At 32.8% G+C, this 144,179-nt stretch overlaps 6 protein-coding genes and 1 long non-coding RNA gene across 20 annotated transcripts in view; 3 read left to right on the top strand and 4 right to left on the bottom strand.

The window, feature by feature from the left end:
- The window catches only part of LOC148308691 (uncharacterized), a 218,862-nt gene extending 210,687 nt beyond the window's left edge, over window positions 1-8,175 (top strand). Inside the window, exons 5-6 of the mRNA XM_088261313.1 lie at window positions 4,242-4,419; window positions 4,886-8,175. Of these exons, the coding sequence (XP_088117439.1) occupies window positions 4,242-4,419; window positions 4,886-5,089 (382 nt within the window). The 3' untranslated portion in view covers window positions 5,090-8,175. The remainder of the gene's footprint in view (window positions 1-4,241; window positions 4,420-4,885) is intronic.
- Window positions 8,176-11,983: 3,808 nt separating this feature from the next.
- On the bottom strand, window positions 11,984-24,535 carry LOC148308690 (TBC1 domain family member 13). Of its 6 annotated transcripts, none has more exons than XM_088261374.1 (10): window positions 23,709-23,830; window positions 23,322-23,605; window positions 22,876-22,949; window positions 22,153-22,278; window positions 21,579-21,757; window positions 17,159-17,257; window positions 14,279-14,486; window positions 13,637-13,838; window positions 13,186-13,308; window positions 11,984-12,382 (listed from the first exon to the last, which is right to left on the bottom strand). In XM_088261374.1, exons 5-10 carry the CDS (start codon window positions 21,750-21,752, stop codon window positions 12,244-12,246), a joined length of 945 nt encoding a protein of 314 aa, XP_088117500.1. In that variant the 5' UTR covers window positions 21,753-21,757; window positions 22,153-22,278; window positions 22,876-22,949; window positions 23,322-23,605; window positions 23,709-23,830; the 3' UTR covers window positions 11,984-12,243. The 6 variants fall into 6 exon arrangements, with proteins under 6 accessions (XP_088117500.1, XP_088117502.1, XP_088117501.1 ...); XM_088261376.1 differs by having other exon boundaries at window positions 23,322-23,490; XM_088261375.1 differs by having other exon boundaries at window positions 23,322-23,490; window positions 23,801-23,830.
- A 9,799-nt stretch (window positions 24,536-34,334) lies between these two features.
- LOC148308689 (solute carrier family 35 member H1) lies at window positions 34,335-46,162 on the bottom strand. Its single transcript, XM_088261381.1, has 5 exons — window positions 45,591-46,162; window positions 43,572-43,859; window positions 41,574-41,826; window positions 37,018-37,184; window positions 34,335-36,255 (listed from the first exon to the last, which is right to left on the bottom strand). Exons 1-5 carry the CDS (start codon window positions 45,780-45,782, stop codon window positions 35,845-35,847), a joined length of 1,311 nt encoding a protein of 436 aa, XP_088117507.1. The 5' UTR covers window positions 45,783-46,162; the 3' UTR covers window positions 34,335-35,844.
- Window positions 46,163-47,727: 1,565 nt separating this feature from the next.
- On the top strand, window positions 47,728-71,808 carry ArfGAP1 (ADP-ribosylation factor GTPase-activating protein 1). 2 transcript variants are annotated; one of them, XM_088261316.1, is made up of 10 exons: window positions 47,728-47,781; window positions 58,287-58,512; window positions 58,899-59,066; window positions 59,860-59,973; window positions 60,057-60,235; window positions 60,925-61,045; window positions 61,895-62,017; window positions 62,494-62,645; window positions 63,535-63,693; window positions 69,830-71,808. In XM_088261316.1, the coding sequence occupies exons 2-9, from the start codon at window positions 58,453-58,455 to the stop codon at window positions 63,689-63,691; spliced, it is 1,074 nt and encodes a 357-aa protein (XP_088117442.1). In that variant the 5' UTR covers window positions 47,728-47,781; window positions 58,287-58,452; the 3' UTR covers window positions 63,692-63,693; window positions 69,830-71,808. The 2 variants fall into 2 exon arrangements, with proteins under 2 accessions (XP_088117442.1, XP_088117441.1); XM_088261315.1 differs by lacking the exon at window positions 47,728-47,781 and having other exon boundaries at window positions 58,217-58,512.
- LOC148308688 (uncharacterized) lies at window positions 49,777-51,452 on the top strand. 3 transcript variants are annotated; one of them, XR_015837653.1, is made up of 3 exons: window positions 49,777-50,070; window positions 50,368-50,498; window positions 51,136-51,452. It is a non-coding gene; the product is annotated as an uncharacterized LOC148308688 (long non-coding RNA). The 3 variants fall into 3 exon arrangements; XR_015837655.1 differs by having other exon boundaries at window positions 49,777-50,238; window positions 50,368-50,811; XR_015837654.1 differs by having other exon boundaries at window positions 49,792-50,238; window positions 51,136-51,450.
- A 4,351-nt stretch (window positions 71,809-76,159) lies between the features above and the next one.
- Window positions 76,160-99,609, bottom strand: LOC148308686 (uncharacterized). 5 transcript variants are annotated; one of them, XM_088261364.1, is made up of 4 exons: window positions 99,487-99,609; window positions 79,798-79,853; window positions 77,987-78,083; window positions 76,290-77,838 (listed from the first exon to the last, which is right to left on the bottom strand). In XM_088261364.1, the coding sequence occupies exon 4, from the start codon at window positions 77,788-77,790 to the stop codon at window positions 76,432-76,434; it is 1,359 nt and encodes a 452-aa protein (XP_088117490.1). In that variant the 5' UTR covers window positions 77,791-77,838; window positions 77,987-78,083; window positions 79,798-79,853; window positions 99,487-99,609; the 3' UTR covers window positions 76,290-76,431. The 5 variants fall into 5 exon arrangements, with proteins under 5 accessions (XP_088117488.1, XP_088117490.1, XP_088117489.1 ...); XM_088261363.1 differs by lacking the exon at window positions 99,487-99,609 and adding an exon at window positions 84,210-84,345; XM_088261362.1 differs by lacking the exons at window positions 77,987-78,083; window positions 99,487-99,609 and adding an exon at window positions 84,210-84,476 and having other exon boundaries at window positions 76,160-77,838.
- Window positions 99,610-137,740: 38,131 nt separating this feature from the next.
- The window catches only part of LOC148308685 (uncharacterized), a 22,374-nt gene continuing 15,935 nt past the window's right edge, over window positions 137,741-144,179 (bottom strand). Inside the window, exons 4-7 of one of the 2 annotated variants that reach the window (XM_088261370.1) lie at window positions 143,291-143,426; window positions 142,802-142,939; window positions 142,544-142,705; window positions 137,741-142,407 (exon numbers count right to left, since the gene is read on the bottom strand). In XM_088261370.1, coding sequence (XP_088117496.1) covers window positions 142,385-142,407; window positions 142,544-142,705; window positions 142,802-142,939; window positions 143,291-143,426 — 459 coding nt within the window. In that variant the 3' untranslated portion in view covers window positions 137,741-142,384. The remainder of the gene's footprint in view (window positions 142,408-142,543; window positions 142,706-142,801; window positions 142,940-143,290; window positions 143,427-144,179) is intronic. The other variant, XM_088261371.1, reaches the window with a different exon arrangement.

Genomic DNA, 144,179 nt, shown 5'->3' with positions numbered 1-144,179 from the left:
ATATATATATATATATATAAATATATATATATATATATATATATATATATATATATATATATATATATATATATATATATATATATATATATATATATATATATATATATATATATATGTATATATATGTATAAATATATATGTATATATATATATATATATATATATATATATATATATATATATATATATATATATATATATATATATATATATATATATATATATATATATATATATATTGCTTCTTTAAAAGGAAAAGTATAATTTTAGCAGTTTACAGTTACGTTATTTTTTACATCTCAACATAGATGAAGAAGTATATAAAAAGTCTGGACATTTACGGAGCTTACGACCGTCATAGGCTGGTTTAAGTGATCATTTTTCACACGTGTTCACCAATTCTACCCTATTCAATAAATCTAATCCATTATTTATTGACATGGCGTTAAATTTGTAGAACTCAATTTTGTAGAAAATGTATTAATTTAAAATCAAAAATTTTCACAATTTGAATTTTTATCTGTTTTTGTTAGTAAAATACAACTTAGTAGACTAAAAAAATCTGTGTTAGATTTTAAATTAATACATAAATCTAATCCATGTTGAGATGTAATTACTCCTATAAAAAATTACTCCTATACTAAAAAATTACTCCTATAATTTGAGATAATCCAGATTTGTGAACAAGTATTTAAACAAGTATTTGGACGCACTGAAAATGTTGAAATAATTTAGATTCGTCGTAGCGTTTTACTATGCACTCGACCCGTCCGCAAATACACTTATTTTGCACTTGTAAATATCATATGAACGTCCGATGCGTGTTAGTTTGGCGCTGATAGAACTGAGTAACGAGTAACATCCTCATTTATAAATATGCCTGTCCTATCTCTATATATATACAGCTGAGTGTACTGCAGTTTTAATTACTAACCTTGATCTTCGCCGATCGCGGCTCCCATCGGGAGGCGTCCTACATCTGAATGTAGAGACGCTTTTCATTTATACCTTTTTTTAAACGTTAGTAATATTGGTATATAACTTCTTTTTGTTGACATCTCATCAAAGGTGAAGAAGAATATGGAAGTCTGGGCATTTACGGTGCTGACGACCGTCATAAGCTGGTTTAATTGATTACTTTACACACGTGTAACATTCACCAATTCTACCCATTATTGACAACCACACCACTCAAATTCTTGGAAGTTCTATATGTATGAACCAATTCAGAAACATTGTTATTGAATCACAAGAACTTCATTAGAGACATCTATTCGGTGAGATGAAAAGAAGCTTTTTATTGAGCAGAAACTCTTAAATCAGTATGACAAAAAATAATATGAAAATAACTCCTGTAATTGGAGATAATCCAGATTTTGTGAACAAGTATTTGGTCACACTCAAAATGTTGGTATATAACCACTAACCGAGATTTTAATGTTTACCGGTTTCGAGACGTACCCGTCTCTTCGTCAGGACAATCACTACCACAGCATGCAAACAATACTACTAGCACTATTCACACACTTAAAACTACACAAAATGTTTAACACATGCGATTTTGGTCGACCCGAAGACCAACATGCACTAGGAATTGCAGAACAAACATGCATTAAGAGCCGAGGTCTGACATGCACTAGGGATATTAAATTCTCCTTTCTATTTAAACATAAATAAGTGTTTTCCTTCGTGTTTTCAAAATACATACATGAAACCGGCTACAAATCCTTATTTTTATTCAGCACGACTCCCGTGTTCAACGCGTGGCTGCAATATTTGTACAGACACGGGAGCCGTGTTCAACGCTCAGGACGTGTTAACTGTGAGACGATATGCGATATAAATTTGCAGATATGTACAGCGGAACCTCTCATAACGAACATAATTTTTTCCAGAATCTTACTCGTTAAGCAAAACATTTTTTGTTTTGGCTGGCGCGTCCCGGCTCACAAGACTTGCCCTTTCTCTGTAACTCGTTATGCGAAATGTCGCAAGTTAAGGGAGCAACTTATTCACTTTTATTTTGCTCGCTATGCGAATTACTCGTTATGAGAGGTTCCACGGTATTCGGTAAATTGAACCAGAGTGACGATCAATTATTTCCGTATTGTTTTCCTTACCCAGTCGTCTAGAGACATTAATAATGAAGCGTTATATTAGTGTCGCATAACATATTACGGTTAATCCGACCCAAAACCTCACTTGCGGTAGGCGCAATAAACGTGCTAACCACTACACTACGGAAGCCAGTAATAGATCAATCGATAATCAATTGTATTTTGTTTTGACTTGATTTTTCTTGGAAGTAAAATTCCTTATCAATGAAATAGCATAACTAGGTATCGCTATCCCGCACAATTTTTCAGGATTTCTGAATATCTCAATCCCGCGATATCAGCGTATGCTTAAACATTCATAGCATATATATTTACTGATTTTTTTCTCTAAAAACCTTTTGTGTATTCACTTCATCCTTTATGCTTCTGTGGTCAACTATAATTGGCTTTATAATTAAAATGTAACTTTGTTTTAAGATCACTATGATTTATAGTAATTTTAAAATAAAGCAACATTTTAATTATAAAGTGGAAAATCACAAAGTTAGTGTTTCAAATATAAATTATATAATTGGCTTGTTTAATGTATGTCTTTTAATGTTTTGTTTTACATACGTTGCTGTTGTTAAATAATAATAAAAAATTTAATAATAAAATAAATAAAAAAATCCCAAATAAATAAAATAAAAATAAAATCGTTTAATTACTATTATGTCCGCCTCCGTAGTGTAATTAATGGTCATCATGCTCGGCTACCGTACTGGAGGTCCCGGGTTCAATTCCCAGAGGGGGGGGTACTAAAAATCAGTATGGTATTTTTAGTTAACTGGTTGTTTTCTTCTTTTTTTGTCAAATAAAGTCTTGCCACTCCAAGCATTATTATTTTTTATATTTTAAATTATAAATATTTGACTACAGTCATCCGCCTGCGTAGCATAGCGGTTAACACATTTGGTCTAAATATATAGCTCCAAGTTCGAATCCCGGTGGAGTCAGCATTAATAAAAAATAAAAATAAATAATATATGTATATATATATATATATATATATATATATATATATATATATATATATATATATATATATATATATATATACATATTTATATATATATGTGTGTATATATATATATATATATATATATATATATATATAAGTGTATATATATATATATATATATATATATATATATATATATATATATATATATATATATATATATATATAAATATATTTCCCCATGTATAGGTATTGTAATGTCGGTAAGAGTAAAACGTATGTAATTTTATAAAGCAGTCATTAGGTTCATATTGTCAAATTTACTTTTTCGCTCATATTTTTGGACCTAAAATTGTATGTTTTACAGATCTGAAAGGACGAGTGTCCTTTCAGATCTGTTGGTATTGCGGTTTTTTGGCATTTTGGCGAAATTGCGTTACAAAAACATTAAACAAAGTAATTCAGAATTCTGAAGGACTTTTGTCCAATATTTTAAAAAACATCTTTTTTTCCGGTATTTTTTAATGTTGCTGTAATATAATCTAAACATTAAGTGAAACATGTAAAAGTATAATATATATTTCAACATATAGTTTTTTTTTTTTAATTTTTATATCGCTGTTCATTTTCGTCTGGGAAAGAAATCACAGATGTCCTCTTATTTGGTTCTGAAAAAACAGTGATAAATTAGTAGGAATACCAGGATAACATACTAAAATAGAAAGCAATGGCAAACACACACGGAGGATTATTGTACTACGTCATAACTGGACCCAAGGAACGACTGAGACAGTCAAACGGGTGGGTATTTTGGATGACATATTGGCCTAGATCTACCATATTAAAACCTATTTAAAATGGTTCAAAGTGAATGTTTCAGTGTAAAACTAAAATGAAAATGGTAGCTGGATTGTTCTAGTGTTAAAATATTAATAATGATATTTTATAAGATACTGAAAGAAAAGTGACTAAAAATTTATGTATAAAAAAAGATATCCACTATACATATTTTACTTTAAAACATTCATTTTGTGCGATATATTTAAAGGGATAAAAAAGTGATTTTGCTAATTTTTAAATAAATCATAATAATAATTCAATAATTGCACATCAAAATTATGGCATTTTTAGAAAAACTGGACCAGGTCTTATTTAATTGATTTACTTTGTATTGTTCGCAGTACTGAAAGCGGTTGGGACAACCCCTTCAGGCCTGATGGGGACTTGAGCCGAGAAGCAGATGAAATTGTGTCGCTAATTCGCGGCGGAAAACCAATCACTCCGACTCCCAATACTGCCAACACGCCGCTGCTGCCGTCGCTTGATGAGACTGACGCCAAGGCAGCCAACAATACAGGAGTAAGTCCGACTTTATTACTCCAAAGCTTCTCAATTTCCTAATGTTTGCTATTATCTTATGTGTTAACATTTATGATCTTTGCATATAAAAATCCGCCGCATTGTTTCTTTTTTGTCCGCTTTCTATTCCACTACTTTTTTCTATTATTTGTTTTCGGAATTGCTAACTTTCTATTTTATAATAAGTAAATGAATATCTTGGTTTTTGTCTGCCTTCTAATTTAGTGGTCAAAAATGTGTTTGCCTACCTAGCAGTAGGCTTTAGGTTTGAATCCAGGGAGGATCAAAATAAAAATTCAAGTTAGTTTCCTCAAATTAATTACTCTAGTTTTTTAGTTTACTCTAATGTTCATTTGATATTTAAGAAGTTAAAGTAAAAAAACAGTACTTTATATTTAATTTCAATGTAAACATTTATGAAAAATTATTTAGAAAAAAAATAATGTAAGTTTATTTGGTCGGACAGGTGGCTACGCCGGTGTTGCAGTCTCCCCAGAAGCAGGTGGTCACCAGTCCCCTGGAGGGACAGGTGGGGCGGAACGGGGCCAACAACGGCGCTGACGCAGCGCGGATGGTGGAGGTCCAGCGTGCTGGGCCCCCGGAGCCCCAGCAGCCAGAGCACGTTGTCATCAAGAAGAAGCCCAAGTGCAAGTGCTGCGTCATCCAATAGCTGCTACTTCCCACAAATCAGAACCCTCGCAGCCTCACTTCACCCACAAACTGACTAACTGACGGGAATGTCCATAATTTTGCAATCAGTAATATTTCCAACTATTACTTACCAAAATAAACAATTATAGATACTCCGTAGTTCTGCTTAATAATTCGGCTAGTAAGCAACTACCGCAATTTGGATGGAATAAAAATAAATTTATTGCGCTATTTTGTATAACTCTCTTATGGCAAAGTCCTATCTCTTTAGTATAGTGATAGTGGGGGTAGGCTCTAAGATGGCCGATTCTCAGAAATTCTGATGTATGCATCAAGCAGCAAATTGTCTATGAACCGAAGTACGAGAACAATTATTTTGGAATTAGTCGTAGATTTTAATAACTTTTGAAATATTATATTCCCATCTTGTAAAATACATAGGCTTCATTGTGTAGTGGGTTCGATGAAATCTAATGACTCCATATCTCGTATTCTTCAATCCTCTTCTTTGTTACAAATACATTTTGCAAGGTTGCGAATGAATCTCCTTTTCTCAAAATTCTAAGACTTCTAAATGCATACTTCTCTAATTCACGAATCAATTCCATAAATATTTTTATGCTAACATCAATTTAGTGTAATAAATTCATACATCGAGCCCGCTCTTATGTTTCAATGAACACCTCCGGAACTGGCGAAACATCGGGACATACCAACAGCATACCTTAAGATAAATAAATTTATTGTATGTGTAAATGCAGATAAATTTAAAAATTGATATTGTAATTTATATAGTGACGTTGAATTTGTAAATTAATATAATATACTACTGCAGCCAAATCACACAAGCTTAATGTCTACCATCATTTTAGATGGTTTCAATGTTGAATGTATGCTTAGATCCCACGTGATCTTGATACGTGCTACACCATCTGTAAATGTTTCCCTTCATTGTGTACATTCTGTACATAACATAGGGTCATATTATGCGGATAAATGGAACATAGATACTCCTGCTATACATGTTTGATGTCTCCTATTACTTACATTTCAATTACTTTATCATATATGTAATACGGTAGTTTCATTACTTCATTTTAGGGACTTGGTGTTTACACATATGTTATTTTTTTATTTTTTTTTTAATGAGTTATATGAAACAAAACCCTTTTTTATAATCCGAGTTGGAAAATAACATTCCAAATATTGCTGAGAATATTTTTATAAATTTATGTATATAAAAACATATATACTTTTATCTGTTTGTAATTTTTAACTCGTAAAATATTGAAATGGCTGCTATTTTTCTGTTCAACTTGCTGACGGTGATATCTCATTAGATTTTTAGTGTTTTTATTACACAATTATTCCCGTTACTGGTATAGTCTCTGGTTTAGATTAGCTCTCTCTCTCTCTCTCTCTTTCTCTCTTATGAGATTACTCCCCTAACTACTGAACTTATGAACATTGTTCATTTACCAATGGTGCAACTCGAGACTATTATTATACAGAAATAGGCATCTTACTAACTTAAACATATATTTCTCTGTTAAGATGTTTTTTATGATTCTCTTAATTCATTTTATATGCTTGTTTTTTATATCACTTATTTACTTTTCATAGTTCTTATAAGGTCCTTAGTTGCATATAGTCGCAAATGTGATCAGATCATTTTGTTTTTATTTCTCTTATTGCTATAATATAAAACATAGCAAAAACGTTAGGGTAGTTTTAAAGAGGATATAAGTTTTTTTAAAGCATGTTTTATGTCTTTAGTTTGGTATTTCACTGCCCAACTATTTAATATTCAATGTGTAGCTATCCTTATACTTGCTTTGTTTTAAATACACATAATTAGATAATATCTATTGTAAACATGCATATATTGTATTCCCATAAAGGTAATTATTAAAAATGTATGAAATATTTGAAAAAAAATGTGTTTAATTGATCTGTAATCATTACTTTTTTATGTGGGAACGCTATGGAATAATTAAGAGTCTGGCTGAGAAAGGGAATGTGTATTAATGTTAATTGTATCATATAATAAAGAAGTTGTTATTTATCCAAAAAGTAATATTGTAAGCTGTCTTTCCAAAATTAACAACCACGATTGCAATAGAATGTCTGGTCTGATTTATGTTTCTCTCCACACACGGGTGATATAAATGTGACACAAAGGTTTTGACATTTTTATCATAAGTAAAGTAGGATCTAGATTTATGTGTCCCTTTCTAGATAGGTTCACATCATTTAATTGATGGGGATTATGGGAGAACATATTAATATTAACTTTTAAGAGCAGTTTTTTTATTTTTTTTATTACTAAAAATAAAACACCTATCACAAACTTTTTATAATCATGTTGCGTGATATTTTTATATTTTTTCTAGCTCTTATTAGATTTCTTAAATAACTTTCAACAATCATTTCTTATCATGCAAATTCACATTTCACTTGTTAGTATGGTTTGAAATAATATAATTAACACAATTTGGATGCAAAAATGTATTCCTGTGAGCTTTGCTTAAGACTGTTAGATCTTATCTTAGGTTGAAAACAGTCGTACATACATGTTTATACGCTAAAGGAAAATCGGGATTTAAAAACTGGTTATTGGAAATAATGAATATGTATAATTATGAAGATTTTGGAATGTCTTAAGAATATCAAATAAGTAAAAACTGACTGCGCCTCATTTGTAATATCTCAACACGGAAACATGGAAAGACAGAGAAACCCATAACTCCCATCGAATAAATTTTATCAGAGTAGAATAGTGTCGAAACATTCATTTTATTTCGCTATTTTCATTTTGGTAAATCCAAATCACAAATCTAATTTTACTATATGAGGGAATAGAAATTTGTTTAGACACTAAATTACTCTTATATAGATATATGTATGTAAATACATTGATTATTATTTTTCTAAGTATGGGATATAGCGTGAAGTAAGTGAGAATAATATTAAAATTGTACCTATAAGTCAGAGTTAGTAGCTTTGACTAAGGCATTCGAAGTGTCTATGCCTAAATTTTGGGCCTGTATGTTTAATAAAGTTTATTAATTTATGAATAAAAATCGTAAAACAACTACCAATAAAGTTTTTCATTTACTTTGAATAGTTTAAACATGAATTTATCTTATTCCAATTAAATACATGTATGGTGTCAGTGTATTATAGGAAAATGACCGATGACGTTTCTTTTCAAGAGATCTGTTTTATAAAAAGCTTTTTTTCTGTCTATCTGTAATGGAGAATAATTGAATATTGATTGATCAGTTTGTGTACAATTTTACACTCTTGTTTCCAAAATCATATGACACCAAAAAATGCTAATGTTGATAATCTAATACTTCAATAATAAATGAAAATGTTGGTTTAACAGGTCAATAAAATAATAAAATAGAACCTCTAGAGGACACACAAAAGTTTAAATGAAAAATATCCTCTATTTTATTATAAAATAAAAAATAAAAATTTAACCTAACTTTTTATTGATATTTTAACCTTCATACAAGTGTTGGTGACTATAGCCAGGATTGTTACATTATCTAACCATCTGGAATTTTCAAGCCAATACTGTGCAAAAAATTTACGCAAAATTATGTATTAAAAAAATATTGAAGCTGCTAAAAATATATTTAAGGATTTTTTTTTAATACTACCTTTTTTACAACTATCTGCGCTAATATAAAATACTTACACATGGAACAAGCTGAATTGCATTTTAAAGACAGTTACCAACTCAATTGTTTTCACAACATTTTGAGAGTGTCCTAATGTTTTCAAATCTGGGTTTTCTCAAAGTAACTTTTACATTTTTGGCATCTCAAGATGAAGAAGAACATGGAAAGCTGGGTATTTACAGGACTCGGATTGAAACTTAGACAGAACTGATTAAATTATTGGACCCCTGGAATTAACAAAGTGGTGAGAAACTAATTTCCACAAAGAATAATAATACATATATTGTAAATATTTCTCATTACAAGATCTTATGTGGTTAAAAGAGGGTTAATATCTGGGTTTTTCATATTATGGCATTTTACTAGTCATTAGGAACCAGCTCTAAGTCTTTCACATATTATTTAATGACTTCAAATAATTTAATATATTTTTAAGGCAGTTATTATTATTTATTTTTTTAAAAAGAGAAATATTTGTGTTTTTATTATTTACACAAATATTTCAATTTCATACTATTTCTGTGAGCCTAAGCGGCTCATTATTAGAAATAGGTATCAAATTGTGGTAGAGTGGGTTCGAACCCTGAAACTCCGACTTAAGAGTCCGCGACACTAACCACGGGACCACAACCCGACACTATAAAAATCTAATATATCTGGCAGTCAATTGGTAAATGCAAATGTAGTATCTAGAGTCAATTATCGTAATATAAAAATAATAAATAAAAATACCCTTATCCGCACCCCAATGGTGCATAGGGCACTGCGTCATATAAACGCAGTGTTATCTTTATCGTTTACACATGAAGGAAAGGTGATCAGCCCTCCTTCAGGTACCAGTCCAGGGTAATATTGAATAAATATGACAGTGAAAAAATCACTTATATCACTTGGGAATCGAACCCGGGACCTCCAGAACGGTAGCCGAGCGTGCTGACCATTACACTGCAGAGGCGGACAATGATCGTAACAGTACATAAATACACGAGTCTAACAAACAATAAAATGGCTTGATTGCAGTCAGTATTAAATACTATATAGCAAGACTCATTTTTAGAATTTCTAAATCCAGTCATATCACCCCACTACTTTACCAATGGCATTGGTTACGCTTTCCCGAAAGGGTAGAGTATAAACTCTCTCTACTCTTATATAACTCAATACAAAATGTGGCTGAAGAATATCTAAAAGAGATATATTCCAGACAAATTTGTTGATAGGCATCTCCTTCTTCAATCAGCAACAACAACTGCTATGGGTAAAGTGATCTTACTCAGCGCACTAAATTTGTCAAGCGTGCCTATACTGTTGCGGTACCAATGGTATGGAATGCTCTTCCACCAGTAGTAAGAGAGTATTAAAAATATTATTTTATCTCTATTTGCACCCAGGTGTTTCACAGGCCACTGCATCAGACCAATCCAGTATTAATTATGTGGAGACGAGGGGATCAGTCTGATGCTCCATATCCTAAGAAGTAGGTGTGGAATACATTTGATGGGATACAAATGACAAAAATGAAGGAGATCAGGAGGAAAGTTATTACTTTTAAAAGAGGAAAGAAATGGAGAAATTATAGTAGGTAGGGAAAGGAGGATAGCAGGAAGGCTAGAGAATTTGGGATTACATACCTGTTCGTACTAGCATCTATAACATAACACATATAGTGCGAGGCCCTAGATGGAAAAATATATAACATACGTAACCCGGGCTTTTTTAAAAAAAAAAAGGTCCTTAAACTCACTTCATGTCAAGCTTACTAAAAAGAAATATCTTTGAAATATTCATTACAAAGCCATATTTTATCATTTTGACGAATTATGTAAATATAGATTGTAATTACGTAATTGCGAACATTGTTTCGTCTAATAGATTTTGAAAAAAATATATAGATCCGTGAAGAAAGGTGCCAGAACGCCATTCCACCGCGTTACATGGAAAAAAAAGCCCTGTACGTAACACACAAGAGCCATAACTAATTTTCACTTCAAAAACATGGCACTATGCACTAGCAGATTTTGTTGTTCATTATAAGTTTGTTAGCGGTAGGAAGTATGTAATCTGATTCTGAACCACTTTTCCGATTAATTTGAAACTTTACAGAGGTTAGCTAATATTTGCAGTAACTTTGTCTTCCTGAAAAATTCAGTTTATGTGTTAAATGTTAAATCAAACACTGATTTTTGAGTCTACTAATTCAAACCTTATAATTGGAGTTCAATTTTATATCTCAAATGTGGCACATTTTATAAAATAAAACTAAAACTTTTTCAACCATTTTTAGTTTCGTTACATTTCTCCAACCGGTTTCGACAAGAACCTTGCCACAGGCAATATTGAAAAAAATCTAAAGATAAAGATAATGTTTTACATAGATCGGGAATCTATAAACTTTCTTGTGAAGATTATTTAGTGTTCTCTAAAGGTAAGGCGATACGTAATTTTGCAGCTTGGCTGGTTTTGTCTTCTTCTAACCCTTATCCACACCCAATGGTACTTAGGGCACTGCATCGTATAGAAGCAGTATTATCTTGATTGTTAAATACACAAAGGAAAGGTGATCAGCCTTCCCCTTAGGTAGTAGTCCAGGGTAATTTTAAATAAATATTAGACTGAAAAATCACTAATATTTATTTTGAACCTCTTGGGAATCAAATCTGGAACCTCCAATAAGGTAGCCTAGCGCGCTTACGTCTAGGCGCGGGCGGGTGTTGTGTTTTTTTTTTTAATATTAGCAATGTGATAATCGTTTTGAAATAAAAGAAACCAGGAAGTTCTTTGATTATAATATACAAATATTTATTAACAGTAAGTAATAAGGAACATGCTTGTATATAAAAAGATTTAAAAATAAACAAATTAATATCAAAGAATTATCGTTCATTTTAAACATAAGAGATACACAAGTCATTAGAATAAAAGTGGCATAGATCTATAATAAAATATTTTTGAAATATTTGATCAACATGATTTTATACAAATTGAAATTATAAAAATATATTCATTTTTTTATATATTTTTTTTTTTGCATAAAATTTTTTATAATATAAAAAATGTACAGAATAAAAATTATGAGATTTTAAGAAAACATTTTACATTTTCGAGTCTTATCTAATACAGTAAAAGTAATAAAATCTTCTAACATACAAGGACATAATATACAAGACTATAAAACATCAGTTCGCAATTTTATAATTCTTATAAAATAAACTGAGAACGTATTTTTCTTTTTTTTGTGCAAAATTCTTAAAGTATAAAAGGAAAACCAAAAGTTTTCAATCCACATTTTGTCAAAGATTAAAATTCGACCTCCACTTCATCATTTTTGTACAAGAGAGTTTGGAATGTCGTCAAAAAGATGGGAAATGAACAAGGGAAGGGAACACTGAATTACTTACACAGGTACATATAAATTGGTTTTATAAAACATGATAACCTAGTTGAAGGTGAAATGATGGCATGCATTAACAAAAACATAAAATTAATTTGGCAAAGCGATCATCTTGTCACGTATTTCAACAGCCTTTGAAAGAATGATGTTTATATCCATCGGGGGGAAGTTTTGTAAAAGTTTCACCGTAGTCGCAAAGTCCGATCCGAGGATTTGGTCTCTCAGTAATCTGCGTGCAAAATAAAATAACTGTTGAAACGTTTAACTATTACCACTCTGTAGGCCAGACATTCTGGCCCGTATGATTCTAGTAGGCAGCTCCGTGGGCCACAATGTCTGGCCCGGCGCCGGTATAACTTTAATCACTGGTTTCTCTATCACCCAAGTATATTTTACCAAAAGATATTTCAGATAAATACAGTTAATCTTAATTAACATGGTCATACGAATTGCCAGACAGAGTGTCCTAAAATTAGGGAACCAAAATATTTATTTTAATGGTAGAAAAACGTCGCATTTTTTTGATCAGAGTAGCTGACAGTTATGAGAAAAAATGGTCAGAGTGGAATGACTTGGCCATTATAAATAACCAATTGAATATAACTTCAAGTTTGCTTTAAAAAATATTCCCACCGTGATTCCTTTATCTTCATTCTCTCTCTTTCAAAAAATAATAATTTTTGCTTTGCATGTGTCTGAAGGATTTTTCTGAAGCGGGATTCTTCTACGCCTTTAGCAATAGTTCTTGCATATTTTAGATTTTTGTATGTATTTGATTTTATTTTAGTTTTGATTTTAGTTAGTAATGTATAAGTTAATTTAAAATAAATAAATTGAATTGAAATTGAATTACGAAAGCGGTAGTCATGAAATAGTGTATTTAAGTAGAATTACTAAAAGTGAAAGATGAATAATAAATAATTTATGACTTTATTATAGTTTTAGACTTTTTAGTTATAAAATCAGGCAGCCGACATTAACAATCGACTAAGGATGTGAAAAAAGTAAAAATTTATTACAATAAATACTTACACAATCATTGCGCAACAAACACAGATGAGGAAGTCGAATCTATCCTTATCAGCAAACAAAGAATCCCATATTCTATCAACTTCAGGTAATGAGAATTCCTGGGACAGAAGCAGTGTTAGCCACCTAAAATAATAAACACTAAAATATTAAGCGCCCTTATGAAGAGGTGTCTTACGAAAATTCTGTGCTTAAAAAAAAATTTTTAAGAATAAGAAAGGAACTTCTTCAAATTACGTAATTTTTTTATATGAAAACAGGGTTAATTTTCATTTCAAATTTACATTTCATAATATTCTCGGAACTTTTAGTATGAAATTTGGATGTGTAGTACATATTTACTTTGTGATTTATTTATAAGTATAGAACAAAGAAAAGATAGTTTGATTAGATAAATGGGGTGAAAAATGAAACATACAACAATATTGAACACGGGAGAATGAGATTTCGTTACCTAAAGCTGTAGTACTGTGGCTTGACATCCAATGCTTTGAGATGCTTCCAAACCTCTTCATCGTAAGTGAGGACGGCCTGTTCAAATCTCCCCATCATTTGGTTGATTCCTCCCTTTGTCTCATCCAAGCTTTTGATGAAAAAATCTCTTATTTCACTCATTAAATTTGTGAAACAGAAAAAGCAGTCAGCCTCCGCAAATTCTGTAATGATAAAAATCAACATTTTCTTACAACTGTATATGTAAATTGGGTATGATCAATCAGAATATCAAATTGCTATGCCTTCTCTAAAAAAATATTTTTTCACTTGCAAGGTCAAGTGAATTATAAGTTTTGCTACTACATCATACTTGTCTTCTATTTGTCCCTTACTGATACCCAATTGGGTAGAGGGATAAGATAATATCAGATAACACAGCTTTATATTGATCATATTTAATTACACAAAACCAAGGTGATTACTTTTACACAGGCCTAGTCCGGGGTAATGATAGTTATTTAGTTAACAGGAAATACGGTCCAACCGGAAAACAAACCTGGGACTAAATTCATGGCAGTCAAAGGTACTTTATAGAGCTCTTTGAAAACCTGTTCCAAGTACATATTACGTACATTTACTAAAAAATTTAAAATATATATACCTCTGAACTTGACGTCAGGATCTACAGCAAAGGTGTGGTAAATTGGGCCAATGATTTCATTCATCCCTTGAACATAGCCTTGACCAGGATTCAGCTTGGCATAAAGAAAGAGAATCCTCTCCACCACTTCCCAGTGTGCTTCGTTCCCTTCACTCATGGGGTAATAATCGCCAGGCTCATATCTAGACTTAACTGAGCATTTTGCGAGCTAAAATAAAAAATCCTCATTACTAAACTCAAGCATGACTTTGGTATAGGTGTGCTGAACAAAATATTATACAATAAGACCGCTTAACACTGTTTCACAATTATCCTCTAGTATTGGGATTCCGCGATACTGGCATGCAGACCCACGGCGCATTTGTTGTCATTACAGTAGTGTTAAGATATAAGTTAAGTTGTCCTCATTTAGCACTGGATCTTGTCGGAAGTTCCAGTACTAAATGAATCTGTGTTAAACGTTTTATAGCTTAACCTTTTGAGTAGTAAGATATTATAGACACTTTTAAACATCGCTTGTTCAGTCGGTAAAACATGTAACTAGCCGATAAATGATTTGATTGTGTGTATCATCAATAGATGGGGTTAGTATTCCAAATCCTGACATAATCTAGGAATATTCAAGAAATAATCACTACGCCCCAAACGTGGGTCACACGCTATCTGACCTGTAATGTATGCACGGAGAGGTTAGTAATTAAGTTTTTTTATTAGCCTGTTTCAACCCGAAACAAATATTAACAAAAAATTCAAGCCTTTTTAATTTTTGGAGACATTTGAGTTAAGAAACAAAATGGAAAAGCTTTATTTATAAAAGAAATGTGTTTGTGAACTATCTTCAGATTTACTTTCTACTCTCAATCTTCTTGTAAACCAGTGGTCACCAATATGCAGCGCGCAAGCCAGATAAGACCCGTCAAAGATTTTCAACCAGCCCTCAAATTTTGTTTTTGAATTGTGAATTCACAACACCTGTATTTCAAGTCATCTTCCGGAATTTGATTAGGTAGTAGGTAGTGGACCCAGTGTAAAAAAAAGTTTGGTATTTGCGATAACAAGAGTTTTTAGTGTTTTGGGGAATTGACCATTTTAGCTCGGATGGAATGTAAAATTAAGGTTATTATAATATAAGAAAGGAAATTTTAAGACAAAAGATATTTTAAGACAATACTTTGTCAACAGTACACCGCATTATTCAAATAATAAATATAAAAATATGTATGTGTAAACTCAATAAAAATATAAATTTTGAAATGACGAATGAAAATAAATATTTAAAAAGAAAATACAGATTACAGTGTGATAATCATTTGATGTCGAAAAAAATAAATATGTTCTACCGCCAGAAATGTTGAATTCGGTACAAACTGTCGCAAGAACGCCATATTATGCAAGTTTAGTACGCACAAGTGTTCATTTTGCAAAATAATAATTTTTATAAGGAATGAAAATTAATAGCAAGTAAATTATGAAATTATTATTTGAATTAAAACCTTTTATCACTTAAATAATACAAATTTTGTTTTTTGTATTTTGGTTTATTAAATACAGTCGAACTCGGTTATAATGAGGATGAAGGGACCGACTGAATTTGCTAGTTTTTTTTTTTAAACATACCTATCACATGAAGTATGTTATCTGAAATGGATTTATACTATCCACTGACACTTCGTAATGGAATTGCATTTTTAATTTATTATTAGATTAAAACCAATATTTTTAGCTTTTCCACTTTTTTATTTGACCAGCGACCGGGTTTCGTCGTTACCGACATCATCGGACTGGTCCAGTCTGATGATGTCGGTAACGACGAAACCCGGTCGCTGGTCAAATAAAAAAGTGGAAAAGCTAAAAATATTGGTTTTAATCTAATAATAAATTATCTGAAATGGTTACATAACACAATATGTCGCAATTGAAACAAAATTCATACAGTTCACAAAGTTCAGTTTTCCTATAAAAAATTTTAAATCCTGTGTTTCTTTGAGTGCAACCATTGTAGCAGTTTCATAAAAATTTCTACGATCACAGTTCTTATTTTTTTTCGAGTCCGTGATATTTTTTTTAAATGCAGATAAAAATGCAATGTTGTCACTGAGAATGATGAAAACTTTTTATATTTTTTGTGCCATGTTCTATTTCACAATAAATTTCCACCTTTTCACGAATTGAGAGACACTTTTAAATATTAGTAGAAATGTTAATAATTCGGGGCTTTGTTTTTAACTGACCTGCTCTAGAATTGATCTGACAGTTTACTATACAATGTCCTCTTAATGTTTACTATAATATAATGTTTACTATACAATGTCCACAGTAAGCATAGAACATACATAATATGGAAACTATCGTAAAAATCCCCGAAACAAGCATGACATAAACTAAAAAATAATTTGTTTATTGTAATAAAGTAGGTCCCTACAGACAAGAAAAAGCTTGCAATTATGCAACATGCAATTTAAACCCACATGTGTGAAACCTTTTTTTATAATTGTCAGTGACAGCACCAATTTAGTACTTAGTGTCATAAACGTAATCCGATCCCGGCGGCATCGTTCTGGTCGGATTTTATTGCTTTAGATTGAAAATGTTTTAAAACATTCAAATATTTACAAAATTAATAAAAAGACAATCTCCTTTTGCTCGCTATAGCCGAGAAGTTGCTTTTTATAACCGTGAATAAAAGTATGAAAATCAAAAACCAAAATGTCAACGAATGTTCCCTCGTTATATCCAAGATCACAATATATACGTGCTAGTAATAACCAAGTTCGACTGTATAACGATTTTTTATTTTTAATTTGAATTTCACAATTCACGATCATTCTAACAACAACAAAAAAACATACGAGCAAGTCTGAAAAGCACATGAAATAATACCTTTCTAAGTCCCAGTCCGATCTTTACTAATGTCTCATATTTGAATGGTGAGTTTTCAATCCTGTTGTGCAGTCTCTTATCGCCGGAACTATAGGCAATCTGTAAGAAGTGTGCAAATACATATACAAGTGTTTCACGTCCATTGGATTACCTATTGGGTGCCAAATGTAGGTGGAATTTATTGATAAAAATAAAACATAATTTGATGTCATTGCATAAATTTGTAGTAATATATTTAATGGTCGCATATTGTTATAAACACAAATCTGTGATGCATCTGCTGACTTTTATAGAAATGAGTTTGCTTTGCAACTATCACAGATAGATTTTTGATTTGACAGTACCCAGGATAAAAACTCCTTTTCTTAGAATGGAATACTGGGATTTAAACTAATTTTTGCTTAAAACATGTTTTATTACTTATACTCATAAAATCAATCTTTTGGAAGCATGAATCTTATTAAAAGCAAACTAAGAAATCGTCTTAATGACGAGAACCTAGAAACGTATTACAAATAACTACATTTGAACATGACTTGATCAAACTTTCAAATGAGATGCAAAGACATTGTTATGAATACCTTACATTCAAAAGATTTTTATCTTTTTTATTTTACATCTCAACATAGATAAGAAGAATAATAAAGTCAGTTTACACACGTGTAACATTCACCAATTCTATTCTAAAAGTTCTATCACTGAACCAAGTCTATGACGGTCTTAAACCCTGTAAATGCCCAGACTACTATGTTTTTTATAAATGTATTAATTATTTAATCAAACACAGATTTTTGAGTCTACTAAATTATATTTTATTGTTAAAAAACACATAATTTACTTATATGTTATATTTCGACATCTGTCTGAATATTATAAAAACTAAAATAATTATGACAGAAAAACTAAGAATGCATATCATATTGTATTATTTATAACACATGTAGTAAAAAAATGTATCTATGAATCAAATATGTAATGTATAAAAAAAAATTATGAACTAAAATAAAATAATTTACACTATACATTGAATAAAGCACTTAAAGATTTCACAGCGTTGTGTAGATATCGATGACATGCTGACTCGAAATAGAATAATCTCTTAACATACAGGTAAGCTTGTCAAATTATTAAATATTTGAGCAGGATAAGTGCCTTTAAATCAGATGAGATGTTGGAAATTAGACATAATGAAACATTTTGGTTTCTTGTTGTGTCGACTTACCCCGAAAATTACAGCAATAAGAAAGTAATTTTGGATATGTACTTCTTCGATTTATTTTTTAAATAAAATATTCAAATAATAAAATATTAAAAAAACATTAACAGTAATATCATGTTAATCATTTCTTAACATTTCCTTTACAGTGCTAAAAACTTCCGTAAGCTTACATATATCTTTACGGGTCACGGTGGGTTCATGAGCTACCTGCATCATTTCAAGATCTCCGAGATCGAGCTGTACGTGTGATAATGAGACACCTCAAGATGCCCCTCAGCTGTTGATGCTTTGCCCCCTTTTCAGCATTCAAAGACAACAGCTGGAGGCGCGTTGCAGGAGCCTGGGTGAGGACCGACATCGGATCCGTGATAGTTCATAAGGAACTGTCACGAGAGGTGGTATTATACATGATAAAAAAAGTGGACATTGGTAACATAAACCAAGCTAGGACACAAAATGCCTAACCCTCTTTTAGTGGAACGGAAGGTCTGCTGATGACAGTCAACAGTCCGCCTTCTCCTGAGGAGTTTTACATGGTTTCCTCCCAGTAATGAGAAAATGCTGAGAAGTTCCTGATGGGCCCACACTAGATTATCCCTCCTGTTCCCAGGACAAATTTAAATAAAAACATATGTATTTGGTTAGAAGAAAAAAAATCCACTTAATGATCTATAAACCTTGTAATAGGTCATATGAAGTCTCCGGTTTTTTTGTTTAGATAGTGTTGATGCCCATATATAAGGCAACACTCACCCGATTGTTTTCAATGAACATGTGTTTAAAAGGTGACATTTTTGGAAAAATATTTTTGTAATTCGTTGGTCGTGTAATAAGTTATATTGATTTAAAAGTGAGTGAAATATCTGAAGAAACACGCAGGGTTATGCTTTTTTATTATAAAAAAGGTAAAAATATTGCAAAAATTGCCTAAAATTTTGTGAAGTGTATGTACGTTGCAAATACTTTGAATGACCCAGAAGTTATCCCGATCCCGTTCCGGAAATTTCGATGTCAAAGATGCACCTCGCAGAAATCTCGCAACTGGTGGAACAAGACCGGCACGCAAGCTGTCAGGAAATAGCGGAAGCACTAAACATCAACCACATGATGAAGTTTGAAAATATTTAAAAAGAGCAGACTACAAAATTCTTTTTGTGCTCAATTTTTGGGTGTAACATGAATCAACGCAAAGAAATTTGAATGACCGAATTTCCATTAGTGAAGTGCTGCTAAAACGCAACAAAATTGAACCATTTTTGAAGCAAATCATTACAGGCGATGAAAAATGGATGAAATATGAGAATATCAAACTCAAACGATCACGGACTAAGGCTGATGACCTGCCACAAACGACATCAAAGCCTGAATTGTCGGCAAACAAGGTTATGCTGAGTATTTGGTGGGATCGGAAGGGAATTGTCTATTATAAGCTGCTGAAACCTGGCAAAACCATCAATTCGGTCCTGTACTGTGTACAATTTGACCGTTTGAATGAAGGAATCCAGAAAAAAATTACCAGAATTGGCCAACACAGAGGGAGTTGTGTTTTATCATGACAGTGCGCAACCACACACATCTTTGATGACTCGGAACAAATTGACGGAACTTGGTTGCGAAGTTTTGATGCATCCACCGTATAGTCCGAATATTGCACTGTCTGATTACTCTTGATGAAAAATTGCCTGACCGAAGCGCCGTTGAAAAACGCTTGCCAATTTTTTCAATGATAAACCACAGAAGTTCTACACTGGTGGAATTATAAAGCTACCAGAAAAATGGCAAAAGGTCACAGATAATAATGGTCAATATGTACTTGATTGAAATTGATTTTCAATAAAGGAAATTTTTGTTAAAAAATGTAATAAAAAACCGCTGAGACTTTTTATAAGACCCAATACATAATAAGCAAGGTAGTGTTAATCCCAAAAAAAAAATTAAAAAACCATGATATGTATTTTGTACACCATATCGCTCACTCCTTTCAAGAACGTCATAAATCAAAAAACTGGATTTTTCAGGAGAACGTTTTTAAAGTTTAAAAATATAATACAATGTGTTAAAAATAAATGCCAAGCAACTTCTTGAACTTTTTACTGTGCAACAGATCTTTTTAGATAAACCCTGAAGGTTTTTTCCCCATTTGAAAAATATTTAGTTTATTTGAAAAAAAAATTGAACAATACGTTTTCTTCAAAATGCAAAAACAACATTTTCTGCCCTGTAGCGGGTAAACATTAAGTTAAAAATATGCCTCTTTTGCTAGGATATAGTACATTTTATGGGCATTCCGAAAACATGCACAACTGAAAATTGACGATTTTTGATTTATGACGTTCTTGAAAGGAGTGAGTGATATGACAATGAAATTTAAAAATGGGAAAAATGTGAATATTCCTAATTGTTGCTTTTATTGACCATAGTGATGCTGAAATGTATCAATACATCGCAAGTAGCCACCATAGCTAGCGTAGCGGCACGACCACCCTGAAGGACGACTTGCATGTTACTAAAAGGATATCGGCAGAAACAGTATGAAGCGCGTGTACTCGAAGCACAACACGCACACACACACACTGAGTAACGTTTGTGTATTGGTGATTTCATCCCCAATTTTTTTACAACTTATTATTTTCCACTGCAAATGAATAACTTTATACTATAATACTTTTCTGCCTCCGTAGCGTAATGGTCAGCACGCTCGGCTACCATTCTGTAGGTCCCGGGTTCGATTCCCAGGGGGGTTCAAATAAATAAGTGATTTTCCACCGTAATATTTATTCAATATTACCCTGGACTGGTACCTGAAGCGGAGGGCTGATCACCTTTCCTTCATGTGTAAAAACGATCAAGATAACACTGCGTTATATGACGCAGTGCCCTATGCACCATTTGGGTGCGGATAAGGGTTTTATTATTATATAATACTTTTATGTAAATACGTAATTGTATTAAGGAGGAATATACAAATTCTGAGCACATATCTATTATATTTTATTCTCAATTTTAAAGTCAAGTTGTAGTAAATACATATCACCGGGAAGGGAAGGTTAATGTCAACTATTGGCACAGTCGTGATATTATAGTATTCATACTATTATTAAATATGCACTGATTTCTTAAGAAGCAAAAGCAGTTTTATTTTTTTATACTGCAGCACATTGTAATTTAAATAAGAAAAACGAAAAAAAAACTGTTTCATACCTCAACACAGGGAAACTCCGTGGCAGATTGGAAGAAGGAGATGTCAGGACAGAGGCGTCTGACATCCTTATCAATTTGAAGAAGTACATCATTATCCTTAAAATAAGTGTCCCAAGAGCTGTTAGGACTCACACTCAGTGGATGATCCTGTTCCCCATTTGGTGGAGCGATCATTTCATCTACAATTTAAAAACACACAAAGTAAATATTCATGAGCTCATCAGACTAGATGACCACCAACTAGTAAATAGGCATGTTTTTGCCCTCACTGACTGCTTATTATTTTAACTTATACTGGACAAATATGTATTGTATCTTTGTGTGGAAAGAAAAGGTAAGTATCGTCAGTCGGATAATGTATTTTAAAATTGGTCATTAATTAAAAGTACTGCTTTTTTACGAACAGTTCAATACTCAGGATGAGGTCATCTTTAGAATGAAAAAAAAAGGTTTTTTATTTTAGTTTTTTTTTTAAATGACACTCAAGATAGTATTTTATAAAAATGAAAATCAATAAATTATCTAAATATATTGACATAATTATTTATACAAATATTATATAGTATGATATTACTTAGAAACTCCTGATACAAGGCCCTCTGGTTTTGCAGTGTTGCAACTCGAGTGGATTTCTCCAAAGGAAGGTAGTTCAGAAGAAGTTTCCAGCAAAATGCTCGAAGCCCTCCCTCATCAGGAATACCTAAAATAAAATCAAGAAAGCACATTATCTTGCAACACATACACATAGAATTACACATGTATGTACAAGCACATGTACAAGTACACGTACAAATACAAGTACAAATACAAATACACATACAAATATACATACACATACAGATACACATATGCATACAAATACACATACAGGTACAAATACACATACAGGTAGAAATACACATACAGGTATAAATACATATACAGGTACAAATACACATACAGGTACAAGTATTGTACATGTACAAGTTCACATACATACAAGTGCACTTACATGTACATATACTCATACACATACATGTACTCATACATGTACACATACTCATACACGTACTAGGCCCACGGAGCTGCCTACTAGAATCATACAGGCCAGAATGTCTGCCCTACAGAGTGGTGAGAGTTATATGTTTAGAATCACACATTAGAAGTCCAGTTTAGTCACATAGGATAATCTCACTTAAGCATAAATAACTCGTATGAATCTCATCTATTGTTTCCCGTGTCAACGCACATGACTTAAATATGCGTATAGAAATATTTCTATAGACAAGCCAATTGAATTGTAACAAAAGATTCTCACCATTGAAGCAGAGTGCTTGTAAGGTTGGAAGGTCAATAAAATCTGCCTGCAATACGTTTTCAAACTCCTTGACTCTGAAAAAATATTGCTATTAATGTTGCCTGGTTACGTAGGTAAGTTGTCCTGACATAAAAAGTTTTGTTTTTTTATTATTCAATAAATTATTTAAAATTATAAAACATATTCACAATAATGCTGCCACCTCGAGATGGGGAACCCTATTCAAACCAAAGTGGAAAAGTTATCATTGTAATATCATACGTTTTGTCAAAATATACAGATAAATAAATGTTATGTTAAATGTATGTCCATATATTTTATTATTTTTTGACATCTCATCAAAGATGAAGAAGAATATGGAAGTCTGGGTATTTACGGGGCTGACTTCCGTCATAGGCTGGTTTAAGTGATCACTTTACACACGTGTAACATTCACCAATTCTAACCATTATTGACAACCACACTATTCAAATTCTTGAAAGTTCCATATATATGAACCAATTTAGAAACCTTGTTCTTGAATCACTAGAACTTCACTAGATACATCTATTGGTGAGATGTAAAGAAGCTTTTTACTAAGCAGAAACTCTTATATTAGTATGTTAGGTCCGAATCCTGGATTATAATCACACACATGAGAAACGCCAGAAAATACCATTTTCATTTTTATTATTTAAGCTTTTAATTTGACCAGATAATTCATTTACAACATTTTGAGTGTGTCCAAATACTTGTTCACAAAAAGCTGGGAGATTAAAGTAATTGGAGATAATCCAGATGTTGTCAACGAGTATTTGGACACACTCAAAATGTTCCATATATTATGTTTGTACTCGCGTTGCCTATATTCAAATAGGATGAGATCTAATCTGAATTATATTAAATATAAAGAAGTAGACGCATCAGCATAACAAAACATTCAGACCATGTATAAACCTTTTCAATAACACAATGTGATAAGCTGTGTGCCAATTTATACAACATGTCGATTCCTTTGTCACCACATACACTGCAATACACGTATTATTAGTATTTTCTACATATGTTATTTACAAGTATAATAATGATAATAAACAGTAGCCTTGATAAATTTTCAATGGCGCCGAAAATAAGAAATGACAAAAAAAAATTATGATGTTAAAAGCTTCAAACCACATCACATGCAATGAGTCCTCTTATTTCTAACTGATTCCAGTATATTATTTAAAAAAATTGTCAACCAATTTAAAAAATATATATGTAAACATCGAAATAAGCGAGCATATGTCAGGGTTCCTTAATGCAACATTTAAAAAAAAGTAATTACTGTTCAAAGGCTTCAAAATTTATATTTACTTAAATTTTAACTAATTTATAAGTTTCTTACCCTTAAAAGTAATAAATAAATAATAAAATAAGTAAATAAAAATAATGTGATGATATTCTTCAAATTTTTATCTTAACATGAAAAAAATTTTTAAAGAGTATATTTACCTGGACTTAAGTAGCGCCATGACGTCGATAACGACGCAATGCTGCCGTAAAAACAATTAATTCCGTACTCATGTACCTCTAATTGCACTTTTAATTAGAAATTCAAGCTAAACACAGAATAATTCAGCTAGGTATACAATAAAACCGATCAAAGATTAACTGAAACCAATGTCGAACGACTAGACACAGACTAACTATTTTATATAAAGACCGCCAACTACCTCGATTTTTTATGGCTAGAAGTGATATTCGCCAGCGGCCGGAAGTGACGTAAACGGCTAGAAGTACTAAGCTCCCGGCTGGGCGTGACTTCGCCGCGGCTGAATGTCAAATCCACCCGCCGAAATATTTATCATTCATTTTTCAGGTTAAATGGTATTTATATTGAAATTTGTTGTATAACATATTTTCAAAATTATAATTTTAATATTACAAAGAGGATATTTCACTATCTAAATTTATTTATTTCAGTGTAAACAAAAATAGAAAGGTCACGGCTAAAACGCGACATTTATAAAAAGAGTTCAGGCGATTAATAATGGTTACTCAACTCAACCTTACAATGGTAAATGGTAATGGTAACTTTTTTGAAATTATTATCCCAAACTATGTATAAATATAAGGCTTTTCAACAAAAACAAAAACGATAGAATTTTCAAATTACTATATTATATTTAAAATTCTAGAAAATACAATATTTTAAAAGGGCGGAAGGAGTGCCCACCACTTTCTGAAGTTATGTTCTTTAACGGGGGTGCCAGCGCCCCTTTGTGGGCGTTTTGGAAGTCTGGCTAGGCGTTTTTAAATTTTTTGCATTTGGGGGGTGCTGCAGAAGTTCAAGGGAGCGTTGTGTTAAGTAAGAAAAACTACACTTTCATACGCAAAATTTAACTTTAACTTTGGCATAATACTCAATATTATGAAGTTCTTCATAGACGGATTTCTATTTTTCTATCGATAATTGTCCATAACCATAGTCTGTCTATATTTATTTGAAATATTTGAACAACTTGTTAGTATCTCGTATTTTTCGTTCCCGTTTAGGTGTTTTTGTTAGTGTATTAGTGTGTCTCGTCATTTTCTGGTCGTTTTTTGAACAATCTGACGTTTGCGAGTCGACCCCCCCTGCGACTAGAGGAATCTGCGACCACAGATTAATTGAATAATATACTCAAAGATTTGATGACGGCTATAGACGGAGCCGGAATACATGTGGCGGTTGTAGATTTTTTCTGTATTTTCTCTGGTTCATCACGTTCATGTATGAATTTTAATATGACGAGGACTATCGGCTGTCCAAACTTAAAACACAGTAAGGGACATTTTTTGTAGTACGTTTTTTTTGCATTTTTGGACTAAGTAGATGCTACTTGAAATGCACTAAAAATGCAATAAAAACGTACTACAAAATAAATGTCCTTTACTGTGTTATGAGTTTGGACAGCCGTACTACTACTACGAGGTTAACCCTCCCTCCCCGGTGTTGTGTACCTTGTACACATTACTTCTAATAACCATAACGTCTCTATAAATATAATTAATACAGGACTAACATTTTAGGTATTCCTTATTCCTCCAAAACATATTTACGCGTTGATTTAAAAAATAAGTTTTATAATAATAAGAATTTATCGGGTACATCGGAGGTATTTTGAAACAAATTCACAAAAGTTTGTTTATACAAACAGTGCGTGAAGAGTGTACGGGAACCGTGACACTATATTCGCTTCTCACTCTTGCATACTTGCACTGTGCAACCGTGAGGAGCTCAAAGCTCAATGTTCTCTGGCTAGCGGCAGTAGTGTGGCAGTAGTTTTTGGGCTTCCGACAGCGGACCTATGCTTGTTCCGTGAACGTTACTAAATGGTTTTTTAATTATAAATAAAGGACTAATTAGGGGATTAGCTAGTAATGTCCCTATTTTTTCGATTTAAAATCGCTATTTTTTTATTGTGAAGTAACTACTCAACACCGGGACGCACGTTTTATTTTGGCACCGGAAGGGAAAGGTTAATATTACACCGCTCTTTCACATTTATGACTCGGTCGTCAACATGAAATCACCCGGCGTGATTTTGTGTTTACGTTCGTGTCATAAATGTGATAGAGTGGTGTAATATTAACCAATTAGTAGTCCTTGCCATCCCAAAACTCATACGTGAACGTGATGAACCAGAGAAAATACAGAAAAATGTACATATGCATTTCATTTGCATTTCTATATGCATTTCAGGTCCGTCTGTAGCCACCATGACTGCACAGACCTATCTCTGTGGCAAAAACAAACCAATGACTTTAAAACAGACCATAGACTACGAGACTTAAAATGTATACAGACAGCTGACCCCAAAAACACGTCAACTCTGGTTTGTAACCGAATATGAAACTTTTGCCGCAAAATATGAAAACCAGTGACTAACAAAAAATAACCTTACCCAAATCCGTTCTACATGACAGTTTTTTTATTATTTCATTACCCACCACAATATGTATAATATTGATACTTTTACAAAAAAAACTATTTTCGAATCAATTTTATCCAATATAATGACAATAAACAATAAACACCAATACAAAAAAAAAGCGTTCAAAAATAATGATCGCATACTTTCTTTTTTGTCTTTCACGGTGTTAGAAACTTCAAACTTTATGACATTCTATGATTCATCTTATTTCTTACTTTAATTTATATAATATTTCTTACTTTAATACAATAAATATATCAATAAACAACATTGCAATAAGCAACTGCATGTTAGCTTTTTTAAAACAATTTTCAAAAAAATAAACTAATTACTTGTTGTTCAAAACTTTAAACATTTACATTTACTTAAAATGTAACTAATATTATCTACAAAATTCGTCTACAAAATGAATAAATATAAATTTAAACATTGAAATAAGCAACCATATGCGGAGGTTCTTTTTTTAGAACAATTTTTTTTTAAAGAAAAAGTAATCTTGAACATTTATATTTACTTAAAGTGTAACTTATTAATAAGCTCCGCCCTCAAACGAATAGATGATATGATGACATTCATAAAATGAGAAAAAATTAAAACAGTATTTTCACCTGGAAGTTATGACGCCATTAAGACGCCGTTAACAACGCAATACTGAGGTAAAAACAATGAATCCTGTTATCAAGTCCTTCTTATTTCACTTTTAAACAGAAATTGAAGTTAAATACAAAATAATTCAACCAGATAACCAAGACTGATGGCGACCAAACTTGCCGATATGTGAACGCAGACTGATCCAAAGACTTATTTGTATAGACTGATCAAAAATGTTGAATACTGACTGCACAGACCTATCTCTATGGTAAATACACACCAAAGACACTGACATAAATGTAGAAGTCCTACGTCTATGGTACATACAAACCAATTTCTTATCATTTAAAACTGGACTACCTAATTCAAAAATAATTATATTATAAATACGATACATATTTTTCTAAAATCTCAATAAATCAATATTATATTTTTTGAAGGAATGCAGAGCTGAGATAAGCATTATCGATATAATTAAGAAAGGCGATGGTTTCGACATGTGGAATGAATGAGTGAGGAAAGAACGGTAGAACAAATTTATAAGGTAAATTTAGTTGGGAAAAAAGCAAAACTTGGCACGATCAGGTAACTCAAATACTTGAAAGCGCTCAGGTCAGGAGTCAAAATAATCGGCGGGTATGTATGAAGAGATGTATGAACGTGGAAGTGGCGAAGAATGTTTGCAAAGACAAAGAGTGGCGTGGCGATCTATTCTCTTTACCAACCCCTGCGGGGAAGCAGCTTGATGGTTATTTAGATAATTATATTTTCATTTGTCCATACCAAATATCTACAACTACTATCATCACGCCGTTTCACCGCAGAGGCAGGCAGAGAGGATGAAACGCCACACTGACATGCATTCCTAGCTTCGGTTATCGTAAATTTTACAACACCGATACGAAATATCGTTGACAGACACAATTTTCTTATTGACCACTGTTTAGCATAGCTCTAAATAGGAGGGTGGTGAAGGCCTTGGCCTAATTTGCTATCTGGAAATGTACAATAAATCATGAATAATAATATCCGCCGTAAATTTTACGAATGTCCTGTAATCTAGGGTTAAAAGAACCAAAATTTGGTAAGGAATAAAGTGGAGATAAAAACAAAAAAGTTAATACAGAAAATCCATTTTATTGAATAAATAAGTAAATTGCCAAACTTTGTACATCAAACACACAATGAATTACAAAAAGAATGTGACAAAAGACAAGTATTTTTAAAGAATGGAAAATAAAGTAATCTTTACCAAATATGGCTTAACACAAATATGGCATTCACTATGAATTATTTTCTTCACATCCTTACATAGGTATTAAGCATATCAACGGTGGAAAGCAAAAAGGACACAAGAGATATTTTGACTACTTAAAAAAATATATAAAAAAATTACTGATAGAGCTTAGACTTCATTCATATGATACTGATGAAAAGTCATTGGAATCAAACAAAACCAGATACGATGCAGAAAAATTATTTAAAAAATATATCTTAGTTTTTTTTTTCAATGAATTATAATGATTAAATAAATATTTGGCTTGAAAATAAGTATTGGAACGTCGAGTCTGTTAAATTTAATTGACAGCTCTTACCAAGAACTATTGATTGTATATTGTACTTTCAAAAAGATGATCGGTGCTGATTTAGGGTTGTAATTCAAAATAAACAATGTTGAATACAAAATCGGCATATACTCATCTTTGCGGTTAGATAACATTCTCTTGGTAGATAACATAGCATATTCACATTTTCCAAACGTACTTACAGACTATACAGACAAGAATATAGACACTCGATTTTTATACCATTATTGCTTCCCAGCTTTGATATAAATTCGATTACAAATAGTTTTTTACTTAAGGTGAAAATCAATTATACAACATTTAATTTAAGGCTTTCTTACATTTAGTTGTTTTAATAAATAAATAAAAAAATTCTCGCATTATAAAAATATAAGAATTTATTGTAACTTTGAATTTCTCAAAAATCAGTAAACAATGATTTTAAAATATTATGAAATGCTTTCCTCTTTTGAAAAAATGCCCGTTTAGCCAAACAGCTAAGTAATTTAGTTAACATCATCACAAAACGACAAACGGATGCTACCCACTGACTCCAGTAAATTTACGTATTACATTATGAACATATGTCAAGGCCTGACCTTAGGTTTGCACTAAGTTTGAGTTATCAACCTTAAGATAAACTAAATCAGGCAATCAAGTGTTTCAACCGAGGTTTGACTAGTCATGCCTAGAAGTACCTGAGCTTCGGCCTTTGACCGTAACATATACACATCTGAATAGGAACATTATTTTAGCACTTTCTCATACTTTTTATATTGTATCCACAAAATTTTAATATGTATGACCTCTATTACTTAGTATGAGATATAAAATGTGTTTTATATTAATAGAATCATACAAAGTAAACGCTAATACAATAAACAAAATACTTGTATTTTTTAACACATCATTATAGTCATTGAATAATCCATTTTTTATACATGTACAGATTGTATTAATAATGATGAACGCAATGAACACAATTATAAGCTTTGGATCAGTTTTACAAATAACATATTTTCTATAATATATTAATTAAAACAGATTGATACGAATTTTTACATTAAAAATCTATTCTTAAATGAATTTACAAAAAGAAAAAAAATGCACAAAAGAAAAATAGTATGTGTCTTTTAGAGAATTTAAAAATTATGATCCTTATATTATATAAATAACTACATAACTCTATTTGCAATGCAAAGGTCACTTTTAAAAGTCTCTTTATTAAAAATTACAGTTACTGACTTAGAATATATTTATTTTAATATAATGGAAATAAACAAAAATACATTTTTTTTCATCTTATAAATATTACACACATGTACATCAAAACTTTTAAAATACCATGGCTGGAAATACAGAACAGATCATTCATATGAATTCAAATAAGGAAAAGGCATTTTATTTTATTAGTTGGCAATATAGATTTATTTAATAAATATATCACTCAATTGTGAGAATAATGTTACAACTCAAAATTTAAACTTCATTCCGTTTTCCCATCCTTTGATGATTTATTTTTTAACACATACAAGATACATACAAGAAAAATTGTTCATTAAAAAAAAACTTACTGCTGTTCTCCAAAATAGTGTATTTATACATAATGGAAATTTAAAAAATAAATTAAAGCATTCAAAACATTACTTTGATTGCCAAATTATGTTATAGCGTGTCGCTCACTCCTTTCAACAACGTCAAATATAAAAAAAACTTGATTTTTCAGGAGATCATTTAAAAATGTATTAAAAATAAATATCAAGCCACTTATTGAACTTTTTACTGTGCAACAGATCTTTTTAGGTAAAACCTGAATGTTTTTTCTCCATTTGAAAAATATTTAGTAAATTTCAAAAAATAATTAAAGTATACCTTTTCTTCAAAATGCAAAAACAACACCTTCTGCCCTGTAGCGGGTAAATATTAAGTTTAAAATATGCCGCTTTTGCTGGGATATAGTACATTTTCTGTGCATTCCGTAAACATGCACAACTTAAAATTGACAATTTTTTATATATGACGTTGTTGAAAGGAGTGAGTGATGTGTATTGATAGAAATTACATTAAAAAAAAAAACGTGAATATACATAATTATTTCCATATCACCATTCATTCATATACAAGCGGACCTCAATTTTCGCACATGATTGGTTCCCGAAAATGTGTGCGAAAGTTAAATGTTCGAAAGCAGAGGGATGCAATTTTTTTTTTAAACTACCAAAAATTTCATACTTTAAAATTTGTATTTTTCAAAAATTCCAACTAACTACATAATGAATCAAAATTAAATTTTCTTGATTAATTTGTGAAGAGTTAGTTGTGCTTTAATATATTTTTTTTCTTTATAGAGAGTTCTGTAACATGAAGTACTATTATGGATCGCCCTACGCACTTGATATGTGTGTTCTCCATTGGGATCACATTCTTCTATAATTTTAAAAAATGTCTTGAGATAAGTACAAGCTTTGTTCATATTTTTTTATTATTAAGGTCTTGATGATTTCTTCAGGTTCTTCTTCCTCACTTTCAATTTGATATTATTTTCATTCTCTAGTCGGTCCATTAGAAATTCATTAGTCAAGGGTTCAGAATGTGATTCAATCATCTCATTAACATCTTCACTGTTAACATCCAGGTTTACTTCATTCACTAGGTGAACTATTTCAGATGTGATGGTTTCTGGAGTTTCATCAGAATTTATAAAATCACCCATCATTTTTGGCCATAGTTGTTTCCATGAACCCTTCATTATTGACTCTTTTATTTCAACGTATGCGTCTCCAATATTGTTTATTGCGTTCCATATGTTCAGTACGTATGTAACATTTTTCACAATACGGACTCGGTTCATACGCATTTCATAGTTTGAAAGGGAAAAAACTGCACGGAAACAAATCATTTTTGCCAAAAAAGTTTTTTTTTAGATGTGCGAAATAGTGAATCGTGTGAAAGTGAAATGTGCGAAATGTGAGGTCCGCCTGTAAATTACTTAATTGAACATATTTAGATATTTAATACATATCGCTCATTTGCAATTTAGTGTCACAACTCAAAATTTGTGATTTTTCAAGAGGCGTATTTGAAGTGTTATAACTTTTTTTAGAATAATTTAATGGAATGAATAAAGCTTTATGCATAGTTGTGGTTTCATCCAGAACTCTTTTTAAAAACCTCACTTTAATATTGCAAACAAGAATTGTGATATTGTAAGTTTAAAGAAATAAAGAAAACAAAATAAAATATTGTATTCTGTCAATATTTGAGAAAATAATCAATCTATTTTCAACCAAGAGCATGAGTAATAAAAGATATGTAGGTATTTTAAAAGTTTCTTCCAAGTGGTGACCCTAAATACCACACCTGATTCTCATATTACCTAATTTAAGGCAATAGTGATTTACTACAACCTAAATTCAGCTAAGTATATGACTAATCAAATTGTTATGACCTACGAGGTGATTTATAGCACAATATTGTGTTAGGAGAATCACAGATTTACCTCTATTTGCACATAGCGAACGGTATGCGTACCGAGTAACGCTAAATAATTCCAAAGTAAATTGAACATTTGACTAAATTTATGATATGCTTCGGCATGCAATTTCCTGACTAACAAATCTTCCATAAAAGAAAATTGGGAACCGAAAACTGGCCTCAAACTTTTATTCAATATTTTAATTTTTTTCACTAGCAAAATTAATTAAAACATTTTTTTAATATGTAAAAAGTGCATTGAATTTTAGTTCTGTAAATAAATTTTGCAAGATCGTTTATTAAATTTAAATTTGCTTTTTTCAATCTAAGAAATAACAAAGATTTTTTTTTAAATAAGTTAGTCACTATAACACACCATATATTATAAAATAGAAAAATACTATGCAGGTTCACATAACTACAAATTTATTTCACAATGTTGGAATATTTAACAACTCAAATCTGATAAATGCAAAAAATGAAAATTACTAGGAACTAAATTATTATCCCACAAATGAACACAACCTTGTGAAAAACATATTACATGAACTTAATGTATTTGATAATAAAAAGATTTAGATATAACAAGACATGCAAATTGATTGTCAATTTATTAGGACATTTTCATTTTCAAGTAATTTGTTAAGATGATGAAGTTATGTCTTTTTTCTAAATGTAGAATAAAATAATGGATTTCTTTTTAAATACCTATCCTAATAAATGCACGAAATTTCTTTTTGTGTATTATACAAATCGGTGAGCATTCGCAAAACCCATGTGAGGTCCACACCTGTCTCTGGTTAGCAAGATGAAAAGTGAGCGATATACAAGGTCAGAAAACCACACTCACACAGGGACCGTCTTTAAAAAAATGAACTACCGCTGACTGCAGTTAATATAGCCAACACAAAAATAGAAACAAAATATTTGTGAGACTAAATTTCAAACTAATTTTAAATAAAAAGAGGTAATATTGACCTTTGATTAACATATAATTTTATGGAAAAAAATTGTATTTTAAGAAAATATCTTACAAACGGCTGTGAAACATAAGCAATAAGTAGTAGATCTTGCTGTACAATAATATGATGGCCGAAATAGTCAAAGATGCCTTACGACAGGTGCCATGGTGTAGTTAGGTGGACTCGACTATAACTGTTAATACTCTTTTAATGATTATTTTGATAATGATTCAAAGTAAAATGTTGATTTTTATAAGTTTTTATTCATCATGAATCACTCGGCAGGAGAAAGAAGTAGCGGAGCAACAATCTTCTAGCACAATAAGAGAAATTGTTGCACCATACATTAAGAAGTATCACCCTAATAAGGAGGTGGCTGTTCATGCTACAAATTTATTCAATGATAATGCTGTGACACAAACTTTGAAGTGTCTAAAAACAGTTTTCTATGTAGTTAAAAGGGATTAATTATTTGTCATGAATTCATATTTTTATTAACGTTTTTTCACTCCTTAACAATTTATAAGTAATTTTATTTGAATAAATGTTTAAAAAAATCATATAAAAAATTGAATTTTCTTTCAACCTGGAACGCATTATCGTATTTTACATTGATTTGTATGGGAATAATGTTTCACTTAACGAGTGTTTCGCTTAACGAGTAAGATTCTGGAACAAATTAAACTTGTTATGAGAGGTTCCACTGTATTATCAAAGCACAAAGTTAACATTGCTTTTAATATACAAAATACATATGTAGCTTTTTCAAAGGTGTTTAATGTTTTGTTAATTCATGTTATATTAATTTTAAAAATTGTATGATATTTTTTGCTATATAATTTAAGGAATGTATACAGTAATTTTGTCAATAAAAAATAAGTGCAAATCATTACTTACCATCAATTTTGAAATTTTACTCAAATTCCACATTTATTTTTTTTATTTTTTTTTATTAAATAACATACATGATAGATTACTATATAAACAGTCAAAGTGATACTAAAATTCACTAGGAATGGCACTTTAATATTTTCAATAACTTTTTATTGAACTAAAACCAAGAAAGAAAAAATGTCCATTGGAGTTTGGAATCCGAAGTTATGAAAACTCAAGTTATAAACGTCTACCGACCACAGCAGGGAAGGTCTACTAGTGTAAGTGCATATAAATTTATAATTGCACTTGTTTTATATAAAAGTAGAATGCAGCTGTAACAACCTATTCCTAATCTATACAAAAAATACTTATGTTACATAAGAATGCTGGAAAAGTTTTAAAATTTAATAAGAATTAATATTTACATATGTGTGTATATAAAAATACTGATATAGGAATCATTATTCCACAGATAAGTAGTTTTAGGGATATACTGTAGGATATACAAATATTGAAAATTTAATAGACAGTTCTATAATGCAACATTTACACAAAGACAATGATTACGATATTGAGATTACTATTCTACCTGCAAACAAGCCTCAAAAAGAAGAGGCTTTGCAAGTTTTTATTTTATTTTAAAAATCTATCATTTGTTTTCTAAAACCACAGTTATTATATAAATACAAACACACAAAACATTTCCAATGTTCCTACTTAAGTAGATAAAAAGACCAACTTGACAGTCATAAATGCAATATTATATATACAGTCACATCAAATGTATAGTTAAATGGCTTATGGACTAATCGCTCACTCCTTTCAACAACGTCATATATAAAAAAATCGTCAATTTTTAGTTGTGCATGTTTTCGGAATGCCCAAAAAATGTACTATATCCCAGCAAAAGCAGCATACTTTTAACTTAATATTTGCCGCTACAGGGCAGAAAGTGTTGTTTTTGCATTTTGAAGAAAAGGTATACTTTAATTATTTTTTCTAATTTACTAAATATTTTTCAAATGGAGAAAAAACATTCAGGTTTCACTTAAAAAGATCTGTTGCACAGTAAAAAGTTCAATAATTGGCTTGATATTTATTTTGAATACATTTCATTATATTTTTAAACTTAAAAAACAATCTCCTGAAAAAACAAGTTATGTTGTAATATGACGTTGTTGAAAAGAGTGAACGATATACTTCCCAAATACACGAAATCATCTATCTGTTCCAAAATTTCCTCATTTACTACTATTTTACATCTAGATCTGTGTGAATGTGACACTGTGGAATGGATTTTCATTGTAATGTCTTAGTAGATTGTCATTGCAATAGTTCTTGTGTAAATGCTGTATAATAGCAGAGTCGTTGAAGAAAAGACAGAGTATGTAAATAATTACATATGATTAGAAGCGCATTAAATGAACACGACTTATAAAAGTAATGAGACGGATTCATTCTTATTGATAATAAAAAAATAGTTTATGACAATTTATACATTTTTGGTAAATTAAAATATAGAAATGCATAAACAATATGGAGATGAACATATTTAGAAATTGCTTATCTCATTGTGTCTCGCCTTTGGAGGATATCGAAGAGTATCCGGCTGGAATCCGCATCACTATCCTCGGAATTATTGTCCAGATTAGCACGCGATGTGGAGGGGCCGTCTACATCGGACATCAGGGGCACACTGTGTTCCCCTTTGCTCTTATAATTTGTGTTGCGACGGAACAAGGATATGTCTTGGTTGTCGAAGCCAGATGTGTCCAGTTTCTCTGTGACAATAAATCCTTGGCCAAGTCGGGATGGATACTTAATACTGGTCACTACTTGGTGATTATTTCCCGACGTGAATTTGTGGATAATGTGTCCTGATATGCCCAGTAGGCACATGAAGAGTCCCATCACATTGATCATACTTAGCTGATCACCAGTCAACTCGACGGCTAGGACCAAAATTACCATTTCCTAAAAAAAAATACGAATTCTCATTTTCAAAATTATTCAGTCCTTGTCCTATAAAACATGTTGTCACAAAAAAGCTTTTTTTTTTAAATATGGAATGGCATTGTACATGTAATACAATGCATTTGCCAATGTTAAAATTAAATAATTAATAATAAATAATAATAAACCCTTATCCGCACCCCAATGGTGCATAGGGCACGGCTTCATATAAGCGCAGTGTTATCTTGATCGTTTACACATGAAGGTGATCAGCCCTCCGCTTCAGGTACCAGTCCAGGGTAATATGGAATAAATATTACAGTGAAAAAATCACTTATATTTATTTGACCCCCCCTGGGAATCAAACCCGGGATCTCCAGAACGGTAGCCAAGCGTGCTGACCATTATACTACGGAGGCGGACCGAGTTATATTGTATTTTTAAAATCCTTTGTAACATTGGTTCACAACATTTAGAATGTTTCCAAATACTTGTTCACAAATCTGGATTTTCTACATTTAGGAGTCATATTTACTTTTTTTTTTATCATGTCAACATAAATGAAGTAATGGAAGTCTGGGTATTTACAGGGCTTATGACCTGTCATAGTAACTTGATACTATTATCAGATAAGCCTAAGCAGCTTGTGTTTGGAGATAGGAACCAAGTTGTGGCAGAGTACTGGTCGAACCTAGGGCCTCTTGAATCAATCAGATGAATCGCGGAAAATGAGTGCAAGAATAGATTTTATAAGATGTGTTTTACAGTTGTAGTTTAACTTACTTTGAAAATCCCAGCAACTGACAAGGTAAGACTCGAAGTGTTGGTGACAACCAGATATTCACTCAGTTCCATTGTAAATGCAAGAATTGCCCCAAAAGATATTTTACAAAAATTCAGCAAATATTCTTCTTTGGGAACAGTCATCACAGTTTGAACTAGCTGCAAACCTAACAAAATACATTAAAATAATAAATTATGCAGAATACAAAGACTAAACACGAAACAAGATAAGGGTACCCCAGATTATGATAGATCTGCATTCGCAATGTATCCGTTGAGATATGACCAACGTATTATTACAAGAATACTATTCTTTCGTTCTAATAAAGTACATATTTGACAAAATATTGACAAAATAATGATAGATCTGCGTTCGCAATGTATCACCGTTGAGATATGACCAACATATTATTACAAGAATACTATTCTTTCGTTCTAATAAAGTACATATTTGAGAAAATATTGACAAAATAATGATAGATCTGCGTTCGCAATGTATCACCGTTGAGATATGACCAACGTATTATTACAAGAATACTATTCTTTCGTCCTAATAAAGTACATATTTGACAAAATATTGACAAAATAATGATATATCTGCGTTCGCAATGTATCACCGTTGAGATATGACCAACGTATTATTACAAGAATACTATTCTTTCGTTCCAATAAAGTACATATTTGACAAAATATTGACAAAATAATGATAGATCTGCGTTTGCAGTGTATCACCGTTGAGATATGACCAACGTATTATTACAAGAATACTATTCTATCCTTCCAATAAAGTATATGCATTTTTGACAAAATATAAAGTCACAAGCGTAATTTTATATGAAAATTTTAAAAATTCTTAGCACACTCATCTCAGGAGGGTAATTTACAGTTTTGATTAGGTATCACTCTTACTAACTAACCATCACGCCGCTTGACCGCAGGGGTAGGCAGAGAGAATAGAATGCCACACTAAACTGTCTTTGCACACAATCTTCGCCTCTTGCACATTCATGCCTAACTTAACTCATCATTGCATTCTTTCCTTATATCACCATTCGAAAATCTATCATACAATTTTTAGCCGCACATTCATCTGTCCCGCATTTAGACTGCATTCAGCATACTTTCATCCTTCTTTTGCTAACTCCGTGTTTCAGTTCCATACATTAGAGTCGGAACCAGAACTCCACTGTGTACTGCCAGTTTAGCTGTCGCTGATAGGGTTTGGTATCCCACTACAGTGGAACCTCTCTTAACGAGCACCTCTCATAATGAGACCCTCTCATTACGAGCACCTCTCATAACGAGCACCTCTCATAAAGAGCTCCTCTCATAACGAGCACCTCTCATAATGAGCACCTCTCATAACAAGCAATTCTCATAACGAGTACCTCTTATAACGAGCACTTATAATTCATATAAAAAACAACAAAAAAGGGAAAAAGTTGCTACCATAACAAGCAACATTTCGCATAACGAGTTACAGAGAAGGGGCAAGTCCCCTTTTCACGACATTCACTTGTGAGCTGGGACTTCCGCACTAGTCAAAACAAAAAATGTTTCGCTTAACGAGTAAGATAATTATGCTCGTTATAAGAGGTTCCACTGTATATGTATACAGTATTTTGTTAAGGGACCACTACTGATCCACCCTACCCTGTCGCTTATATTTGCCTGCGTGTGGTGGGATGTAACATAGGTGGCCATAATGCGGATTGATCATTCATTATAGAAAAATTGAATACGTATTTCCTAACAAGCATTAAAACATATCAATCGGTAACCCACATTGTATACACAACTTTTGCTTTGTTGTGTACCAGTAACTTTAACCGAAAAAATGTGTTAAAAATTTAATAAAAAAAGCAATCAATACAAATAAATAATAAAAAAAAACGCCAGCCAAAAACAAACAATAATGTTGATATTGATAAAATTCTTAACAAACAAGCTAAAACACTAAGTACATACAAATAGCATATATACATTTATATACATTAGAGTATAAGGAAAATATGTGTATTAGTAGGTTAAGTGGGTGACAACAAATACAATTTAAGAATATTAATACCGCAAAGGAGCGACTTCAAACAGCAAAAGGTGATACAGTTTTTTTTAAATGTGTTTATTAATTGATTCCGCAGTCACATTTCGGTACAATCTTTTCATTTTTAATTTAAGTTTAAATTGGTAATTTTCAAACACCGTATCCGAAAAATGATGCTGAATACATCGAAACATGTGACACAGTAGATTTTAAGAAATAGTGGTATTTACTAAGTAAAATATTAATTAAAAATGGATAGATTTACCACAAAGTGACTGCCGAATCAATTAACGAAAGTAAAATTTAGACTTTGCTGCATATACGGTGTTTTAAAATGTTGCGGAATGCATTAAAATATGTATCACAATAGATTTCAATAAATATTCATAGTTACCAAGCAAAATATAAATCATAATAAAAATGTGTTTTCTATTTCCGAGATGCCTAAAAAAACATCAGCCTTAAGCTAGATTTACACTATACCAAATCTATCGATGCAGACCAAAAAAAAATATTTATACAAACAGGTATGTAACTTTTTTGACCAAAGTACATATCGCTCACTCCTTTCAAGAACATCATAAATCAAAAAACTTGATTTTTCAGGAGAACGTTTTTACAGTTCAAAAATATAACATAATGTATTAAAAATAAATATCAAGCCACTTATTGAACTTTTTACTGTGCTACTGATCTTTTTAGGTAAAACCTGAAGGTTTTTTCTCCATTTGAAAAATATTTAGTTTATTTAAAAAAATAATTAAACAATACCTTTTCTTCAAAATGCAAAAATAAAATTTTTTGCCCTGTACAGGGTAAATATTAGTAAGTTAAGGTAAGTTAAAAATATGCCTCTTTTGGTGGGATGTAGTACATTTTCTGGGCATTCCGAAAACACGCACCACTGGAAATTGACGATTTTTGATTTATGACGTTCTTGAAAGGAGTGAGCGATATGTATCACCTTTTCAGTTTCCAGTATCAATAGATGTGGTATAATGTCTATGATTTTTTAATGACATGCAAGTTTCTGTAATGCTGAAAAGCAATTACCCTCAATACATATATAATTTGCTACAGCATGTAAATTTTTATTTTTAAATTACAAAGTATTGCAATCAAAATACTCCAAAATCAATATCACATAAAGTCAATAAGAAAAGAGTAGAAATCAGAAAGGTTCTGAACCACAACCAATTCTTTACATAGTAAAACATAATTATGATGTTTTGTGTCATTGACATTGGAATCACAATGTTATTTTAGCAGACTATGGCTATTATGGGAGTCGGTTATTTTGTAATTACACATCTTATGCGGGAGGCGAGTTTTATGGTCCTCTTGCATTTGAGACTATTATCACTGTTACTAAATAATTTACCGCTGTAGCAGGAGTCTGTTTCAGCTTATTACATTGTGATATTTAAGGTTTACAGTGACATCTGTTGAATTTTCGTTAAAGCTTTATTGTATTATAACTTGGGATTATTCCACTCTTAATACCGGTACCACTCTAATGAAATATTGATTTTTATCGGCTATTACAGTAGAACCCCGGAAATCCTAAATCCCGGGTAATCCAAACAAGATTTTTGTTTAAAAAATATTGTAAAGTTGATGAAGTATACAGTACTATATCTGTATTGCTGCTTAAGCATTTACTGTAATATTAGATTGAAATGACTAATGACTATACATAGATTGTTACGCTCCGCGTATATCGAATACTAGGCCGCATAGGGCGGCGTGTACAACATAACTACTGCAATGTAAAATACTATGTTAAAAATTTCTCGGCTGATCCGAACCTTTCACCATATCTGAACAGGCCACAGCCCCCATTAGTTCGACTTTCCGGAGTTCCACTGTATTAGTGTTTAATTACATTTAGTTCATTTTTAAAATTTATTAAGTGCACATGAGAAACTCATTCATAAAACATCACAATATTGTAGGTGAGTGTTTATATTTATCTTTTATTATGAAAAAGATTTAAAATATTTGAATGATTTATATGCTGTTACAATTCATACTTTACACAAGCTGAATATGCTCGTGTTATGCATTAACAACGCTTGACTGCCCCCACATGAGAAGTGGTTAAGAATTTTGAAAAAAAAAATCAAATATAAATATTGAATAAACATTTAAATATTGTTATAAAAACTATACCAGCGCGCTCAATTAATTCCTACATTTTTGACAGACTTAAATTCTACAATCACACAATGCATAAAAGCAATTTTCCTTCTTAAAAGGTAATTGAAGAAAGCAATTGAGACAGGGTATTTAAAAAGGCGATTAAAAAGGTCAAGAATTGCATGAACTTTTTCCTACTGCCATTGAAAATTAATTCTGTCATAAATGATAAATTGATGGCTGTAATATTTTTCCCGCCAATGTTAAGTATACATAATATCATATAATTACACAATAGCTAAAGTTATCAAAGGAATAACAGATTTATTTACGCAAAATGAAAGAAGAGAGAGAGAGAGAGAGAATTGATTACCTTCAAATCCAATAGCTAATGGTAAAACTGATAGCATCATCCACGGCTGGACATAGTAAACGATGTCGAGTGGATTGTTGAGGCCCAGTTTTGATTTCTGCATCAGCAGTTGGGCAAATGTCCACCTCAAACCACTGGACAAAGATGCCAACACCAAAAGAAGAAATCCTAGGGTGTTAAACTGGGTTGCTTTGTAAGTGAACATACTCAAACCTGCACTTATCATGACTACTATCATCATCAGGGACCATGACTGCAACCAAAAATAGTATACCAATGTAACATATGATATAAAAACGGATCTTTTTGAGGAAGTTACGATATGTTTATATCAATAAAAAAAAACGAGGCCATAAATTGTGTTCATATTGACCAATTATCAGGTATGTGCAAAATTCATAATCAGGCAAAAATCAGTCTTGCGAAATTCCATTTTCCAATATTTAACCTGTTAACCGGGCGGTCCGCTGTCCAATTACGCAACTTGTAACGGGCACGAATACTGATTCACTCCGTGTCTTAAATTCATGTCGAGACATGTATGGATGACAAATACCTTTGTTGTTCGAAAAATATACGTCCATCTCCATATATATAATATAATAAACATATATTTCAAGGAAGTATTCATATGTCCTACTCGTACCTGATATTGTTGACGTTTGACATATCGCTCACTCCTTTCAAGAACGTCATAAATCAAAAATCGTCAATATTCAGTTGTGCGTGTTTTTGGAATGCCCAGAAAATGTACTATATCCCAGTAAAAGCGGCATATTTTTAACTTAATATTTACCCGCTTCAGGGCAGAAAGTTTTGTTTTTGCATTTTGAAGAAATGGTATTGTTTAATTATTTTTTCAAATATACTTAATATTTTTCAAATGGAGAATAAACCTTCAGGATTTACCTAAAAAGATCTGTTGCACAGTAAAAAGTTCAATAAGTGACTAGATATTTATTTTTAATACATTGTAGTATATTTTTAAACTTTAAAAACGTTCCCCTGAAAAATCAAGTTTTTTGATTTATGACGTTCTTGAAAGGAGTGCGCGATATTTATGCATCCCGCCCGGTTAACAGGTTAACAGGTAAAACTGATATATTGATAATTAAAAAAAAAACGTAGATATTAACATCTGGCTGTATCTTCGTCAGTGGCGAATTGAAAATTATTAAATGGGGAGGCTAAGATATTATTTTTGCTCCATCTATTACTTCCATCCACCGCCGAACTATTTAACAGTAAAAATTATATTTTTATTTGACCTTGGACAAATCAGTGCGGTGATTACATATGAACACCTGCGAGCACATTTATAATAGTGCACGGCGCTTACATAATTTGTGAGTGACTGCTACCCAAAATTCAAAGCTTACTTTATCAGAACAGAGTTTTTCTTCTTTACCATCCATCCGCTCCCTCATGATGTGCAGATGGAGTGAACCTGATTATTAATTATATGGATACAAGGAGATCAGACCTCCACATTGGATTCTTGGATTTAGGAGTGGAATGTGTTTGATGGGATTTACCATAGATGACAAAAGCGGAGGAGTTGAGGGTGAGGAACTTTACTAGTATATGGGAGAGGAAATGGAGAAGGTAGTAAAGGAAAGTATAGTAAAAGGAGTAGTATAGTAAAATGAGTCGCAAAATTGGCTAGGACATCCAAGGTTGCGTGACCGTACTCATACTAACTTGTGTAACTTATACACTGCTAATGTCTATAAGTACCTTAAGAAAGCAAGAAAGACATCTCTTAAAAAACCAGGCAAAGAAAAATATTATTTGGTAGAATTAATTAATAAAATTAGTATGCTACGATATAAATAATAAAGTAATCTTGGCCACTATTTGCTTAATGGCTGTTATTTAGCCTGTTAAAAGTGCATGTTCCCAGCTAGTCAAATTCCAATGCAGTTATTTCTTTAAATGACCTTCAGCAGAGTAGTACTGTGCAAGATTTAAAAATGGAACTTAAATCAAAACACTTACCCTTTTTTCCAAACCCATGAGAATAGCAAATCCAAGTATAAAAATGATGGTGGTAGATTTAGTCATTGTGTAAAGGGAGACTGTAACAAGTTCCAAGCCCCAGTTGGAGAAACTGACGTCGATTCCACTGGCCAGTCCGGTGGGTGCCACAGAACGGAGAGACAGGAGGAACGGTAGGGAGACTCGAGGAGTCCCGGAATACAGGGATAGTATACTGCGAATCAGGGCCGACAGACAAAACTTCACTACCAAGTGGTAAATCACCACCGACAGTGGGAAGTGTAAACCCTGCAACCAAAACCAACACCAGCATCAATAAATAAAATACATTTCATACACCACAATTTACGTCAACCATTAAAAATATTTCACTCCTAGATCCAAGAATTTGGAGTGCAAAACTGATCGCATCGCATTCATGCAATTAAAAATTAGCTTCCTTATGGATGAACTATATGGATGGCGAGATGGGTTAAGCCCTAGTTATCATTACACCGCAACTAAATTTCCATCAAATCCGGCTAATATTATTGTTGAAACTGAAAATAATTACTATATCTTTAAATACCAGTCTCTTAAAAAGGGTTTAAGCTACACGTCTTTAATTTTTTGATATCTTGAATTGTCCAACACAGCAAAAAATATTTTTAAAAGTACTAAAAAAATTAAAAAAAAAAATTAAAGTATGTAACTCGATCCCCTTAAGCCAGAATGTTTGAGACTAACTTTTCTGACTTCTGGCTATTCCCTAAGCTTAACATACTAAGAATGGGAAAGGTATTTCTACCTGTCAATTGATGAAGGATATTTTAACCTTCTTATTTTTTTTTCTTCTTTAATTAATATTTATTTGATTATCAATTAAATAATTCCTTCTTTTCAAAGTAAGAACAGAAGAAATTATTTAATGTTTTTATATAAATATTATATACTAATCTTTTTACTACGGTCTAAACCAAGGGTGGCCACCCGCGGCCCGCGGGTGTCTACTTGTGGCCCGCGGAGCATTTCAAAGATTTTTTCTTTAAGTGTACATAATACCACCAAAAGAACATTTCACCGTGCGTAGTTCGTATCATATCCCACATATGGAAGTATTTCACTATCGTGACAATTTCAAAACCCATAATGGCGTCAAGTAGTAAAGACGTTAGAAAAGACCAAAGAAAAGAAGAGTAACATAAGAACTGAGAAGTTTTCTGATTATTTTTTGTATTACCTAACTCTAATTTAATACATGTGTGTGTGTGTGTGTGTATGTATATATGTTTGCTTTGAATTTTGTTTTACGGCCCCATGTAAAATGTCATTTCCAAAATCTGGCCCGGCTGCTTACAAGGTTGGCCACCCATGGTCTAAACTTTATGTACGCAATTATCAAATCCCGTCGCCAGCAGTCCACAGGCGTAAGAAAATGATGCCGAAAAGTGTTAAGAGACTGTTCCAGGGACAGCATAGTGACACAATTGAAGAGATAAAAACCGAATTGCACTTTAAATGAAATTTTGAAAATCTACTCTAACAATTGTTGCAAGGGTTGGAAACCCATTGGCAAAAGTGTACTGCATCAGACGGGGAGTACTTTGAGGGCGATGAAATATATTTGGAAGAATAAATAAAGATTTTTAAATGATACAACTAATTTTTTGAACTTAGTAGTATATTTAAATATTTATGAAAATAAAAATTATCAATTACTTTATTTCAAGTATTGACAGACTTGTTGCCGCAAAGCAATATCTTTCAACCAACCAAAATAAACATATGGCATTGCGTACCTAGAAAGACGCATTTAAAACTAAAATAAAATATCCATATGGACTGTTCTAATAAATATTGTTAATATATTATGGTTTACTTTATAAATTATTAACTTTTAAAATAAGTAATTTTATTATTAATAGTAAAAATAAGTATTAATATTTTTTTATAACATATCAAATAATATTAATAATAATAATTACTTGGGTTTTTTGAAATGCACAAATTTGATAGAAATAAGTAAACAATAGAACTCACCTTCAGTAACCATCTTTGATAAAACGTCAGGCCGATGGACAAAGCGAAATAAAGTAAAATATATGTTAATGACTTCAATGTTTTAAAGAAACATAGTTTGTTTAACAACCCAGCTTGTGGTTTAACTGTGTCGTCATTATTATCCCCATCATCATTTTTTGTATTTACTTGCTCATACCGTATCATTGGCATATTGACAATTCAATGTCAACAGTCGGCATGTGCCAGCATATGCCACAAAAGTCTGTATAATCAAATCCAATTTATTTCACAAATTGCACATTAAAAACGAACAGGTTTTTAGATAAACTGGCCTTCTATACTTTCGTGTGCATCCACAAAATAACAAACATTACGAAATAATCTAAACTCATCCATCGGAATAAACTTGAAACATGAAAACGAGCCGAGCGGAACTGAACTATAATAAAATGAAAAAGTATGGAAGGAGTCGAAGTGTCAGGAAATGACAGATAGATAATGACAGATCAGAAATCATACACAGCCACAGTAAAAGCAGGTTCACCAGGTACAAATAACAATGAATGAAAAAGTTTTTAGATTTGTACAATAATGTTTCTCTAACTCACTAAAATTATGTGACCTTTTTGCGCGCCGGTGCCTAACTTTGGTGAACCTACCTATGGAGAAAAAATATTTAAAAAAAATGTAAGGCCGAGTTCAGATGTACGACCACATTCGCACGACAGATGGCGCTCATATTACTCGGGATCAATGTAAAAAATTGACCTAAACCAGATTGCTTTCGTATGTTAACCTCTCTACTATGTCATTTAAATTTATAGCCGATGACGATATAATCAAACATTCATGTTAATTTTTTAATCTATTTGAGGTTACGTTTTTACGATTGACACTTTAAATTCACAAGTTAAATTCTATTTTATAATGAAACGTCAATGTTTATGTTTAAGTAACTAACTAACCATCACGCCGCTTACTGAAGGGGTAGGCAGAGAGAATATAACGCCATGCCACTTTATCTCTGCCAACATTCTGTGCCTCTCCCACATTCATGCATCTCCTCATACATACTCCCCGATTATTTTGACTCCTGACCCGGCCGCTTTAAAGTATTTGACATACCTGATCGTGCCAAGTTTTCCTTGGTTTTCCTCTGCTACTTCTTAACATTTGCCTCATAAATTTGATTTACCATTATTTCTTCACTTATTCGTTCCACATGCCCACATGTCGCATCAGTGCGACTCCCGGTGTAAAGAGTGTAAGTCAGTTCTCGGCACCAGTAGGGGTACCCGGGGCGGACCAGGGTACCGGGGTGGAACGGGAAAAGGCTGCCATCTCTAGTGGGGTGGTGGGGAATGAAAAACGATCGTATTTTATCACTTAGTAGCAGGTTGTAACACATTTTATATAGTTTGTGTCAGTGCTGCACTGCACCAAGTCACGATATTAAAAACGTACTAAAATTAACACAAGTGTAAATTGCAGCTATAGTCTTCCGAGGTATATCATCTCATTTTCATATTTTATTGCAATGATATTTAGTCATGTGTTTCGTGGTGAAGTCTTGCATATAAGACAATACCTAACGTTTATTTAATATCATTTTCTCAAATCGTTTTATTTGACATCAAATTCAAACATTCATATTGTTCGCAAAATGAAGATACCATCTTCACTACAATGAATTATATTCCATGTCGAGTTAAAGCTAGTGATATTGTTATTGATTTGTAAACTGCTACAGATGGACTCATTTACTTTGTGCTGACCTAGACAGTGAAAATTGTGATTCTGCACCTCGCAAATAATTAATTATAAGTCAACTTATACATGTACCCCATTCTGCCCCATATTTGGGGCAGAATGGGAAAATTATACTTTTGGTTTATTTTAATGTTTTATGTTGCATGTTATAGTTTTTAAAATATTTTTCTTACATAGTAAACAAAAAATACTTACAATAGTAACTAAATAATGAGAATATAAACAAAATCCAAGCAGTTTATTTTTTTAATTCATTGTCGAATTTCACATCAAACATTACGTACACCGTACCGCCCCGGGTTCCCCTACTGACGTCAGTAACTGACTCAATGTAAATCAACCATAAACATTCTCCCGTCTACACAACTACACATTTATAATATCTATGGTCGACACTTGTTTCAATCTTCAATCTCTGCTCGATTCTTATTCGTGTACAGCCAGGGGGGGTCGACTCGTAAACGTCAGATTGTTCAAAAAACGACCAGAAATGACGAGACACACTAATACACTAACAAAAACACCAAAACGGGAACGAAAAATACGAGATACCAACAAGTTGTTCAAATATTTCAAATAAATATATGCAAACTATGGTTATAGACAATTATCGATAGAAAAATAGAAATCCGTATATGAAGAACTTGATAATATTGAGTATTATGCCAAAGTTAAAGTTAAATTTTGCGTATGAAAGTGTAGTTTTTCTTACTTGACACAACGCTCCCTTGAACTTCCGCAGCACCCCCCAAATGCAAAAAATTTAAAAACGCCTAGCCAGACTTTCAAAACGCCCACAAAGGGGCGCTGGCACCCCCGTTAAGAAACATAACTTCAGAAAGTGGTGAGCACTCCTTCCGCCCTTTTAAAATATTGTATTTTCTAGAATTTTAAATATAATATAGTAATTTGAAAATTCTATCGTTTTTGTTTTTGTTGAAAAGCCTTATATTTATACATAGTTTGAGATAATAATTTCAAAAAAAGTTACCATTACCATTTACCATTGTAAGGCTGAGTTGAGTAACCATTATTAATCGCCTGAACTCTTTTTATAAATGTCGCGTTTTAGCCGTGACCTTTCTATTTTTGTTTACACTGAAATAAATAAATTTAGATAGTGAAATATCTTCTTTTTAGTATTAATATTATAATTTTGAAAATATGTAATTCAACAAATTTCAATATAAATACCATTTAACCTGAAAAAATAATGATAAATATTTCGGCGGGTGGATTCGACATTCAGCCGCGGCGAAGTCACGCCCAGCCGGGAACTTAGTACTTCTAGCCGTTTACGTCACTTCCGGCCGCTGGCGAATATCACTTCCAGCCATAAAAAATCGAGGCAGTTGGCGGTCTTTATATAAATTAGTTAGTCTGTGTGTACCAGGGGGGGTCGACTCGTAAACGTCAGATTGTTCAAAAAACGACCAGAAAATGACGAGACACACTAATCACTAACAAAAACACCAAAACGGGAATGAAAAATACGAGATACCAACAAGTTGTTCAAATATTTCAAATAAATATAGACAGACTATGGTTATAGACAATTATCGATAGAAAAATAGAAATCCGTCTATGAAGAACTTCATAATATTGAGTATTATGCCAAAGTTAAAGTTAAATTTTGCCAATGAAAGTGTAGTTTTTCTTACTTAACACAACACTCCCTTGAACTTCTGCAGCACCCCCCAAATGCAAAAAATTTAAAAACGCCTAGCCAGACTTCCAAAACGCCCACAAAGGAGCGCTGGCACCCCCGTTAAGAAACATAACTTCAGAAAGTGGTGGGCACTCCTTCCGCCCTTTTAAAATATTGTAATTTATTATTAGATTAAAACCAATATTTTTAGCTTTTCCACTTTTTTATTTGACCAGCGACCGGGTTCCGTCGTTACCGACATCATCAGACTGGTGATGTCGGTAACGACGGAACCCGGTCGCTGGTCAAATAAAAAAGTGGAAAAGCTAAAAATATTGGTTTTAATCCAATAATAAATTAAAAATGCAATTCCATCACGAAGTGTCAGTGGATAATATAAATCTATTAAAATATTGTTTTTTCTAGAATTTTAAATATAATATAGTAATTTGAAAATTCTATCGTTTTTGTTTTTGTTGAAAAGCCTTATATTTATACATAGTTTGAGATAATAATTTCAAAAAAGTTACCATGTCCATTTACCATTGTAAGGCTGAGTTGAGTAACCATTATTAATCGCCTGAACTCTTTTTATAAATGTCGCGTTTTAGCCGTGACCTTTCTATTTTTGTTTACACTGAAATAAATAAATTTAGATAGTGAAATATCTTCTTTGCAATATTAATATTATAATTTTGAAAATATTTTATACAACAAATTTCAATATAAATACCATTTAACCTGAAAAATGAATGATAAATATTTCGGCGGGTGGATTTGATGCTGGTCACTCACGACGAGGAAAATAGTAGATTTTGTTACATTTTCTCTGGTTTTGTAACGTTCAAGTACGAATTTTGGAAAGACGAAAGATTTCACTGCCAACCTGGCGATGTGACGCGAAATCGAATACCTACAGCGCCATCATTAGTATATGATATTTGTATATAAGCTTCGTTCGAGTCTGGCCGGGCGACCGTCATGAATTCATTGCACAAACTAATTTATATAATTCATTGTAAACGATAAATGACACGCCGGGTGATCTCGTGTTGAAAATAACTATTATGTATTGGAAATGTGAGTACTTCATTATTGGTAAGGCGTTTCCTCTCATTCCGCCGTTTGCTAAACAGCTGTCAAACAAATTACGCAAGAAATTTGTCTCGACTGCTGCTCAAATAAGCGCTAATTAGAAGAAATATGTATTCTATAACCTCCCGAATGACCCCATCAACAGCATTGCAGGTAATCAACTGTTTTTGTTGTTGTTTTTCATGCCTGAAAAACTGTGCAATCTTCTTTGTGTGAAATGTCATTCTGACAGTCCGTTGACAGCGAGTCTGTTTTTATTATCGTTTTTATGTTATATTTTAGGTAAAGTACGGACAACCGACTCTGAGCTGTCGGCAGAGCCACCTGGGAAATTTCGGAACATTGTCGGGATGGCAGAAGCCGAGTTTAAATATCCTTTAAAGAAAATACCCTGCGTGTCCAGCGCTCAAGAGGTGAACGATTAAATGTTATTTGAAGCCCACCTTTCATAAAGAGTTACACTAATCGCGCCATATCATCCGAGCATGGACTCGTAAGAAAGAAGCCAAACATAATTACAAGTACATTTATTGTCATATAATGTTGTTTATTGCAATATATGCATATAAAATAAGATTCAACAAACACAAAAGATGTCATTCAAAAATAACTACAGCACGTGGCGTATAGATTTTGAAATGGTTTTCCAGTTTTACTTATACAGTTACAAATGTCAATTTACTAGTGGGTGCAATGCTTGGCCATGTTTTGTTCACAAAGAAATAGGTATGGATGATAATTAATAAATAATATTGGATATATGATGTAAGAAGACCAGCCCGCCGAAGCTTGCAATCGCAATACCGGACTGGACTCTTGATGCTGACAAATTTTCAGCCCCCATCTGTGCTCCACGAGCAGTTTTATGATGAGGTTGGAACTCTTCATATCAGCCCCTCCGGGAAGCCTGCCACTGTATACCTTATAAGACCATCTCAGTGTATACTGGTGTCTGATATCCTCATAATCGGAGATCGCTCAGTGGGTCGTAATGCTCGCAATTATTTTTCAAACATAAAAACTAATTCTGTAACTTTGTTACCTTTTCAGACGATGCAAGATGCAACTATTGGCAAATGACTTGTCGCGGCAGAAGGGTTCCATTTCCCCCATTGTGTTGGCGCTTTGGACAGTTTCATTTCCTAGCGCTGGATCAGAATATATAAACTACAGAGGACGATTCGGCATTGTTTTATTTGGATGTGTAGCCAGTAATTACTGTTTTAGTGTTTGCAGATATGTATAGGCAGATAGATGATATAACCATGAAACGTGTGTTATTGCACAATTTTCTTGGGAGTTATTCATCGTGACTAATATATGTATACTCTCCCCCCTGAAAATAAACATATTATGCTCTTAAATATGTTTTTATTTTGTTCATTAATGACCGAGATCCTTGAAAAGTATCATCCTATCCCGCTCTCTGTGATCTTACAACATTGACCTTAATTTTTTACAGAAATGCAATCTAAAGTAACTAACTGACCATCACGCCGCTTCCGCAGGGATAGGCAGAGAGAATAGAACACCACACCACGCTACTCTTGTCTTTGTACACATTCTTCTTTACGCATCCCCTCACACATCCTCCTCCCAACCCTTATCCGCACCCCAAAGGTGCATAGGGCACTGCATTATATAGAAGCAGTGTTATCTTGATCGTTAAATACACGAAGGAAAGGTGATCAGCCTTTCGCTTCAGGTACCAGTCCAGGGTCATATTAAATATATATTTGACTGAAAAATCAATAATATTTATTGCGACCCTCTTGGGAATCAAACCCGGGACCTCCAGCATGGTAGCCTAGAGCGCTAACCGCTACACTATGGAGGCGGACCTCATACATACCCGCCGATTATTCGGATTCCTGAATTGACCACTTTCAATTATTTTAAATACTTGATCATGCCAAGTTTTGCCCGGTCATCCTCTGCTCATGTTCCCAACAAGATTCGCCTCATAAATTTCTTTTACAGTCCTTTCTTCACTCGTTCGTTTAGATCTTTTATAACTAACTAACTAACCATCACGCCGCTTCAGGCAGAGAGTATAGAACGCCACACCACTCTGTCTTTGCAAACATTCTTCGCCTCTTCCACGTTCATGCATCTCCTCATACATACCCGCCGATTACTACGACTCCCAACCTGACCACTTTCAACTATTTGGCATACCTGATCGTGCCATGTTTTTCTTGGTCTTTCTCGGCTCCTTTTCCCCATTACATTCGCCTCATAAATTTGTTTTACCGTTCTTTCCTCACTCATTCGTTCCACATGTCCAAACCATCTCAACGCACCTTTCTTAATTTTATTGATAATGGTTATCTCCGCTTTGCATTCCTTCCTTATTTCACTATTCGAACATCTATCATGCATCGTTTTGTCGCACATTCTTCTGAGAGATTGCATTTCGACTGCACTCAGTCTACTTTCATCCTTCTTTTGCCAACTCCATGTTTTACTTCCATACATTAGAGTTGGAACCAGGACTCCGTTGCGCACTGCCAGTTTAGCTTCCGCTGATAGGTTTTTATTTGCCATAACTGATATTATTAGAGGGTATTTCTTTTTCATCGACAATTTTAATGACTTCCTTTAATCTGACTCTATCGAATGCTTTAGTAAGACCTGCAAAGCAGAGGTAAGCTGTCTTATTGAACTCTCTTGCTTTTTTAACTATTTGTCTAACAACAAATATGTTGATATTATTTATGTCCGAGTTCACTCGGTTTCTCACCGTCACATATTTAGCATATTCTTCTGGTGACGGTGAGCTTCTGTATTTCAGATGGTTTTTCTTCGGCGAGTTCCTTGACTTCATCAGTACACCATTTTATCAATAATGATTATCTCAGCCCTGCATTCTTTCCTTCTTTCACCATTCGAACATCTATCATACATATTTTTGCCTCACATACAAATAATGTAAATAAAAATAAAAATAATAGCACAACCTGGCTGAACGGTGGAATACGCGTGAATAGCCAATAAATAAAAAAAAGACATTCATAACAACAGCAATGGGGGCGCGAGATAGAGACAGGCATGAATTAGAAAGAGATAGAAAGGCATTCGCCGGAGCTAGCGATTGAGTTTGGCTTAGTCCCCAGAACCAAAGATCAAAGACGAATATCTATTTACTTATATTTCTTCTTTTTTTATGGCTGTTCACGCTTCTAGCCAATGCGAGTTATTTTTTATTTATATATTATTATTTTACACTTTTTACAATTTTAAAAAAGATAATTGTTTGAGTTTTTATTATTTACAAAAAAAAACTTCAATTTCATACTATTTCTGTGAGCCTAAGCGGCTCATTATTAGAAAGTGGTATCAAATTGTGGTAAAGTGGGTTCGAACCGAAAAACTTTGATTAAAAAATCCGAAACACTAACCACGGGACCACAACCCGATAAAATCTTGAATGAGGTCATCCAGTTCATCATCTGAAGCACCTCTAGTATTCATCTCCTCATTATCCAAATCTTCTAAAAACACTGCTTTTTCACCATCAGTTCTAAGACGTCGATTTGATCTATGAGACAAATGACTAACAAAAACGTAGATTACTTGTCATGGAAAATAACAAACTTATAAACATATGTAAAAAGAATAATAAAAACACGATTTTAAGTGATAATAAAAACATAATATACCTAATAAAAGAGTTAAATATTTATTTCAAGAATAATATTTAATAAAACTTACCAATAAATAACAAAGTTCAGCCGCCTTCGAATTTGAAAAAACTTTGACAACTACTACCGTGGGGTTCTAGAGTACCCCGGAACACCCGCCCACACGTCTGTACCTGCGCGACACTTCGATGGACAGTTCGTCGCAGTAACTAATAATTAGAGATTAGCTTGAATGGCGCAAGTGTGGATACGATATTTTTTTAAATACTGGGTTTTTAAAATCCTGTGGGGTACTCCAGTACCCATGGTAGCGTTTAAGAGTTAAACGGGTGCCCAATGAAATAAGATCTAGGTCTCCAATTAATGCCCTGCAAGTGCAGGCCTCTGACGCCCCCTCGGAATTATTAACTATCATTTTTTTAAATCAGAATATTATATTTTTTAGTCGAAAATTTTAAGATAAATTTATATGTCAAGTATTGTCTTCTCAATCCAATTCCATTTTCTACTAACATCTCAATCTCATCGACCTCCCCTAACAAACAAAATTAATTGAAAATCATTTGTAAATGTGTATGAAATATATTAAATAACTCACTAAACAAACCAACTTAATAATGAAACTAACCCCAATTACAGGAAAACAAACGATTTCAATTCAAATCGTATCGGGTTGTGGTCCCGTGGTTAGTGTTTCGGATTTTTTAATCAAAGTTTTTCGGTTCGAACCCACTTTACCACAATTTGATACCACTTTCTAATAATGAGCCGCTTAGGCTCACAGAAATAGTATGAAATTGAAGTTTTTTTTTGTAAATAATAAAAACTCAAACAATTATCTTTTTTAAAATTGTAAAAAGTGTAAAATAATAATATATAAATAAAAAATAACTCGCATTGGCTAGAAGCGTGAACAGCCATAAAAAAAGAAGAAATATAAGTAAATAGATATTCGTCTTTGATCTTTGGTTCTGGGGACTAAGCCAAACTCAATCGCTAGCTCCGGCGAATGCCTTTCTATCTCTTTCTAATTCATGCCTGTCTCTATCTCGCGCCCCCATTGCTGTTGTTATGAATGTCTTTTTTTTATTTATTGGCTATTCACGCGTATTCCACCGTTCAGCCAGGTTGTGCTATTATTTTTATTTTTATTTACATTATTTGTATGTGAGGCAAAAATATGTATGATAGATGTTCGAATGGTGAAAGAAGGAAAGAATGCAGGGCTGAGATAATCATTATTGATAAAATGGTGTACTGATGAAGTCAAGGAACTCGCCGAAGAAAAACCATCTGAAATACAGAAGCTCACCGTCACCAGAAGAATATGCTAAATATGTGACGGTGAGAAACCGAGTGAACTCGGACATAAATAATATCAACATATTTGTTGTTAGACAAATAGTTAAAAAAGCAAGAGAGTTCAATAAGACAGCTTACCTCTGCTTTGCAGGTCTTACTAAAGCATTCGATAGAGTCAGATTAAAGGAAGTCATTAAAATTGTCGATGAAAAAGAAATACCCTCTAATAATATCAGTTATGGCAAATAAAAACCTATCAGCGGAAGCTAAACTGGCAGTGCGCAACGGAGTCCTGGTTCCAACTCTAATGTATGGAAGTAAAACATGGAGTTGGCAAAAGAAGGATGAAAGTAGACTGAGTGCAGTCGAAATGCAATCTCTCAGAAGAATGTGCGACAAAACGATGCATGATAGATGTTCGAATAGTGAAATAAGGAAGGAATGCAAAGCGGAGATAACCATTATCAATAAAATTAAGAAAGGTGCGTTGAGATGGTTTGGACATGTGGAACGAATGAGTGAGGAAAGAACGGTAAAACAAATTTATGAGGCGAATGTAATGGGGAAAAGGAGCCGAGAAAGACCAAGAAAAACATGGCACGATCAGGTATGCCAAATAGTTGAAAGTGGTCAGGTTGGGAGTCGTAGTAATCGGCGGGTATGTATGAGGAGATGCATGAACGTGGAAGAGGCGAAGAATGTTTGCAAAGACAGAGTGGTGTGGCGTTCTATACTCTCTGCCTGAAGCGGCGTGATGGTTAGTTAGTTAGTTATAAAAGATCTAAACGAACGAGTGAAGAAAGGACTGTAAAAGAAATTTATGAGGCGAATCTTGTTGGGAACATGAGCAGAGGATGACCGGGCAAAACTTGGCATGATCAAGTATTTAAAATAATTGAAAGTGGTCAATTCAGGAATCCGAATAATCGGCGGGTATGTATGAGGTCCGCCTCCATAGTGTAGCGGTTAGCGCTCTAGGCTACCATGCTGGAGGTCCCGGGTTTGATTCCCAAGAGGGTCGCAATAAATATTATTGATTTTTCAGTCAAATATATATTTAATATGACCCTGGACTGGTACCTGAAGCGAAAGGCTGATCACCTTTCCTTCGTGTATTTAACGATCAAGATAACACTGCTTCTATATAATGCAGTGCCCTATGCACCTTTGGGGTGCGGATAAGGGTTGGGAGGAGGATGTGTGAGGGGATGCGTAAAGAAGAATGTGTACAAAGACAAGAGTAGCGTGGTGTGGTGTTCTATTCTCTCTGCCTATCCCTGCGGAAGCGGCGTGATGGTCAGTTAGTTACTTTAGATTGCATTTCTGTAAAAAATTAAGGTCAATGTTGTAAGATCACAGAGAGCGGGATAGGATGATACTTTTCAAGGATCTCGGTCATTAATGAACAAAATAAAAACATATTTAAGAGCATAATATGTTTATTTTCAGGGGGGAGAGTATACATATATTAGTCACGATGAATAACTCCCAAGAAAATTGTGCAATAACACACGTTTCATGGTTATATCATCTATCTGCCTATACATATCTGCAAACACTAAAACAGTAATTACTGGCTACACATCCAAATAAAACAATGCCGAATCGTCCTCTGTAGTTTATATATTCTGATCCAGCGCTAGGAAATGAAACTGTCCAAAGCGCCAACACAATGGGGGAAATGGAACCCTTCTGCCGCGACAAGTCATTTGCCAATAGTTGCATCTTGCATCGTCTGAAAAGGTAACAAAGTTACAGAATTAGTTTTTATGTTTGAAAAATAATTGCGAGCATTACGACCCACTGAGCGATCTCCGATTATGAGGATATCAGACACCAGTATACACTGAGATGGTCTTATAAGGTATACAGTGGCAGGCTTCCCGGAGGGGCTGATATGAAGAGTTCCAACCTCATCATAAAACTGCTCGTGGAGCACAGATGGGGGCTGAAAATTTGTCAGCATCAAGAGTCCAGTCCGGTATTGCGATTGCAAGCTTCGGCGGGCTGGTCTTCTTACATCATATATCCAATATTATTTATTAATTATCATCCATACCTATTTCTTTGTGAACAAAACATGGCCAAGCATTGCACCCACTAGTAAATTGACATTTGTAACTGTATAAGTAAAACTGGAAAACCATTTCAAAATCTATACGCCACGTGCTGTAGTTATTTTTGAATGACATCTTTTGTGTTTGTTGAATCTTATTTTATATGCATATATTGCAATAAACAACATTATATGACAATAAATGTACTTGTAATTATGTTTGGCTTCTTTCTTACGAGTCCATGCTCGGATGATATGGCGCGATTAGTGTAACTCTTTATGAAAGGTGGGCTTCAAATAACATTTAATCGTTCACCTCTTGAGCGCTGGACACGCAGGGTATTTTCTTTAAAGGATATTTAAACTCGGCTTCTGCCATCCCGACAATGTTCCGAAATTTCCCAGGTGGCTCTGCCGACAGCTCAGAGTCGGTTGTCCGTACTTTACCTAAAATATAACATAAAAACGATAATAAAAACAGACTCGCTGTCAACGGACTGTCAGAATGACATTTCACACAAAGAAGATTGCACAGTTTTTCAGGCATGAAAAACAACAACAAAAACAGTTGATTACCTGCAATGCTGTTGATGGGGTCATTCGGGAGGTTATAGAATACATATTTCTTCTAATTAGCGCTTATTTGAGCAGCAGTCGAGACAAATTTCTTGCGTAATTTGTTTGACAGCTGTTTAGCAAACGGCGGAATGAGAGGAAACGCCTTACCAATAATGAAGTACTCACATTTCCAATACATAATAGTTATTTTCAACACGAGATCACCCGGCGTGTCATTTATCGTTTACAATGAATTATATAAATTAGTTTGTGCAATGAATTCATGACGGTCGCCCGGCCAGACTCGAACGAAGCTTATATACAAATATCATATACTAATGATGGCGCTGTAGGTATTCGATTTCGCGTCACATCGCCAGGTTGGCAGTGAAATCTTTCGTCTTTCCAAAATTCGTACTTGAACGTTACAAAACCAGAGAAAATGTAACAAAATCTACTATTTTCCTCGTCGTGAGTGACCAGCATGACATTCAGCCGCGGCGAAGTCACGCCCAGCCGGGACCTTAGTACTTCTAGCCGTTTACGTCACTTCCGGCCGCTGGCGAATATCACTTCCAGCCATAAAAAATCGAGGTAGTTGGCGGTCTTTATATAAAATAGTTAGTCTGTGGTGTGTACAGCTGAAAGTTGCTCTGAATTCCCGCTTCTGAGTCACATCAACTTCTTGTATATTAATTTAGAAAAAATATTTAAGTTTAGTGGAATTTCGTCTTCCCTGTTCTGTTTTTTAATTTTAGAATATACTATCGGTGTTGTGAATTTCTGTACAAATTATTTTAAAGTGCAATGGCGTCACCAAATACACGTCGCAAGTTACAAGAGTTACGACTTATTCAAGATAATAACGTGAGTTAACAAGCTATTTTTTATTATAACATTATTTCCTAACAAATCTGCAATAATATTTAATTTGTGACGCTGTTTTCAATTCGTTTTGTGTTGTCCAACTTTTTTTCTCTTGCAATATGGTAGTTATTTTTTTTTATCTTGTCCTAAACTGTTGCTTTTTACACCCTTTAGTAATCCCAATTACTAATTTAAATATTTAATCATTGATTTGCATTGTATTTTTTTGATAAATGCGCTGATAAGTTATGATTGTATCTGAATGATCTTATGGTAACAATAAAAATTAAAATTTATTTCTTAAGGTCAAATTACACTTTTGAAAAATAGAGATATGCTGTGATTTTTTTTATTTTTTAAAAATTTATAATTGAAATATGTTTTAGCAATGTTTCGAGTGCGGTACATTGAATCCTCAGTGGGTTTCTGTGACATATGGAATCTGGATATGTTTGGAATGTTCTGGGAAACACAGGAGCCTCGGAGTACATTTATCCTTCGTTCGTTCTGCAACAATGGACAAATGGAAACCATCTGAGTTGGAGAAAATGAAGGTTTGCTAAATATACATATATATTTTTTGAATTACCTAACGTCCAAGTGACTCTGAAATCTAGCTACGGCTCATGCAACACCGTTTATCATGTCCCTACTCAGGCTTCAACTTAATAAGTTTCATAGCCTATGCCTACCCGTGAGTGGATTTACTCTTTCTGTTTAAAGTTTCTATAATTTCATGTAATTCATGAGTGAAAATTCTAAAAAAAAATCTTCTTCAAACCCTTACCCGCACCCCAATGGTGTATAGGGCACTGCATCGTATAGAAGCAGTGTCATCTTGATCGTTAAATACACGAAGGAAAGATGATCAGCCTTCCGCTTCAAGTACCAGTCCAGGGTCATATTAAATAAATAATAGACTGAAAAATCACTAATATTTATTTTGACCCTCTTGGGTATCGAACCTGCCTAGCGCGCTAACCACTACACTATGAAGGCGGACAGAATAAGAAATATTCTATCTTTATGTATTCAACTGTATCTCATACGCTACATATTTTTTCTATGGCTAAAGATGGCGGATCTTTCTCTCTGACGTATCAGTGGATAAAGTTAGTCTGCTATACCACTATAAAATTCGGAATTGTTATGAACTTTGAATTGAAAAATGGTATAGAAGGTAGTTTGTGGCTCCGCCACTTGGTGGCGTGCAGAACCCACACTTTTACCAATTTTCTATTACTTTTATTGAAGAATCTGCGAAGTATTCCCTGGCCCATTCTGACTCTTGGGTTTTGTCATTTTGTGCGAAGCGTTGTCCAAAAACATTTCATTTAATGGTTTCAGGTTGGAGGCAATCAACGGGCTCAAACCTTTTTGAAAAGTTATCAAGATTGGAATAACGAAACCAGTATAAGCCAGAAATATAATACTAAAGCGGCAGCTATGTACAGACACAAGGTTTTTCATTTTATTTATCTGAAATATTTCCATGAAATCGAAAGTATATTTGTTATTATAATTTGATATATTGCGGCTTTCAGATTACGACTCTAGCTGAAGGAAAGTCATGGAATGAATCCATGTACAAAGATTATGAAAGGGAGTCCTTGAAAAGCAAATCTCAATCTTCAGAAATCTCTTATCCGACCAGTTACTCGAACACCAATATTAATGAAAATAATTATCAAGATTCTTCAGGGATGAGTCGGAACAGTTCATTGTATGCTTCATTTTACTACTGAGGAATTCGGTTGTTGTGATCGTTTTAGGACCTGTTACTTTTTATTATAATACCTGACTGATAATATTAAGAAAATGAAATACATTTTAAAGATTATTAAATTTCAGTCACACGTTTTTATTATTATTAAATTACTTCAGTCAATCTCAAAACTTAATTGGAACAAGCAAGTGGATAAAACACTTATCTTCTTTTACAGTCAATAATTCAAAAAAAATATATTTAATAAATTGATAGGATATTCCCTAATCCCTTTGTCGTCACCTATTAATGTATTTATTTTTTATCCTTAAATAACCAATAAGCATTGAACCTGAGCCCACTCACTGTCCCTTTGTACGCCTAGTAAAATGTAATCAATTAGTACATGTTTTAAAAAAAAACTTTTGTAAATTTAATTATGCTTAATTTTTTTACCGTAATATTGGAATTTCCTTAGAATTCCCGTCTTTGTTTCAATGTTTACCCACCATAATTGGTAACAATAATGAAGTTTATTGGTGAATTATTTTTAAATAATTGAGGAATCGTAGTTTTGGGACTGACTGATTATTGTAACAATAAGCGATCGATAATATTATCCACGATCACAATAAATGAATTCCGCTTTATTACTGAAATCATTTGATATTTGAACCCTTCTGTGACTTCAAATTATATATTTTTAGTGGATCAAGTAACTCGGACCGATATTTTGGGTTCGGTAATACTAATTACAATCAGAGCAGCAGCAGCAATGGACATAACCCCAAGGAAATGTTGGATAGTACAATGAATTCTCTCGCAAGTGTATGTACTGACTTTAATATGACTAAATTTACACTTAAATATTAATTCCAGAATGCCAAATGGTTTCTAGCATCCTTTTTTTCCTAAAGCTTTTGTTTTTATAAAACTAAAGTGGGTCTTTCGTGCTTACTGTAGTTCTACTGTGTTTGAAATTGTTGCGGAATGCATCAAAATGTGTCTCAATACATTTTAAAAAGTCGTACAACATTTACCAAGTAAAATTTAAATGAAAAATGGATACATATTACCACAATGTGGCTGCCAAATCAATTAATGTAATTTTATTTATCTTTATGTTACTGACAACTCACACATGAGTAATAAAACAGTAATAACTTGCGTGTAGGTCTTTTTATGTTACAATTCAACCTTTAAATAATTGGGTCGGCTTAAGTTGTCTCGAATGTCATTTAATGTCATTTAAAAATTTTGTTTTATAAGATTTTCCTACATTGTTTTTTGTTTTCAAAAATTAGTAGTTACATATATTTATTGGATAATCAATAAATAATTTATATACAATATTAAAAATAAATTGCATTAAGATTAAATTTTTTTTTTTGGAATTCAAATATGTATAAAAAAATACAAATGGTAATGTAAATAATCATAGAAAATTTATAAATATAGAAAATATTATACAGTTATAAAACCTATGAAATTTACCATTATACAATGTGTAAAGAATTTTAAGTAAAAATTCCATGAATAGTTTATTTTTGATAATTTGTGATCAATGAGTTAAGAATATATTTAAAGAGGAAAATATAGGAAAAAGCAATTTATTATTTGATTATGAATGTAGTGCTGTAATATTTTTGATTTCCAACACAATAATATTTTTTTCAGGGTTGGTCTATGCTGGCGTCTTCGGCATCAATTTTCGCCCAAAAAGCGAGCGACAATGCCATGAAGTATGGTGGAATTGCTTCACAGAAGGTTTATGAAATGGCCAATAACGTCAATGAAAAGGTATATGAATAATTTTACATGGCAATACTTAACTTATAATTTACTAGATAAACCAAAATGGCAGTAATAAGATAAACCCGAGATTATGCACCATATAATACATTCCTATGTGTATGTACATATATGTACATATACACAAATACATTTTACTTTCGTAACTCCAGAGGTACTCAAATATTTTTAATATTGCTTATATTTTGTTGATTCGATAATGAATAAATAATAATAATAAAAATCCACATTACTTGATCTTAATCTAATAGTCCTTGTTGTGAAAAAGGTTTTTGTGGGACACTATGTTAAGCTGTAACAGGTCAAGGAGTTGCCATCAATGTTTTTGTTTGTTAAAATACATGTATGGTGACATAATCAAATTTTTTTCCCTTCGCAATCGACTGATAAATATTAATTTTGAATTTTTGATTTGCAATCTTCTGGCAAATTTGAACTGCCTACTAAAAATGATTTATTTTTAGATCGGTTCTCGCGGGAGCTGGAGCAGTTTGGGAGGCATGAACAGTCCGGCCAACAGGAGCATGTCTCCTTCTTCGAGCGCGAATGCAACATATCAGTCCGAGCTCTCTTATGGCACCTTGAAAAATTCTGTTTCTGAACCGGCTGGAAACTGGTAAGTACCGGAAGTATTTGGACCACAATCGTCTATTTAGCTTGATTTTTTGTGACCAATTATTACTACAATTTATTTATCTCCAAAACTTGCATGTTTGTTAAAATGCGCAATTGAATTTATTAATGAAAAACATTACGCTTATATGTTTCTCATCGCCAATGTACCTTCAGTATAGTTTCTGCTTAGCAGTTAACAGCTCCTCACTTCTGCGAATGGTGCAATAAGGGCTGTGATTCTCCTATTTATACGAAAAATATATATAATTGAGAGCACACATAAAAATAATCATATTATTTGATTCGGCAGTCTGTTGTAATATCTACCCATTATTATAATTATTTATATTTTGTAAATACCACTTTTTTCATCGTGTGTTTTTTCATTGTTTCAATCTATTGTGACAGATGTTTCGATGCATTCTGCATCATTTTCAAATGCCGTATGTGAAACTAGGTGTAAATTTTAGAGCTGTGTTCTTGGGATATTGAAGGATGAAGAGTGAGTAGGAGCTGTTTCTTATTTAATTAATAATTAAAAATAAGAAACATCCCTGATCCTCTTCATCTTTCAATTTCCTAAGGACAACTCTAAAATTTATACTTAGCTTCACATAAGGTGTTTGACAATCATGCAGAATGCATTAAAACTCCTGTCACAATGGATATTAAGAAATAGTGGTATTCACCAAGTTTAATTTAAATTCAAAATAAGTATAATTATTGAGTTAATTTGTATTTAATTTATTTATCAACTCTGATTTGTCAGTCTTAAAGCTACATTTAAAAAAAGTTAATTAATTGTATAGTAGTTTTTCTTTCCTGTATAATCACTTTTTGTGGACTTAAAGTAGATTGCAATAAATAATGATTTTTCAATTATATTTTAGGAATGCTCCATCGCCAACGGAAGATTCTTGGCCGAATACTAGTACGAATCTGAGTCGGAAACAGGTGCAGGATATCGATTTAAAAAGTGGACTTGACGTGAAGAGTCGCAACTTCAAAGCGAAGGACGATGCAGCTTGGGATATACTCAATGGCTGATGGTCAGTGTGGTGAAATCTTTAATAAAAGATTCTATTTATTTTTTAATCTATTTATCAAAAAATTATAGCTTGCATTCATATGTTATATCAGATTTATCATTTCAGTAATACCTGCACATTTAGATACTTTGTTCTCAAATTTATGCATTATAAACTCATTTTTAAATGTTAATAAATGAAGCGTTTTTCTCTGTTAATATGCAGTGTATTGTTGCACTTTTTGATAAAATTTCAGACCGCATTGCAATATTGAACTTCACATGGTGCTATAGCATGGGAAAACACTCAGGAGCTGCCACAAAAAATAACATTTAAGATAAACTATCTACTTCATAAAAAAATTATACACATATTTTTTGCAATTATCTGGCTGCTTTCTTTTAGCGTGTGTCTTTGTTGCAATTTCAAAGCGTTTCTTTAGCATCTAAAATTAATAAAAATCTTCAATCCTCTTATGGTATATTTATATGGGTCCAAAATCATTTTCCATTGATATTGGAGTATCTATAATCATTTTCTTATTTGAATGTGCAGGTGTTATTATATTATTAGATAGATAAATATAAAATTGTTAAACATATAGGGTCATAAGAGAATTTAATGCGTTTATGGCATTTGAAAACAAATATAAAATTTGTTTTCAAATGAAAAATTATTTGTGTTCAGACATACAGTCTTTAAATTTTTCATTTGTAAGGTTAATTCATTCCAAATGTTTCCATAAGTTGGACTATGTATGATAAGAAGTTAAAATATATATTACGGGAATAGGGCCTTATTTTTAGTTTTTTTCTTTTCCTTAGTAAATAAATTAATATCCAAAATCTCGAGACAATTGTTACTTGAGACTATAAGGGGTAAATTAAAATTGAGTCAGGTTAACTTATTGTGAGATTAGTCTTTTTGGTTGAAAATAGTTATATGTGTAATGATGCAGAGCGGTAATTGGCAAGAATTAAATCGTACTTGCACTAGTTTTAGCAATATTTCAAAAGTATCAGTTAACTATTAGGTATTTCGGAAAGTTCGATCCGTTTTACAACAGAGGGCTTTGGCTGCTTCAAGCCTGAAATCTCGCAGCCCTTTTTTTTTAAAGTAAACCTGAGCATTATCTGCATTATTCTTGACATCCCATGTTAGGTTCGCACATGTTCTTCATTCTCGCAACAATGCTCCTCAAAATGTCGACTTTCATGGTAATTTTAATTGAAAGAAGAATGTAACTGAGGTGCATCAAATTCTTGTGTAAGTTTATGGCGATCATGCCTTATCAGATAAATCATGCAGAGATTGGTATAGACACTTCAAAGCTGTTGATTTTAGTTTTGGCGACAAAAATCGCCCTGGAAGACTGAAAAAGTTTAAAGATGAGGAATTTTAGGGTTTACTGAATGAAAATCCAACACCCGAACAACTGGCCTTATCAGATAAATCATGCAGTGATTGGTATAGACACTTCAAAGCTGGTGATTTTAATGTTGATAACACAAATCGCCCTGGAAGACTGAAAAAGTTTAAATATGAGGAATTTTTTCAGTAAGTGATGCCTTGATTGCCTTAAAGGACGAGGTGTTTTTTTCATGCAGAATCGTCTATTATCATAAATTGTGAAAAAGATGTGGCTAACGATGGACAAAATTTTGATTGATGTATTTTTTATAGTAGCTTTCAAGTAAATGTGACTCATACAACAACAAAAAACCGACCGAACTTTCCGAAACACCCAATGTATAAAATTGCTACACTCAGTATGATGTAATGTGTTGCCAAATTACTCCAATTTCATTTTTCAATAAGCTTATTTTATAATTAAAAATGATCAATGAAAGCATTGATAATTTTGGGTTTTTATAACTATAAAGGAAATCTAAAAGAAAATATCTTTAAATATGTTGATCATATTAAATCCAATATATATATATATATAATACCCGATACTTGTAGGCAAAATATATTAAACATAGAAGAATTTTAGGTTATAATTTCTGTTATTCTTTATATAAGTAAAATTCGCTTTGGTTTTGCCAGTATAAATGTTGGTATTTTTCTGATGGGCGACTTAAGTGTATTTATGTACAAGACTTTGGTTCAAAATAACCAGATTTGAAAATGTCCAGATTTTCCGTTGACTTTCTTGTTACAGTGCAACTAATGAAAATTATATTCCCATTAAAATTTTATTCTGCACAATACTTTATACAATTTCTTAACACTATTAATCCTTCCTTAACATAATAGATGTTATAATAAATATCATCTTGACAGAATTTCAATAACATTTTTTTCTTCCATTTAATGTGAATTAATATTATGTTTCCCTGTGCGTTCACTAATTGTACGTGTCATCTATCGTGTATGAATTGTACGATCGGTGTTTCCAAAATAATAGGAATTACTTAATAACTAAAAACTGAATTTTCAGTGAATATTTTTGGTATATGTTGAGGTCTACATGTTTATCTACTTATTTCACTCCAGACAGTTTAATCACTTTATGAGTATGGACATGTTTTTGAGCCCTCAAAGTGGAAGACCCTTTATAATAAAGAATACATATTATTGTTTATTAACACATTGTTTGCGGGAAATGCTTAAAGCGTCTTTTATATATTGTTTGTAGAGAGCGGGAGAAGCTTAAGTGTTCTATTTGCTTATTTTTGGTAGAGCGTGAGACACCAACAAACATTGTACAGTACAGATTGGGATTGGGTTTGCGGTTACTTGTGTTTAATATACAACCCCAATTAGTATACAATGTAATTAGGGTCGAGGTTGATGAAAAACCTGCTGACAACAATATGTTAAGAGGTTAATTGCTTTCAAAAGTGATATAATTACCCTAAAAAATGAATCGCTTATATATTGGCTTAACACATTGTAGTCGGGCGCTTCGAACAAAAGACTCAGCCTAAAGCGGACGTTTTTCGCGATTAGTGCTAAAATATATAGCTTTCTTAAAATTGACACAATTTCTAAACCAAAAAATATTTTGGATTGAAATTTTCAAAGAAATCATATATGACATTTGATCATCAAAAATAAATTATAATCATAATTTTTAATTAAGTATTCCGAGTCTCACAATTTTAGAAGCATTGTAAACTCTAAAAAATAGTCTTCCCCTCCGAGGTATCATTCCCTATACAATGCTAATATGTTCAAATAATAAAATACCAAACAGTAAACAAAACAGTGCGAGCGGTATGAAAAATAGTCTTATACGTGAAATGACTCAAACTATACTGGAGATTGAGATCGCATAAAAACTCTAGATTTCTGGCGATGCCTTTACAAGGGACACACTAGCCAATCCGGACAAGGCATCTTAAATAACGTCAACAGACGTCGCCTAGCACCCAGGTAGCAGATTACCCTTCAAGGCGTTTTATTTCACGCTGGTAACAAACCCGTATATTGCCGTTTCCCGCCAATAACCGACAGTTGGCAAAAACGGCATTTGCCTTGTTAGAAATATGGTTGCTGTAGATAAAATATTAATTGAAGAGAAATGAATAACTAGAATATTAATGAGATTTATGGTTAAGGTAGGCATTGGAAAATGGCATGTCCATGATATACACTGCAAGCATTTAGGGGCGAGCAAGGTCTCAGGTTGTTGAGACAGATTTTCTTTTTTTTTAAATTGAAATTTGTCGGGAACTTCATGAGCTTGCCTAGTCATATGGTGACTAATATTTGCATCCATTAATAACAACTGACAAAACGTGGATTCCATACTTTATTCTAGAAAAAAAAAATCAAAATAATGTCTTGGATTGAAAGAAGCCTTTCTTAAAAGCATGCTAATTTCTTCTCTGTACAATGTAGTCCTCACCATTTCCTGGAACTTTGACAGTATATTATTGGTGGATGCTTGTGAATGAGGCAGAAAATCCCGCAGAATACTAATCTTTACTGCTATTTGCTCCACTTTGACAATCCTTAATACTAAATCTTTCTGAAAAACTTCACGTTAGACCATTATTGTAACATTATGGCACTGCGAGATTTGCTTTTGGAATTACTGCCATACCTACTTTATAAAAAGCTGATTTTGTGCTGGGATAAGTGCACTCAATTGAATAAAACTTGTGTTGAAAGAGTATAATGTAATGCTAAAAAAAAGTAAAATAATAAAAATCCCCATTATTTTGGAAACATCACTCATGTATTTTGTGTTTTAAGCATATCATGTTTTATTTATTATTATTATTATTATTCCTAAAATTATGTGTTAATACCTTCTTGCAAAAATATATGTAATATGGTATCTGAAATACATCGAAAATTATATTATGATAAATCATAGTTGTTAAATCTCAATTCTACATTATTTACATAGCTACCGAAAACTTGTGCAAGGAACATTTACTTCTTGAATACGAGGATAGCACTGCATGCATTAGGATAAATGGTTCATTTTCATCCTGGTTTGACATCTGTAAAGGTGTCAAACAGGGATGCGAAATGTCGCCTTGGCTGTTTAATCTATACATGGACAACTGCATGAAAGAGCTGAAAGGTTTAAATGTTGGACCTAGAATCGAGTTGGAGCTACAATTTGCCCGTTTGTTGCCTTTTGTATGCGGACGACGCTGTTCTTCTTGCCGATAGCAAAGAAGACCTGCAAACGTTGGTGACAAAAGTGTATAATGTGTGCAAGGAAAGTGATTTATTGATGAATGTTAGCAAATCCAAGATTATGGTTTTCGAAATGTAGATCTGAGTGTGAAATATTGGCAAATGGGGAGATTTTGGAACAGATAGATGATTTTGTATATTTGGGTAGTATGTTTTCTAGGGATGGAAAGATTGATAAAGACATATAGAAAGGAGAGTGAATGCTAGGAACAGAGTGAATGGTGAACTAAAATCAGTTTTAGCAAATAAAAATCTATCAGTGAAAGCTAAACTGCCAGTACACAACGGATTCCTGGTTCCAACCCTTATGTATGGAAGCGAAGCATGGAGTTGGCAAAAGCAGACTGAATGCAGTCGAAATCCGATCCCTCAGACGAATGTGTGGCAAAATGATATTTGATACATGTTCAAATTATGAAATAAGGAAAGAATGCAAGGCTGAGATAAGCATTATCGATACAATTAAGAAAGGTGTGTTGAGATGGTTTGAACATGTGAAACATGAGTGAGGAAAGAATGGTTAAACAAATTTATGAGGCGAATGTCGTTGGAAAAAGGAGCAGAGGAAGACAGAGAAAAACTTGGCACGATCAGAGATGCCCAATAATTGAAAGCGGCTGGGTCAGGAGTCATAATAATCGTCGAGTATGTATGAGGAGATGCATGAATGTGGAAGAGGCGAAGAATGTTTGCAAAGACAGTGGTGTAGCGTTTGATTCTCTCTGCCTACCCCTGCGGAGAAGCGGCGTGTTGGTTAGGTAGGTAGGTAGGTGACAAAGCGATTGTGTTTTATTAAAACATTCAATGTAAGCGACACTGAAACGAAGATAAGATAAAGTAAGCAAAAGCATCATTTATTTACCACCCTATTATCGGGTTTATTTTCTAGAAACAGGCAAAAAAAAAACACATTTTTGGATACATTATTATGAAAACAATGTTTGTTGCATTCATAACTGACAAAATTTTGCCATAATAGGGTGCATTTAGGATGGTTTTATACGCTTTTGTAATTTTAAGGGTTGCAAACCACTGCAAAATGTACACTGTTATTTTTTTATACATTATTTCTTTGCTATAATAAGTTACATGAAAGATTTATAAATATTTTACAGTGTGTTAAATTTTAAAACATAGAATACATTAAAGTCAGGACCCACATTACAGTCAGGACAATAATAGCGAGTTTCTCGCCTAATTTTTTTGCCCGCGCTTGTCTTTTTTTTGCGTATCTGGTGTGCATAAAATATTTTTGGCATAGATATATTTTCCCGTACGCGTATGTGATACAAGTTAGCGCATAATGATGCAGGAAAAATGTGCGTATCACGTATGCTTGTATGGTTAGTGCAAAAATACAAATAAACGGAAGTACAACACTGAAAACATTCATTAAATGGGAAAATATTAAAGATTATTACTACAAAAATTTAATTATCGCAAAGAGGTACTTTTGCTTTCACACCCCTTCATTTACAACATATTAATTTTCTAGATAATTATGGCCATAGAACACATGTTCTTCTCCAAACAAGCTGTTTTAGAAGAAAAAATAATATATGGTTTGAAACAGTTGAAGCAAAACAAGGACTATCCCGTTGTAGGCCGAAACCGAGTTGTCTACATGAATGAATCGTTACTAAAAATAAGCATTCCAATCACTATAACAAAAATCTATTATTAAAATAATAAATCGTAAATAGAAATATCACGAATCTGAACAAAACACATCAATTTATTGTACACAGTTTCATCATATCACAAATCCCAAATGTGTCTGCAAATTAAATCAAAAATGGATACTGCTATTTTTGCTTGCAAAAGGGTGATATCTATTTTTTATAGATACGAGGATTGCCTTTTATGTTTTTACAAAAATAAAAAAAGAACCGAACAAGTGGGAAACAAAGTGTTTTATTAAAGTCTATACACTTTTGCATACATGTATGTATTCAAATCAATTCTGGATACATTTTTCCCACTCTGAGGCTTTTATCGTAGAAATATGCTTTTGAAAGTCTTTAACGGCTTCTTGAGGTGATTAAAATCAATGTCTGTGCATCTTTTGTTTGACAGTGGGGAACAAAAAAAGTCATTAGGCGATAAATTGGGCTAAAACAGGCAATAAAACATTAATTTGATGTTTTTTCTCCTTCATATATTCAGTTGTTTGACGTGCTTTATGGGAGCAGGCATTGTCGTGATGTAGAATGATGTGACGTTTTTTGTTGTTTTTCCTTATTTTATCCAAGGCAAACAAATTGAAGTATACCATTCAACATTAATAGTTCTTCGATTCACTAAAGGAATGGGTTCGATTTGTCCGGTACAACCGAAGAAACGAGCGATTGTTTTCTTGGAAGTGGTCCATGAACGAACAACTTTTGTAGGATTGGGTTCATTGTAAACCACCCAAACAGTTGACTGTTGTGTGCTTTCAGGTGCACACGAATATATCCTTGTTTCGTCTCCTGTTACAATATTGTATAGGGATTTTAAACGTCCTCGGTCGATGTTTTTTAACATTTCGGGACACTAATTATCACGAGCCTCTTTTTTCTGTTTGTCAAATTAAGCAGAATCCATCTGGAACATATTTTTCTCACACCTAAATGCTCATGTATAAATTATTGCCGATATGCCAAGAGACCCCTCTATCTGCTTGTAAGTCACATGCTGATCATTTCAATCATGTTGCGCTCAGCATCCATGTTTCTCTGAACGACAACTGATTTTGGTCGACCTTTAGGATTTATCCACCACGACCACGATATGACCACGATGAAATTCTGCAAACCAATTGTAAACAGTCTTCTCTGATGGTGCTTCATTAGTAAAAGTTGCACAAAGTAATTCTATGCATTGTTGTTGAGTAAAACCCTTTTTAAAATCATAAAAAAATCATCCAACGCAAACCCTCACAAGTGTTCTCAATTTTTGCACAAACTTACTTCTTTCATACGTTCACCGTCAAGAACCTAATCGGTCAATTAGTAGGTTGTCACTGGCAACGCAATAACAAACCTCAGTGTTCACAAATACAGTGATTTCAGAACTCGAAAATGCCATCTTCTATTCGATTATAATAACTCAAAAGGCAACCCTCGTACATAAATATATATTTTTAGTATTCATCAACTCACAATTTTTATTTTTTTATTATATAATTTTTGTTTTATGATCTTCTCAAAAGTCATTTTTATTTAACTCTTATTTTCTCACTTAAATCTGCTGTTGTATATAGTATGGTGAATACAAAGGTGTTCTCATAAACTTTATTGTTTAGTTTTTAGACAAAGTCATTTAATATGGGAATTAAATTAACAGCTATTTATGTAATAAATTGGCAACTGAAGTGTTAACTTTTAAAATGTTGCCATGTTAAATTGTTTTATCTTAAAAAAATATCTAGATTTAATGAAATATTATATACAAACATATATTGTGAAAATAAATATCATAAATATCTCTAAATATGTTTTATTATTCAATACCCTTAATCCTTGATGTTGCAACATGATTTTTTGAGAACTTTATATAATATTTGAACATAAAATATCAGTAAATAATTAAACAAGTATTAGTTGTCCGCCTCCGTAGTGTAATGGTCAGCACGCTCGGCTACTGTTCTGGAGGTCCCGAGTTCGATTCCCAAGGGGGGTAAAATAAATATAAGTGATTTTTTCACTGTCATATTTATTCAATATTACCCTGGACTGGTACCTGAAGCGGAAGGCTGATCACCTTTCCTTCATGTGTAAACGATCAAGATAACACTGCATTTATATGACGCAGTGCCCTATGCACCATTGGGGTGCGGATAAGGGTTTTATGTATGTATGTAGTTGTCACAACATTCTTTACCTAAAATCTATCCAGAGGGCATGGAACTAGACATATGATGTAAAGGATGCTAGGAGTGTATGTCAGGACAGATGAGTGTGGCGTTCCATCCTCTCAGCCTACCCCTGCAGTGAAACGGCTTGTTGGTAATAGTAGTTCTCCAATATATTTATAAATCAAGGCTTTTTCTATAGTTATTTTTTATTTATTTTTTATTTTATTTATTTCTTAAGTTAGCTTATATAAAACTAATATAAACTATTATATACATTTACATCATCTTTATATATTTACATTTCCTTACAGTAACTTAGACATTTATTTTTAAATTCTTTCAGACACTTTTCATTCTTCATACATTCAGTATGAAGAATGAAAAATTTTTATGTAGTTATTGCTATTTTTGGAGTTCTCCTTAGGAGTCAAGTATGAGTAGGTAACCGCTAGTGCTCTAGAGATTGCTACTATTCTCCTTTTGCTACCCAGGAATCCTCAACCATTTCTACACAGCAGTGATGTCCTTCATACATATTTATCTGCTATCGCCACATTATCCCGTCAAAAAAATTAATCTGGAGCACAAAAATCAATACATTGACTTCAAGTAATTGATAACTGGCACTGCGTCAATAAAAAAAATACCTTGCGCAATACTGGTGAAAGTGAAACTTTTTTAAGCGCACTATGCAAATTGGCCTAGACATAAAAGTGAAACACTTAGTATTTTGTACTGTAGTATTTTGGTTTGAAACTCGGATAACTTAACACATTGCATTATATAAATCTCAACAGATGGCACTAATATATTTTTAAAAAACAAATCAAGTGTTATTGAAATGAATTTACTAATTTTCATACATTTCGCTCACTCCTCTCAAGAACGTCATAAATCAAAAAACTTGATTTCCCAGGAGAACGTTTTTAAAGTCTAAAAATGTATTAAAAATAAATATCAAGCCACTTATTGAACTTTTTACTGTGCAACAGATCATTTTAGGTAAAACCTGAAGGTTTTTTCTCCATTTGAAATATAACTAGTTTACTTTTTTTTAAATAATTAAACAATACCTTTTCTTCAAAATTTAAAAACAACGCTTTCTGCCCTGTAGCAGGTAAATATTAAGTTAAAAATATGCCTCTTTTGCTGGGATATAGTACATTTTCTGGGCATTCCGAAAATACGCACAACTGAAAATTGACGATTTTTTATCTATGACGGAGGGAGCGATTTGTTAAAATCAAATTTTAAGAAAATGCTTGAGACTCTCGCACATTACAATTGAACATTTGTAGGTTATAGAAACAGTTGATTTTATGCGTTGCTCTCTTTGCATTTGTTGGCGATTTTATTATTTCGGGATGTTCAGTGTTGTTGTCTGACGTATCGATTTATCCATACCGCTTTCCATGTGAGGCATATGGAGTCTACAAACTGCCCCCCAGGTTTTGGCGGGAGAACTGCTGACAGATTGTCAGTAGTGGACGTCCTGCACGGCGGGAACCTGATGCCTATTATTGAACTATTTGCCTCTTTTCGAAGGCGAAAAGAGGCAAATATGGCTTACTAGCCAATTGAATCGATTTCATCTTCTTATTGACAATAGCTGTAACCATGGGTTGCAGCGTCCTACGTCATAATTCCTCGTTTCACACAAATTTTCAAGTTTTCACACCGTATTATGAAAATTCCGCTCTATTCTCAAAGCTGAATGAATATACAGCTTCTCTGTGGCCTTGTAGGATGCCATGTCCCGCAGCCGAATAAGAGCAATGCAGGTCGTTTGGTCATTACCGAGTACAAATCTGATCTTCAGACAACCTTCATACTGTTGAATGCGCTGTATCTGACAGTCCTTGGTAATTCTCGAAAAACTGGTAGTAACAAGTGATCAAGAAGACAGTCTCCCACAGAATTAACGGACCAAATAAAGATTAAAAGATAAAATCACTCCCAAACAAGTGAATGCGCTAAATGAAAGTAGTGTAATTTTTTATAACTTTTTTATTAACAATTTTTTGTATTGTTTTTTTTAAATCATATCACGTCATTATGCAGAGCTTAGCTAAACTCGAGGTGCGCGTTTACACCCACCCCATGCGAGCGGGTTTCTGGAAGTCACCAGACCTCCCATTTATTATTTTTTAGTGTATTTACGTCATGTTTAGAGTATGCAGGGTGCAAAAAAACCTTATGGTTGACTCGAGTAAAATGAAAATAATAAAACTTTATATTTTTAAATTTTAACGTTAAGTTGTTTAAATGTTATCGTAGGCTTTGAAAATTAATGCCACTTATCAATCTTGCGGTGCATATAAAACTAATGACTTGCATGTGAAATCCAAAGGTCTGACTATTGGATTATTAATGGATTGTGTAATTAAACAAAATGGAAATAATATTGTAAATAAAAACAAATTTAACATAATTATCTTTATTAATAAAAAAATTAAAACAGTATCTGAATAATATATGAGTAAAACACTATTTTATAACAGTAAGTACCTAGTTATATATAACATAATTAAGACTAATAATGAAGAAACAATTTTGTACAAATAAAAAAAATATCATTGAATTTAACTGATACAGTTAAGAAAATATAATATCATAATAAATCAGAATTTGAGCAAATGGTTAGTTTCACACTAAACCTATACATATACACACATAAGATATTTTAGATATTAAATGAAACTTTTTTTGTAATAAATAGTTTAAAACGATATAATATTCTTAAACGAAATAATATTTTTATCAATACTCGATAAAGGAAAAAAGCATTTAATTGTAAAATTTAGAGTTTTTTTCTAAATTGGAATATGGGTAATGGATAACTATGAAAAATGGATTTACATGTACATACTAGTTTGGTTCTACTAAACAAATTCTAAGTAAATGAGTTGACGTTCCAGCATAGAGGGGGTATTTTAAATGCAATATTTACACTACATATTCATGAATTAGACAGAATTAGAAATCTAAACATTTGCAGTAATTTTGAAAAATCTCAGATAGTTGCGTAACACTTACGCCAACTAGACAGATCTAAACACATATATGGTATTAACTCTACAGAACAATATAAAGTAACATTAATTTATATTATACTATGCGCAAATAGATATGCGGAAGGCTGGGTGAATAATTTTTGCCACCTTTGATGTTATAAAGCCTTTTATTAATAATAAGCAAACGTTGTCTTAAAGTAATTTTGAAGAATCTCAGATAGTTATGTAACAGCTACACTAACTTGACAGATCTAAACACATTTAGCGTTTTAACATTAAAAGTATTAAGTAACATTAAATTGATATATTATGTATAACCATTTAACCATATGGTAAAAAATGTAACAATAATTAAAAATGTTATCTTATAGTTACAATAACTAGACAGGGTTACAATTTATAATTTGTAGGGATGTATTGTATACTATATGTTGGCTATTTTGAAACCGTTGGCTGCTTATTCTATCTAACAGTTTTATTTATAATACAAACTAAGTGATGTTTTTACACTCACATAATTACTTTTAATTTAATATTCAAATACGAGTATTGTACATATATATTTTATGAATATTATTTTTTATAGCAAAGTAACGAACATCGAAGATTTCAATTGAACTGTGAATTGTACACTTCAGTTAAGAATTTATCTGCTTTTGCAGTTATTGACGGCAAGCATTTAATATTTTTTTTACAAAATATGATAAAGTGCATGATAAAAATCAATTCACATATTTACCATGTATAAAAAAAATCTGTCTTTATTTCTAACTAGAAAATATATTCATTAGGCTGTTATGTATGAGATTTTCCAACAATATCTCGGCTCTCAAACCATAAGATGCCGATAAAACATAAAATAGATCACGTGGTTGTGATCGTGTAAGGCCAGATTTACATGGATTCAGTAACTGACTTCAAACACAAGGCAAGTCAGTGTTGACTCGGTACTGCTTTCGTATATGTAAATTGATTTTCACGTCAGTGCAGAGATCTTTATTCCCGGTGTACACAGTGCAAGTCAATTACAGGCGCCAGTACTGACGTCAGTAACTTACTCGATGCAAATCCGGCCTAGTACAGATTCGGTCGAAAGGAAAGATAAAACCACTTACACCACTAGCTTATGGTATAATTAAAAAAAAATATCACTCTTTTTTATGAATAAAAATAAAATAAAATATACGACTTGTCGTTTATGACACCATGAAGGAAATGGGCAATTCTTTGGTTTTGGCAGCTCGCCTAGGAGCGGGCGGAGGCCGAGGACTCGGAGCCGGAGCCGGAGCCGGAAGCCGAGGGGGAGGGCGAGGGGGGGTCGGAGGCCGAGCGGCTGCGGTGCGTGCGCATGTGGCGCGTGATCATGTCCCGGCGGCACGCCGCGTACGGGCACTGCGGGCACTTGTAGGGCTTCTCGCCCGTGTGCGTGCGCCGGTGCGTGGCCAAGTGGTCCGAGCGCGAGAAGATCTGGCCGCACGTGGCGCAGCGGTAGGGCTTCTGGCCCGTGTGCAGGCGCAGGTGGCGCGTCAGCATGTCGGAGCGCGAGAAGCCGCGGTTGCACTCGGGGCAGATGTGGCTGCGGCTCGGCGAGCGGCCGCGGTGGCGCGACGCCACGTGCTTGGCCAGCCGGTCGCGCTGGCTGAAGAGCTGCCCGCACACGGGGCACGCCCACGCCGTGTCCGAGCCGTCCGGCATCTGCTCCACCACGGGCGACACGTGCAGGTTGTAGCGTGCCGCCACGCTGCGTCGCGTCGTGGGCGACGCCACGTCCCCGCGCACCACGGGGTACGCGGCGCGGGCCGCTGCCGCGCCCTTGGGCGACGCCTTGCCCTTCCCCTTGCCCGAGCCGCCCTCTGCGCCCCTGTGGCCGCGCCCGCGCGCTAGGGACTGCTTGCCGCATTGCTTCGCGCAGGACGTCGAGGGCTTCGCGCGCTTCGCGCAGCCTTTCAGCGACAGATCCATGGGCACCTCCTGATACTCTTCGATTCCGTATTGAGCGACTTCGGCTTTTATTTCCTTCTGTCCGTTCTGCGCGTCTGTCGGATAGTTGTTATTTTGCGGATGGATAACTTCTCGTTTTATTTTATACTCGACGAAGTTATCTTCCATGCGAACTCTCGGTCTGGATCGTCTCTCCTGCGTAGTGAGTCTCCTGAAGTCGGTTTCCATTTGCATCTGCTCGGATTGCGACTCGCGGTAGTAGGAGGAAGCCTCGTAGGAGCCGGAGGTGACCGTGTGGCAGGGCTGGCGGGGCGCCGGCGTCGCGCCGTACGCGAAGTAGGCCTGCAGCAGCGTGGAGCCGGCCTCGGGCAGCACGGGCGCGCCTTCGGGCACGGCGGAGCCCACGCGCGGCAGCGCGGACTGCGGCGTGTACGGGTAGGCCGGCGGGGCCGTGCACGCCAGCTGGGGCCTCATCTGCAGGCCGGGCATCTGCAGGCCGGACATCTGCGGGCCCGCCATCTGCAGGCCGGGCTGGTTGTTGTTCTCCCTGTCGGCCGTCAGGTTTCCATTCCCCAACTCGGCCAACTTGTCCACGACTCGACTCAGCCGTATTCTCTTCTTGGTGAAGCATGTTCTTCCTTGCATGGCATCTTCGTTTTCCATCGTTTCACACAGCGGAAACTCGTATCCGGTGTTTTATTCAACGTGTACCTGCGAAATATTGTAATTTTATTAATGATTTTTTGTAAATTGCGATGATCTCTACGTAATACTTAAACATTTATGAAAATTATATAATCTGTTTTACGAGAGAGCTGTTTGTTTTTATTTTTAAATCTCTAATTCAATCTAATCTCACCTAAATCGAACATCTTTGATGAGACGATTAAACAGTTTTTCTCGACTTATGTGCTTGTATTCTGATTCTGAACAGTTGGTCTCGGTAAAAGATGGATCTAAATTAAATTAAAAAACTTCGTTAATTCAATTCATTGCATTAAGTTTTATTTTGATTCGCGCAAAAACATGACAATAATTAGGCATCCTTAATTACACAGTAACTCGCCAAATCATGAAAAAAAAAATTTGAACCATCTTTTTTATTTTTATTTCGAAATTTTAATAAAAATTTGCATCTTCATTTTTAGGGTATCACAACTCAAAATTATGAATTTGTGAATATTTGCAAAATGATTTATAATATTTTTGTGTAAAATATACCGACATATATCAGCATAGTTTTATATTTAGGAACAATAATTAAAAACTATTTCCTCTCTTTAAAAATAAAAAAGATTATTTTTCTTAAATCACTAAAAATTACAAAAAATAAATTATATATATATATATATATATATATATATATATATATATATATATATATATATATATATATATATATATATATATATATATATATATATATATATATATATATATATATATATATATATATATATATATATATATATATATATATATATATATATATATATATATATATATATATATATATATATATATAAATAAATATATATATATACATATATATATATATATATATATATATATATATATATATATATATATATATATATATATGTATTTATATATATTTATATATATTGATATTTATTCAATACTTTTTTAAGATAAATATTTGTGTTTTTATTATTTACAAAAATACTTAAATTTTATACTATATCAGTAAGAATAAGCAGCTCGTTATTTAAATTAGGTATCAAATTGTGACAGAGTGGATTCGAACCGAAAAACTCTGACTCAAGAGTCCGCGACACTAACCACGCAACCAAAACCCGACACAGTAATGCAATATTTAACTCATTTTCATGTAGGAATAATTCACATAGGAGCACAAGATATTGTCTCTAGAGAAGGAACAGCGATAAGAAAAATGCTCATAAACTGCGTATCTTAATAAACTGCTAAAAATAAACACAATATCATGTATGTTACATTGTTTTTTATATGCAAAATAAATAAAATCATTAAATTCTTTATCTTGAAACATTTTATTAGTTGTTATTGGCTAAAAATGATGCAATTTTAACATATCGTATTTATGTTGCTATCTTCGCGTGCTTTAATGTATTTTACAAAAATACAAGTACCTACCAAATAAATAATAAATAACTATCGCTAATAATATTGGCCAACAACACATGATATCAACAACTATAGGATTTCAAGTTACAAATAGCTTAACAGTTGGGTTAGGTACGCAATCATTTTTGGTTGATAGCGAATATCACAAATTTAGATAAAAATACAATAGCCCCTTCTCGTCAATTAAAGGTCTTGATTGGTCCGTAATTAAAAAAAATAATAAAAATAAAAATAATTTTATAATTTTACACCGAATTATTCTTAAAATAAAAAAAAAACCCAGTCTTTTATGTGAATCTGAAAATAAACCCTTATAAATGCTCGCACAAATAAAATAAATAAGCAGCCAATTAAAAAAATACACGCATACTTTCACAAGTCCGGATCGGCTACTCTGTTCATCGTATTCGAATCATATTGGGATAGCAAAAATAATAACTACTTGGATACAATAATACTATTTTCATCGCAAAATTAATAGCAAATTTGTATGCACATTATGATTAGCATAATTAAGTCATTTAGAAAGTATACGATAATTACCTGGTTTAGAGAAAAAAGCGACGTGAAGTGATTGTTTGATGAAGACAAGAAGTATCCTGCAATAAATAAAATACAATTAGCAAAAAAAAAATAACCCAATGTTTCAAACAAGTCCATAAAAAGAAGAATTTAACATGGAACTCTTATGTTCACATACATATATGTATGTGAATATGTATGTGTATACCCGGGACATCAATATATATATATATATATATATATATATATATATATATATATATATATATATATATATATATATATATATATATATATATATATATATATATATATATATATTTATATATATAAATATATAAATATTTAAATATATATATATATATATATATATATATATATATATATATATATATATATATATATATATATATATATATATATATATATATTACAAGTTTTTTATGCAAATGTTATGTACATACAATAGATATTACCGCCAGCTGTATATTACAAATTTAAATAAATTAAAATAAAACAGTGATAACGTTATTTTAAAAAGTAATAATAAGGAGATCATAAACGAGGAAGAGGTAAAGATAGTTTGCAAAGACAGAGCGGTGTGTCAGTCTATGCTCTCTGATTGATATGTGATCTTAATCAATGATTGCATCAAATCAAGGCTTTGGTTGGAAGCCCAGGATAATATAAAAATACTTAGTGTAAATATGGCATAGTTACTACCAGATAATAGTCGGTTATCGCCTTTACCAATGTTAGATTGACCTTTCAGGACAATATTGGTCGACTGGTCGAGCCAATCTTCTTTCGTTGCATGGTTACTTCAACACAATGAAAAGACTTATCAGTTTTATTCACACTTTGTTCGCAAATTGCAAAACAATTTCTTATCTTCATTCATAATGATGCAATATAACCTGAGATTAACTACAGCAACAACAATGTGTTGGTAGAAAGAGCTCTTTACCATTATAAAAGGTAACATTATCATCTTGAAAAGGAAAAAAAAACAAAGAGGGATTAATTAAACGCTAGAGTACATTGAATTAAGAAACACTTGTTGACAAACCTAGATTTGTGAACAAATATTTAGACGCAATTAAAACGTTGTAAAGAAAAATAACTAGTCAAATTATAAACTCTATTAATTATATACCTTTCAACATTAAAACGAAGTTGGTGTAATTCTTTCATTATCAATATCTTAGTTCAATACGTTATTCCATATCTTGTCTGCAAATGCGAGTAAGTGCCGAAATGATGAAAGACATGAAAAACATTATAAGTCGTTCAATAAGAATAAAACGATAACTTTGAATAGGTGAATAGGATAATATCATCCGAAATGAATCTCCCTTCACAAATTGAAATCTAAGAGTTTCCGCTCAGTAAAAAAAGCTTCTTCATCTCACCAATAGATGTCTCTCGTGAGAATTCTAGCGATTCTTGTACAATGTTTCGAAATTGGATCATATATATAGAACTTCCGAGAATTTGATTTTTGGTTGTCAATCATGGGTAGTATTGGTACACTGCGTAAAATGATCACTTAAACCAGCCTATGACGGTCGTGAGCCCCGTAAATGCCTAGACTCGCATATTTTTTTCATCTATGTTGAGAACGTCAAAAAAATTAAATCTCGTTACGATTAAGGCAAATGATAAGGTTCGCTTGAGTTTTTGACATATGGAATTTGATTGACGAGGGAAAGATGTAGGGTGAGAACCGGCCTGATAAAACTTGAAATGAACGTGAAATTACCTCCATTTCCTTTTTACTCGATTCTAGATATTTTTTATTTTTTATTTTATTTCCTTCAAAACACCAAGTGTGCATATATATATATATATATATATGTATATATATATATATATATATATATATATATATATATATATATATATATATATATATATATATACAATGTTTAAAAAAAACTTTCCATATGTTACTTTTTTATAGTATGGCTGTGGGTCAGCATTTTTTTCATTTTTACGGTGAAAAAAATGTTGGCCCTCAGCCGTGGCGGTCTGATGAATGAAAAAAACATTGACCCCCACCAATATGCTGAAAACTATTAATGTGTTTATTATTTCGAAGCAGTTGTTTACGAATGCGTGAATACTTGTATTTAAAATGCATTTAAAAGTAGACCTTTTACAAAAAAATATATTTAAGGTGTTTGTAAGATACCTTATCATGAAAGATGTGCATTACACTTCAATTAAAACCCTTATCCGCACCCCAATGGTGCATAGGGCACTGCATTATGTAAACACAGTGATATCTTGATCGTTAACACACGAAGGAAAGGTGATCAGCCCTCCGCTTCGGGTACCAGTCCAGGGTAATATTGAATAAATATAAGAGTGAAAAACACACTTGCATGAGATATAAATATTAATAAACAAGGCAAGACGTCAAGCAGTGTATCTGTGTTCAATGTCTCCAAAAGTATGTGAAACCTTTTTAGAATCGATTAAAACCTTTTTATTTTCCATGTCGAAAAAAACTCTGAATGCAATTCTATTCAATATCAGTTGACAGTAAAGGGTACTGAATTAAATTATTAAGAAACTGGGTTTAAAGTCGATACTTCGATAAATGCACTTTATTAAAAAACACATTATGATTTGAAAATATTGTATATATTGCAGTATCACAAATTTGGAAGTGGACAAATCCTCATGCTTCATAATCCGACTGAACTAATCTTACTGTTTGCTTGTGGGGTACTCAGTAGTCAGCGATAAAGGTACTAACACTACCACAAATCTAGAATCGCTGCAATATTCAAATGAAAAAATACTAGTTTTGTTCCTTCGATAAATATTCAACTATAAAAAAGTTATCCTAAAATATAATACTCGTTTGCCAAGTTCTGCTCCAGGTGGAGCGATAATGAGGCCTCCTAGACGGCAGATAAAACATGTCTTGTTTTAGCAAATAGAAGTGCTAAAATCAGTGCAATAAATAACATTTAGTATAACACGTTTTTTTATTTCTAAAAAGTTTTTGAAAATTCATACGTAGCATTTTGTTTTTAAATAATAACTCGGCTAATAATTGTGAATCTCGTATTCGAAATAGAAATCAAGAAGATATTTGCATTTTATATTTCGATATTTAAAACTATCTTGTACATGTCTAGTAATTTAACAGACTTCATTGGGATCAATTACAAATGATCATGATTCATATAATTTTTTTTGTGGACCCCAGTTAAAGAAATATTGGTTTTCTTCGTCAAGAGGATTGATGTTTATTTATAATGCCTTTGACGAATTGTTATATTGAATCGCTATGTTTTGTTGTTGTATTATAATGATAAGAATAATTAAACAAACAGATATGTAGAACCTTCTGCTAATTGCCTAATACTTTTTATCCTGTCTAGTTTAATGGCTAACATAAATTTATTCAAAATTAAAATCAGTTACCTGGTTGTAGTAATTACCCCGCAAATTGTTTTTTCATACGCCTCTCGATGGAAGGTATTGAAAAAGTTCGTAATAATAACAGGACTTAATTTTATTATTTCGATCGGCAAAATGAATTTAAGGTAAGTACCATAAATTCCAAACTTATGTAAAAAACATCATCATTTGGAGCGGAATATGACAATTGCATTTTTACAGCGACTGTCTGCACATAGAAGTTATATAAACGAATAATTTATTTTAGAATCAATATTTGTCCACCCGCCAGATAATTACCATGAACCACTTATAAAAGCATGGATTATAGCATAGAAAGATATTAATATGGAATAAAATAACAACTATGTAGTTTTTTCCACATTTATTTTATTTGACCAGCAACCGGTTGCCAAGAAATGTCAGTACAAAACTTAAAAGATATTAATATCCTTTTCTTTTTATAACATACATACATACATACTAACAATTTTCCAAATAATAATACAGGTTTCAGCGATTATCTCATATTGTGTGAAATGCACATGTGCTGTCTCTTAAGCGTTCATATCACATAGAAAGGTGATAATGTCCCTTTATTTTTATTACATATTAACAATTTTTAAAATAATAATACTTGAAGAAACAGCTTAGCTTTAAGAGATTATCATAGAAAGATGTTAATATCCCTTAGTTTTTATTACGTAGGTATCGACAATTTTCAAAATAAAAGTATTTGATGAAACAACTTTTAGCGATATTATAGAAAGATGTTAATATCCTTTACTTTTTATAACATATTGAGAATTTTCAAAATAATAGTACCGGATAAAACAGATTGTAGCGATTATCTCATAGTGTGTGAGATGTACAAGTGCTGATTCTCGAGCGTTCAGTCACGCATTCTGTCGTCTGCAGAAAAGAGTGATCAGCGGGAGCGATCCGCCCGCGATCGGAAGCGATCCAGGGGTTGGATGCGGTGAACGATCCCGGTAATATAAGGTGGGTAGACTTACGGCATCGCGGGCTGACCGGGTCCCTCGGAGCAAGTCGGATAACCTCCCACGCCGAGATCCGGCTGCGACTGCCGCGCGGCCGTACACCTGCCGGCGTTTACTACTTGCGCTCACAAAAAATTAACTGTTCACCAAAGTTCGACCAGTTCGTATCGTGGGAGTGTGTGCTGAGGCTACTCCCGCATACATGCAACCTGCGGTGACCATCGAATGCGGAGAAGCGGGCTGACCGGCGACCCGACTCGCCGACCCGATCTAACTGCGACTGAACATCGAGTCGAATCAATCATTTTATTAATCATATCACGAGACTTGCTACAACTCTTTCTGCAATGACGAGGCAAGGGCGAATAGCTTTAAACACTTTCGAGAAATTTCTCTATGCGTAGGATCGTACGTCCGATGGACAACGGTGATTTCTTCTTGTAGATTGTGACTTGGTGATCCATTAATCGTTCATTTTGCCTTTTTTACCGTACTGGCTTCAATAATTCCACTAATTGATTCGCAGTCACACAGTTCGGCACTAAAAATGAGACATATGTAGACTTGTTGTAACAACACTTAAGGGGGAATTAGATATATACATACATACATCTAAGAAAGATTAAAAAAAAGTAATTCCCTCTCCAACCACAAGAGCTTAGTCTCATCATTGGAGAGAACTGCGTTTTTAATTTTAAGATTGTATGTAGAAATGTACAGAAAATGAATTAAAATTATATTTAAAAAACAACTTTTGTAACCATTTTAAATAATAAAAAATAAACATAAGTATACATTATCATCAGCGACTTGTGTGTTTGATCATGCGAGTGTTGATTAGAACTAAGTGAGGCACAAGGCATGGTCATCTCACAGCGCGAAGAACTTTCGCGCGGTGTACCTTGGGCGGCGCTGAGTTGAAGTGGCGGCAAGTGCGGGCGGTGGCTTGACCCAATACCCGCTCAGTGCGAGATACCTATCTGTTTATTTTCTTGCCGATTTTTTTTGTTCGTCTTAATTTATGGCAACAAATCGACAATAGCACGCAATCCGAATCGATTGAATGCGTACTCGTTTGACTAGCCCGCTGGCTCGGGTCTCATTTCCAATCGCAATATTGTAGAAACACATACATTGGCCACCTTGAGACAGGTTTCGACTAATTATCATGCGCCGATGAATAGAAATCGCTCGAACTAAAATATTAGTTTTTTTCGTTGGTCCATTTAACCTGCACATACCTAAGACACACATCCACAAAGACATAATGTTTAGAATTTTTCATTTTGGACAAGTGTAAACAAATTTATTTCGAGTAAAATAAAAATATTAGTATGACTGTATTATTATAATTTAATATTGACAAATTATTTGCAAATAGTTACCTTAAATTATGCACATTTTTAATGCCTTTTATAAACTGACCATCACGCCGCTTCCCCGAAGGGGTAGGTAGCGAAAATAGAACGCCACACCACTCTTTGCAAATATTCTTCGCCTCTTCCTCGTTCATGAATCTACTCATACATAACCGCCGATTATTTCGACTCCTAACATGACCGCTTTCAAGAAGACATACTTGATCGTGCCAAGTTTTTCTCTCTCTTCCTCTGCTCCTTCTTCCAACTACATTCGCCTCATGTTTTACCGTTCTTTCCTCATTCATTCGTTCCACACGTCCAAACCATCCCAACACACCTTTCTTAATTTTATCGAAAATGCTTATCTCAGCTTTTCATTACTCTTTATTTCGCCATTCGAACATTTATCATACATCATTATTGATGGCTAATATAATACATATCGCTCACTCCTTTCAAGAACGTCATAAATCAAAAATCGTCAATTTTCAGTTGTGCGTGTTTTCAGAATGCCCAGAAAATGTACTATATCCCAGCAAAAGCGGCATATTTTAAATTTAATATTTACCCGCTACAGGGCAGAAAGGTATAGTTAATTTTTTTTAAAAATATTCTAAATATTTTTCAAATGGAGAAAAAACCTTCAGGTTTTACCTAAAAAGATCTGTTGCACAGTAAAAAGTTCAAAAAGTGACTTTATATTTATTTTTAATACTTAAACTTTAAAAACGTTCTCTTGAAAAATCAAGTTTTTTGATTTATGACGTTCTTGAAAGGAGTGAGTGAAATATAGTAATATCTTGCTGTTCACACAGTACCATGACTATTTAACTTTTGGCAGGTATAAAATTATTAATAAGAGGTAAATAAAAGGCACAAATAGTTAGTATGTAACACACGTGACTACTTTTCTACTGAGTATGTATTCTCCCGGAAAGTTGAACTAGTGGTACGCAACTATACCCGGAAAAGGATCGTACAAGATACGTACCGCGTAACGGTATACATTTCTCCATCCTGAACCGTTGGAAGTCGACACGAAATACACCATATTTGTGTACATTTAAAAAAATATCATTTAATATGTTTACAAAAGTTTTTTAAATAATTTAAATAAATATTCTAGACATTTCTACTTTTACAATCTTAAATTTAATAAATCAGTTCTTTCCAACAAAGAGACTAAGCCCTTGTGCTTGGAGAGGGACTTAAAATTATTGTTTTTGTTTGTTGGTGATATATTTTATTTTTATGATATTTTTTTAAATATTTTTTTCTTAGATTAACATGTATAAAATTACAACATTTTTGAGTGTGTCCAAATACTTGTTCACGAAATCTGGATTATCTCCAATTACAGAATTTTAGTATTTGGACACACTCAAAAATGTTGTAAATAAATTATCTGGTCAAATTATAAGCTTAAATAATAAAAATGAAAATGGTATTTTCTGGCGTTTCTCATGTGTGTGATTCTAAATTGGTTCATATATATAGAACTTCCAAGAATTTGGGCAGTGTGGTTGTCAATAATGGGTAGAATTGGTGAATGTTGCACGTGTGTAAAGTGATCACTTAAACCAGCCTATGACGGTCGTCAGCCCCGTAAATGCCCAGACTTCCATATTCTTCTTCATCTTTCATGAGATGTCAAAAAACAATATGTATAAAATTCATTTAATTTATTTTGATCAATTTAATGTCATCATTTAAAAAAAATATATCTGTAGGAAGATTATTGACGTACTTGGTTCCCAAATATTTAAAGTTCTTTTGGTATTGTAAAGCATGTTGAACTTTTCTTTAGAGTTAAGTATTTTGTACCCTTAAATAGTTGGGGAATTCAATTATTTAATGTACAGGTATATGCTATATTTATTAATTGAAATAGAGATGATTTTTTCCCCATTGATTTCTTCATTCTTGATTTTCTATCATCCTGACTACGACAATAGAAATTAATTCTTAATTAAAATCGGGCTCAATTACGATTCCACAGACCTCCGGAGGTATCGCTAAACTCTAAAAGTATGGTATTTATCTATATGGTATTTATCTAAAATAAATGCTTACACTCATATATTTAACATTGAATTCAATTACAACATGTTGAGTGTATCCAAACACAAAATCTGGATTATCTCCAATTTATCCCGTAAATGCCCAGACTTCCATATTCTTGTTAATCTTTGATGATATGTCAAAAATAAAAATGAATTTAATGTTACAAAAAAAAATCCGCGCTCTCTCGATAACAAGTTAATTGCAGATGTTCGAATGACAATGCGCGGAATGAGATTTTTGTACTGAAACTTCAGAATTCCTAGCTAAGGCAGCTTGAAGCAGTTGGCCCTGACTACTTCAAGCTGTTAGTTTGATTCTGGACTTATTATTGTATGCAAGGTACCTGCTGACTCTAGGAGAAGACATAATTCTTTATTTTTTCTTCATTTTTTAAACTTGTTTTTCTTGTACCAGTTCATTTATATTGGCAATATTTTAAGAATACGTATTTAAGTCTTTTTATATTAAAAATACTGGATTAGCAAATTTGGGGCTCGTTCACACTTGGATTTTTTTTCATAAACAAGTCGATTAAGTATATCTAAATTATATTATATTGTACAATTTGAGAACCTGTATCGTAAAAAAAAAAACAATTTATTTTAATAAGGGTCACAGAATACTAATCGATATTTTACGAGTAAGTATTGTACATTCGTATATTTGTTATATACAAGGATATAATGTTATATACATAAATAATACGATATAGATTTTTCCTTCTTGGATCGTGGTCTTCTTCGTGGGTTAGATTATAACCTTTGTGATGATTTAGCTTCTTTCATGGCCAGTCTACCCCCAGTTTCTATCCTCCGCTTGTCTCTTCAACTTGGCGTACCAGCTACAACGCATGTCGGAGATAATTTTTAATTAAATCCATGTAGGTTAAACGGGTCGTCCTCTATAGTTTGTGCCTTCGCACACGATTTCCGCAATCGTACGAAACAGGCCTGGGTGGCTTAGTTTTATATTATGGTCTATCCATTTGGATCACTGTTTGATCACTTAGTTAGAACTTCTAGACTCTTCAGAACCTCGTTCTTCTCTACATGTTCGAACAAAGAATTGGGGAACGTGTGCCTGTAGCACCACATCTTAATCGCCTCCAGCCCTCCCCGTTTTGCACTGCTTGATAGCCCACGTTTCGCTTCCATACAACAATATGCTCCAGACTAGAGTTTCAATAAGTTATTCTTGTTTTCAAACTAAATTTTTAAATTATTTTTTGACATCTCATCAAAGATGAAGAAGAATATGGAAGTCTGGGCATTTACGGGGCTGACGACCGTCATAGGCTGGTTTAAGTGATCACTTTACCCACGTGTAACATTCACTGATTCTACCCATTATTGACAACCACACTACTCAAATTCTTGGAAGTTCTGTATGTATAAACCAATTAAGAAACCTTGTTCATGAATCACTAGAGCTTCACTAGAGACATCTATTGGTGAGATGTAAATAAGCTTTTTACTAAGCAGAAACTCTTATATTAGTATGTGAGGTCCGAATCAAGGTATATGAGGTATATGTTGTTATATTTTTTTAGATTTCTCATTGAATGCTATTTTTACTTGTTTTGTTCGGCTGACTTTTTCTGATTTTGATTTGATCGACCGTCTTGAGTAATTTTGCCGCCCAAATAAACAAATTCCTTTACTTGTTCGATATTTTTACTATCTAGTATACTTATCCTCAATTCCTGTAACGTGGCAAAAGTGCATATGGACGCAACATTGGGTGAGGGAACTAGTATTGAGGAAAAGTCTCACGGTTTCGAAGATAAATTGAAAGGGGTACTATTCCGATAGGGTGATAATATTTGTCTCATTCTGATAAGCGATTTTTCTTCGACACAATAACCGCCATAGTGAGACAAACAGGTGTTAGAATGAAACACAACTTTACCGTGTGACTTTTATTATGTAAACACGGACGCCATCAATAATAAATTTGTATGATTCATGACGTCACTTCTAACTGATAAGCACGAGCCGGCCGAATCTTTATTACGAACTATACATGCAGACATTTGGTGAATTTGTCGATTTTTAATAATATTTTCACTTATTTCTAATCTTGGAACATGATATCAAGTTAGACTGTAAAGCGATTCTTTATTGATTTCTTTCCCAGCTAAATATTACAAAGTCAAAAAGTAAAGATCGTCTTTTTTTTTGGACACAAAGTATTTTTGCGTAAGTATATGTATTTATTTTTATGATAATCGATAATTGGACTAGAATCGAGAGTGAAAATTCAAGGACACGTCACACTTATTAGCACATTTCGTTACATGAGCATGATAAAAGTATAAGTTCGAGAAAGGAGAATGGAGAAAAAAGCTATCCATTCTGACGCCACGAGAGTGGAGCAAAAGAGAGCGACATATACACAACAGCGATAATACAAAAAGCGATAGCATATTGCAGTGTCGCGCACCCGCGCTTTGTAGATACATCTTAGTCGCTATATATGAACAGTGAGATACCACAGGTTGTGCAACAAACAACACGTATTGTTGATGTGTTATAACAAACCCATCAATAAACTGCAGAACTACAATAGATGCATTTTTTCCAATGCTTTTGATAGAGTTCTCTTGGAGAATGTTTAAGACATTATGAAAAAGAAGAATATACCGAATCCGATTATTAAAGCAATGAGGAATCTAAATAATGGCAATAGAATGCACATTAGAGTGGGAATTGATCTTTCGAAGGAAATCTGGAAATCTGAAAATTGGAAAGTCACTTAGAATATATCTAAAGAAGTTTCTAAATTCAAGTAGTTCATTAGATTAACAGAGAATGTTACACAGTGAATGAAGTGATTGCATAAACCAGCGAAAGACAAATCATACGTGCATTTACAGAAATACTTTGATTTTTATATTTCTATCTCAATAACATCTCATTTAATTTAAAATTTCAGTAAAATGTCAGTAAATATCAGTAAAAACAACCCTTTTGGAGGATAAAATCCAGCATTTGTAACACAAATGTGAATATAATTTAATAAATTTTGTAAATGGTGTTTAAGTATCAATCAGTCTTGATAAAGAAACGGTTAGCCTTGAAACCGGTAGACACTATAATTATGTTATAATAAAATATTCATGGCGATTTGAAAACAAAGTTACATTTTGATAATAAAATGGAAAATCACAAAGATGGTTCTTCAAATATAAATTTTACAAATGTGAATACCTTAAAAGTTATAAATATGTAATTTATAATACGCTTCGATTCTGACGTAAGGAAAGTTTTACTTAGTACATACCACTATTTTTTAAAAATCTACAGTAACACGTGTTTCCATGCATTTCGCATCATTTTCAAACATCGTATGTAAAACTTAATCCAAATTATAGATTTGGGACGTTGAAGGTTGAAGAGGGAGAAGGAGCTATTTCTTATTTTTATTAATTTATTTAATTATTAGATGTTAATTTTTTTTAATCAGTAGTAACATAGACAATAGGGGGGAGGATAATAAACCCATAATTAACATAGACATTGTATATTATGGGTTTATTATTATTTATAACTTAAATTAAAAATGCATAGATATTTGTGCATTAAATGTCAAATCAAACATTGATTTTTGAGTCTACTAGGTTGTATTTTATTGTTTAAAAAAACACATAAAAATCAATTTTGTGACAGTTGTTTCGCCTAGTTATGACATTTTCAAACGAATGTTCGTTCGTTGAAAATGCGTTCGTCACATTAGTTTGAAAATGCCATAATTAGGCGAAACAATTGTCGCCAAATTTATTTTCATGTGTTTTTTATACAATAAAATACAACTTAGTAAATTCAAAAAAGTAGTGTTTGATTATACATTTGATTGAAAAATTAAAATGGAGTTTTAAAAATTAAACGCCAAATCTATAAATAAATGGATAGATGTTGCCACAACGTGACTGCCGAATCAATTAATAAAAGTACGGAAGTTGTTTGAAAGTACTTGGGGTTTTGCGTGGCAACCCCAAACGCATTGCGTACGAGTACGGGCGCTTGTGTACTACAGGAATTTTAGCGTCCGGCAGTCCGGTTAGCAAGATAAAACGGATGATTGGTTTGTGCTTTTGGCCGTCTTTCTTCGGATCGGTGCGCTTAATCGGTGCGTGATCAAGGTGCGCGTAAATTCGATCACGCTAAACGTTTTTATATTTAAAAACTGGACTGCCGGACGGTAAAATTCCTTGTAGTGCACAAACGCTCTACTTTGGCATCATCTCCGTCGCGGCGTCGGCGTCGGGCCGCCTTTGCACTTTCTTATTGCGGGAGTTGTTTGCCGCCTTCTTATTTCGTATAGCGGGCGAAGCTTTCGCATCCTTTTTATTGTATGCGCGCCTGGCATTTCGTCGAACGCGGTCGCTAACGACGGAGCAATAGTCCGAAATAGACGCAAATTCCAGTCACCTCAGCACCGTTGTCTCGAACAGGTTCTATTTGTATAGCGCAAATCCAGAGGTAATTACGCCAGATCTCTTTATTTATTATCCACACAATAACGCGTCAATTGACGACCGGGAAACAATACCAAAAATTATTACTTCAACAAAAATATTCATTACCGTCTTGGATTGGCTACTAATTTTCATGTACATCATATCGTGTATGTACTGGCAAAAAACGTAAACCCTTATATTCCTGTTTTTATAATCCCTGTTATTTAATACTTTCAGTCTGAATAAAATACCCACCATTAAACTCAAAGTTGATTTTTCTTTTAAAACCACATAAATATTTCATTTTAAGTACTTAGTGTATTTTTCCAGTTTATTATATAACGTTGAAAACTTTATAATATGCATCATTAAGTCAGAATTGCATATTTTCAAGTTAATGTTTTTAGCCAGAACACCCGCGATATAGTCACCGAAGGGGCGTTTGCCCACTACACGGGATTTCACCGTCCGGCAGTCCGGTTTTGAAAAATATAAACGACTAGGACAGTTTAGCGTGATCGAATTTATGCGCAACGTGTTCACGCACCGATCAAGAGCACCGATCTGAAGAAAAATAGGGACAAAAGCACAAGCCAATCCAAGCCAATCATCGTTTTAAAACGCTTACTGACGGTAAAATTCCGTGTAATTCCGGGTAGTGGACAAGCGCCCTAGGGGTGAGAAAACCCTGAACAGTATAAAGTCAAACTAACTTAATAAAAAACTATCTTACCATCTCGCACCTTCCATGCAGGAGTAGGCAGAAAGAATAGGACGCCAAATCAATGTCTTTGCACACAATAATCGCCTTTTCCACATTCTTCTCATACATAAACGCCGGAATGTTTTAAACTGCTTTGAAATTAGAATTAGTTTTACGTAAAACAAATCCAAGCTTGATACGAAAGGATATACTTTTATATTGAAGGATTATTAAAAAAGTAAAAATATTTTTCCTTAAATATCTAAATTAAATAAAATAGTCTGCATTTTTAATATGCAAATACTTCTCTGACAGTTGAATAAAAACATAAAATTTTAGGATAAAAAATAATAAAACTTCGTGCATTCTCTGATGTACAAATTGATAAACCTGTTTTTTAAGTTTTGAAAATATTTAATGTTCATGTTTATTCACAGAAATTAATAATGTTTTAATTAAAAGGATGTTAGTATAATATCATCCGAGTGAATATCATGTTTCTTTTTTATAGTATATTTTGTTTGTTCGTGTTTATCTACCTCCGTAGTATAATGGTCAACACGCTAGGCTACCTTACTGGAGGTTCCGGGTTCGATATCAGGGTGGGTTAAAAAATAAGTGATTTTTTCACTCTATTATTTATTACAGGCGCCATGACGTAGTTGGGTAGACGCTCGACTGCTAAACTGGCGTCATGGGTTCGATTCCCGTCAATTGCAAAATGAATTGGTCTTGGAGTTTGTGGTGCATTTTCCACATCTACATTCCCTATCCTTACTATCCTACCTGCAGACAAGCTTCTAAAATAGAAGCTTTTCTGTGGGTGGTTCGCTTAATAATAATAAAAAATAATAATCAATATTTATTTATTCAAAGTCCATGTACAGCAAATAAATAAATACATTGGTGGGTTTATTGCTAAAAAGCAATTTCTTTGAAACCAACCAAAAACAGACTAGTGATATTGATCAAAACGTTGGATACCATATATAGCCGTTTGCAATCAGAGTGTAGATTGTACTTAACATTAAAAAAAAAACATAAATTACAAATTAACATATATTACTCAAGACTTGTGTACCTGAAGCGGAGGGCTGATGATCACCTTTCCTTCATGTGTTAACGATCAAGATTGCACTGCGTTTATATGATGCAGTGGTTTATGTACCATTGGATGCGGGTAAGGATTTGATGAAGAATATCATGTATTTATAAATAAAATTATCCCAATTTTATTTTCTGAACCTGATTCAACTTATCTCTGTTTCCAACGTTTTGAGTGTGTCCAAATACTTGTTCACTTTGGACTTATCTTATTAGGAGTTTTTTTTGGCATCTCAACATTGATGAAGAATGTGGGCAAGTCTGGGCACGTGTAATATTCGCCAATTCCACCCATGATTGACAACCAAACTTTTCAAATTCTTTGAACTTTTAGATATATTAAATTATCTCGGTACATAACATAGATCTTTAACACGAGAGACATCTATGATGGGACGAGGCAAGCTTTTTATTAAGCAGAAACTGTTTCACTTGTATGTGAGGTCCGAAACCTGGATTCACATACGTAAGAACCGCTAGAAAATACTATTTTCATTTATTTTATTTAAGCTTATAATTTGACCAGTTAATTAATTGACAACGTTTTGAGTGTGTCCAAATAATTTCTCACAAATCTGAATTATCTCCAATTAGGAGTTATTTTTCAAATTATTTTTTGACATCTCGTCGTGGATCAAGAAGAATATGGAGGTCTGCGCATTTACGGGGCTTACGACCGTCATAGGCTGCCTTATGCTGCGTCATAGGCTGCCTTAGGCTGCGTCATAGGCTGCCTTAGGCTACGTCATAGGCTGCGTCACTGGCTGCGTCATTTGCCTCGTTCCATCATAAATGTCTCTCGTGGTTTCTATTGAACTCAAGAAATATGTATGGAGATAATTCAAAATATCTAGAAGTCCCGAAAATTTGAATAGTAAATCATGGGTAGAATTGGTAAATGTAAACCAGCCAATGACGGCCCTGTAAATGCCCAGACATCCATGTTCTTCTTCATATATTTTGAGATGTCAAAAAATAACATGAAATAACTCTAATAAATAACTATAATTGGACATAATCTAGATTTGTAAACACGTCAAGTATTTGGACACACTCAAAATGTTGTAAAATTAATCCTTAGCCCTGAACTACTTGTCTTCAAATATATTCCTCATTCATTTTATTAAATAAAAAAGGAGAAATGATAGAATATAACTCTTAAGTAACAAAATAAAGGTTTTCTCAAAGTATCTCATTCCATATTATTTTTTGACATCTCATCAAAGATAAAGTAGAATATGGAAGTCTGGGCATTTACGGGGCTGACGACCGTCATAGGCTGGTTTAAGTGATCACTTTACACACGTGTAATATTCACCAATTCTACCCATTATTGACAACCACACTACTCAAATTCTTGAATGTTATATATATATATATATGAACCAATTTAGAAACCTTGTTCTTGAATCACTAGAACTTCACTAGAGACATCTATTGGTGAGATGTAAAGAAGGTTTTTACTAAGCAGAAACTCTTATATTAGTATGTGAGGTCCGAATCCTGGATTATAATCACACACATGAGAAACGCCAGAAAATACCATGTTCATTTTTATTATTCAAGCTTATAATTTGACCAGAACTTGTAAATAAATTATCTCATTCCATTTTAAATAACGTTTTGACGCTTGATCTATGTTGAGATGTAAAAAAAGGTCTTGATTTAATTTAAAAAAACTAAGAGCGCTTGTGCACTACACGGAAATTTACTGTCCGGCAGTCCGATTAGCATGAAAAAACGGATGATTGGCTTGTACGACTACGACAGTTTAGCTCCGATACGAAGAAAGATGGACAAAAGCACAAGCCAATCCAAGCCAATCATCGTTTTAAAACGCTAACTGACGTGCGTGTAAAATTCCGTGTAATTCCGTGTAGTGGACAAACGCCCTAACGGTTTGGTTTTGATTTGATAATGAAAGTTCTGAGGCCGCGGGACGCTGTTGACAATGCCTAGAGCCGAGAGGCGCGGGTGAGATGGGCGATGTACCGCGATTGTTGCTTAAATTAGCATCGCATGCGGTGCATAAGTATTGCATCTACCGTAAGATGTAATAATTCCCTTTGGCGCTCCCGCGTATGTAGAAAATACTAAATAAATTTTGTTTGACATTTTCAATAAATTTCGAACTTAGTTAAGAAAAAATCTTGCTTTGCATGAGAAGGTCTGTCAGGAAGCCTAGACGCTTCTGTATCAGATCTGGGAATGCGGTGGGACACCTTTTAATGTGTAGAAAGTACTGTGAAATACATAGACCGGTGCATTTTACGGCGATTTGGAAAAATCAAAAAGGAGTTATGTGTAGCAGTTAAAGAGACGTATATGTACTGCTATTACCGACCCTTATCCGCGCTGAATGGTGCATAGGGCACTGCATAAAACTGATGCAATCCTAAGTCGGTCGTTACTCTAATCAAATACATATATTATTTGTTTATTTATCTTATTTATAAAATATACGTATATGGAGGTCCCCACAAAAAGTTACATTTCCAATATTGAACAAAAATCCCTTAAATGCAAATCTGTTCTGTTTACTGTTTTCTATCGAAATCTTAACTAAAGTTGCTATAAAACGTGACCAATCCTGTGTCAAACCAATATGAAATCATTTAATTGCACCAAAACGTAAGAACTTCACAAGTTCGTTTGATGTATGTGCATATTGTGTAATATGTCACACGGATTTATTATCTTATGTGGTTGCAGCCGCACGTGGGGAACGATTGGACATTCTTGTGTATAAAACAGTAGGAGTAGATATGTAGGCTTTGATGACTCAATTGTTTATCAAAGTATTCGTCTCGAAGATTAATACATTTTTGCATACGCTCTAACCAACTGTTGAAGCAGTTTTTCTTCTTGTTGTTGGAAAAGTCTTAATTATGTTTTTGAAGGCATTGACTGCTTTTTCTAGCGCAAGAACTTTTATGTTAATTATTGTTTCGGCATTCACTTTTTAGTAAGACATGATTAAATTATAAATGAAACACTTGTTTTTCAAATATTCAAGTATTATATTTTAATGACTAGTTTCAAAAACTACAGATGTTTCCATCTACGGGTTTATATTTAAACGGCGACACAATTTAAACATGTACAATATATTAACAGGACGTTTTTAATGTTTTTACATTTGACCGGATTTTTGTCCGTTAAATAGATGTCTGTTATATCAAGGTTTTACTGTCTCTACATTTCTATTTTGTTGTTATGTTTTCCAATTAGTCCGTAAATCGTAGTATTGAATTGTAAATTTGAGACTAAAATCCTCAACATAGGACATCCGAAAGAAGTATTAGAGATTGAAATAATTGATATAATACAAATGATACATTTGATATTATACAGGAAATTTAATAAACGTATAAACCGTTAGTTAAAAAACTGCACACAATTTAAGTAAAACAAAAATTAGGATTTGTTTTTACCTAACTGCTCAGGCAATGTGATAAGATTGTAGGTATATATAAAAAAAATAAACTTTTGAATTCAGCTATGCGTGATCTGACAACAATTTTTTTATTTGAGAATCAGTTATTGAACAATTATATTTTGTGAATTTATTAAGTAAAAGTTTAAATTCTAGATAAATAAAAACCCAAACATTAGTTTTATTATTTTAAAACTCCTAAACTTATTCACCGATTGCTTTAAAAAAAATTCACAACGTTGTACTTGAATACGTGTGTGTTTTTGTATGCTCTTTTCTTTCTTTTCCATTTAATTAGTTTGAGCCGTGACACGACGTGGATCAACTTAATTAAACAGAAAAGAAAGTAGTTTTATAAGAAGATGTCTGAGGCATTCTCAGAATTATCAAATGCAATCCCAAAATGTTCTTTTAATTCTGAAAAATTACAATATTGTAATACCAATACCATAAATTATAAACATTTCAAAACATTAACGTTTTGAAATAATAGCGTCTCTCAAAACAACATAGAGTTTTGATTCAATTTCACCAATATTCAAAATGAATACATGTCTATCATGAAAGTAATTTTTTGATTTTCGTGAAGAGCCCAGAAATTGAAAAGAAAAAAACTATACTTGAACCTAATACCCTCATATGCACAAATAAAAATTGTGATTTTTTTTAAAATTTGCATACCTATATTCATAATGTAAATTGAATCAATGACAGTTTTAACAAGTGCACTATATTCCACCGCCTTCCAGTAAATAAACCATTGCCTTATTCACCTGATATGGTCTCATTAGTTCTTCGCTTTTTTCAGAATATCAGCGGAAAATTAATACTTAGGTAATAAAATACTCAGTGTAATTGAACTCTTAGAAGACCTATGGTATATGAATTCTTTGTAAATGTGTTCTTTGATATATCAATATACTAGTAATCCAATCTGGGCATCGTTGGGAAAATTGCATTCAGCTTCAAAGAAAAGTAATAAACGAATCTGGCAAGTTTCATTCCGCTGTACAGCACTACCTTATTTTTAATCAAAGAATATCCGAGAATACCGAGAAATATTTTACCATATTATAAAATCAACCTCAAAGAAAAACGGGTTATTTTTTTCACCGTTGAATTGATGAAATGTTTGTGATTTCGGTGTGTATTTTCACTTATGCGTAGGCAAAAATTAATTGAAATGAAATTCTGAAAGCAAAAGTGGTCGTTTCGTATTTTTTTAATTAAAATATACTTTTGTAGAATATTAAAAAAAATATATATTTTTAAACCTTTCACAAAGCCTTTTTATGTCCTTTGACAGGCTCTGTGAAGTAGTTAGGTAGACGCTCCACTGGAAACTGGCGTCGTGGGTTAAATTTTCGCCAGTTGCAAAATTAATTGTTTTATTTTATTTATTGTGACGTATTTTTTACATCTACCACCTAACACTACCTTCTACTACCTTACTTCAAAAAAATGGTAGGCGATTGCTTTAAATTAATACTATGTGAGTATTTCTTTTGATTTATGTATATTTTTTGGTATAATCTGTATAAGATGTATATCTTTAAACATTTGCTAACGGTGGAAGTGTGATTCGTGAAGTAAATATAGAATATTTTATTTAAACGCATTGCACTTAAGAGATGTAAAAAATGAACGAATTATGTTCAAAACTATTCAAAATAATACTGCTCGGTAATCTTGGGTTCATACATAACAATGTACAGGCCAAGCTTCTTTCAGTACACGATGAAATATCATAACGGACAAATTTCAAATAACATATATCCAATAAGTAGCGTCACTAGAGCACATATCGTCATTTTACTATCGTGAAATATTTTACAGTATTATTTGTAAAGATATATATATATATATATATATATATATATATATATACATCCATAAATATATAACAATCTATTATATAAATTATGGAACACCATCTTTAGATCTACATCAATGCTCTCCTTTTGGATTACATTCTTCATTGCTGGTCAAGATGCAACGTTTTTCATAATAATAGATTATTACAATGTTTGTTTTTGGGATATATTGATAAGACTTTATATTTTATTTTAATAATGCAGGTTATTCTTATAAACAAAACATTAATTTGAGATTAATTTAAATAAAATAAAAACAAAATTTAAATAATTCAAAACAAAAAAACTTACCTAAATAAGCCGGAACACACCGTTATTGTGAATGTTAAATGTCAGTGTCTCAATAAGAATGTATGAAAACAAAACGCGAGGGTGGTATGGTCACTGCACTGCCACGAGCTACCTGCGCCCTGTACACCGTCAGACTGAGAGCGCCTGCAGGCGGGAGTCGCCCCCTCTACCGCCGGGAAACGCAGGACCTACGCATCCCCACTCTCTACCCCGGCGCGCGGCGTCACGGCGCGCACCTTTCCGGCGTTCTGTCGGGCCTACACGTGCTACAAGTGACTTGTTGATCCTATTCGCCACGTAGCTCCCACTAAACACCCCGAAATTTTACATATATATACATATACATGTACATATATATTTGTTTTGTTTTATTTGTTCGGGAATTGTACAGCTTACATATAAAAAAATTATATAATAAACAATAGTTACATTAAACATTACATTACATTTACAAAAATAGTAACGTTAAAAAAAGCCAATTAAACAATTCCACATTTATGTTATAAAACTATTAAAAAACATTCAGAGATTAAAAAAAAGGGTATGGTATATAATAATAGATTCAGCAGGAAGGAGAGGAATTAAGGAGGGTGGTTAAAGGATTTTTATATATTTATAAAAAAAATTATATTGATTATGCATATATTTATTTATATATGTTGTAAAATTATAATTTTAGTTCCTCTCCAAAAAAGAGACAGCTATTGAACTTGGAGAGAGACTTACACTCAAGGTTCGATGTTTTATTTGACAGATGGTATAAAAGTATTTTTTTATCTTCCATATATATATTTTTAAGATTGACATAATTTTTTTCTTAAGCATTTTGATTTCTTCTAAAATTTTTTTAATTTTATTTATGGAGTTTTTTGAAGTATATTCACAACACTTTCTTCACACGAGTGAGCGCCAAAGTGAATTAAAGACTTTATTCAACAATTATTTATTTTTATTGTTTGATTATATTTTAAAAGTTTTTTGTTGTTGCTTTTAAATCTTTGATAATATGTCTGGATAACCACAAGTCTTTAAGACCATTCTCATTAAGACCACAGTCTCAAATTTATGAAAGTAATTTAAATAACCTTTATACTTTTACCTTTTTTTATCTGTGTCTGTAGTATAATGGTCCGTACTTCCCATGGAAGGGTCAAAAAGTATTTTTTTCACTGTAATATTTATTCAATATTATCCTTATAAGTGGAGGGCTGATCACCTTACATTATGTGTTAATAATCACGATAACACTGCGTTTATATGATGCAGTACCTTTTGCACCATCGGGTGAGGATGATAATTCAAATAACATAAAAACGCAATGATTCTCATATTCGACCTATAAAGGGGATACACATATTCATATATATATTTATATATATATATATATATATATATATATATATATATATATATATATATATATATATATATATATATATATATATATATATATATATATGTATATATATATATATATATATATATATATATATATATATATATATATATATATATATATATATATATATATATATATAATATTTATTTATTTATTTAAACTTCATGTACAGAAAATAAAAAGTACACTGGCGGGCTTTTTACTAAAAAGCAATATCTTCCAACCGACCAAAGACGGACTAGTGATATTGATCAAAACGTTTGATACCATATATAGCCGTTTGCAATCAGTGGGCAGATAGTACTTGAACATTTAAAAAAACATAAATTACAAATTGATATTTAAAAAGAAACATAAATTAACAAAAGACGATAATAAGGAGGGCAAAGGAAGAAGGGAGTTTAAGGAAGGAGGTAGAGGGAGGAGGTTTGATCAACAGTTAGGATTCTAATGACAGATAGTAATGTCTTTACGTAAAGTAGACGTTTTTAAAAGTTAATACATATTATTGTCTGATGTAATAGATTTTATCAAAAAAACTAAAAAACAATTATTAACAATTAGACAAAAAAGTATTCTAGGATTCTAATGATAAAAAGGTAGAATCAGGTAGCAAGTTTAAGAAAGAGAGGTGGGGTCAGGGGAGGAGGAGATGGACAGTTAGGGTTCTAAGGTAAGATAATGATGTTTCAGGCGTTTTTTGAAGGTTAAAATAGAAGGTGCATTTTTTACGTGTAGAGGTAGTTCATTCCATAGTCAAGCCGCTTGGACAGTAAAGGAATTACTGAGGAATGCTGTGTTGTGGCAAGGAATGGAGAGTGTTCTCTCTTGGGAAGAGCGAAGCGATAGACCATGATCAGAAAGGTAAACGAAGTTTTCTTCAAGATAAATTTTATATAGTAGGGCGAGAGATTGTGAATTTATGCGTTGTTTAAAATGAAGCCATTTTAATTCAGTGCGACAGGGTGAAACATGGTCATATTTCCTTAAGTTAAAAATAAAGCGAATACCATGATTCTGAAGACGCTCCAGACGATTAATAAGTTCTGTGCTAGCGTTAAGGTAACATATATTAGCATAACACAGAGAAGATAGGAGGACAGATTGTGACAGATTTATTTTAGCAGTGGGCGGAAGAAAATTTTGTAACCTTTTTAATGAGTGGAGAGTGCGGTAAAAATTTTTACTAACTTCAGTTATCTGTTCATTCCAGCTTAAGTGTTGGTCCATTAAGATACCAAGGTTTTTTACAGTTTTCGTAAAAGGAATTGGAGATTTGTTTATTACTAAAGGTGATAAAGTAGTTAAGTTTAGAAGGGAAATTTGTCTACGACTACCTATAACAATGGCTTGAGATTTTTTTGGGTTGATCAGTAAACCATTTTCTTATATATATATATATATATATATATATATATATATATATATATATATATATATATATATATATATATATATATATATATATATATATATACATACATACTTAAACATGTAAGTATTTCAGCTCAACACCGGTTATACCTGAAAAGTCAAATTTCAGATAATTAATAAGTACATATTTATTTAATTATTAAATTAAATAAGAGGACTTTCTAAACTGGAAGAAATCATAATGGAAGAGCAAGATCGGATCGAGTGGTGAGGATAGCAGCGGACAGCAGCATAAGCGCGATCAGACCCCCAGGAAGACCACCAAAACGATGGAGGGATAGCTGGTCTTCCACTTCTCAGGAGCGGACCTGAGAATGACAGGACTTAGTCCTAAAAAAAAGAAGAAGAAGAAGAAGACTTTCCATACGAAATCTACTTTAAAACTGATGTGACAGAGTCTCTTGTTGATTCACAAAAGACATTCTTGTTTTGTAGAAATTTCTAGACCACTGTAAAAATAAAGGAGCCCACGACAAGAGACAAGCCGCCATCCCCCTGAAACGCTTTCAGAGGCAGATTGCATCGCATCACCTGATAATTATACTTCATAACCGGTGTTACTTTGTTGCACCGGGCAGTCCGTCTACGTGGGAAGTTAGCGGGACTTCTGCGTTACATCCAAAGCGTGTGAACGGATTTAGGCAAATTCTTCCCCCCGCCTGGCATGGGGGACAAAGAAATCGAAAGGGGAAGCCACCCCATAAGAAATTCTTTGTCCGGACCCCACCGTGATTCCGATAGGGATTGAAAGAAAACTTGTATTGTAACAGGACCGGACACGTTTATGCTTTTTACTAACCCAAAGATGCGGAATAACTTAACAAACAATTGCGTAAATACGTAAATAGGAAACAAAACATGAACGATATTAACCATAACAAATATTTAAAGATTTAGCTCTTAATTTGTAGAACTCCATTTTAATATATCGCTCACTCCTTTCAAGAACGTCATAAATCAAAAATCGTCAATTTTCAGTTGTGCATGTTTTCGGAATGCCCAGAAAATGTACTATATCCCAGCAAAATCGGTATATTTTTAACTTAATATTTACCCGCTACAGGGCAGAAAATGTTGTTTTTGAATTTTGAAGAAAAGGTATGGTTTAATTATTTTTTTAACAAACTAAATATTTTTCAAATGGAGAAAAAACCTTCAGGTTTTATCTAAAAAGATCTGTTGCACAGTAAAAAGTTCAAACAGTGGCTTGATATTTATTTATAATACGTTCAAGTTTTAAAATCAAGTTTTTTTATTTATGACGTTCTTGAAAGGAGTGAGCGATATGTATTAAATGTTAAATCAAACACTGATTATTTAAATGAATTCATTTGTATTTTATTGTTAAAAAAAACAATGAAATCACAATAACGTAAAGAATAAAGTCACAAAATTGTATTTTTATGTATTTTTTAACAATAAAATGCAACTTATTAGAATAAAAAAAGTGTTTAATTTAACATTTAATACATGGCAAGTATTCTTTAAAAAGCGTATATTTTTGTAATGAAAATATTTTGGATATTTTATATACTACTGATACTAATACTGAGTGTGACGTTCCATACTCTCTGCCTATCCCTGCAGGGAACGGCGTGATGGTAGTAGTTGCAGTAGTAGTAAATTATTTCGTGGCAGATATTTTGTAAGCTCTTAAATAGGTGCCTGAGGCGAATACGCAGTGTAAAGTGGTAAATCCTCCTCCCCCCTCATTAATTGAATAGAGCAATATTTATTTCTTCAGAAATATTTTGAATATTTTCCTCTATGTGCAGCTGACAGAGAGTCCCTCAGGACTCTATAACTGCTGCGGGTGGATGGTGGGCTCAGATTCCAAAAAAAAAAAGTGTAAAGTGGTGTCACATCAGGAATGAGGATGTGAGGAGAATAACCCAACAGCTCCTCATACTGGAAGTCCTGAAGAGGAGAAGGTGGACATGGTTGGGACATGACCTTAGAATGCCACCTGAGAGCATCAACCCTTCGTGTCTCTTCTTCCAACCCCGAGGATTCCGGCGCCTCGGAAGGCCGCTGACGACCATTCACCGACTATACTCAGCGGAACTTTGGGATGCCGGACTGACCTGGGAGGAAGCCAAGGAGATGGCGCGTGACAGAGTGACTTGGAGACGTCTCGTTTTGGAGACTGAAAAAGAAGAAGAGACACGGAAAAAGAAGAAGAAGGTTCTATAAGCGCCGTAGAGTAGTTGCGTAAGATTCGACTAACGAAATACGTCACTTGTTTGGTAGCCGTCATTTTTAAAATGAATATAGTAAATAATTTCTTTTGATTGGTGTTGGTCCTTATGATACATTATTCATATCTACACTTTCCTCTTCTATCTAACATGAAGAATAGCCAAAAAAATTGAGCTGGTATTTCTTTAAAAAAAACGCACACACTCACACACACACACACACACACACACACACACACACACACACGCACACACACACACTCACACACACACACAAACACACACACACACACACACGCACACACACACACACACATACACACACATACACACACACACACACAAACATACTATCCATGAAACTCCGCATTGTATTTTTAAGCATTATATTTTTGTATGAAGAGTTTAATAAGCATATCTGGTAAGAGTCTACGAGACAGAATAAGGAACACCAGGATAAGGGAAATATGCAAAATCGAAGATGTCGTTAGGTGGGGGAGGCAACGAAGGAGACAATAGTATGCGCATGTGAGGAGAATGGAACCATCCAGACTCCCCGTCCTCATTGCACTGCACGGCCAAACCCAAGGTAGACGACTCCCGGGCAGGCCACCAAAGAGATGGACAGCTGAAATTCGACATCGCAGGAGGCTAATCCCTCTTAAAAACAGGCCACAAGTCCAACACCAAGCAGAAGAAGAAGAAGAAGAAGAAGAAGAATATTTTTTCATCTGTTTACAGAATTCTTTCTATTGATTTCAAATCAATTTATGCATTCTTGTCGTATTTGAAATCTACATTGATAACGAATTAAAGATTTTTTTAGTAAACTTGATTGAAGCCGCTAAATTTTATGCTACATTGTAAACGTGTTTCTATGCAAACTTCATTATCAAACACTGCATGCAAAACTTAGCCATGAACTGAGATAAGGTCAGTTTTCGCATACGTTAACTAATGATATTAAAAATATGTAGGTACATCGAAACACGTTCCACAATATAAAATAGTATAAGAGTGGTATTAACCAAGTCAATTGTAATTTTATTATTTAATTTTTTTTTGTCGATAATCACAGATTTTATAAAAAAAATAGTATTTTTATTATATTCAATTTTATCGATATTGCACGATCAGGTATGCCAAATACTTGAAAGTGGTCAGGTTAGGAGTCGTAACAATCGGCGGGTATGTATGAGGAGATGCATGAACGTGGAAGAGGCGAAGAATGTTTGCAAAGACAGAGTGGTGTGGCGTTCTATTCTCTCTGCCTATCCCTGCGGGGAAGCGGTGAGTTAGTTAGATAGTTAATAATAATAATAAAACCCTCATCCGCACCCCAATGGTGCATAGGGCACTGCGTCATATAAACGCGGTGTTATCTTGATCGTTTACACATGAAGGAAAGGTGATCAGCCCTCCGCTTCAGGTGCCAGTCCAGGGTAATATTGAAGAAATATGACAGTGAAAAAATCACTTATATTTATTTTACCCCCCTTGGGAATCGAACCCGGGACCTCCAGAACGGCAGCCGAGCGTGCTGACCATTACGCTACGCAGGCGGACTAGTTAGTTAAATATATTCAAAATACTTTATAAAAAAATATCTATATCCGTTGTATCTAAAATTTACGAATAAATTTTTCTGTTATGAAGACTAGTGGTTATTTTAATTTATGTTTTTTAATTTATTTTTATTTTTCAATAAATGCAAAGTAACATAATATTTAATCAGTGTAGGCAGTAGGGTTGGGTAACATAAGGCATAGTAGGCACTGGTCGTGTTTCTATATGGAACGCGAGTAATCCAGGGTGGGCACTGCTTTCCTGCCTATATAGAATGCACGTCTCTGGGTGTTTAAGAATATTATTTAAATATTATGGTGATATTTATTTATAGATTCGACGTTGAATTCGTAGAACTCCATTTTAATTTAAATATTAAATGTTAAAATCAAACACTGATTTTTTTTGAGTATACTAAATTGTATTTTATTGTTAAAAAACAATAAAATCACAATAACGGTAATAAAAACATAATAAAATACACGAAAATAAATTTTGTGACAGTTCTTTCGCCTTGTTTTGGGATTTTCAAACGAATGTCCATTTTGAAATAATTGTTACAAAATTTATGTTTATGTGTTTTTTTAACAACAAAATACAATTTAGTAGACTCAAAAAATCAGTGTTTGGTTTTTACATTTTATACTTATAATAAACATAGATCATGGTAAAATGTAGAATCATATAAATCCACTTTTTAGAATCCCATCGTTTTTTAACAGAAGATTGATCAATATTATAGTTTCAATAAACACTCGTCAATATGAGTGTATGTATTGCTTTAATTTAATATACACATAACTTTTAAAATAACATGTAATTAATAACATGGTAATTTTATTTATTTGCACCCATTCAAATCTTTTTATAATGAAATGTATTTTAAAAGATTTTTTAAATTCGAGTTATATGATAATTGAATAAATGAACGATGTTTACTTTCTATAGATAGATGTTCGAATGGTTAAATAAGGAATGAATGCAAGGCTGAGATAAGCATTATCGATAAAATTAAGAAAGGTGTGTTGAGATGGTTTGGACATGTGGTACAAATGAGTAAGGAAATAATGGTAGAACAATGTAGTTAGAAAAAGAAACGAAAGAAGACCGAGGAAAACATGGCACGATGAGGGATGTCAAATACTGTAAAACGGCCGGCTCAGGAGTCGAAATAGTCAGCGGGTATGTATGAGGTATGAGGTATGGTATGAGGAGATGCATGAATGTGGAAGAGGCGAAGAATGGCGTTTTAACTAACTAACCATCACGCCGCTTCCCCGCAGGGAAAGACAGAGAGAATAGAATGTCACTCCACTCTGTCTTTGCAAACATTCTTCGCCTCTTCCACGTTCATGCGTCTCCTCATACGTACCCGCCGATTATTTCGACTCCTAACCTGACCGAATGGCGTTCTATTCTCTCTGAATACCCCTGCGGTCAGGGTGTGTGGTCAGTTAGTTAGTTAGTTGGCATTTTTTGTGAAATAACTACTTACAGCCCAGTTGATTTTTTTTTATCAACCTTCACGTGTTTGATCCGTACCGGACTGGAAAAAGGTTCGTCTAAATATTAACACTTGACATAAAATACGATCAACTTCCAAAATTAACATCATCTTTATCTAAATTTACAGCATCCCTCTGTCTGAATATTGGAACAACAACAAAAAACAAGGCACTTAAAATTATTGCTTAAAACTTCTAAGAAATCTCAAACAAAAATGTTGGAATTTGTAAACAGATTCGACTCATATTCTTCTTCTACTACTACTACTACTACATTACCACGCCATTTCCCCGCAGGGGTAGACAGTGACGATAGAACGTCACACTCTTCTGTCATAACATCTAGTCATGCGTTCCCTCCGATTACCCAGACTTTTGACACCACTAGATTTTATGTTCCGATTGATCTGATCGTCTTTTTCAACCGCCCTTGTTCTGTTATAAATTATTATTAAGTCATTCTCTCGTTATCCATGTCCATACCGCCTTAAAAAACTCTTCTAAATCTTTTCAATTATCCCTAGTTCAGCCTCACGGTCCATTCTCATACCTTCGTTTTTAATTTTGTAATATATTGTATATTAAATACATATAGAGTCACAGATCCGTCTTGCTGCACCGACCCGTGGTTATAATCTCTCAGGTTATCGCCGTATCTTGCGGAGCCATGAGATGCGGCGTCTCCTCACTCCGCCTTTATCTTTAAGATGATAACTCACACACACAAATTGCATATATGCGGATTTTGGTAGTCAAAGGTAAATATATATATCGCTCACACCTTTCAAGAACGTCATAAATCAAAAATCGTCAATGTTCAGTTGTGCATGTTTTCGGAATGCCCAAAAAATGTACTATATCCCAGTAAAAGAGGCATATTTTTAACTTAATATTTACCCGCTACAGGGCAGAAAGTGTAGTTTTTGCATTTTGAAGAAAAGGTATTGTTTAATTATTTTTTTTGAATATACTAAATATTTTTCATATGGAGAAAAAACCTTCAGGTTTTACCTAAAGAGATCTATTACACAGTAAAAAGTTCATTAAGTGGCTTGATTTTTAATACATTGTGTTATATTTTTAATCTTTAAAAACGTTCTCCTGAAAAATCAAGTTTTTTGATTTATGACGTTCTTGAAAAGAGTGAGCGATATATAAACATATATATTTATATATTTATTTATTTATCTTTGGCTACCAAAATCCGATATATCGGCTTTAGGTATTCTGGCTAGAAAGGCCGGATCCGTCGGATGTGACGTCATGATTTATAAAAGTTTTAGATACATTTTGGATAGTATGTTTGGGATTTCTTCGTCACTTCAGGGTTGTTTATTTTTTTCTTTTAATATTTTCCTCTCCAATAAGTTAAACATCGATATTCAGAATTGAATGATCATTTACATCTTACAATGAGTTATTATATTACAAAATATTTAAAGAAGAATGAGAAAAATAAAGTACGATAAATTAATTTTGTTTAAGTTAAAAGTAATAAAAATGTATAACTATAGCAATTAAGATATATTTTTTTTTTAAATTTGACAGAATAATATTTATATTGAGTGTAAAAATTAAACCAAAGTTTATTAAAAATAAATCAAAATATTTTATATATTATTTGTATTGTTGTGTTTATTTTGGAATAACCAGCAACGCCTCTTACTTCTAAAGGCTTGTCTGCGGGTAGGGTAGCAAGGATAGCAAGGGAAGGTAAATGTGGACAACACTTCACAAACACCCAGACCAATCGAAAATAAATCTTTCTTGAATTTATTTAGCAATTGGCGGGAATCGAACCCTCGATGCCAGTTTCGCAGTCGAACGTCTACCCAACTACGCGACGGCGCCTGTCCAATACGTACAATGATCTTTCCACACATTCGTCTGAGGGAGCGTATTTTAAAAACATATTTTCCATGACTCCACCGTTAAATTAAGCTTATCGCGGCTTCTGAGTACTCTCTGTAGGTACACCTGGTAGCAATGGGGTAACTATAGTTACGGCATCAAAGGACGTTTTTATTTTCAATCCCCCCCACAAATAAAGGAATACGGAGGTGTAAATTCAGAGGTGTGTAGTATGTTGAATTTCAAAAGGGTGACTTTCTGAATTTCTGAACTTTGTCGTAACAATGTATCCCGCGACAGCGAAATGAATTTTTTCAGGATTTACAATTTCCAACCTGACTGTTAATCATAATTGGCAAACTTTCCATCCTCCTCTGATATTTCCCTTCTTATTTTCACAGAAGAAGCCAGTGAAATTTCCCCATTGAAATGTCATCTTTACAATTGCTATTGTATAAGAAACCGTTGCGTGTATAATTGAAAAACGTTTGACGATTGGTTTTTAAAATACAAAAATTCTTTCGTAAAAGAAGGAAAAAAAAAGACTGAATGCAGTTGAAATGCGATCCCTCAGACGAATGTGTGGTAAAACGATGTATGACAGATGTTCGAATGGTGAAATAAGGAAAGAGTGCAAGGGTGAGATAAGCATTATCGATAAAATTAAAGAAATTGTGTTGAGATGGTTTGGACATGTGGAACGAATGAGTGAGAAAAGAACGGTAAAACAAATTTAAGACGTGAATTTAGTTGGAATAAGAAGCAGAGGAAGACCGAGGAACTCTTGGCACGATCGGGTAAGTCAAATACTTGAAAGCGTCCAAATCAAGAGTCGAAATAATCGCCGGGTATGTGTGAGGTGATGCTTGAATATGGAAAAGGCGAATAATGTTTCCATGGGCCAACTAACCAAAAATATTACTAGATTTAGCCAAAGAATGAAAAGTATACTAGAAATCTCTTTTTGCAAATCCAGACACTCATTTTTCATAGCGCCAAAACTGTTCAATTCATTCCATAAAGACTACATGACAGACACTAATTATTTAAATTTGTTTCGACTTAAGTTATTTTTCGATACAAGTTATTTTTCGATTTAATTATTTAAATTATTTGTTGAAAAAAACGTATCTTCATAAGTAGATAAGCAAGGCCCGTAAATGCCCAGACTTCCATATTTTTCTTCTTCTATGTTGAGATTTCAAAAAATAATTGTATGTTGTTGTAAACAAAATATGGCTGACCAAGACTGCACCCACAGTTAAGAAAAGCCTGAATAAAATCAGTGTCGGGTTCTGGTTCCGTGGTTAGTGTCGCGGGCTCTTAAGTCAGAGTTTCTCGGTTCGAACTCCGCTACCGCAATTTGATACCTATTTGTAATAATGAGTCGCTTAGGCCCACAGAAATAGTATGAACTTGAAATATCTTATGGAAAGATAAATATGTAGTGATTAGTCATATGTTGTTTTTATAATACCTTATGTTTTTTTATATTTTCTCATTTGTTTATTTTAAATATACTTCTTATCTTATGTTTTTTTCATTTATTTATTTTAAATATGCTTCTTATGCCTATTTATTATACCTGTTAATTGTTTTCATATTTTGCCATGTATTAGTATTATTTTTGGTTATTTAAAAAAAATGTTATTTTATTATTTGTGTTCCAGTCTTGTTAATCTTAATCCCATGTCCCAAAATGAGAAATAAAAAATTAGTCATGGGGAATATTATATGTGTATTTGACTTATATATATATGACTATGTAATATGTTTTGAAAAAAAAAAAATATTTGAGAAAATAATAAAAACACAAATATTTGTCTTTAAAAAAAATCATTATTATTGTTTACAGTTACTATTAATTGGTCTAGTCATTAGTAGATTTTTAAACGTTCAATAGAAAATCAAATACTCCAGACACAATTCTTGGAATATTCACGGTTGAGTAAAAGTATAAATACTCATTGAAATACTTGTTGTGTTTATAACGAAGATGGCCAATATGTTTTGTCACTCGGGTCTAGAGCACAGGTATAATTGTGGCCAGATAACCTTTCCAAACGAGAGTTTGGAAAGGTTATCTAAGGTCCCATGAGAATGGGGTGACCATCAATAAAAATATTTTTAAAAATATTTTTAAAAATAATTTTTAAATTATTTACTCCAAGTTTTTAGAGTAAATAATGTTATATAATTTTGCAAGAAATAATGAAGATTTTTTTATTTATTTTTAACGCGTACATAATAACTACAACAATTACAAATATTAACTTCCCATTACAATACGGCTGTACATACTCAAAACACAGTAAGGGACATTTTTTTGTTGTTCGTTTTATTTGCATTTTTGGACTAAGTAGATTCTACTCAGTCCAAAAATGAAAAAAAAAACTTATTACAAAAAAATGTCCCTCACTCTGTTTTAAGTTTGGAAAGCCGAATAGTTAAATAAATAACCAACTAAATTTAACGTCAAGTCCACTTTTAAAAATATTCCCATCGTGATAATTTAATAATTTGTCTTCTTTCTCTCATTTAATTTTTTTTTATGTTTGACCGTAATGGTTTTATTCTAATCACCTGATGACGGAATTATTATTCCGAAACCGGTAGTCAAGAATTACTGTTTATGTGAGTGGTATTACACAAAGTGAATGATAAATGATAAGGAGATTGTTATTCAATCAAAACTAAAACAATCAACGACATGTTTTATCGAAATCATATAGGAGTATGTTGGCACGATTATCATCAGCATATTCACACGTTTTATTTTGATTCCAAACCTATTAAAGGCCGAAGGAAATATTCCATATCATCTTCAGCTTGAACGAGAAGAGTAATAACATGAGCATATCGTAAGTTAAATATAAAGTATTTACTTAACTTCAAAATATTTATAACACATAATAAAGCATTTCTATGAATCAGCATATTTGCAGGTAGGTTCTGCGTACATTAAAAGGCTATTATTGTCATTACAGTAATCTTACCCTATTAACGGCTTTTGTTCTAGGTTCTAGATTTATAATAATGCTTTAAGTTAATATTTAGATAGGGGAAATTCCAAAAGCCTTGTTAAACTAAATTATGAGCTATTTAAAAACCCTTATTTTGCATTCAGAGTGAACAGGAGTACTGAGAAAAGATAAAGAGGGTGAAAATAATAATTTACTTAATTATACTAGCTAACTAACTAACTAACCACAACGCCGCTTCGAGGCTTTCGAGGCAGAGAGAATCGAGCGCCACACCACTCTGTCTTTGCAAACATTCTTTGCCTCTTCTACATTCATGCATCTCCTCATACATACCCGACGATTATTACGACTCCTGACCCGGCCGCTTTCAAGTATTGACATACTTGATTGTGCCAAGTTTTCTTCCAAGAATGTTTGCAAAGATAGAGTGGCATGGCCTTCTATTCTCTATGCCTACCCCTGCGGACAAGCGGCGTGATGGTTATTTAGTTTGTTAGTTTATAAATTTTCATGGCCCTCACGTAAATCATAAAGCGCCCTTCGGGTGATTTATACGAAAACGGTGTAATATAAATGAAGCATATTTATATTACTACCAATTATCTATTGATTCTGAAAAACGAAAATGAAGCAAGCGAGACTTTAGTTCGTCTAAAATGTGTCATTTTTTCAGTGAAGTCCGCTTTTTTCTTCGCCCAATGTGTCGTGTTGTGTTCATGGGGTTTACGCAATTTATGGCATTCACATGCGACTATCTTAATATGTCTACCAGTTGGGGAATACAGACTAGTGTGGTCGAAGAACGAACCAACAAATCACTCAGTTTTTTTATTGAACATTTCTCTAACCCAATATTATTAACATATGTGAGGATTCCTAACCTCAAAAAAACCAATGACCATTGAATGCATTTTTTTTTACATTGTAAAAAAGATATATTTGGTCCAAAATTATATCGAAAAATTTTATTTTCAATATTTTAGGACATAAATAAATTCAAAAGTCATTATAAAAACATATCTTACATATTCAAGTCATTTTTTCAGGAAGGATGCTAAAAATATCCCTTAAAATAAATGTTTGAATAAGGGAAAAGACCAAGGTAAATGTAGCTCAAAGAATTGCGAAACACAACTGGAGGCCTGTGGAGGTGTTAAAGAAGAAAAAAAAAATCAATTATATCAAATATTGCCTGGACTAACAGGAAATTAAGTTACGATGTATCGAATAATGGGCCTTAAGTACTTCTTTTACCAACCCCTATCCGCACCCAATGGTGCATAGGGCACTGCATCGTATTGACGCAGTGTTATCTTAATCGTTTCTTACATGAAGGTACGGTGATCACTCCTGCGCTTCATGGACCAGCCCAGGGTAATATTGAATAAATATTATAGTGTAAATCACTAATATTTATTTTCTCCCCCCCCTAGGAATAGCACCTCCAGCACGGTAGCCAAACACGCTAACCATTACACCACGAGGTGGACAAAAATTTCCGTCTATTTAATGTTTAAAATATTTTTTATCAACTTCCACTCTTTATGAGGTATAATTTAATAAATCCCTCATGTTTGTACTTTCAATTTCTTTCGAATAGACACATTTCTTGCGGCCCTTATATTTTCTTTAATCTACATAAACCTTTACAAAATGTACAATGTGAAGAAAAAAGCGTCTACTCCAGGCCTGACCAACCCAATTTGCACCCCGGGCCGCATTGATGTTTAAAAAATCCTAAGGGCCGAATATTGACATAATAATTAAAAAAAAATATTACAACGAAATTCATACTTAATGATTTTTTTGTAAATATATAAATAATTTGAATGCATAAGTAAGCAGAAAGTACAACCAGGGTAGTTGTGAAGATAAGCATTACTACAACCGGATGTGAGAAGAACAAAAAAAGTGTTTGTATGTTAATCAAAATCAAACATATTATTTACTATATACACATCGCTCACTCCTTTCAAGAACGCCATAAATCAAAAAACTTAATTTTTCAGGAGAACGTTTTTAAAGTTTGAAAAAATAACACAATGTATTAAAAATAAATATCAAGCCACATATTGAGCTTTTTACTGTGCAACAGATCTTTTAAGGTAAAAAAGGTTTTTTCTCCATTTGAAAAATATTTAGTATATTTAAAAAAAATATTAAACAAGACCTTTTCTTCAAAATGCAAAAACAACACTTTCTGCCCTGTAGCGGGTAATTATTAAGTTGAAAATATGCCACTTTTGCTGGGATATAGTACATTTTCTGGGCATTCCGAAAACGTGCACAACTAAAAATTGACGATTTTTGATTTATGATGTTCTTGAAAGGAGTAAGCGACATATTAAACCAACAAAAAAATATTAGCATGTTAGTCAAAATTATTAATTTAATATAAAAAAAGCAATTTTACCAAGTTTATTTTGAATTAAACCAATTTATCAACGGCCACTCAGTGTGAGATTTGAGTTTCTTCTCGCTCACTTGATTTTTCTAAATCTATTTAGCTGCAAGCAGATTGCGAGTTCTCCAACGCAAGGAGCAACAAGCTATACGGAGAAGTATAAAAATATAAAATTCACCAGAATATATGTATTTCGTGTAATTACAGAAACTTTACTGGTTTAAATAACTAAAATATGATTTTAAATAATTTCCCCGATATTTAAAAACTATATATATTTGTCATACATGACCGCGGCCGCACGTAAGGGTTGCCACCCTTGGTCTACTCCATGGCATCTCTCCCCTCCCGTTAGTTTGGCTCGCGTTGGCATTCGGAAGGAAGAGCGGCTCTTCTATTATTCAGCGTTGAACATCTGTCTCTTCCTTTAAATCTAGACGTTTTGTTCGATCTTATGACGCAAGTGTGACGTCATCTTTTGTTGAACAATATTCTCGGGGAGTACGTGTAGGGGTGTAAAGGCATTGTGTAGCAATGGCTGGGGAGCTCCATTAATTATAAATGCGTGGGAATATTTTCACCTTCAAAAGTTGCTGGTACGGGTGCGGGAATGCAATCTCCAGTACGCAATTCCTTGCTACTATTCAAACTAAAACTAATAGAACTAATAAAACTAATAAAACTAAAACTAATAATTGGAAAAAAGGAGCAGAGGAAGACCGAGAAAAACTTGGCACAGGTATGAGAAATATTTGGAAGCGGCCGGGTCAGGAGTCGAAATAATCACGGGTATGTATGAGGAAATGCAATAACGGTTTTTTAAGATATAGATCAATTACGTAAAGCGTTACCCGGATTTAGAGAAAATAAAGTTGCGACTTGACGAATTCCGGGCCTTCTATTTGTGCAATTTATTATTAAAACTTCATGAAAAATATCCTCGCAGTAAAAAAACACATAACATTGTTAAAGTTTATGGAGTACAGGAGCAATTTTAAAACCCCAAATCACGCCAGCTTGCATCTACTATGTTGAGAAAGTTGGGGCTTGTGCGCCCGCGTACCTTGCCGCCGTCATGGAGTACCTAGTTGCCAAGGTGTTGGAAATGCCCATCAATGCCTCCAGTGCCAACAAGAAGACCAGCATTACCTCCGCCATCTGCAGTTGAATATCCATAATGACGGGACCTTAACAAGCTGTTCTCTGGCATTACCACTACACAGTGAGGCGTCCTGTCCAACATCTTGGTCATGCTCCAGCCCAAGAAGACCGAGAAGAAAGCACAACAATACGGCGGCTCCACTTTCCTGCCTTCAGACTCAGCCGATTGACGACGTTTTTCATTAATACATTTCTTTTAATTGTCTCTCATTATCATTTTCATATCATAATCCATACCTGTATAAGCGCCCTTGAGGTAGTGTTTTACGAAAATGGCGCTATATAAATCATCCAAAATTATTATTATTATTATTAAGAAGGCACCACTAAATCTGATTTTTGTGCTCCATTGCCTCATTAATTTTTGTCAACTGCATACCTTCTTCCGCACATTCTGTGACGTAATTCTGTTTAAACATTGACATGGGTCATCATCATGCAAATATACTACACTACACACTACAATATGTACACCATGTTGGAGATGGATGCTGATGACGGTATAATGCTTTCTTGGTTTAATTAATTGATCATATTTAAAATTATATAAAATAACAAAATTAACACATGTTCATTGTATTGAGGTCACTATTGTCAATTGGTAGATAATATCCCGTATCAAATTATTTTGTTTTTTTATATACAATATATTGTAGCGGTCATTATCAAATGAAGTAAGGTCGTTTCATAAAAAAATAGCCCGAACATAACTTATGGTTTATCTAAAGGTCGCAACGTAAAATGTATTGTGATGCCGAAGGATGCAAGCTGTAAATCTGCAACCAATTCTTCTACGAGAATGAAATATGCCTTTGTTTGCAAATAAATTTATTGCAATTAATTTATTTTGCGGTCATTTTGTAACAGCTTCAAAACTTTGCCGGTAAATTGAGTCAAAAGGATTTTTTTTTCAAATTATTTGAAGATATATTTCAGAATCTATACGACTTATCAAAATAAAATAAATATCATTTTGTAAATAATTTAATGGTGATTATTTGTTTTTGACAGTTTTCCTTAACCCCCAACCGTTTTTGTGAAAAATAAATGAATCCAAGAACTGGGACGCGTGTAATTAGAGGGGGAAGTGTAAACCCCAAGATATAGATAGACCTTTGAGGGGATAATTCTAGAAACGTAAGGTACACATATCGCTCACTCCTTTCAACAAAATCATATATCAAAAAACTTGATTTTTCAGGAGATCGTTTTTAAAGTTTAAAAATATAATAAAATTTGTTAAAAATAAATATCCAGCCACTTTTTGAACTTTTACTGTACAAGATATCTTTTTAGGTAAAACCTGAAGGTTTTTTTTATAAATTTGAAAAATATTTAGTGTATTTAAAACAATAATTAAAAAATTACTTTTCTTCGAAATGCAAAAACAACACTTTCTGCCCTATAGCGGGTAAATATTAAGTTAAAAATATACCGCTTTTGCTGGGATATAGTTTATTTTCTGGGCATTCCGAAAACATGGATAACTGAAAAATTACGATTTTTGATATATGACGTTGTTGAAAGGAGTAAGCGATATGGTATATTATAAATCTACGATTTTTGTTGAGGTTCATACTTAATAGCCTGTAATTATTGAGTTTTTTCTAGACGGAATTGCATTTATTATTTGACTAGCTTATTATGTACAAGGTTAAAAGAAAAACAGCTGGCTTTTGTTTCTTCAAACTAAAAAAAATAGTATATTTTAATATGTGTTAGGAACATGAAGGATAAACTAGTGTCGACCAATCAGGGACTTCTCAGCATTTGCTCATTGCTGGGAGAAACCCCCAACAGACCTTCCGTTCCACTAAAAGAGGGTAAGCATTTTATGTCCTAGCTTGGTTATTGTACCAACGCGCAATGCCCTTCACTATTTTCATCATTTATGATACCACCTCTAGTGAGAGTTCCTTATGAACTACCACGGATCCGATGTCGGATAGAACGTAACCCAGGCAACGCGCCTCCAGCTTTTGAAATGGGATTCGGGTCATCGCTACAAACGTACGATTTACTATATTTCGATAATTTCGCGATGTAATCAATGTCTACAGGTAAAGGTGAAAGAGAAAATATAGATTTAATCGATTTAATTTTTCGATTAAAAATTTTGTTAAAATTATTTATTGAAAAAAAAAACAGATTAAAGTTCCTTTTTTCTTTAAGACGTTTCACTCATGTAGTACCTACATTTTTGCTAACTTTTTCATTTTCATCTTTTTTACTTTTCTGTTTTTTTTTTGTGTGTTTTCTGTTTAGTATTTGTAGTTTACATTAACACTTTAAATCTAATTGTACTTCTTATAATATCAATTGTATTCTTGACCTAAATATAATGTTTACCATATTATTTATTGATTCGGCATTAACTTTGTGGAATGACATGATTATTTTAATTAAATTAAACACTTGAATAATCCACTGAATTGAGTTTTATTTTTATTTACGACTAGTTTCGAAAACGACAATTGTTTTCATCTTCTGGTACAAATTAAAACTTAATTTGAACAGTTTTAATTTGTACCAGAAGATGAAAACAATTGTCGTTTTCGAAACTAGCCGTAAATAAAAATAAAACTCAATTCATTGGATTATTCAAGTGTTTAATTTAATTAAAATAATGTATACCCACACACAGGCCTTGCCTTTGTGGGATCTTTTTTTGTATTTATATTATTTATATTGTTTATACTTGTAATTATATAGTTATACTTGTATTTATATGTATTATGTTGAGAAATTCTAAATAAATTGAAATAAAGAAAAAATATGGTTACTACGGATAACAGATTCGATAAAAGTGGCTCTTGAGTTAAGATCGAAATTCCGGATAGATCCAATATTTGGGGTAAGTTGTTCTATGCCGCTCAACCCGTAATGTGTGCGTTGAAATGCCAATATTATGTATCAAACGTTGAGTCTATAAGTAGTAATAATACACTGAAATCCTTGATTCTGATTATATACATTGAAATCATTTTAAGAAAAGGTTAACATTTTGTATTAAATAATATTTTCAAATTTATTATTCGTTGATATAAAGTAATTCTATATCAATAAAAATTGTATATGACCGAAGAAAGAACAGTTGAAAAAAATATGAGGCGAATGATGTTGTAAATAGGAGCAGAGGAAGAATAAAAAAAGCTTGGCATGAAAAAGTATTTGTACTTGGGCGTGGTCAAGTCAGGAGTCGAAATAATCAGCTGGTTTGTATGAGGAGATGCATGGATGTGGAGGAGAAGATTGTTCGCAAAGACAGATGGGTTATGACGATTTATTCTCTCTGCCTACCCCTGCGGAGAAATAACGTGATGGTTAGTTAGTTATTTTAAAGGATTAGTTAATGGTTTCCACCTTCAGTGTCAGGACTGGGAGGATTTTTTCGGCTGTGAATATTCAATAACAAAAAAACCTGTTAATTTAAAGAAATCGAAATAAAAAGTGACAGTATTTTATTGTATGTATTAATTTTAAATCAAACACAGATTTTATGAGTCTACTAAGTTGTATTTTATTAACAAAAACACATAAAAAAAAATTATGTCTTTTTGTTAATACTAATGTCATTCGAATTACAAGTATTACTTTTCGGTTACCGGATTGGGGCAATATTTAATAAGTGTTTCTCGATTTATATTTATTTCCGGATTAAGTTTTTGATGTCAAATTTTCAAATATATTAGGAAATGGGAATACGTAATATATAATCAACCATCCTCAAACATACGTGCATATGACTTAAGGTCATATGCACGTATGTTTGAGGATAGATGGACTAAGGGCGCTTAACTGGAGGCTTTGGACAGGACGCAGAAGCGTGGGGAGGCTGCAGACAAGATGGTCCGGTGACATTAAGAAAGTGGCGAGCCTGCACTGGAAGAGAGTCGCGTCCAACAAACAACTGTGGAAGTCCAAGATGGAAGCATTTGTTCAATACTAGACCCAAGAAGAAGACCCAAGAAGAAGGCTCAAGTAAGAAAGAAATACCCATCCAAATGTTTGCATCGATAGGCATAATAATCATTAAATGATCAAATCCATAAGCTGAATAAAGTGTGGAATTCTTTCGAATTTCATTATCTTCTTGATTCGATCGCTATACCTATTCGGCTATCCAAACTTAAAACACAGTAAGGGATATTTTTTGGAGTACGTTTTTTCTAAGTAGATTCTACTTAGTCGAAAAATGCAAAAAAAAACGTAGTACAAAAAAATGTGCCTTACTCTGTTTTGAGTTTGGACAGCTGTATTGTATACGCGTAATATAAATTCAGTTGTATATTTTTCCTTTTCTATTCTCTGGTCTCAATCCTGTGGATTCCCTCGATCGTCTCCTCTATTATTATGTGCAGGAAACCCTCTTGTCTCAACACGTGACCGATCCATTCTGCGCATCTCTCGGAGATGGTCGCGAGTAGGTACTTTCTACGATTGATCGCATTACCTCGTCGTTCAAGATGTGATCTCTCCAGGATATCCCTAGCATTCGGGATATTCTATAGGTTCACATCTCGAACGCATTCAGCCTATTCTTATATCTTTCAGATAGGCACCATGTCTCGCAACCATACAAGTGCACACTCCATACATAGGTTTTGACAAGAAGTTTGCGTAGTTTCAGATCTATGTTATTTGATTGGAAAATCACTGATTACTGTTAAACGCAAGTCTTGCTTGGTGTATGCGACTGTCAGTCTCGCCTTTTGACCGGCCACCCCAAGAGATCCTGCTTCCGAGGTTTTCACATTTTTTAGGAGTACTCCAGACATGGTCACTCGCACACTCTTTTCCTTTTAAGGGTGTAAATAAGTATGTCGATGGTTTAATTAGGTGAGATTGTGTATTTATAAGCTTTAAAAGGTAAAGAAATTGCATAAAATTATTAAAAACATAATATTTCATTACTTAGCTACTTATACAATGATAAATCACCACTTAATCATGTCGTTGAATTCGTTTATATCGTACATATAATACATTAATAGCTATAATTATAATAACAGTTTACTATCCACAAGATTGTGCATAATTTATGTTATACCTTAACAAATGCGCTAAATATCTGGGTTATTGTTTGTTTATACGTTTATACATGTAAATTGTGATAAAGCAAATACTACTGTTCCTTGGTCTAATTTCGAAATAAGGTAATTCATAAGTACAAACATGCTCCGAGTATAAAAATTCATCGAAGAGGTCACTTTTTCAGAACAATTTTGTCAGTTTTTTTATTAGAAACACCAACATAAATATACAAATAAAAAATAAGACAACCATTTTGGAATGTCAAATACATAAACTGCGCCTAGATTTTTTCACCTCAAACATGTTAAATCTACCTATAACCCTTTACAAGGAATTACGATGTATCAGGAAATATTTCATCAAATAATTTGATGATGTTGAATTTCATGTCGACTTAGAATTTGATATTTCCTTGTGATTTTATTGTATTAATTGCTCTATGAAGCGAACAATTCATACCAGCGTTAATGCTAAATTTTCGAATGCAAATAAATCAGAAAGTCACTCATGCCTTTAAGGAATTTGTACGATAATATTAAATCGGAGAAATTCTCCGATTCTGATCTGTGGGTGATCTAGTTAAACTGATTTGTTATTTTAATTTGAGTATTAGAATTTCCTCTTGTAATTTACATATCGCTCACTCCTTTCAAGAACGTCATAAATCAAAAAACTTGATTTTTCAGGAGAACGTTTTTAAAGTTTTTAAAATATAATACAATGTATTAAAAATAAATAGCAAGCCACTTATTGAACTTTATACTTTGCAACAGATATTTTTAGGTAAAACCTGAATGTTTTTTCTCCATTTGTAAAATATTTAGTACATTTAAAAAATAATTAAAGAATACCTTTTCTTTAAAATGCAAAAACCACATTTTCTGCCCTGTAGCGGGTAAATATTAAGTTAAAAATATGCCTCTTTTGCTAGGATATAGTATATTTTCTGGACATTCCAAAAACATGCACTACTTAAAATTATCGATTTTTGATTTATGACGTTCTTGAAAGGAGTGAGCGATATATGCAAGATTTCGATTCAAATGAAGCGAACTCTAGTCTACGCACATGTCGCGGGATGTAGCATCCGAGGATTTTACTAATACGGTTCACTTACCGTTTAAATAAATTCAAACATCAATTTTCATTAATTCGTGTTCTAAGAAATCATGATTGTAAATAGCTGAAAGACATACTTACGTTATTAATAATTTTGACTTCAAATTTAATAAATATCAAGAGAATACTGCGTCGATGGTAGTGCCTGGTAGTTGTAGATGGTAATTTAAATTAATTTTCAATATATATATATATATATACATATATATGTATATATATAAATATATATAAATATATATATATATATATATATATATATATATATATATATATATATATATATATATATATATATATATATATATATATATATATATATATATATCAGCGGAAGCTACACAGGCAGTGCACAACGGAGTCCTGGTTCCAACTCTAATGTATGGAAGTGAAACATGGAGTTAGCAAAAGAAGGATGAAAGTAGACTAAATGCAGTAGAAATGCGATCTCTCAGAAGAATGTGCGCCAAAACGATGTATGATAGATGTGCGAATAGTGAAATAAGGAAGGAATGCAAAGCTGAGATAAGCATTATCGATAAAATTAAGAAAGGTGTGTTGAGATGGTTTGGACATGTAGAACGAATGAGTGAGGAAAGAATGGTAAAACAAATTTATGAGGCGAATGTTAGCGGGAAAAGAAGCAGAGGAGGAAGACCGAGAAAAACATGGCACGATCAGGAATGCCAAATACTTGAAAGTGGTCAGGTTAGGAGTTGTAACAATCGGCGGGTATGTATGAGGAGATGCATGAACGTGGAAGAGGCGAAGAATGTTTGCAAGGACATAGTGGTGTGGCGCTCTATTCTCTCTGCCTACCCCTGCGGGGAAGCGGCGTGATGGTTAGTTAGTTAGTTAGATATGAGTATACTAGACAGGTTTTGAAGATTTTCGAGATGAAATAATTATGATCTTAATCTTTGACATTTATTTTGAAGAAAAACAGTTCATTTATTACTCTTTTTTTAGAATAGGTACACATAATATTTATACCTGTTTAAGCATATACTAGGGACATCTGCCATACAGTCTCAAGTGACTGTAGACCAGTGTTTCCCAACCTTATTTGAACCATGCCCCACTTTAACGAATCAAAAATCTCCACGCCCCCCTTCTATCATTTTTTTATTTACCAAACAAATTCTGAAATAAAGTGAATTACTTTGCGAGGTCCCGTAAATGCCTAGACTTCCATATTTTTCTTCATCTTTGTTAAGATGTCAAAAAAGTGTAAAAAATTACTCCTGAGTAGAGAAAACCCAGATTTGTGAACAAGTATTTGGACACATCCAGACACTATATTACTCGTATTACTCGTATTATATTATATTGTTTTTAAAGTTAGAATTTCCTTGTTAGATCCCAATTATTATTGAAAAGCGGAATTAAGTACAATGGTTTGAAGAAATTATTGAATGGAATGCTTAGATATTATTATTTATTCAATATTCCCCCGGACTGGTACCTGAAGCGGAGGGCTGATCACCTTTCCTTCGTGTGTAAACGATCAAGATAATTCTTCGTTTATATGACGCAGTGCCCTATGCACCATTGAGGTGCAGATAAGGGTATTATATATATATCTAACTAACTAACTAACCATCACGCCGCTTCCCCGCAGGGGTAGGCAGAGAGAATCTAACGCCACACCACTGTGTCTTTGCAAACATTCTTTGCCTCTTCTACATTCATGCATCTCCTCATACATATCCGACGATTATTACGACTCTTGACCCGGCCGCTTTCAAGTATTTGACATACCTGATTGTGCCAAGTTTTCCTCGGTCGTCCTCTGCTTCTTTTTCCAACTACATTCATTTATATACATATATATATATATATACATATATATATATATATATATATATATATATATATATATATATATATATATATATATATATATATATATATATATATATATATATATATATATATATATATATATATATATATATATATATATAGATAGATATATATATATATATATATATATATATATATATATATATATATATATATATATATATATGTAGATATATATATATATATATATATATATATATATATATATATATATATATATATATATATATATATATATATACATATATATATATATATATATATATATATATATATATATATATATATATATATATATATATATATATATATATATATATATATATATATATATATATATATATATATATATATATATATATATATATATATATATATATATATATATATAGATATTAGTTGGAGAAATAAAATAACTTTGTTTTTTGATACACTCACTTTTATTATTATGAACCAACTTGTTTCGGCAACAACCTTTTGCCCTCTTCAGGGATTGTTTAAAGTAATAAAAGTGAGATAAGTGAGAGAAAAAATTAAGTTATTTTATTTCTTATGTTGTTTAAAAGTTCTGTTATTTAAAAGTGAGAGGATAAAAAAATATTCAATTAATTTATTATAATGATCCACAAAGTTATAGTATTTATTGATTCGACATTAACTTTGTGGAATGACATGTTGATTATTATTATTTTAATTAAACACTAGTAATAAACCACTCAATGAGTTTATTCAATTATATGGTACACGACTACTTTCGAAAACTAACAGATGTTTTCATCTACAGGTGAAAATAAAAACAATTAAGTTTTGAAAACATTTTTAGTTTTTGAAACTAGTCGTGTATAATAAAATAAAATTCATTTTGGGATTTATTGCAAGTGTTAATTTTTCTTTAAATAATCCACAATGTGTTTTAGTGCTTTAAATATTCTAAATATGGAATATTATTTTTTGACATCTCATCAAAGATGAAGAAGAATATGGAAGCCTGGGCATTTACGGGGCTGACGACCGTCATCGGCTGGTTTAAGTGATCACTTTACACACGTGTAACATTCACCAATTCTACCCATTATTGACAACCACACTACTCAAATTCTTGGAAGTTCTATATATATGAACCAATTAAGAAACCTTGTTCTTGAATCACTAGAACTTCACTAGAGACATCTATTGGTGAGATGTAAAGAAGCTTTTTACTAAGCAGAAACTCTTATATTAGTATGTGAGGTCCGAATCCTGGATTATAATCACACGCATGAGAAACGCCAGAAAATACCATTTTCATTTTTATTATTTAAGCTTATAATTTGACCAGATAATTTATTTACAATATTTTGAGTGTGTCCAAATACTGTTCACAAAATCTGGATTATCTCCAATTACAGGAGTTATTTTCATATTATTTTTTGACATCTCATCAAAGATGAAGAAGAATATGGAAGCCTGGGCATTTACGGGGCTGACGACCGTCATCGGCTGGTTTAAGTGATCACTTTACACACGTGTAACATTCACCAATTCTACCCATTATTGACAACCACACTACTCAAATTCTTGGAAGTTCTATATATATATGAACCAGATGAACCGAGATGTCAAAAAATAATATGAAAATAACTCCTGTAATTGGAGATAATCCAGATTTTGTGAACAAGTATTTGGACACACTCAAAATGTTGTAAATAAATATGGAATGTTTAGAGCAGAGGTTCCCAAACTCTTTTATCTCGTAGACCCCTTGCCTTACCTGATATTGATTTTTATCAAATTCATTAACTTCAAATGTATTTTTGACAGCCGGTATATGTAGTGTTACTCACTTTGAACCACACATGTTAGGTTTTATACATTTATATTTTAAATTCAAATTGAAACATAGACCCCTTGCAAGTTGTCATAGACCCCTGGGGGTCGATATAGACCACTTTGGGAATCACTGGTTTAGAGCCTACGTACTGCAATTCGGAGGTGATATTATTTACCAATGAATATCTTCCCACAATCTTATTGGCTGTCCAGACGCAACTATGCTCCGCCCATGTTCCCACACAATACGTTGGGTAAATATTACAATATCATGTGGGTAGCCTCTTTCTGAATACGCCAACACGTACTCCTCAGCCAATAGAGATCACACGACATACCACGATTGCGACGTTTCCCTAGAAAACTATTTAAGACGATACTCGATAATTCGTCCCTCCATTAATCGTCATGTAAAGAAGAAGACAAACTTCATTTATGGCCTAGCATTCGTAAAGTGGCAACTTAACGAATGCTAGGCCATAAATTGAGTAATTTTGTCTGTAAATCCAGGTAACATTTTACGTAATTGATTTTTTCTTCACCTGTAAGGGAGTATGGACGTACATTTACGGCCATACCAAACTTTCCTCTAAGTAGTATGGCCGTACATGTGTGGCCGATACAAAACATGATTTATGACAAAATAATCGATGTTTCTTTAAATCATGTTTACTAGTGTAATTTTTTTTATTTAAGAAAATATGTTGCTTATAGCATCGTTTGTCCGCCTCAGTAGTGTAATGGTCAGCACGCTCGGCTACCGTTCTGGAGGTCTCGGGTTCGATTCCCGAGGGGTAAAATAAATATAAGTGATTTTTTCACTGAAAATTTATTCAATATTACCATGGACTGGTACCTGAAGCGGAGGGCTGATCACCTTTCCTTCATGTGTAAACGATCAAGATAACACTGCGTTTATATGACACAGTGCCCTATGCACCATTGGGGTATGCTTAAGGGTTTTATTATTTTTATTATTATTATAGCATCGACATTAATGTAAAATTATAAAAAGTAAAAAAATAGCAAAAAAAAAAAAATAAAAAATACAGCTTTGTCCGCAGAAACTCACTCCCGGATAGGTTTAAACACCGTTTTGGCATTGAAAAAATACAATTTTCTTCGATTTAATTACATAGTTTTGCAGGAAAAGAGTTATTGAAAGGTAGGAGTTAATTTTTTTCCATATACATACGTTCTAACAAACGAAAAAATATCCAATATTCATTATTTTTAAATCTGGCGTGAATAAACATGTGACCTCTCCAATGGTCTCCGGTGGAAGAATGCGACTTAACGAATGATGATACCTTAATGGCATGAATAGCAACAAGAGGCAGATATTTCCAAACTAATCCCGGCAAGTGCGTAATTTAGCAAAACGGAAAGACGCGAACAGTTAGTTCAAAAACCTATTAAACATTTTGCAAAGAGTAATATGTACAATAAATATGGAGGTCCTCGCCAAAAAGTTACATTCCCAATATTGCTCAAAAATCATTAAATGCAAATCTATTCTGTTTACTGTGTTCTATCGAAAACCAAAATAAATAAACCGAATTCCACACCTGGGATCCATATTCAAGAATCGTCCTTTACGTAGATTAGTTCGATTACAATCTACTACTACTTCTACGACTAATACTGCTTCTACCATCACACCTTTTCCCGCAGGAGTAGGTAGAGAGGATGGAACGCCACACTCTTCTGCCCTGACATACACTCCTCGCCTCCTTCAGTCATACATATTTTCCGATTACGCAAACTTTTTCGGCCGTCCTCGTTCTGTTCTCCCGCTCATGTATCTCTCTTCGCCACATGTATTTTCTTAGTCATTCTCTCGTTATCCATTATAATCCATATACAAATTTTACATGACAGTTCTATTTACCATTAGAACCCTAACTGTTCATCAAACCTCCTCCCTTAGTTTTTCCCTCTTCCTCCTTCCCTAAACTCCCTTTTTCCTTTGCCCTCCTTATCTTTTGGAATTTATGTTTTTTTTAAATGTCAATTTGTAATTTATGTCTTTTTAAATGTTCAAGTACTATCTACCCTCTGATTGCAAACAGCTATTTATGGTATCAAACGTTTTAATCAATATCACTGGTCTGATTTCGGTTGGTTGGAAGATATTGTTTTTTGCAATAAGCCTGCCAATGGACTTTTTTCTGTAAGATCTGTTTTCTGTAAGTTTAAATGAATAAATTAAATAAACATTTTTAAAAAGTAAATCCCACAAGAAGTACGTGAATAATATGTTTTAGTTCTTTTTGAGATACGCAGTCTTTCCATTAAGATGACGATATCACTTTCTGAAGTGTAAACGTGGAAAGATTATAAACATGACAACCCTAACCCTATATTCAGCTTGTTTACATTTAGTTTTTATATATTATAGTTTTTTTGGGAAATTTACAGAAAAGTTACATCAATCAAGTTATTCACATAAATGAGTTACACAAAATAAGTACATGGACCATTCCAATTACAAAGTTCCATATTACTTTTTGATATCTCAACAAAGATGAAGAAGAATATGGAAGTCAGGACATTCACGGGGCTCACGACCGTCATAGGCTGGTTTAAGTGATCACTTTACACGCGTTCAATATTTGTTCAATATAATTTAACTCTTACCACTCTGTAGACCAGACATTCTAGCCCGTATGATTTTAGTAGGCAGCTCCGTGGGCCACAAAGTCTGGCCCGGCGCAGGTATAACTTTAATCACTGATTTCTCTATCACCCAAATATATTCTACCAAAAAATATTTCAGATAAATACAGTTAATCTTAATTAACATGGTTATACGAATTGCCAGACAGAGTGTCCCAAAATTTGGGAACCAAAATATTTATTTGAATGGTAGAAAAACGTCGCATTTTTTTATCAGAGTAGCTGATCAGTTATGAGAAAAAATGGTCAGAGTGGAAAGGGTTAATAAATATATAAGGTGACGATATCACTTTCTGAAGTGTAAACGTGGAAAGATTATAAACATGACAACCCTAACCCTATATTCAGCTTGTTTACATTTAGTTTAAAAATGAAGAGATGTTATTGTGGACAGCATAAAGGCTTTCGCTATCACGACATGTAGATAAGAATTTCAATTTGATTAGCTACATTTCTGTAGGTATCTAATACAGTGTCCCGCAAAGTGTGTGCCGCGGCACACTGATGACCACTTTCAAGTATTTGGCATACCTGATCGTGCCATGTTTTTCTCGGTCTTCCTCTGCTTCTTTTCCCGCTAACATTCGCCTCATAAATTTGTTTTACCGTTCTTTCCTCACTCATTCGTTCTACATGTCCAAACCATCTCAACACACCTTTCTTAATTTTATCGATAATGCTTATCTCAGCTTTACATTCCTTCCTTATTTCACTATTCGTAAATCTATCATACATCGTTTTGTCGCACATTCTTCTGAGAGATCGCATTTCGACTGCATTCAGTCTACTTTCATCCTTCTTTTGCCAACTCCATGTTTCACTTCCATACATCAGAGTTGGAAATTAAATAATAATAAAATTTCTCCCATTAAATAATAATAAAAAATATTTAAAAAAGGGAGCCCGAGGACGTTCAACGAAGAGATGAGAGCAGCCTTATCAACAATTTCTCCTATTTTTTTATCGCCTGTGCTTAGTTAACCCTTTGAGGAGTAAATAAAAAATATTTTACAAAACATTTTTTTATTTTTAGAAATTATTTACAAATAAGTGTATACAGCAACTGAAAATTTACTGAAAAATGTGCACACAGATTGATACAATATTTATCCATCAAAAAAATTAAAAGTACACACTGTGTGTCTGGTAGTGCTAGCAACGAACACCATGTTTATAAAGTATAAATAAAAGCATTTATTCTTGAAAATATGAAGTAATATATAACACTACCTATTTTTAGTATTATTATGACTAAAATTCAATTGTCATTTTGTTTATTGGTTCAATAACCTTACAAAATTGATAAACTAAGATCCAGATAACCTTTAAATATCCCGACATGTGCACATCGCCACAATAAATAGCCTGAAATAAGCTCCAAGACAATTGTACCAACATGAAATCTACGCAAGCACTAATTCTGTTACATAGGCAACACATATTGCAATATGGTTAGACAGTTTATTTTTAATTTGTGGTAAGCAGCAGTAACCAGTTGTCCTGAAAGGGTTAAGCAGGGTCACATTTCACATCACACATTATAGGTATGTTATGTAAGTATTCGGATTACATTAATTGGAATAATAAATCAATAATTAATAAACTTTGTTTTTTTTCTTTGGTGTACCTTTAAAATTTCTCGATTTGACAGGTGTGCCTTGAACAGAAAAAGTTTGCGAAACACTGATCTAATAAATGGTACCACAAACCCACATACGGATTGTACTAAGCATTTACAATTACACAAAATTACTACGCGTATGCGACAAGGCTATGTAACATTTCGTCATTGTACGATAAAATTTTGCAAAAGGGAATCAAATCTTTTATATCCTAATTAACTAAACTAACTCACCATCACACCACTTCCTCGCAGGGACAAGCAGAGAGAATAGACGCCACACCACTCTGTCTTTGGAAACATTCTTCGCCTCTTCCACGTTCATGCATGTCCTCATACGTACTTACCGATTATTTCGACTCCTAACCTGACCGCTTTTAAGTATTTAACATACTTGATCTTGCCAAGTTTTTCTCGGTCTTCCTCTGCTCCTTTTTTCAACAACATTCACCTCATAAATTTGTTTTACCGTTCTTTCCTCATTCATTCGTTCCACATGTCCATCTCAACACACCTATCTTAATTTTATCGAAAATGCTTATCTCAGCTTTTCATTCCTTCCTTATTTCACTATTCGAACATCTATCATGAATCGTTTTGTCGCACATTCTTCTGAGAGATCACATTTTACCTTATGATCTACTGTGGATCAAATGTAGGGGTTGATTCGATCTAAGTACGTATACGGAGTTCGGCGTAGTATTTTGAATAACGGGGAAGGGGGATAGTACGAGTGCCAATTGGACCTTGATATGCAGAAACCATCCAACTCACAATTTGCAAAATGCGTCATTTATGAATGGTATTTTGCTGAAGACGGTTAACCTAAAATATCATCCATTTTTTTTGGAAACCTTTTTTATAAACCATACAACCAATAAATCCATGAAAAAATGTTAGAAACATCCATGTGGATTTCAGAATTTTTCACTTTAAAATTATTTACATCCATGAATATATTGCCGCAAAAATACATGTGGTTTGGATGTGTTCCAATTTGAACTAGAAGAAATAAAAAAAAATCGCTGAAACCATCCATTTTATGTGAATCATTGAACCTAATATACATATTTTTTTAATTTTGATAAAACCATCCAACCAATGAAATACTGAACACATGACCTTATGACATTAACGCCCTACTCGCAATAACAAATTTCGTTTTCATTTCAATATGTATTGAAAAAATATTTTTGTATTTTTTTTTAACTCCCTACCTTTCAATTACTCTTTTCTTTTCAAAACCTTATATTTATTTTTTTTACTCCTGCGGACCGCTGGCAACGGGATTCGATAATAATGTATATACAGTTAAGACCTTAACAAAGAGATTGGTACATAATAATCATATAAAAACATTAAGTATGTTATTCCTTACTTTCTGACTTTGAAATGGGGCTGACGCGAAAGGTAAAAATACCCTTCCCGTCCTTAAGCATTAATCGACCTACGGTAGAAACATGTTTGCCATCCATAGTGTGTAAATGCATGATTTAAAAAAAAATATCAATAAAGTCTCTGACAACAATAACAAAATATCAAGAAAGTACTCACAGTGCCATCTCGTTATAAAAGGCTGACTTAATTTTAGCACCTAGGTTTGTGATGAATATGCAACAGTGTGAATTATAACAATTCCAGGCGACAAAAGGATGTTTCAACTGATGAGAAATTGTTGTTGCAGAATTGCATCGGTATGCATTTGAGGGTTAATCTGTGGGTTGGATGGTTTCCGCACAACATGGTCCAATTGTTTACAGTAAAGTATAGCGGTGATGTTTGTAAAACGTAATACTTCTTCTACCCTCCTTTAGCTGGCGTCGGAGAATACCTATTGCTTATACTGCGCGTACAATCTGATGCAGGTGGGCAGGCCAGTTCCCACGACTTGCAAACAATACCTTTCGCCAGTCCATGGGGTGTCGTTGGGGAGCTTCGAGCTTTGCCAAACTAGTTATTACGCTGGGGTGGCACTCGCTTCTCCAATCCCAATCGCCTACATTCACTCTTACCCAGCATTCGTTAAGTCGCAATTTCATTTTCTCTAAATCCAGGTGATAGAAAAAATATTTATTATTATTACGCATTATGCCGCCATCAGCATCCATCTCCAACATAATGTACATATCGCTCACTCCTTTCAAGAACGTCATAAATCAAAAATCGTCAATTTTCAGTTGTGCGTGTTTTCGGAATGCCTAGAAAATATACTTTATCCCAGCAAAAGAGGCATATTTTTAACTTAATATTTACCCGCTACAGGGCAGAAAGTGTTGTTTTTGCATTTTGAAGAAAAAGTATTGTTTAATTATTTTTTTAAATATACTAAATATTTTTCAAATGGAGAAAAAACCTTCAAGTTTTACCTAAAAAGATCTGTTGCGCAGCATAAAGTTCAGTAAGTGGCTTGATATTTATATTTAATACATTTTATTATATTTTTAAACTTTAAAAACGTTCTCCTGAAAAATCAAGTATTTTGATTTATGACGTTCTTGAAAGGAGTGGGCGATATACGAGTATATATAGTATACTCGTATATCATGATGACCCATGTCAATGTTCACACAGAATGTGCGAAAGAAGGTATGCAGTTGACAAAAATTGATGAGGCAATAAGGCATAAAAGTCTTCAGATTTAGTGGTGCCTTCTTAAGGCCCGGTATTCGTTTAGTCGCATTTTTATTTTCTCTAAATCCAGGTAAAACATTTTACGTAATTGATCTTGATTTTCTCAAAACACCGTTTGAATTGAACAAATAAGTTATTCTTCGAAATAATTTTATGATTTTAAAAAGAAAAGGTAAGGAGTTAAAAAATATATATACTTACTTATATATATTTTTTTCTATAAACATATATTCTAAAAAACCAAAAAATCTCATATTCATTTTTTTAAATCGGGCGTGAACAAACATGTGACTGCTGGAGATCTCTCCTGTGGTCTCCGGTGGAATGAATGCTTAACGAATGCTGGGCAACTTCTCAATCCTCCAACCACCGAGGTGCCTGCTGCTGTCTTAACTTGATCGGTCCATCGTGTGGGAATCCTCCTCTCCCTCTCTCCCTCTCAAGGCTACCGATTACAACCAGTCCTTCCAGGATATCCTCATTGCCAAGAACTGGAGAATCCGTCGTGTACAGACATTGGCCAGAGTCAAGCCATGCAAGTGTATTTCCGTGCGGATGGACTCGTTGGTGCCTCTAGCTGTCCTTCAACTCCTCATTTGTAGTGAAAATTTTAAAGTACAATTATTTATTATTTCTGCTGAAAGCAGAAAAGTATGGTCCGTGCTTCAGCAGCATAGAGAAATATGGAGTGGACCAAGCTCCTGAATAGCTTTATCTTGGTGTTGTTGCTCACACCCCGGTCTTTCTAGATGTTGTCTAGCTTATACATGTCACTTTTGGCGGTAGCGATATTTTACCTTAAAACCCTAAGTATAAAATTTTTACTAGCAAAAAGCCGTCGATGTAAAATTAGACAAAGGTTAATCTTGAATAGGCGGATCCCCCAAACCATTCATACGAGGGAGAGAAGGCGTCAAAGGCCTTACCCATGTATGTAACTCTGACTTAGTACTATTTTAAACAAAAAACATAAATGTTTATTATTTTTTATTATTATAATATAATTGATCTATGCAAAGTTCGACGTAGGCAATATCCAATACGTACTTTCTAACATAAAAGTTCATACTCATACCATCTGTTGGAATAAATATAAGCTCACCATATATCCAAACCTTTTTTTATGTGATGGTTTGTTTGTCGAACAACAGATGTCTCTTTAGAATTAAAGATATGCGCGGTTTTTTTAAATATACACAAATAAAATAACCCCTTTTAATTGATTTAGTAGTCACTTAGTGGTAAAATCTTTACATTTTACTACTATTTCTTTCTATGTAGTGTCTCGTATTTCTCTGCACTCAACGTCACTGTCACCGTAAGTGAAGCTTACTATAAAATTGAAGGACGCCTTTGGGATATTGAAGAATGAGAAGGGAACCAGGAACAAGTTTTTTTATCAGTCGTAACATGGACCGTAGGGGAGAGGTTTTAGTCATTGTCATGTTTTTAATCATAGATTTCTAATGTTATAGATTTTTTTCTTTAAATAATTTTTGCATTGAAAAAATACGTTTTTTCTCAAAATAATTAAATAGTTTTGAAAAGAAAAGAGCTTATGAATGGTAAGGAGTTAAACAAAAATTATTAAAATATTTTTAAATCTTCTTCTTCTTTTTTTAGGACTATGTCCTGTCATTCTCCGGTCCGCTCCTGGGAGGTGGAAGACCATTTATGTTTAAAACCTCCTTACGTTTCCTTTTCCTCAATTAACTCTTTTGTTTTCAAAACCATGTATACCTATAAACATATATATTTCGAAGAAAAACTTATTGCTTCCATACACAAACTATGTTAGTCAAATTTTAAAAATCAATCACTTCCAGTGTTATCTTGGTTTAAAGAAAATTTGCTTGCAATATATCGTATGTTTGGCATTATATGGGGTCAATATTTATGAATTGCATTTTTAAAATTTAAACCAACGGCCATGACTTCACCGAAAATACGTACGTACTGCATTATACGGGGGACCACCATTATAGGAAAAAAAACTGTTGCTAACTTTACAGGGAAAAACCTTATACGAGTGTACGTTATAGGGGGATTACTGTAGATACCTGGGCTACGTAGTTTTTCAACTCAGGTATATAGTCTGTACACCTTGTGTAGGCTGAGAACAGGCTTTGGTTGCTTAGGGCAACGATGCACTGCGTTATTCGCATGAAGGCAAACATTTAATCCTACGCTTCAAGTGCCAACCCTGGGCAAATTTAGATAAAAATTTGAATGAAAAATCCCTCATATTTGTTTTGATCCCCCTTGGGAATCTAACCCGGGGTCTTTAGCAAGGTAGCTACACGCACTAACCAGACAGATATCATTTATTTTTAATAAATGTTTTACTTAGTAAATACCACTATTTCTTAAAATCTACTGTGACACACCGTATGAAAATGATGCGGAATGCATCGAAACACGTGTCACAGTAGATTTTAAGAAATAGTGGTATTTACTAAGTAAAACATTAATTAAAAATGGATAGATTTTACCACAAAGTGAATCTAATCGGAGATTTAAAAGTGTTGTTTTTTTAACTGTTCCACTTTTATTTATTGAGTAGAACCATTTACGGTGTATTAATGAATTTTAAAACACTAGCATCAATTATCCAAGTATACTTGTGTTTGTTTAAATTAAGGACGCATTTATGCAACTTTGATATTAACATGTACGATTCAATCCAATTAACAGTTTAAAAAATTATTCTAAATCTATAAAAAATCCATTAAAACCCATACATTGTAGAAACACGGTGAGTTAACATTTCACAAGATTTTTGGTGCGTCCAAATACCTGTTCACAAATCTATGTTTTCTGTACATTATTATTCATTTTTAACATACGGCTGTTGTGAACTCTTATGGACTGTGTCATGAAGCTGATAAATATGTCTAGGAATTTATCTTCGGAGTATAAAATTTGAATAGTGTGTTTTTTAATCATGGGTAAAATGCTGAATGCTGCACGTGTGTAAGTTTTTTTTTAGATGGGAATTGTATTTATTATTTAATAATAATAATAATAAATCATTTACCGTACCCCAATGGTGCATAGGGCACTGCTTCATATAAACGCAGTGTTATCTCGATCGATTACACATGAAGGAAAGGTGATCAGCCCTCCACTTCAGGTACCAGTCCAGTGTAATATTAAATAAATATTAGAGTGAAAAAATCACTTATATTTATCAAACCCCCCTGGGAATCGAACCCGGGACCTCCAGAACGGTAGGCGAGCATGCTGACCATTACACTACGGAGGCGGACATTATTTATTATTTACCTTGCTTATTATGTAGAAGGTTTATATATCATTTAGTGGATTTTTGTTTCTTTTAGATAATTCAATGTTTTTATTTGAATCTGTGTTGTAATGTGATCACTAAACCAGGCAATGATAGGTCATAAGCCCTGTAAATTACCCAGACTTCCATATTCTTCTTCATATATCGCTCACTCCTTTCAAGAACGTCATAAATCAAAAATCGTCAATTTTCAGTTGTGCATGTTTTCGGAATGCCCAGAAAATGTATTATATCCCTGCGAAAGAGGCATATTTTTAGCTTGATATTTATCCGCTATAGGGCAGAAAGTGTTATTCTTCCATTTTGAAGAAAAGATATTGTTTAATTATTTTTTTTAATGTAATTAATATTTTTCAAATGGAGAAAAAACCTTCAGGTTTTACCTAAAAAGATCTGTTGCAGAGTAAAAAGTTTAATAAGTTGCTTGATATTTATTTTTAATACATTGTATTATATTTTTAAACTTTAAAAACGTTCTCCTCGAAAATCAAGTTTTTTGATTTATGTCGTTCTTGATAGGACTGAGCGATATGTTGAGCTGTCAAAAAAGCTAACATTTCAGCTATAAACGTCCAATTGTTCTTTATAGGCATGTATCACTGAAACCCTAAATGTACCATTACAATTTGATTGCAATAAAATGTTCCTATAAGGAAAAGAGAGAAATGAAACACAGATGTTCTTAGTCTAGATGGTTTATTCAAGAAAATTAACATACAATATTATGAGAAATTGTAAAAATTAATATTTTTCAACGAAAATCTCAATCCTGTGCAAAATCCAGCTCCTGTTCCAAACTTCTTTCGGATGATAATAATTTTAGCTTATCTTTATAATAAAATGTATGTAATATTTCATATAGAATGACGATAAGATAGTTATAACTAATCGAGATAGTGATTATATTAGATATAAGGAGAGGATACATATTATAACTCTTGAATGTGATAATGTATTTTAATTAAGAAGTTTTAGTAACCTCGTAATGTAAGCTACGTGATAGAGATTAAAATAACCAAACAATCTATTTCAGCTGAGACTAAAAAATATATTTTCTGATCTAAGTAAATCTAAACAGTTTTTTACCTGGTCATTCTAATAGAAATAAGAAATTCTTAATACAATGGAGATCGTGATAAAATGTTTAATAAAGCGAAGCACAAAAGATATATATGTAACTATTCTAAGCTTAATGCATATTAGAAGCCGTTTTGTAATAGTAATAATAATAATTATAATAATAATAAAACATCAGCATGGCGTCACAATATGAACATCGACTATACGAGATAGTCAAAGACATGTGCGAACACGAAACTGATCTTTTTTACATAAAAACAAATATATCCTTGAAGGATTAAAACATTAAAATTAAGTAAAATAATTCATTAATAACATAGCTTGAGAGAACAACTTGAAAACCTTTTTTTAATAATATTACATGGTATATAAGATTAATATGGAGATTATAATAAACAAAATAAACCTTAAATGTAAAGATATTGACAAATGGTAAAATAAAAGTTAAAATGAAAACTCATTTGACTGCACAAATTTAGTCACTTTCGGACTGCCATTCTGGGTAAAGGAGTGTGCCATCGATCAAACAAAATCCAGCTAACTCAATTGCGGAAATTTCGGTTATTTCTCTTTCTGAAAAATGTCCGTGTTTTCTATTTTTTTTGTAACTTAATTTCTTTGGCACTCGCATCGCATCGCAGTATTTTCACAAATATTTATTTTACCATAAAATCTACGAATAAGAACCTATAGCGAAGAACATGTACTATTTATAAAATAAGATACTGAACGTTTATTGAAAAGTTGACTGTAAATATCAATGACGTTAAAATGAAAAAAGATCTGAAAGGAAAGTATGAAAAAAGGAAAGTGTTTATAGTAAAATAAATAAGTATGTCTATAGTACGTTCCGACGTCGCTTAAACAATAAACAAATCATTTCGACCAAATTTCTTGGACTATCGTATTACTTTGGTGGTAAACTCCAAATAATGCACTTTTTATGTTGGATAAAGAACTATTGTCTGATGAAATTAAGAGTAAACAGTCGCCACATAACTTACATTATATCTCTTTTATACATCTTTAAAGTATTTTGTAACTGGGTCGCCAAAAAGTTGTCGAGGGTTCGTCGTCCCAAAATAATGAAGAATTTAATCCACATATATAGTAAACCAAAAGTAATATAATATAATGAAAGGACTAAAGCAAAATTACCAAGACAAAATAAGAAACACTAAAATTGATGTCAAATAAGATCTACGTTAATTGATTAAACTAAGACTATCACAGCACAAAATGTTTTAAACTATATACAATAAAATGTAATGATCTGTTATTAACGTGAAAAATGTACATAATGAGATCTAAGGCAATCAATTATAAATCAATAATCTCAGATAATGTAACCTCGTTAACTAAAAATAATTTAATCTAATGGAAATGTAACTATCGAATTGGAAAATTAAAATGTGGATAATTTGATGAAAAAAAAAATGGGGATATAATATGAAAGCAAGAAAAAATAATGAAGATAACTGTCGAATAGCCAAAAACAAAAAATAGAACTGCATTACTAGACGAGAAAACAAAACATGAAAAAAATGGATTTGGGAACTAGCGAGGTTAGTGGATCATAATCTAAATATGATAAAATAAATCTAATAAACTATAAAAATCCTAATCTAATGGAATAGAATACTACAAGGTATAAGATAGGTACTGAAAATATAAAAAAAAACTAATCTAACGAAATAGAATACTATGAGGTAAAAGAAACTGGGTGAAAATATAAAAAAATAGAATACCCACCCAAAATATAAAGAAATAAAATAAACTGTGAAAAATATTTTTAAAAAAAACCACACCGCAAGGTATAAGCTACTGGGTGAAAAGTAAAAAATAAAAATATAGAATACTGCAAGGTATAAGGTACTGGGTAGAATATGAAATATAAAAAAAAATAATACTGGAAGGCTCTGAGTGAAAAAGATAAATATAAAGAATACTGCAAGGTATGAGATACAGGATGAAAATATAAAAGATAAAGATACAGAACATTGCAAGGTTTTAAGGAACTAGATAGAATTAAAAAATATATATAAAGAATTAGAATACGGCAAGGTCTAAGTACTGGGTAAAAATATAAAATATAAAGAAATAGAATACGGCAAGGTTTGAGGTATTGAATTAAAAAACGATATATTAAGAAACTAATAAAAAAAAAATTATAAAAAGTAATACAATTGGTATAGAATACTGTAAGGTCTAAGGTACTAGGTGAAGAAATTAAAAATAAAGAAATAGAATACTGCAAGGGTAGAAGATGTTTAATGAAAAAACAATATATATTAAGAAACTAATCTAAAAAATCGTAAAAAACGCAATACAATGGGAATAAAATACTGCAAGGTTCTGAGGGAAAATATAAAGAAAAAGAATACTGAAAGGTTTGAGGTATTGAACGAAATATTAAGTAACTAATTAAAAAATAAAATAAAAAACTAGTATAAAGGAATAGAATACTGTAAGGTAAAGAATAACATGAACATAAAAAAAAGTTACCGAATGAAAAAACAAAATATTAAGAAAGTTATCAAATACATCAGAAAAATGTAATCTAATTAAAATGTATAAAGTATAAAACTAAATAGCAAGGTATAAAAATTAAGAGCTACGCTAAACTAGAAATAAAGTAATGTAATGTATAGGGTGAAATAAAGATATATAACTACAACTACAAAATTAACATAATGCGATCTAAGTAATTGATACGAAATAAAAATATTGGAAAAATTAATAAAGTCAACTAGTTATTTTTAAAAAAATGGGATAGATTACTGCAAAGTTCCTAAAACGATAAGAACTGCTTTAATTGATGTGAAATAATAATCTTTTAAGATTTTAAACGAAAAATATATATAATTATTGAAAAATGTACGATGAAGTGGTATTTTACTATCCAACTAATAATAAGCTAAATGAGATCTACGTGTATCGATATGAAATAATAGTCTCTCAGAATAGAACCTCGTAAACCAGAAAAAATAAAAAATATCGGGAAGAAGTGTTGCAAAATTACCAAAACAGAATGTAAAAAATACATTAATTTATATAAAGTGTGATCAAAATTAACTTGTAGTTTCGAGAAGCTGAACAAAGGACGCTGACAATAGCCACCCAGATACAGAAATATCTTCCTCTCTTTCAAACTGACATCTTTCATATACCTTATATACTTGCATTCATTCGCACATTTATACAAATGAGATGTTTGAGATCATTTCTTCTTATTCTTCGTCATATTATTATTCTAGTTTAATTAATACCCTTTCGTGACCTATTTGCTCTACACATACATACACACTTTTGATCGTTATAACCTAATAAGTCAAATGCAACGTTAAATCTATCAAAAAGATATGATCTTTTTGGAAAATAAATTTTGAAATATAAATCTATCAATGGCTGCCTTCACCAATTTCGGAAACTGTACAACTAAAATAGAGAGATTCACGCCTATTTGTACGAGTATTTCAGTTGTGCAATTACTTAACCCTACATATTAAATGCAATACCGAGAGCGGTTTTTATCATATCTTATTCAAATCAATTTGTAATTTTGACAAGAAGCCTGGAGTATACCGTGTACACGTGTTAACTGACACACAATTCAAGACAGAAAAGAAAAATTGCTAATATATATAGTTTTACGAGTATAGTACTAATAGATACGTAAAATATTGAATTGAAAAATATGTAAGTTTAAAGTTGTTATTGGATTGGATTACTGAGTTAATGAAGTAAATTGAAGTACATGTCAAATCCAATAGTAGTACAGAAGCTAGATTATTCGAATTTAGTCCTGTCTTGAACTATGTATTAATATAACGAGAGTTAATAAACATACTTTGTAAGTAATAAAGAGTTAAGTTCATAGGGGAAAATAAAACTTTAATCTATATGACAAAACAGATTTTATCGATAAATGGTAGTGAAATAAAAGTATTTGGGAAAAATTGGAAGAACGCAATGATTTGAAAAAGGGCCAGGTACTTACAAGGTAACGTCTTTTGACTTTCAAAATATCGTCACAGCACAATTAGTTTGAACCAATAAAACAAAGAAGCATAGCAAAGGCCCCTGGCTCAATCCATGCCAGGATTCAGAATCTCTCCTTCGGTGACTAACGAATTCTACTGTGACGATATGATCTAGTTAGATGTTGAATAATATTTGCTGATATAGTAGGTACCCCGCGTATGATTAAAACTGAGATCTTTTGGAAAATGCACTTAATAATAACGAGTATCAACGAGTTGCGAGACCGTTGCAACGGTCATGCAACTCGCTGCTACCGCGCGATATCTAAAATAAAAACTAATAACATCATTCTTGGGTCCAAACGGTTCCCAAAAATGACATCCTTATACCTAAATTGGTGGGATCAAGTCATGTTTACGTATCTACTGTAGGGTGCCAGCCTACACCTTGAAGCAAACGCGCCGAAAAACGACGAACTTGCTTGGAAAATCGCGTTCGAAATCTTCGAAAGCATTTGCTTCACAATAAGTCGTGGGAACGAAACTTTTCCCATTAGCGCGGTCGCGTTCCTCTCACGCGGTGATGGAAGGTACTCGAGGATACTGGGATCTTATTCCAGCAGATCAATCGACCCTAAACCTAATCAGTGACTCTTTTGATGTTAAAATAAAATTTTGATTCCATAGAGATGAGATGAACATTGAGTCCATTTAATCAAAGTTTTGTATCGAATAGTATCTTAAAATTACAATGATGATTGATGAATACTATGGATCTTTACGTTTGAGTGTGGAAGATGCATTATTTGGAATCCACTTTCATTAAAATGACTTATCGATACCTCACATCCTTTCCTTGACGTAAATAGTTTGGGTAAAATCAGGGTTGTCCGAAGACATTGCGTCGCCATCAAACGAAATAGAAAATGCCCCCAGAAAAGTAATTAGTGTATCTAGTGCGAAGGTCGTGGCACCTTTAGGCATTTACCATTTACCATTACTATGAATATTTTGTATTACTGTCTTCTTTCAAAACATGTCGGTGATAGAAATGATTTGTTTATTCTTTGGATGCAACATAAGTGAATCTTGCCCTAATAGCTGAAAGCGTGAAGTCAAATTAAGAAATATAAATTAACCAATATTTACCATGAGAGATTATATACACTCATTTGAGTTATTTCCACTACTTTCTTAAATGACTAAATATATGTTTTTAAAATCTTATTCTAAAAGCGACCGGACATAAGTGGTGCATAAGTTGTTGGCTTTACTGGCGATTGCGTCGCGTACCTGAAATAAAAATGCATATATTTATTCCCGAAGGCGATGGTATTCAAATCACAAAATAGAGTCCTGTTAATTAAGTTAAACTTATCAAAAAGTTTAGAATGAATCTTGCTTGCACTGTTGCTATGTGTTATCCTACCTTTGTCTTTGCTGCCCTTCCCTCCTTTGTTCCTGTTGCACTTTTTAGTGATCTGACGATTCGGCTCGCATCCTGCATCGCTGTTGGCCTTCAGTATATCCGTCCTCGTCATCTCCCCGTTCTCCTTACACTGACTCCATGCAGCCTTGTCGTAGCGGCAACCTGTTCGTGTTCATCGCACTCTTATTATTATTGTTCATTCCCCGGGGTGGGTTGTGCAAACACGGATATTTGTTGGCAAAATAGGTCTTTTCTTACCTCGTTTCTTGCATTTCTTCTGGATGGTCTTGGTTTGCTCGCAAGTGGAATCTCCTTTCTTCAAAGTGAGGGTACGCGAGCGGGTGTTCGATTTGAAGTCGCAGTCTTTCCACGGGCCCTTGGAGTAACGGCACTCATCTCGGGGAAAAAATACAACATCAAATAAAGACCTCTCTTTTTTAAAACCAAAATATTTCAAACGGACTTCTTCTTCAAACACTTATCCGCACCCCTGTGGTGCATAGAGCATTGCAAAAACTGCAAACGCAGTGTTATCTTGAGCGTTAACTCATGATGGAAAGGTGATCAGCCCTTCGCTTCAGGTACCAGGTCCAGGGTAATATGAAATAAACACTAATTTTTATTTTAAATCAATCAAATGAAACCTGGGACCTCCAGCACGGTAGCTAAACACGCTAACCATTACACCACGAAGGCGGATCTAATGAAACGGACTAGTTAATTCAAAAGTTTAATTCGGTAACTCACTTTTATTTGCTGTTACACCTCTTTCGTTTCGTACAAGCACTTCCTTATCATTCTCCTCCCATACCTCCCCCTCAGCCGAGCTGAGAGCAACTGCGACTACCAGCAGTAAGAATAAAGCCAGCCACTTCGTCATCATCTGGAACGAAATTGGAACAAAAATTTCTTGATTCCCAAAACAAAGAATGTTTTTAGAAACATAAAAACATTCGCGAGAAAAAAATTACAGAAAATACCAGGAAACTAATTAAATTGGTCAGTATTAAACGGCTGGATTTGTTATTGAAACACTTGTTTTTTTTATACCACTTGAGTTTATTTTTTGACGACTAGTTTCGGAAGCTATGCTTCCATCTTCAGGTCTAATTGTAAACTCATACACAGTTTACATTTAAACCCGAAGATGGATGCATAGCTTCCGAAGCTAGTCGTCATAAAATAAACTCAAGTGGTAAAAAAACAAGTGTTTTTCTTTTACAATCTCATCATGTCTTACCACAAACTTAATGCCAAAACTATAAATAAAATAGTGGTTGGATAATGCTTAAATAAATAAATAAAATTTATGTTTCATCAATTCTGTCGGATCTTTTTCTTACACATTTAAATTCAGAATATCTTATTCATTATTATAAAATAATAGTCCTTGTATTAAATATCCGACCACGTATGTTGCATGCTGATCTTTATACTTGTATCTTGTATTTTGTGAGGAGTATTTTGGCATATGATTGACAATTTCCAAAATACCAAAATAAATACTGACCAAATTAATACAATTCAAAATAGAGCATATGTACATTAACACGTCCAAGGAATTAGCAATAAATTACATATCTATGTGATATAAAAATATAAACGCAAAAATAATTAACCGCTTCCTATACCATGT

The sequence above is a fragment of the Brachycentrus maculatus genome, unplaced genomic scaffold (genome assembly GCF_059751285.1).
Source record: "Brachycentrus maculatus isolate JH-2025_06_01 unplaced genomic scaffold, ASM5975128v1 h1tg000153l, whole genome shotgun sequence".
Taxonomy (NCBI): domain Eukaryota; kingdom Metazoa; phylum Arthropoda; class Insecta; order Trichoptera; family Brachycentridae; genus Brachycentrus; species Brachycentrus maculatus.
Note: the sequence above shows the minus strand (reverse complement) of the source record. Positions and strands in the feature narration are given on the sequence as shown.

Excerpts from the sequence above, each read along its gene's own strand:
- LOC148308690 (XM_088261372.1), bottom strand. The coding sequence starts at position 24,368 with ATGGCGCTACTTAAGTCCAG. Across the intron at positions 22,950-24,348 it reads ATGGCGCTACTTAAGTCCAG|AGTCAAGGAGTTTGAAAACG; the intron begins GTAAATATACTC and ends ATATTTTTTCAG. Across the intron at positions 12,383-13,185 it reads GTTTGTTGCGCAATGATTGT|ATTACTGAGAGACCAAATCC; the intron begins GTAAGTATTTAT and ends TTTTGCACGCAG.
- LOC148308689 (XM_088261381.1), bottom strand. The coding sequence starts at position 45,782 with ATGCCAATGATACGGTATGAGCAAGTAAATACAAAAAATGATGATGGG. Across the intron at positions 37,185-41,573 it reads ATTAGCTATTGGATTTGAAG|GTTTGCAGCTAGTTCAAACT; the intron begins GTAATCAATTCT and ends GTATTTTGTTAG. Across the intron at positions 36,256-37,017 it reads CAGTTGCTGGGATTTTCAAA|GAAATGGTAATTTTGGTCCT; the intron begins GTAAGTTAAACT and ends ATTTTTTTTTAG.
- ArfGAP1 (XM_088261316.1), top strand. The coding sequence starts at position 58,453 with ATGGCGTCACCAAATACACGTCGCAAGTTACAAGAGTTACGACTTATT. Across the intron at positions 60,236-60,924 it reads ATGAGTCGGAACAGTTCATT|TGGATCAAGTAACTCGGACC; the intron begins GTATGCTTCATT and ends ATATATTTTTAG. Across the intron at positions 62,646-63,534 it reads TCTGAACCGGCTGGAAACTG|GAATGCTCCATCGCCAACGG; the intron begins GTAAGTACCGGA and ends ATTATATTTTAG.
- LOC148308686 (XM_088261364.1), bottom strand. The coding sequence starts at position 77,790 with ATGGAAAACGAAGATGCCATGCAAGGAAGAACATGCTTCACCAAGAAG.